At 45.0% G+C, this 142,733-nt stretch overlaps 4 protein-coding genes across 13 annotated transcripts; 3 read left to right on the forward strand and 1 right to left on the reverse strand.

Annotated features, from left to right (window-relative positions):
- Positions 1-1,140: 1,140 nt before the first annotated feature.
- On the forward strand, positions 1,141-47,834 carry STAMBPL1 (STAM binding protein like 1). 10 transcript variants are annotated; one of them, XR_003520395.1, is made up of 12 exons: positions 2,035-2,166; positions 24,744-24,826; positions 29,052-29,269; positions 32,621-32,696; positions 34,763-34,858; positions 36,915-37,275; positions 38,374-38,498; positions 40,520-40,657; positions 42,011-42,197; positions 44,308-44,501; positions 44,668-44,780; positions 45,775-45,788. XR_003520395.1 is itself a non-coding variant. In XM_027596669.2 (11 exons), exons 2-11 carry the CDS (start codon positions 24,797-24,799, stop codon positions 46,671-46,673), a joined length of 1,314 nt encoding a protein of 437 aa, XP_027452470.1. In that variant the 5' UTR covers positions 1,141-1,315; positions 24,744-24,796; the 3' UTR covers positions 46,674-47,834. The 10 variants fall into 10 exon arrangements, 7 of the variants coding, with proteins under 7 accessions (XP_027452470.1, XP_027452467.1, XP_027452466.1 ...); XM_027596669.2 differs by lacking the exons at positions 2,035-2,166; positions 42,011-42,197; positions 44,308-44,501 and adding exons at positions 1,141-1,315; positions 46,617-47,834 and having other exon boundaries at positions 45,775-45,874; XM_027596666.2 differs by lacking the exons at positions 2,035-2,166; positions 42,011-42,197; positions 44,308-44,501 and adding exons at positions 1,141-1,289; positions 46,617-47,834 and having other exon boundaries at positions 45,775-45,874.
- Positions 1,359-3,163, forward strand: LOC113920748 (translation initiation factor IF-2-like). Its single transcript, XM_035724299.1, has 2 exons — positions 1,359-2,186; positions 2,594-3,163. Exons 1-2 carry the CDS (start codon positions 1,393-1,395, stop codon positions 2,613-2,615), a joined length of 816 nt encoding a protein of 271 aa, XP_035580192.1. The 5' UTR covers positions 1,359-1,392; the 3' UTR covers positions 2,616-3,163.
- Positions 47,835-55,747: 7,913 nt separating the features above from the next.
- ACTA2 (actin alpha 2, smooth muscle) lies at positions 55,748-72,117 on the reverse strand. The gene is made up of 9 exons (XM_027596306.1): positions 71,976-72,117; positions 67,941-68,094; positions 66,303-66,431; positions 63,527-63,637; positions 61,673-61,757; positions 61,164-61,325; positions 59,636-59,827; positions 58,248-58,429; positions 55,748-56,033 (listed from the first exon to the last, which is right to left on the reverse strand). Exons 2-9 carry the CDS (start codon positions 68,067-68,069, stop codon positions 55,890-55,892), a joined length of 1,134 nt encoding a protein of 377 aa, XP_027452107.1. The 5' UTR covers positions 68,070-68,094; positions 71,976-72,117; the 3' UTR covers positions 55,748-55,889.
- A 31,002-nt stretch (positions 72,118-103,119) lies between these two features.
- Positions 103,120-135,101, forward strand: FAS (Fas cell surface death receptor). The gene is made up of 9 exons (XM_027593064.1): positions 103,120-103,388; positions 115,549-115,714; positions 127,776-127,913; positions 129,101-129,209; positions 132,039-132,097; positions 132,252-132,317; positions 133,461-133,522; positions 133,948-133,972; positions 134,710-135,101. The coding sequence occupies exons 1-9, from the start codon at positions 103,359-103,361 to the stop codon at positions 134,994-134,996; spliced, it is 942 nt and encodes a 313-aa protein (XP_027448865.1). The 5' UTR covers positions 103,120-103,358; the 3' UTR covers positions 134,997-135,101.
- The last annotated feature ends 7,632 nt before the right edge of the window (positions 135,102-142,733 follow it).

Raw genomic sequence — 142,733 nt, forward strand, 5'->3', positions numbered from 1 at the left:
CAGGTTCATCAAACAGGTAGGGTGGTTGGAATCAGAACATGTCACCCAGTCCACGTAGGACACCGCTTGGTGTTGCCACTGGACATGTCTATTACCTCTAGCACGGCTGCTTATGAGCACAAACATCACTTCCTAGATAATGACATTATTTCTAAAATGTCTCCTGTTTGAGTCAGACTCTGGATTCAAAGACCTGGATAGGAATCTCTGATGGGCTGAACTGAGGTCACATGATGGTGCCGGGGATGCTAGGGGGTGCAGACAGTGAGTACTGGGCCATTTTGGCTTTTATGATCATTTGGATTCTAGGTAGCAAGACCTTGATCAATGACCACTATAAATATTTATGTAAAATTCTTTGTTTCGTAATATTTTTTAGGAATCTGGTTAATCTTCTTAATTACAGCTGAATTTTTAGATTGTCTAGCCGGTCATGAGATTATACAGTCCAGAACTGCAAACTCAAATGTCTATCCTGTCTTCAAACGGCAGTGGGGTGAGGCGTACGGGCGTGGTGGGGGCTGTGGAAAACTGAAGAGCATCATCCCAGGGTGAGGGGGACACCTCTGACTTGGCTCCAGCTGATGGTTGCTAGAACCCACCATGAACCAAGCGTTGCCAATTCTTTCGACTTCTCAGAACACACCAAGAGTCTGCGTTTTTGTGAAATTTCCTGACTTTAAAATTTGGAACTAAATTCAAAATGAGAAAAACAGTGACACCATGGCTTTTCCAAAATCAGGGCTGCAGGCCGCCTCCAAGAATCAAACCTCTTCATTTTCCAAAACCGAAACAGGGAATTGAGGCCTAAGAAGGTGGGGCATGCCTGAGGCCCAGCAGCTCAGCTGGGGCCAGAGGCAGGGCTGGAAGTTTGGTCTCCCCAAGAAAAGGAGATTAGGAAAAGCCAGTGTTTCACTACCTGTCTCTGCAATCACTTCTCCTGGCAATAACCTCCTCCCCAAATTCGGGAAAAGTAGAACAGTGTCTGTGTTTCTTCCAGCAGGAGCAGTGTTTATAAAATGTTTATAAATTCATAGAATCTGCCGGGCCGACAGAAAGAAATACCGTGTAGTGACGTCAGATCAGAATTTAAATCTTAACTCGTACTACTTTCTAAGTGGGTAACCAGGGACAAATTACTTCTCCGGGTCGCAATCAGGGGAAACGTGAGAGCACTTTTCATAAGGCTGTGGAGAGGATGAAAGAAGATTTCACGCTGATCGTGCCGGACACGGTGCCAGGACCATACTAAAAAACGCCGCACAGGATAATAACACGGTACCCAGAAGGTAGCTGACTCGTCCGCGTTACCCGGGTGCGTGAAGCAGTGGGGGGTGGGGGGGGTGGGGAAGGAAGAGGACTAACGCGTTTCACGGTGGGGGTGAGCTATGGATGACCCTCCAGGCAGAATCCCTAACACGAGGACTAAGTGGGGTTTCCACCCACGCGCCAGCCTTCCTCGGACTCCCGTGCGAGGGTCAAGGCCACGTCCAGCTGCACAGGGCGCGCGTACCCCGCAGCGTTCAAAGGGCACCCCCTCGGGGCCACCTGGGTGAAGCCCACGGTGGCGCACAAGCGAGCCCCAGGGGTTCGGGCTGGGGAGGGGACGCGCAGCGTTTCGGAGGAGAAAGTGGCCGCGGGTGGTTTCACCGGCGCCCTAGGCCCGCCCCGGGGACTCGCTGCCTGCCACCCGCGAGCTTTCTCTGCATTATGCGGGAGCCGCCGCCGCGGAGGAGGGGAGGAGGCAGGGGCGGAGGCGGCGCCCAGGGCCCCGGGGCCGGGGAGGCCGGGACCAGCGCGGCGGCGGCGGCGGCGGCGGGGGGGCCGGCTGCAGGCTCGCGTCGGCCGGCCTGCGCGTGGGTTCCCCAGGGACCTGCTCGGCGCGGCTTCTGGGCAGCGCGGCCGCCGAGGGGCGGCGGCGGCGGAGGAGAGCGGGGCGCGGCGGCGAAGCGGCGACCGCACGGCCAAGGCCGGCGAGCGGGCGCTCCTCACCGGGGGGAAGGGGGGGGTCGGGGGGGGGCACATCACCCGGCTGCAGGCCCTTCCAGCAAAAGCCACCGCGGCCCGTGCTGCAGCGGCCAGACGGATGCCAAGGCCACAGGGCAGGCGCGGGGACAGCCGCCGCAGCCGCCGTCCCACGCGGGCTCCGGACACCAGGGGCTGCTGGTGAGTGGACGCGCGCGTGGGTGAGTGTGAGGGCGCTCCGGCCCGGGGCGCGAGTGCATGCCGGCGGGGGGGTGGGGCAGGTGCCCGCGGGCCCCTTTCCCGCCCGCGGCGTCCGGTCCCGGGCTTTGCTGGGCGGGGAGAAAAGGCGCGCTGCCGGGGCTCACTTCCTTCCTGGCGGTCCTGCGAGCGGCCGCCTGCGCCGCGCTGCCGGGGCGCGGCCCCCGCCGGCCCCTAGGGGTTGCGTTCACCTTGATGGGGAAGGCAGGAAGCCGTGACTGCCGGTGGCGGGGCGGGACTCCGGCGGCGACCTCTGCGAGTGTGCTTCTGATTCCCACTGGGGATGCAGCCTGGGGGAGGGTCCGGCGTCCCGGAGGACCACGGCTCTGCTTCTGGGGCGCGCTGCACAAACAGACCCTCACCCCTGCAGGACGAGCGGCGCGCCTTTCTAGATGGTGTTTGATTTTGTGCCTTCTCTGAGCGACTCTAAGACACGTCCCCTCACCTGGATCATTGAAGCCTTAACCAAAGCCTTTTAATGAAGTCGACAAAGGAAGTGGAATGTGGCTGAGACATAATTTTCCTAAACTCTCTAAAACAACCCCCGCTGCGGATCCAAGCGCCTAAGGTGCTCTAATTACTGAGAAGGAAAAAAAAAATAAATAAAGTTGTATAAGTAATAAGTTGTTTAGCAAACAGAACCGGATCGAGAGGATTGAAGAAAGTCTCGTGTTTGGTTGGCGTGGGGGGAGGGATGGCTTTCTGGAAATCAGTGTTTGATGTAAGTACAACAGACATCTTTCAAAGTAAGCCCCAGCGATCACCCTGCTTTCCAAACATCCTGCTAATCACTGAGAATGAAACGAAGTCCTGGGTTTTGGGGCTGTCCAAAATGGTCGTGGCTATCTAGGGTGCGGATTTACGCTCTCATGATTCAAGGCCCTGTCAAGGTCAATATGGCAGATTTGTTCCAGCAGTTAAATTACACCTGGATGTTTGATTTCCTGTTCCAAGATTGGGGGCGGGGTGGGGGGAGGGGAGGAATTACTTTTTCTCTGGTGGTTTCACACAGAGATTAAGCCACTGTGTTCTGTTTCTTTCCAGCCCTCGTTTCGGTTGGCAGTCTTGTAGGCATTGTGTAGCTGCCCTCTAAATATTTGTTTCTTTTTTTTTTTTTAAGGATTTTGTTTATTTATTTGACAGAGAGAGACAGTGAGAGCAGGAACATAAGCAGGGGGAGTGGGAGAGGGAGAAGCAGGCTCCCCGCGGAGCGGGGAGCCCGATGCGGGGCTCGATCCTAGGACCCCGGGATCATGACCTGAGCCAAAGGCAGACGCTTAACCACTGAGCCACCCAGGCTGTTTCTTTTTAATTCAGGTTAGTGCCTTTGAGAAAGACGCTCCCCTTGTTTCCCATTTTCTCCATTGCAGCATCTTCATTCCAAGACATGAAATGTTACTGGAATCTACCTAGAAAATGAATGGGTTCTTGTTTTCTGTCCAAGCATATAGACAGCAAATAGTTTGCCCCTCAGAAATCTGTTTTTGCGTGTACTTCAGCTGTCTTTGCTGTATGAGCTGGTTCTTGGGAATTTTAAGAAGAAATGTGCTGTTTTATACTCCTTCGTGAAATAAGCACCATTCAGATGATCAGGCAGAGAATCCTAGCCCTTTATTCATATTGCCAGCTTCCGGGGGCCAGTTTCTTACCTACTCTTGGGCCTTTTGGTAGGACCCATTACCAGTGAGAGGCTTGGAGGAAGAAATGGCAGAATCATGGCCCCAGCGTATCTTCCCCAGACAAGTTTCTCTTGGAGAGGAGAATGTGTCTGGGGTTGGCTCCTGAAAAGACAGATAAAAATAGTTAGGGAATTGTTAATAATAGCTACCTCTTTTTACTTTCAGCACATAGGACTTAACACAGCTTGGTTCATATTCCTCCTTTAAGGACCCTTCCCGAGCCTACTTACAGCTACAATCCCGGAAGTGAGGTTGCCTTTTACAGAGAAGAAAAGCCTGGTACTTCTTGCTGGAAATGTGAGGGGGCAGGAGGAATGTGAGAGGTGTCCAGGAATCCCAGCTGCCTACCTGGAAGGATACATTTACCAATTAGACCTCATTTTAATCCTCTGGGTTTATGATTCTGTCCAAGGCTAGCATTTTTTTTTCTCAACACTGTGAGGGATTTGTAAGTAAGTTGGGTTGAAACTATGAGAAATGACTCATGGTCATCCTTGAGAATATGTGAGTCAGTTTGTGGTCCCTTAGGCTAATGGATTACCTCTGCTTAATAAATATTTGTTACATGAATAGCAGTTCTAAAATGTTGATCTTCCCAATTTAGCTCTATCACCTCTTCTAGTATGGATTATTTTTAGCCATCACTTGGTATGAATTACCAGTCATTTCATCCAGTTGAAGCCCAGTTGATACACTCAACTAAGACTGACTTCCTCCACCAAAGGAACAGTAAGAATCCCTCCAAAACAAAACAAAAACAAACAAACAGCAGTGTATTGGTACCTGTTGACTTGCTTATTCCAGCTATCTGAAATTGTGAATTGTCCAGTTGGACATGTGAGTGGCCATTCAGAAATCCTGAGTTGACATCAGAATGTTCAACTCAGGAATAATCTGGATGTAGCTACATCTGGATGTGGCTTTTGTCAGAAATGATTTGCATTCCTAAGCAAATCAGGTGAACTTCTGGTACATTCCTGTATCTCCTCATGCTAAGCAGAAGAGCCAGTTAAACATTTGGCAAATTGCTAAGTCTTCAAAGCCCATGTTGTTTGATTTTTTAAATTTTAAATTAAATCCATGTTATGTTTGTCCATTGATGTGATTGCCTTAGAGATATGAATTCAGACTGCTGGTTACTTAGTAACTTAGATGTATTAAAAGCAGCCCCTGGATATAAATACAAATAATTCGTATGTTTTGATTTGCTCTGGTTAGCCTCTCAAGTTACTCTTGGGAATGGGTGCATTCTCTGATCTTGAATATTAAGGGTATTATACCTTTCTTTCTTTTTTCTTTAAATAGGGTGACTTTCCATCCCCAGTCCTTAGAAGTTTACCCTGTGGTTCATGATCTAGTTTCAGAGTGAAAGATTAGAAAGCTGTCCGAAATTTACCTGGTTATTAACATTAGAGTGCACATTAGTAATGCACATTTTCTCTTTGATATCCTTCCCTTTATGTCTTTCAGTCAAGCTTGTTTCATTCTGAACAAAAGTCAGATGAGACCCTTCAACACTTAAATTGGTTTTCTGTCGGGCTGTGTTCAAAATAAATATGTAAAATAAAACATTGCCTATCACTGTGGTTTTGAAGTAACATCAACACTGCTGTTCTCTATGTAATGAAGCGTGATCATTTTTTTTTAAGATTTTATTTATTTATTTGACAGAGAGAGAGACAGCGAGAGAGGGAACACAAGCAAGGGAAGTATGAGAGGGAGAAGCAGGCTTTCCGCTGAGCAGGGAGCCTGATAACGGGGCTCGATCCCAACACCCTGGGAACATGACCTGAGCCAAAGGCAGACGCTTAATGGCTGAGCCACCTAGGCGCCCCTAAGCATAACTATTCTTATTAAGGATTTATTTGGTAAGTAGGCATTGAGCACTTGAACCTGAGTTAAAGGCATGTTCTTTCCACGTCTTATTAAGGCCCTCGAAAGCCAGGGTGTGGCATTTTGATTGGACGAGGTGGCCAATTCAAGGTCGGTTCATTGAAAGGAGTAAGTGACGAAAGCATATCCTTTTAGAAGAGTATTTGGCACCTGGCTATTTGGCACTTGAGTGGATTCGTAGAAGAAGGGAATTGGGGTGGAATCTAGTGGCAGAAAATGATGGCCTAATGAGGTAGCATCCCAATGACACCGAATGGACAAGGAAGAATGTCAGGCAGTCAGACCGATGTCATGTGTGGACGAGGGTCAGTGCACCTGACCACGACCACGACCTCACTTGTTCCTCATCCGGTTGATCACAGCATCCTTTCCTGCTGAGCCCTGGTGTAACCTCAGAATCTTGCAAACACTGGCCAGATATTGTCACAGGGGCAGACACAATCCCAAGCCAAAAATCTAGAGAGCAGAGCACCTGTGAGGGGCTAAGAGCAGGAAGCAGTGTGGAGTGGGAGCTGGGGTGCGCCTGGGGGACCAGTCCCTGGGCCAGAGGTAGCCACATTGGGTCTCCAGCATGGAGGATGTGGGGTTAGAGCCAAGAGAAAAGGTGGGGGGGTGCGGCGAGAGCCGAAGCCAGACGCTGAGCCCCCCAGGCGTCCCTAAAGTTCGATTCTTTTTAAAGGAACTGTTTTTAAGTTTTGTGAGTTTAAACCTGATTTAAAGAAAAAAAGGTGGGGCGCCTGGGTGGCTCGGTCGTTAAGCGTCTGCCTTCGGCTCAGGTCATGATCCCAGAGTCCTGGGATCGAGCCCCGCATCGGGCTCCCTGCTCTGAGGGAAACCTGCTTCTGTCTCTTCGCCTCCCCTTGCTTGTGTTCCCTCTCTCGCTGTGTCTCTGTCAAATAAATAAAATCTTTAAAAAAAAATAAAGAAAGAAAAAAGACCCATGGGACGGCCATGGGTCTCCCCCTGTGGCCGTGGTGAGCCTGGAAGGCTTCCTGCCGGGATTGATCCCCGGGAGCCTGCGTGTGGGTTGGGAGGAGCCGGCTGGCAAGCGCTATTTTTCTCACCACACCTCCTGCCCTCGTGGGCCAAGCTAGCTCATCAGTCCCTCTTTCAGTAGCCTGGGGTTATCACCACCGCACCTAGGATGCCACGCAAGTCAGGAGGTTGAACGAGATGCCCCGTGGCCTTGTCTCCCAGGGAGCGAAAGAACACCAGAGACCAATGTTTTTCTAAATTAAAAAAAAAAAAAAAAAAAAAAAAACAACCTTATTAAGGATGAAAGAGCTTGAGTTCCGGGGGATTTGGTGTTTTGTTTTTTTAAAACTTTTGCTATACTTTTGCTCAGTGGTATCATAGTAACTGAACCAGAGAATCAACTCAGGCTCATACAAGAGATAACTAACTGTTCAGGGACCCATCAGGAATTATTCATTTTGATTGTTTGACTTGATGACCCTCTGGGTCATTTGGAAACAGGAGGCCGGTGATGACTCATTATTAACCCCTCCTGGCTCGGGGTGAACATTGCCTGTCTGCTTTCCTTTGCAGGTGCTCAGAAAGCAACTGCAGTGTGGGTCCCTTATGAGAGTGCAGCATTTCAGACATCAATGGCTGGGGCGACAACCAGCTCTGCACCTTTTAGTTAAAGGCAGAAGGAAAACTAGAATCAGTAATCGCATTTATGGTTACATTCAGCTCATCTAAGGACTGTGTGATTTTATTCACCCTGTTGCCAGAGCCATAGCTTTTTTAACACCGGAAATGTGCATTTCAACCACGAAGAAGAGATGTAGAGAGGGCTTTATGTCTGTGGGTTCATGCTTCAATCTTCTGATAGGTTGACTCAGGTTCTTTTTCCAGTCTGTTTTGTCCTTGAAAGGCTGGCTTATGAACTCTTCCACAAGATAAGTTTTCTTTAATAGAAACAAATAGACAGGATGGGTGGAACAAAATTAGAAGAGAGAGGCCTGCAATCAGCTCTTTTTTGTAAAAATGGGTCAGAGAAATGGCTCACTGAATCAAGATAGCACTTTCAGCAAACAAAACAAAACAAAAAAGATGAAAATCACTTGGCATCATTAGTGGGTGCAGACCTTTGTTTTTCCAATTAATGGAAAATCCATAAGATTAAAATGCAGGTTTAAAGACATGTAGATGGCTATCACATTCTTATCACATAAAAGTTATTTTTCTGTTGCCAAGTGTAACGTTATTGAAAGACTTAGTTAAATGACTGGGGTGATGCGTCTCTAACTAGTCTCCAAAAACCAAAAGGGCCTCCATCCCACTGACATAATTCAGTAAGTTTGGGTGGGGCCGGGAACCTTCATTTTAACAAGCGTTGCAGAGGATTCTGATGTGCAGATGGTCAATAAACCACACTTTGAGAGAAATGAAACGTGAAGGGCTAGATCTGATTTCATACTCAGATTTGTGTTTCTATTTTTAAGTAATAACGTATACAGTCAGGCCATCTTGGAGTTTTTAATAATGGCACTATAGACTGTGTTTCGTGTTCTTATTAATACCACTTTTTGGATGGAGGGAATCAGAAAACCACAGGGTTGGTGGGAATATTTAGACGGAACATGGCGCATCCTGAATGGCGGATGTTGGGACAGAGCAGAGAGGGTTTGATCCAAGAGGGAAGTAGCCAGGAGACATACACCGGGCAACGGTGGAATACAACGTCTCTCCAAGCCCGAGAAAAGGGGTCAGGTCTCTGGCACTGAAGGGCCTCCAAGCAAGGGTACTTAGACCTCTTCTGGCAGGCACTAGGTTACCAGTGTGCCTTGTCGAGCCGGGGACTAACCTGATGCGAACAAGTGTTAGACCCGCGCTCGGGACACACAGCATCTGGTCCAGAAACAGAGGACTAAGGAAGAGGCGAGCAAAGCCAACTGGTTTGTCACCAAAAGGCAGAAGGGAGCAAGGGGGAGCACTTGGGGCCTCGAATTTGGCAGAACTGACACCGGAGGGTTTAGGCAGCGGATTTCTCTGTGTTTCTGAAGGCCTGAGCCAGTTCCGTGCTCTTCCCAGCACTCAGCTCGGACATCAGGCCAGGGCAGCTCCTCTGGATTTAGAAAGCCCCTGAGTAAACTACTGCAGCTACCCACTACCTTAACAATATTGTGAAGGAAGAGGGGCACAATTAAGCTCCGTTTGGACTGGAGGAACAGACTCAGGGAGTAATTTACCCAGATTCACACATCTGGAACCTGGCAGGGCCAGGATTAAAACCTGGAGCTACCTACTCAAAATTGATAGATGTCACGAAAGTAGAATTTGTCTGATTATGAAGCGATACCTCCTGGTAACAAACTGTACAGAAATGAATGACTTGAACGTGAAAGGCCTTCATGATCACGTCCTTGAGAAAACAGCTGGGAAAAATTCAGTGTGTGTTGTTCAGACTTTTTTCTTGCAGATGCCAGTCAGTATACATTAACTGCCTATGTATGAGAATCACAAGGTTGGAGTCATATTTTATATGTTACTTTACAACTGGCTTCTTTTCCCACTTAATAATGCTAGAACTTGGACATCTTCCTGGTTCAGCGCGCGTAGGTGTAAGTCCTTTCTAATGGCTTCATCAACTAGAGATATTCTTTATTTTAAGTAACACCCTTTTGGTGGCTATTTTTACTTCCTAAATTTTCATATTTTTAAGCCATGCTGAGATGAGAGAGAGAGAGGGAGGGAGGCGTGTGTGTGTGTGTATGTGTGCGTGCGTGCGTGTGTGCGTGTGTGTGTGTGTGTGGTATATTATATGGCCTAAAGGGAAATCTTAGAATTGGAATTGCTTGGTCACCAGGAATGCATATTATTTAAAAAATTGCTAATTTTTCTTCCAATCCTCATCAATGTTTAGTATGATCAATCGTGCAAATTTTATCAATCAAATAAATGAAGCTGTCTTGTTCAAATTTGGTGGTTTCTTAATTATTAGAAAAATGAAGCATGTTTCGTGTTACTTAGTTGTTTATAATTCTCTTGTGACTTGTTCATTCCATTTGCCTGTTTTTACTCAACTCTATCTCTTCCTTATTTTTCTGTAAATGCTCCCTATGCTTCAGAAGCAATCGATGTTCTAACGGTCACAAGGGATACGAACTCTTTTCCTTTTGTTGTCCTTCTCCTTTCTGAGGGAATTTTAAGGTACTAATTGAGCATTAAACACAATGCTTTAAAATAATGTCAGACTTTAAAAAGATTACATCATGTCACACTTCCAAAAAATTGCAAAAATAGTACATGGAATTTCTGTATATCTTTTACTCCCCCCTTTCCCCAGATATTAACAGCTTACATAATCACAGTAGTTATCAAAATCAGGAAAGTACTACTATCACACTGTCACTGTCTAACGCACAGGTCTTGTTCACATTTCCCCAGCATCCGTCTGGTCCAGGACGCCCTGCAGGATTGTGCCTGGCGTTTACGTGTCTTGTCTCCGAGTTCTCTTTTAATTTGAAACCGTGCCTCAGTCTTTCTCTGTCTTTCATCATCTTGACACTTTTTAAGAGCTATAACCGGTTGTTTTATGGAACCTCTCTCCATTTGGGTGGGTCTGACATTTCTTCATGAGCGTGTGTGTTTGTGTGTGTGTGTGTGTGTGTGTGTGCAGTGGCAGATTGGCTGTGGACTTCAGGGAGGCGGCAGACACAGCGGGGCTATTTCCCCATTTCGCCAGGGGTTGTGCAATTGATTAGATGTTGGTACCGTTCACTCAGATGGGGGAGAAGTTTCCTCTGTGCGAATCAGACGCGCCACCATCTGCCATTCCTGACAGTGTCAGCATTGACAATATCTTTGCCTGCTTTTGTCCCAGACCTCAATATGTCTGCTTAACTTCCAAGGTCTATGTCTTTTCCTCAGAATCTCCCTCAATAACTATTTGTCCTTCTCCAATCATTTCACCGCTCATTCCAGATCTGGGGTACCTTACTCACAATTGCCTCCTATCCTGGGGGGGGCAGTTCCTCTCCTCTATGATTTTATCCATTGCTGCTAGACTTTTTTTCCCTTTAAGCTTTATTGAGGTGTAATTGGCAGAGACTAGTTTAATTTAATAAATATGTACTAAGTGCCTAGGTTGGGCAGATCGCCTTATGGGGCAGAGTTGTGAGTTAAATAAGAAGCTAAGTGCAGTCGAGGAGTTTCAGGGCCATTCTGCCTAGGGGTAAAAGGAAACCGTAGCCTTGTCTTACTTCTTACAAAAAACTAATTCCACACAGATCAAAGGTATTTATTCAGAAATATCCAACCATAAAATTACTGGAAGAAAAGATTGGTGGACATATTTTAGGAAGTTTCTTTGGCATTAGTGAGTTTGAGGACCTTTAAAACCCAGATCCCGTAAAGAAGAGATGGAACCATTTAAGAGGCTGAAAGGTACACATTTTGTACAAAAACTAAACAACCTTCAACCAAAAATGCCACCTAAACTAAGAAATGTCAAAAGGAGGATGGAAATGAAAATTTGCCATTTTCAGATGCCATAAGAATCATTGTTCAGGCAAGAATCATCTTGGATGCTATAATTAGTGGGGCGAGGTGTATTCGCAGATTCTCGAAGTAACTCCCTAAAGATACTTTGTAATTACAAAGGAAAAAATAGTATCTTTGCAAGGAAGAAGGTTGGCAGGCATGATTTAAAACAAGAGATCAACGTTGCCATCACCGATAATGGGGCAAAACACTGCCTCCCTTTGCACTGAGGAAGACCGCTGTTGTTTCTGAGGTATTGTTTTGCAAAAAAAAAAAAAAAAAAAAAAATGCACAACTGTCTCTGTTTCCTGTATTTTGTCTTTGTAGCAGTTCCCACATGTCTCCACCTCACCCTGCCCTTAGCAGAATGTTCGTGTCGTAAGATCTGATATGATCTGTCTCTTTGGTCACCATTGTATCACTGGCTCCTAGCATAGACTATCTGTTAATAAATAATGTTGTACAAATAAATGGAGGGCTGGATTTCCTTGGAGCCAGCAATATTTGTAGGAAAGATGCATTTAGCCGTGGAACGTACCGAGTGAGAAATCACAGTTGGGTGTCCTGGTGGAAGGGTATGGAAGACATTTGAAGACACAGGGCAAACGCTCGGATGAAGCATCAGTTCGAGTCATGAAAAACCGTGTCCTATGGAATAAAGGTATGTCAACGGGAAAGACAGAAAATTAATAGTTGAGATGCAGGGTGAGGACAGGTGTGGGGGGACACCTCCACTTCACAGAGGTCTAGGCAGGAGCTCCTTCTGCGGTAGGGAATATGCATCTGGTCAAGACCAGGCTTTTTGGGGGTTATTTGTAGCCGTCTTAGGGCAGGTTTATCTGATGTCGTGAGCCTCGGGTTTCCGTGTGCATCAAGATCTGCTGGGCTGCTTGATAAAAATAGAGATTTGTGGGGCGATCTCAGAAAACTGACTCGGTGGCATCTGGAAATCTGTCTTCTTGTGACCAGGCGCTCTCCTCCTCCACCAAGTCATTACGATGCAGGTGGCCCGGGAACCACAGTCAGAGGAAACTCCACGTAGAGGAGGGGGATGACAGCGACAGGGCGGGAAACTAGGAAGCGGGTGAGTGGTGAGCATGCAGGCACAGAAGCCAGCCGGGCCCTGCTAACCACTTTGGCAGGGTGAGGGGCTCATTAAGCATCTTTAAATGGACTGCCTGCCAGGCAAGGCTACGGAAGGACACAGCGGATTTTGCTTTGGTCCACTGCATCGAAGAAGAGATTGTCTAGTACAAAACCGAAAATGTGATCATTCCTGTCCATGGGAACGTGTCGAACTGTTACAATTCCTGTGGTCAGGGAGCATTGGAGAAAGGCTCCTCGAGAAGTATTCGAGGACAGCTTTTGCTTTTGAGTAGTAGTGCTGGGCTCAATTCATCTTGGTCATGGACCGTCCTTAGGAAATCTATGAAAATTAAATAAAATGGATTCATAATGCCCAAGGACTGACCTTGTATCTCTGAGCTTCGGGCAACTGGCAGGCAAGAAAATGAGGTTATTTTTAAAATTTATTCTGACTCATTATGCTTCATCGAATTAGATAACTCCTGGATAGTATTTTGTTACAAGCTTATTGCAGCAAAAAAGAAGGAAGTATGTTAAAGTTTACATTAAAGCTTAGTGGCTTGCGGATGGCTTAATTTTTTTTTTTTTTTGGATGGCTTATTTTTAGAAGGCATAATTTCCAGGAAATTTTAGTACCTCAACAGCAGAATGACAAAATTAACATGCTCGTATGGATTTAAGATGACAAAATAATTGTGTACAAAGGTGAATTTCTCCCTGACACCTCAGATTCATTTTCTAAGTGTTTTATGATGCATATTAATTGGATCATCTCATTAAGAAAAAAAAAACCAGAATCCTAAATTAACACACTTATGTGCATGTGAAATGCCTTTTGAATACCACAATTTAGAACTTACATTAAAAACCAGCACATATTTGAATTGAACTGAGTCTTGGTAGAATAATTATGTGTTTGAATTTCTCAACTCCATATTCCAGGTGGTCAATCCACAGACTATAAAACAAGTGAAGGGAATGAATGCTCATTTCTTTTTTTGACATAGACAAGATTATGAATCAGATATTTGTAATGGCCGAACTGAAATTTCCTTTCTCTCTTTTCTCTGCTTAAATACATTTGCTGAAAAATCACGAAACATAGAAAACAAGGAACAATCCTCAGGAAGCTAGAAGTGCAGTGGTATCTTAATTCTAAAGATGGTGAAAATAATGAGATAATAAAAATAAGAACAGAAATTAATCAGATAAAGTTGCGAGGAAAAACCAGCCCAAAAGCTGATTCTTTGGAAATCATTGATGACGTAGCTAAATTTCTGACAATGTTAACCCGGAAAGAAAGAGGAAAACCCACAAATAATTAGTATTAGGAATGAAAACTATAACTACAGACCCATTGATTATTTATTTATTTTGGAAAGCTTTTATTTATTCATTTGAGAGAGAGAGAGCAGGGGGCGGGGGGAGGGGCAGAGGGAGAGGGAGAGAATCTCAAACAGATTCCATGCTGAGCATGGAGCACAACATGGGGCTCGCTCTCACGACCCTGACATCCGGACCTGAGCCGACACCAAGAGTTGGACGCCTAACAGACTGAGCCACCCAGGCACCCCAGGACTCATTAATAATTTAAGACATCTGAAGAGAACACTGACTATCTACATTTGACAAACAGATAAAACAGGGGAAAAATAGAAAATCTGAGCTACTAAAATTGACTCCAGGAGAAAGCAGAAAACCTGAATAATACAATAACCATTAAAACACTCCAGTCAGTACTTAGAAGTTTCTCATAGGGGCGCCTGGGTGGCTCAGTCATTAAGCGTCTGCCTTCGGCTGAGGTCATGATCCCAGGGTCCTGGGATCGAGCCCCGCATCGGGCTCCCTGCTCCGCGGGAAGCCTGCTTCTCCCTCTCCCACTCCCCCTGCTTGTGTTCCCTCTCTCGCTGTGTCTCTCCCTGTCAAATAAATAAATAAAAAATCTTAAAAAAAAAAAAAGGAGTTTCTCCCCAGTTGCCCCACCCCCCCCACACCACCTCCATGTATAATCCTTGGGTCAGATGATTTTAAAGGCGTGAACTTTCATTTCTATCATTCTTATCCAAGCCCCAAGGATCTGACTTTGCCCTGATTTCACCATCAACTATCACGTGCTGCTTGAGCTTGAACTCGGGAATCCTATGCACCTAGTTCTGAGTCCCTGCTCCACCCCTTACTCAGGTTACTTATCTATTCTGGGCCCCCCCTTTTTTTTTAAGATTTTATTTATTTATTTGACAGAGGGAGACACAGCGAGAGAGGGAACACAAGCAGGGGGAGTGGGAGAGGGAGAAGCAGGCTTCCCGCAGAGCAGGGAGCCCAATGTGGGGCTCGATCCCAGGACCCTGGGATCATGACCTGAGCCGAAGGCAGACGCTTAACGACTGAGCCACCCAGGCGCCCCTATTCTGGACTCTTGTTTCCTTATCTGTAACGTGCAGATAATGGTGTGGTCATTTGTTAGCACCAAGCATCGTGTTCTATGTTTTATAGGCATCCACAGCTTTTTCCTTACTTACTGTTCTCAACCCCACTTTGCAGCTGGAGAAGCTGCGATCCTGCATTTAGTGGTTGGAGTCAGAATATGAACCCAGGTGGTCTGACCCTGGAGGTTGCACATCTGATCTCTAGGCTCAAATGCCCCTTATCTTTTCAGGCTTTGGTGAGGGTTAGCGGGTTATTCCAGTTAACCGGGGAAGGAAAGCTTTCTGTTCATAGTCATTATGATGATGATAACTCTTTTGCTATATTAAAGGATATATAGTGCTGCAATAATCCCTCACCTGCCCGGAACTCACCTTGCTCTTATCTAGGACACAGTGGAGAAAAAAAAAGGGGGGGGGGGCGGTAAGAAAATGGTCTTTGTGTAGCCAGTTTGGAAATCATGTAGCACATTCACTGTAATCAGCGTACAGTTTGCTCACAGGGGGACCCCTTGAGATCCATGTCCAGTCTAAACTTTAATTTTACAAATAAGTGTAAATTATTTCATCAGTGATCTAAAATTAAAAGGACAGAAAGACTGAAGTCAGAGGGAAGTTAAGTAAAGCCGTTCTTTTTTAATTGATTTTGTATATAAGAGCAAATGAGAAATGGAGCAAAGCATTGCTATGGGCAGGTATGTTGAAATAAGGTTGACTCATCAAGAAAGAGTTAAATAGTAAATACATCTTAATCAAAGAAGAATGTAATATCTTGGAGATATTAAAAAATGGTTAAATTTTACAAAATTCTATTATTATTATTATTTTAGTGATACAGAATCACTACTTTTTGCCATTGGAAGGAATTACATAGCTGAAGAGTTTGTTATGTTGCCAGAGAAACCCTGTATCAATAAGGCAATATCTTACGGAATCCTGGGAGTGTCCCAAACAATGGCACTTATATCTTATACGGTAACAACAATTCAGAGAAGGATAGTTGTAGGGTAAAACTCGGCAGCTCGGCAGCCTCAGCAAGAAGCCAGCCTCATTCCACCCTTTGGCTCCACCACCCTCTGCACACCAAGAGCTTCTCAGGCTTGACTCCCGTGTTGCAAGACGGCATTTGCATTTCAAGTCTTGCACGAAGACACAGGTCCGGCCAATGAGAAGGCACATACATATTCTCCAGAATGTCTCCTGGTGTTAGAGATGAAAAACCCTCAGAGTCCTCTGAACGGTAGTCCCCCTTTTGGTCCCATTGTCCAAGATTTGGTCACATACCAACTCGCCAACTAGTCCTGAGCGCAAGGGACGCTGGGAACGGGAAGGTCTCCGGTGAGGTTAGTGCCTGCCGGTAAGGAAGACATGGCAGGCATGGGGGGCAAGTGGTTGCTGTGTGGATGACTGAGAGTGTCTGTCAAAAACTAATTGCCGTGAAACAAGTCCCTCCACATCAGTCATCTCTGATCTCTGTAACAGAAATCAGCACTGGGAGACAGAGGCAATTAACCTCACTTCCCTAATCACCTCATGTGGGAAGGGGTTGGTTTTCTTTGATTTTTCTACTGCGTGCCAGGAACTGTAATAGAACTTCTATTTATTACTTTGTGTTTTACCTTACATATGTCTCTCTCATATATTTAAGCTCAGTCGAGTTCTTCTGGAAAGTTGTTCTTTCCCCCCGTTTAAGAGAGGAAGATTAAGTACACAGAAAAGGTTATATAAGATGTCATAGGGGCGCCTGAGGGGCTCGGTCGGTTAAGCATCTGCCTCCAGCTCAGGTCATGAGCCCAGGGCCCTGGGATCGAGTCCCGAGCCAGGCTCCCTGCTCATCGGGGAGTCTGCTTCTCCCTCTCCCTCTCCCCACCTGCTTGTGCTCTCTCTCAAATAAACAAATAAAATCTTAAAAAAAAAAAGAAGATGTCGTGGCACTCCCAACTCATAAAGGGTGGAAGCTGGATTCTCCTACAGGTGTATATGGCCCCAAAGCCTGAGCCGTTGGTGCTAAAGGTCCCCAACCATTTCATTCTGGTGTCAGGACAAAAATGCTATTATGCTACGAGAAATAATTACTTTATGGCCAAAATGAGACTTGATGGCTTTAAATGTAGCCTAGACTTACCTTGAAGTAATTTAAAACATGCATCAGAGCGGTAATTTATTTAATAACCTTTCTTGTAGCAACTGCATTTTTGCTGATTGATCAAATCTAAAGCACACTACTGTGGTATGTTTAACCTGGACTATCCCTCTAGGGATAAGAGACGAGCACCTGACATCTGGTAGGTACTCCCATATGGTACTTACAAGTATAGGGGGAAAATGCAATAAAGCTATTTCTAATATTCTTATCCAGTTTCATATTTATCTTCTCAATGTTTTAGTACAAATAAGGTGTTATCTTATTTGTAAAGGCATATTTATTCGTATCAGCATATTTCTGATTTGCAGATATTTACAGAGGAGAATAAGAGAAAGTCATCTTTGGTTTTAATGTCTGAATTTTTAAATCTTTTGAAGTGAACAGCACGTGTGGGCCTAGGTTATTTCGTTCCTAAAGTCGGTCCCAACCTGCAAGAGAGTGACTTGGGAGATGCTCCTCTCTGCTCCTGTCCTTTAAGGCATGAGAATGACCCTTTACCTCCTTTTCTCTAAATCAGATGATGACAGTGTAGCTCACAGACTAGCTGATGATCACTTCCTTTATTTATCTCCACCATAGTAAATTGCCCCGTGTCGTTCCTGAAAAACATGAACTCTAACCCCGTGGGGACAGGAAAGGCTGCTGGTCGGCCAGTTAGAAATGAGAGCCCGGGAGGTGGCATGAGGTGCTCCCAGCGTGTGTCACCGGCCGGCAGCATGCTCCTGCTTTTCCAGTTCACCCCAACATTCTGGTCCGAGGGAGTGCCAGTGAGCAGATGCCATGCCCAGGAGCTCGCCTCGCTGCCTCTTCTATGTGCTGGCTCTCGGAGGAGACTGCTCACTGCCCGCTGGATGCCCCTGTATTCTGGAAAATATGGTTGTGTGCATGGAAGTGGGTCAGAATTCTGAGCTTAGCCACAAAAAAAGCGGGTGCGCACGCGCGCACACACACACACACACACACACACACACGAAAGTTAAGGGACTTAAAGTAAAAAGTCATGAGATAAACAGTGTGCTAGGCAAGATATTTTCTTCTTCATTCTTGGCATTATCTGCGGCTGGTTTTTCTTTTTATTTATTTATTTATTTGTTTGTTTTTAAGGATTTTATTTATTTATTTGAGGGAGAGAGAGAGCACAAGCGGGGTGAAGGGCAGAGAGAGAGGCAAACTCCCCGCTGAGCAGGGAGCCCGATGTGGGACTCGATCCCGGGATTCCGGGATCATGACCTGAGCGGAAGGCAGACGCTTAACTGACTGAGCCACCCAGGTGCTGCAGCGGCTGGTTTTTAATGCAAAAGCAGCCCTCATAGAGCTTTTGTGGGGGAGGAGCAGTTGAGATTTGGAGACAGCCAGTTGGGACCCCAAATTCAAAAGGAATTCTGCTACTGGGCTGTAAATCTGTGGGGACAGAGGGAGAATAAACTCTCACAAACTCAGAGCTATGAGGCGTCAGCTAGGAGAGGGTTCCTGCCCTCTCCCGGGCCACTCATGAGTGAGACCTGCTTTCTGTCCCATCTGCCCTGGGCATGGTTGGGAATTGTTCCGTTGCTTGCAGGAGGTACTCCTTAGCTGGACAGCAGTTGGCCTGCATGTGTTCAGTGTGAATATATATGGTTTTGACCAGTGCCCCAAGCCCTTGAGGGCCAGGATTCATGGAAGGCAGACACTGCCCCTCTTCCTCTTTAAAAAGTCATTGAGGGCGCCTGGGTGGCTCAATTGGTTAAACGACTGCCTTCGGCTCAGGTCATGATCCTGGAGTCCCGGGATCGAGTCCCGCATCGGGCTCCCTGCTCGGCAGGGAGTCTGCTTCTCCATCTGACCCTCTTCCCTCTCGTACTCTCTATCTCTCATTCTCTCTCTCTCAAATAAATAAATAAAATCTTTAAAAAAAATTAAAAAATAAAAAAATAAAAAGTCATTGAAAGAGGAAAATGGTGTGTCTGTGGAAGGTACAGGGAGGAAAAGGGGCTGGAGGTCCAGGCAAGAAGACAGGGGGCTCTAAAGCAAAAAGAACTCTCCAGAGGTGTGCTACAGGTTAAATGTATCTGTGGGCCATGGTTCAAATTTATGAAGTCACAGAAATGTGGGTTTCCCTGGGGTGGAGGGAGGCTAGGGAGCAAGTTGAGATTGAAGCCGGTGTTCCTGGTGAATGTTTGCAATTGGTTGTGGGCCACTCCGAAGTGATGAGCCCAGTTGTGCAGGAGGGAGGGGAGCCTGGGAGGGTCCAGGAAGGATGAGCGGCAAGGGGACGATGCAGCCAGGACTCCCAGCCAGGCCGGCCGCAGAGGCTGCCTTTGTTCTGCGTGCCCCTCGAGCCTCCGCTTCCAAGGGAACTTAGGTGTTACTGGTGCATGATGCTGAGTACTTCCCGCCCACCTTTGGCATTCTCTGCTCTTTATTTCTGATCCTCCAAATTCCAGTGTTTATCTTATCTTTAACACCTGAAGTCATCGTTGGCCTGCTTCCCACAATGCTTGCTGTTGAGTGAGGAGCTCCAGAACATGGTGCGGCCAATGTTGGGTTGGCCGGCCCCCTCCAGCCAGCTGCCTTGCTCTCTCTCAAGCACGTGGTGCTTCTGCCCCAGGGCCTTTGCACCATCTCTCTCCTCTCCCTCATCTCCTTCAAGCCCTTGCTTCGTTTTTGGCTTCGGGTAAGACCTACCTTGAGAATTCTGTTTCCTACTGGCATCTGCTGCCCAGCCCATCCCCTCCACAAGGCCCCTCACTCCCTTGGCTCTTTTTCTTCTAACTTACGATACAGTTTATTTAAAAGGTTTGTTGTTGATCTGTCTCTTCCGGCTAGAATGTAAACTCCACAAAGGGCAGGAGCCTTTGCCAGTTCTGTTCATGTCCCGTGTGCTTGGAACAATGCCTGGTATATCCTAGATGTTCAGTTGCTGTTTGTTGAATGAATATGTGACTGAATTAATGAACAGACATGTGTTAAGAGAATTAAATGAGCTATCCGTAAGTTCTTGAAGGCTGGTGCATTTGGTGGACATATTTTAGCACAGATTTAGAGCCAAACACTTACCAAGCGCCTGGGAATGTGATGGGGAGGGTACTGTAGACTTTAAGGAAACTGTTTCCTCATTCACACAACAAATACGTACGAGTAGCGGGCACTGTTCTAAACTCAGGATAGAAGATAAAAACAAATGTCCCAAGTCCTGGGCCCAGTGGTGCCGGATCCTCTGATCTTTTTTTTTTTCTTTTTTAGGAGAAGCTAAAACCTGAGTTTTTATATGAAATCTCCCGATTTTTAAATATTGATAACTAACTTAGAATTTTTTTAATTTACTATAACAACCAAATTAAACGTTTATAACAATCAAATGTTGCCCTTGGGGCTGTAGCTTAAGAATATCTGAAGAAGTCCGAAACTTCTGGCTGGGCCTGTGGGATCTCCCAGGCTGGGCAGGATTTGGGTGAGTTGTGAGGTCACGAGGAGGGAGGAAGATGTTTCTGCTAGGCCTGTCCCCGGAGCAAAGACGTGGACGCAGCCCAGCCGAGCGCTGGGGCGTGGGGGGCATGATGGAAGATTATCAGTATGGGCCACGGTCTCCCTTGGGCCATGCTGCGTCATCCTTTCTAGGTTAAACCACTGCATTTGTCAGGACGCAGGTCCAGCTGCCTAAACAAGACACAGTATTGCACAAGATAGACGTTTGTCTCTCTCACGGTCTGTGAGCGTAAGCAAACTGGAGTGCTTCCTTTCTCTTCTCGCTTTGCTCTACCTCGGGCTCCTGACCAGCTCCCTGCACCTGCTCGGCCACATTCCAGCCGGCAGGAAGGGCCGGGGTGGGTGGAGGAGACCGGGTTCCTCTCTCTAGAGGGCACGATCCAGACTTTGATCCCAGTACTCCTGTTCACACCCCACTGGCAGGGCTTGGGCACACGGCCACGTCCAAGGCCAGGACAGGCTGGAAAATGTAGGTTTTTACTTGGGCTATAGATCAGCAAAAAAAATTGTATTTTTCTACTAGAAAAAGAGAGTGGATATCACAGATATCAAGCAGTGTGTGGCATTTGCTCTTCTGGATCTCAGGTTCTGTGAGGTCAGGCACCTCTTACAGTGCCCTCAGTTTTTTTGGTTTTGTTTTGTTTTTAAGATTTATTCTTTTTTTTTCTTTAGAGAGAGAGAAGGGGGGCGGGGCAGAGGGAGAGGGAGAGAGAATCTACAGCGGACTCCCCACTGAGCCTGGAGCCTGACGTGGGGCACAATCTCAGGACCCTGAGATCACCAGCTGAGCCGAAATCAACAGTCAGACAGTTAACTGACTGAGCCACCCAGGAGCATCTGCCCTCGGTTTTTTAAATTATTTTAGCGGACCCTAGTAGTGCCAATGGAAGGTGATACTCAACATGTATTTTTTCTCTTTTAGATTCTTCTGGACCATACTATTTGTGTTTAGATTGAAGTCACGCAGCGAGATTTTGTTTTGTTTTATTTTCGTAGTTGGTCTAGAGCAGTGTTTTTCAAATGTCTTGGTCTTGGGAGCCCTTTTCACTCTTAAAAATTACTAAGGATACTAAAAAACTTTGCTTATGTGGACTATATGGATTTATAGTTACCATATTGAAAACTGAAATGGACATTGACAGGAATATGCAAATAAGCATTCCATTAACTTGGGCCCTCTAGAAGTCTCCACTGCAGAATTGTGACACACTGATAGTAAAGGAGCAAATAACGTTTGAGTGATATTATGAAAATAATATTGACCTTGCACAACCCTTAAAAGGGTCTTGGGGATCCTGTACCACACTTGGATAGCTACTGGTCAAGAGAACATAACTGGTTATGTTGACTTGGGTAATAGTTGGTGTTGAAACTGAGACATGCTAAGATTAGAGGTTAAAAAACAAATTAAGACAGGACCACTGCCATTGAGTAGTTAATGGCCCAAAGAAATAAGTCGACCGACCAATCTATAAACTTCTTTCATCTTAGATTTGAGAGGAGTTGGTTTCTATTTCTGAATTATAAATAAATTTATGTGTGGGAGTTAATAGTGATGGGTTTGCATCTATGGCAAATTAATAAAATCTGGTGTTCAAGATATATTGAATCACGCATTTTGTACATTCAGAAGCTCACTACAGAGAAGTTTGTTTGAGTCTTGTGCGTGCTTATCATTGTTTTTGGCCACCCAGGCCTGGCCACCAGGTACCTTTTCTCACTGGGCACATCCCACTGCCTCCTGTGGAAGTGTCAAGTGCTGGGGGTTTGCATTTTTCCGGTGCCGGGCTGTGGGCATGTGACCTAGGCTCTGCCAGCCACGCACCCTCATCCCATACTTTGAACTAGAAACTGGTGACATCAAGCCAAGATATGGCTGCTGGTGGTGGTGCTGGAAGCTGGGGGGCCCCCCTCCCTATCAGACCAGTGCTGCTGAGTGATTTGGGGGGGGTGTTTCTAGATATGTAGCCTCCAAGCCCCATTTCCCTAGCCCTCCTGGAAATCTGTGATCTTTCCACTATCCTGTGAATTCAAGAGTCAGTGCCTTCGCTTGCAACTAAGAACCCTGCTTGATGCATTCCCAAAGACAGCGTCTCTGCAAGTATTGTTTGGAAACCTCGTGTATCGGATTTACCTGGGCCACATCCTAACCATCAGTGCCCATTGGTGGGCTGACCACTGATGGATTCAGATTCTAGGAATCTGCATTTTAAATAAGCCTCAGGCTTGCATAACTTTTAGATACAGTAAAATTTAAGAACCGCTGTTATAATGTTTTTAATTTTAAAAATTATTTGTTCTCCACTTAAGGATCTGAGTAACCCCCCAAAAATAACTCTAGGCTTTCACAAGACCCTAGTCAATGACTAACTAGCGTTCCGTTGTCCCCTTCCCCCCACCCAGCCCCAAATTCGCCATAAGCCTTTTTGTTCTGTCTCCTTAACTGTTTTAATGTCTGTTTCTTTCTCTTCCTTCTTTCCTTTCCTCTCTCCCTGCCTTCCTTCTTTTCTTTCTTTTCTTTTCTTTCCTTTCTTTCCCTGGTTTATTTCTTCTTACTGAGGACTGGTAATTCCCCAAATGAGGTTGCCTACACTCTGTGACACCAGAACACCAGAATTAATTAGGGTTTTAAGCTACACTGTGACTGTGGCACTCCCCAGGTCATTTCTTTCCCAGCCATTTCTGCAGCCTGCAAGCTTAGATCTCCCTGTTTATTCCAGGCATCACTAGAGAGGGTGAAGCACATGCCACGTGACTTTCCTTGGAGGGTTTCTCCGGCATGGATTCAGGCCAGAGAAAAAAAAAGAAGGGTTGAATGATCTACATGTGGGATTTCTAGAATCACAGAATGCTGTGATCTGAATGAATGAATGTAGGTTAAGCCCCTCTTGTCATAAATGAGGAACTAGAGAGAAGATGTGCCCAGCATCACATAAATGATTTAGTGGAGTAAAAGGCCAAAATGAATTTAGAAGAAGTGAGAAGTGGTGAATGCAGAGCCTGACCTGAAGTAGCATAAGAGAGGAGACTAATTAATATTCATGAATGACTATTTGAACTTGGGCACATTCACGTAACCCTGAGCCTCAGTTTCTAAAACTGCAAAATAAAGATTTTAATAATAGCTGACACGTCTATAATCTTGACTGTGCTAGGAACTATTCCAAGCACTTCATATGCTCCCTGATTTCATCCTTATCACAAAGATATGACATAGGTCATATTATTTCCCCCACTGTCCCTTGCACGTAAAAAGGCCATATCACTTACGTAAAGTCTCACAGCTGGCATATTTGTTTTCTTGTGCTGCTTTACAAATCACCACAAGCTTCATGGCTTGAGCTACCATACATTTATTATCTCCGAGTTTGGTGGGTCTGGAGCCTGGGCCCAGCGTATCCGGGTGCTCTGCTCAAGATCTCACAAGGCAGCAATGGAGGTGCTGACCAGGGTAACGGTCTCATCTGAGGCTTGGGGTTTTCTTCCAATCTCACATGATTACTGGCAGAATTCATTTCCCTGTAGCTGTGGTATTTATAGCAGCTGAGTCTTCAAGGCCATCCGGAGACTGTCTGTCTTTGAAAGGTCTCCCCTGATTAGGCCAGGCCCACCCAGGATCGTCTCCCGCTGGTTAGACGGCTTAATCTGTTTACGACATCTCTTCATCCCTGCTGTGTGACATAACGTAAACATGGGAGTAGTATTCCATCACCTTTGCTGTGTTCTGTAGTTTAGAAGTCAGTTACAAGTCTCCTCCACACTCAAAGTGGGGGGGGGGCAGTTTACACAAACCCCTGGATACCAAGGGGAAGGAGTCAGTATTATTAAATAAATAAATAAATCTTAAAAAAAAAAAAAAACAGAAAACAAAGAAACAGAGGACCTGGTCTTATAATTCTGCCTTCCACAGCTAGTAAAGCTCAGCCTAGGCCCAGACGGACTCCAGGTGTCGGAGTCCATGGCCCCAGTGTCCAAGCTCTTCACCGTTAGGATCTGTCTCCCTTTGAACAAAGTAAACCCGCTTTATAACCTTGCATGGAGTTCTGAGTAAGAAAACCCCCAGAAGACACACTGGGTGCTAAGCAATAGTGTATTTCTCGTCACACCCCTGCTTTAAAAGGTCTGCTCTTAAGGTCTGCTTTTAACCACCTGCCGCTGTGTATTTTCAGGAAGAGATTTCCAAAGTCTCTCTAAAAACTCAGGTTATATAAGTCATTTCGATGTGTTTATATTCTGAGCCAGAAATAACCCTGGGGTTTGAGATTTGAGACTCGCATTCTCAAAAAAAAAAAAAAAAAAGATAAATAACTGTAGCTCTGTGTTTTGTCTTTGAAACAGATGAAGTGATTGAGAAGAAACAGTGAACACCTTCGTTCTGTGGAAAGGACAACATGGATCAGCCATTTACTGTGAATTCTCTGGTAGGTAGCACCAACCGATACCTTACATATGGCCTGAAAACCCAGAAAGAAGAACAGAAACATAGCACATGTGAAATGAGTCACCGTTACTTCACGAAGTTGAGCACTTGTCGCTCCTCATCCATCTGTGGGGTCCTCTCCTTTGGGGAAGTGACTAATAAAGCCATCTTCACTAGAGCTAAAAGTAATTCTTTTTGTCCACAAAAGTGTGAAATTTTAATCTCTCTGGTTAGATTCCAGGAGTGTGGGGGAGAGGAACTTCAGAATTGACTTTGTAAGCAGGGACTTCAACCTCTTTGTGCGTCAGCTTCTTCATGGATAAAAATTGGAAGCTTCCCTTGTGTGGTAATGACCGAGGGAGACGTTCTACATACGACACGCAGATGTTACTTTGGGAGCCAGCGTAAAGTTCCACACACTTGAAACTCTCGTTCTTCTCACTTTGCCCTGTAGAGCCCAGCGCGGTCCGTGCCTTCTCTAGCTACATCTCAGAAGGAACAACATGCCCGAGACGAAATAACAGGAGGCCTGGGATCTCAGGGACATATTGTGAGTCCCAGATCATTCTCTGGGTGAGAATGTAGGCACATTATATAACCAACATGGCCCCATTTTTGTACTTTGCACATTATGACAGTTGGGAACAATATTTTTAATGTTCCCAGCCGATCATGGGGTCTTGATCAAGGGAAGCTCTCACGACTGTTAGCCTTCTCCTGATGACCAGCAGTATACTGAATACCTGCACTCGCAAAGCTTTAGCCCCAGATCACAAGGAAATGGAGGGGGCGCCTGGGTGGCTCAGTCGGTTGAGCTGCTACCTTCGGCTCAGGTCGTGATCCCAGGGTCTTGGGATCGATCCCCGCATCGGGCTCCCTGCTCAGCGGGCAGCCTGCTTCTCCCTCTGCCGCTCCCCTTGCTTTGTGCTCTCTCTCTCTGCCTTTGTCAAATAAATAAATAAATAAATCTTAAAAACAAAACAAAACAAAACAAAACAGAAAACAAAGAAATGGAGGGCCTGGTCCTTGCTCTGAAATAGGTTGTGACCCACGCCCTCCTTGCCAGGAATGTCCTTCACGGATGCTCAGTTGCTCTGACAGGATGAGGAGCAGAGAACTGTGGGAACTTCTTCACTTTCCGACCTCATGCTGTCGGGGCACTGTGGGGGAATAAAGGCAGCCCCCTTTTCCACCTGCAGAGGAAGGGATCATCCTTTTGGCACGTCTTAGGTGTTTTCTAGAACATTAGGTAGCAATGATTAAAATGTCAGTGGACATGTCACTGTGAAATGAACACTAAGGCTTTTTCATCTGGAGATTTTGTATTTCGTAAGGTATCACAAACCCAACATTATAGATCTATGAAGACATGAGGCTCTTTCCCCATTTACTTCTGAAATCACTTTTGAATTTGGGAAGGATAGGACCATTCAGGAGAGCGAAAACAAATCTTACTTTTACTTCCTGGTAAAAAGATAATCCAGTTACAGTCACATTGCACCTGTTTCTCTCTTCCTCTTTTATTTGGTACATGTTTTGATTATCATCTGTGCTGCAAAGAATATGCTACATCCTAGGGAACAGGGATGGATGGGCACTGCACACAAATAATTATAATTCAGTGCAGACTGTACAGTAATAAAAAGTGGGCAAATTACTCTTGCACATTCAGGAGCCTGGAAGCCCTCTTTGGAAAAATGTGCTGATTTCCATAGTTTTTTTCCCCAGTCATTTTCTGATGTCATTGACGCCTTCACCTGTGGTCGAATAGCAGCATTTTCCTTGAGGGCTGCTGGGCGCTCTGGGTGAGGGAAGGGCGGGCTGTGGCTGCCATGTCCCGGGCTTCTCCCTTGGACAAGATGGCACACACTCAGGTCTGAGGCTCAGACGTCAACAAGCTTCGATTCCTGCTTCGGAGGAGGGGAGGCCTCCAGCAGCTTCTCAGAAATTAGGAAGTCTTTTCGAAAAGGAGAGGAGCAGCGTGACAGGGTTTGGCTAGAAGGAAGTGTGCCTTCATGTAAGGTGAGGTCACTGAGGCAGGGCTGGGGGTTATGTTCAGGCACACCTCTCCGTTCTCAGAATTCTGGACCAGGGGGAATTGACTGAAGATGCCAAGGTCAAAAATCCAGTGTATGCTTTATTCTTTATCACTTGGCCCTGGAGACAGACTCTGGGAGACTGGTAAGTCTCCTTATCCCTTCTGCTCTAAATTGAACTGGCCACCCAGTTGCGGGAAGGGTCGCTGGAGACTTCAGCACCAGGAAGCCCAGGCCCTGAGAGCTTCCTCTTGGGAGAAGGAAATGGGGAAGAGAACAGGTTTATGCCTCTCTGGTTGGTTATAAATTTCACCTTTAGAAACAAGAATCAGGGCACCTGGGGGGCTCAGTGCGTTAAGCGTCTGCCTTCGGCTCAAGTCATGATCTCAGGGTCCTGGGATCGAGCCCCGCATCAGGCTCCCAGCTCAGTGGGGAGCCTGCTTCTCCCTCTCCCTCTGCTGTTCCCTCCTGCTCGTGCTCACTCTCTCAAATAAATAAATAAAATCTTTAAAAAAAAAAAAAAAAGAAAGAAGAATCGTTCCAGGTCTCTAGGGTTCTCTCTGTTACAAAATTGCCACCACAGTGGACCCCAGGGCATCGGAAGATTCATTGCAGCCTGCCCTGACAGCTTGGATCCGTCATTCATGGCCGGACAAAAGCCATTCCACCTGGATTTCTTTTTTAACTTTATACAGACCTTTTAATCAAATGCGCTGCCCTTGACTGACAGAGGCAGACTCGGGGAGCTAAATTTGCTCTGGGCTAATTCCATTCCTGTGGATCAAAGGTTGCTAGAGGGGTTTAAAGCAGCGTTTCTCAAACTGCAGCATGCATCAGTGCCTCTGGGAACACCAGTTGAAACATGGGTTCTTCAAGCCCGCCTCCAGTCTGTAGATGCCAGGGGAGGCCTGTTGAGAATTTGTACTTTTTTTTTTAAACATTGTTTTTTTAAGATTTTATTTATTTATTTGAGAGAGAGAGAGAGAGAAAGCAGGAACAGGGGGAGGGGCAGAGGGAGAAACAGGCTCCCCGCTGAGCAGGGAGCCAGACACAGGGCTCTATCCCAGGACCCTGGGACCATGACCTGAGCCAGAGGCAGATGCTTAACCGACTGAGCCACCCAGGTGCCCCGGGAATTTGTACTTTTAAGAAACTCCCAGTTGATGCTGATACTGCTGGGGTCAGCAGACTGGTCTGAGCGCCAAAGTCACCTGCTTGTTTTGAAAACATTTTTGAAAATAGAGCCAGGATCATTTGCTTACATGTTGTGGGTGGCTGCTTACGCATCGGCAGAGCTAAGTAGTTGTGAGGGGACTCAGGGCCTGCAAAGTCCAGAAGGTTTGCTATACGGCCTTTAACAGAAAAAAATTTGTTGACTTTTTTGCCTTTCTGAAGCGCTGAGCTTTTCATTGAATCATTGAATAAGTATCCTGAATGCATACGTTCTGTGTTTTCCCAAATGTGTACGGATACTATTTTTATGAATAAAGTACAAATGTATGTCTTAATATCACTGACTTTTTCTTAGTAATGATTTTCTTTATTTTCTCAGTCAGGGACTAATTAACCATGCCTGTTAATGTACTATCATTATTATGTGCAGATCTAAGAGTTTTTTTTATGTTAAGAAGAAATAGGGGGTATCCTTGAAAAGGACTTATTGGTGAGGTTTCATTCACTTGGTGAAGAAACAGGTCCTAAAAGCATCTTATTAAACTGGATACATTGTGGAAGAGAATTGAATCCTTAGAGTAACTTTTGAATGCAGACCATCTCTTGGAGACCCTTCAGAGGAGCATGACGTGAGCCCTCCCCAGACAAGAGTCCACCTGCTGGACTGCTTCACATGAGCCGGAATGGAAGTATCCATGAGGACATAAGGGTCAATGATACTTTACCTAAAATGACCTAAAGCATTTGCATACCCAGGAACTGCCACATAATTGGACCCTGAACCCTAAAGGAGATTTGCCCCCAACACGAAGGTGTGTTTATCCTAGAGATGCATGTCTTCTTGGTGTCTGGCCCATGTGTTTCTGCACAAAGATTGCACTTCTATGGTATCATTAACTCTTAGGAAACACTTTCCTTAGGGACTGGTGTCGAGTATTTAGCGCAGAAAACACACCTGTGATTTCAGTCCTGTTCCTTTCTTATTTCTACTCAGGGATTCAATTTTTTGCTTTGCAGAAAAAGTTGGCTGCTATGCCTGACCATACGGACGTCTCCCTCAGCCCAGAAGAGCGAGTCCGTGCCCTCAGCAAGCTCGGGTGTAATATTACCGTCACTGAAGACATCACCCCGCGCCGCTACTTTAGATCTGGGGTAGAGATGGAGAGAATGGCGTCGGTGTATTTGGAAGAAGGAAATTTGGAAAATGCCTTTGTCCTTTATAACAAATTTATAACGTAAGTCTTTTGTTTGGGAGGTCTTCGAAATGGGAAAATATTTACGTGCTGTGTTAGTGAAACGGTCTGGACTTCAGGAATATTTTCATATTCAGGCCAGTTTTGCAATCTTCACAAGCATTAAATGTCCCACGTTCTTAGGTTACCAGGTAATGCATTCAAAGGCATCCCCACACCATCTCTGAGGCTCAGGCATGGAGCGAGCCTCAGGGATGTGAACAAGTCTCTCAAACAGCCCCGTGTGGTGGCATGCACGTGCCTGTGTTTGGCACTGTTCACCAAGAAAATGCCCTGTTTTATGCTGTCCTCCCCCCACAGGAATGTCAGCTTTGTGAGAGCAGGAACCATAGTGCAGCTCCATCCACAGCGCCTGGAACAGCCCAGCGCCTGGAACAGACCATTAACGGTTTTAAAATTTGACTTGATGGGTTGGGACGGGGCGGTAAGTTGGCAGCTATAGGAAGGATCTGATTCAGGGATACAGAAAGGAGCAGTTTCACAGTGTAGTTAGTACTTTTTTAAAGATTTATTGATTGATTTGAGAAAGAGAGAGAGTAGGAGGGGGCAGGGAGAGAGGGAGAGAGAATCTCAAGCAGACTCCCCACTGAGCTTGGAACGTGACATGGGGCTCGATCCTAGGATCCTGAGATCATGACCTGAGCTGAAATCGAGACTCAGCCACTTAACTGATGGAGCCACCCAGGCGCCAATAGTTAGTATTTTTTAAAAAGGCAATTTACTGGGGCGCCTGGGTGGCTCCGTCGGCTAAGCATCTGACTTCAGCTCAGGTCATGATCCCAGGGTCCCAGGATCGAGCCCCGCATCGGGCTCCCTGCTCCGCGGGGAGTCTGCTTCTCCCTCTGCTAACCCCCCCCTGGACTCGTTCACATTCTCTCTTTCTCTCAAATAAATAGAATCTATTAAAAAAAAGAGGCAATTTATTTAGCTGTGTAATAGTGCTATGTATAAAAGAGCTTCCAAAGTGTTGAGTGAAAGCAGCTACCCGAAACCCGTACTTTTAGCTTAATTAAAAGTCACATGATGATTGACTCCCTCGTTCACTTGGGGATTTTTAACCTGAGAACATCTGAGAAGTGGACAGTTGGCAACACTCAGCCTACATGTGGAAACCACTGGTTTCTAGAGAGCTAACAATAAATACGAAATCGGAAGCTGTTGGGTATCACTGACAGCACACATTCTCCAAAAACTTCAATTTCTGAACTCTAGGTCACCAGTTGCTAATATTTCTGTGTTGCCTTCTGCTGGTGTTTTCTTTGCCCACGTTCCTGTGGGGTCATAAGCGTGGTTAAGCGAAAGACCACTGCACTGTCCACATTATCGAGTCACCGGAATGTTGGAGTTCCCTTCTGTCATGAACCCCGTGGCAATTCGTAATTCACGTATCCCCTGTGGGCCTCAGTTCCTCATTACAAATGGAAGACGTAGGGGCAGAAATCTCTCTTCTCCCCAAATGGAAGATTTCTCTGAGCTGTCTTCAACTCCAAACATTTGTGACTTTATTCTATTTATAAAGAATAGCTACTCTAGGCAACTTACAATTTCTGTAGCCTCTTTAAACCCATAATTTCCTCATTCAAGAAATGAGTTATTTTACCATCCCCATGTCCCCTGTAGGCCACAAGACGAGAGCATGCATGATCTGTAAGCGAGAGGACACCAATTATTATAAGGTATCACATACTAGTTGATCTTAAATAGCATTTATAGCCCATCATGGTCTATCAAGGAAGGACTTTTCGTTTATTCCGCAAATATTTACTGAACACACATCATGAGCTGGACACTATTCTGGCTGCTAGGGACACATCAGTAAGAAAAAAAGAAACCCAGAATTCCCTGCCCTTGTGAAAGCAAAATCTTCATGTTACGTGGAAGTGATGCATCTGGTTTGGTCTAAGGATTTCCCTTTACCTCTGCTGTGCCTTGTTCCTCAAAAAGGTGATGAAAAATAATGAACTCCTAATTTAGCACCTCCTCATCCGCTGGGGATTCTGACTGTCATTTCTCTTAGTTGTGAATTTTCAGTTAAGAGTTTCTGGTATCAGGGCGCCTGGGTGGCTCGGTCAGTGAAGCGTCTGCCTTCAGTCAGGTAACGATCCCAGGGTCCTGGGATCGAGTCCCGTGTTGGGCTCCTCGGCTCCTCCACCCCGTTCTCCCTCTCCCTCTCTCTCACACACACATAAATAAATAAAATCTTTAAAAAAATAATTTTTGATATAGACACATAGGCACCATGGCACTCCTGATTCATCAGTGGTCCTTTGAGTCTTCTTCAAAGGTGAGAAGAGATTACATTGATCTTCCTAAACTCTTTTTTTTTTAAATTTTTTGTTGTTATGTTAATCACCATACATTACATCATTAGTTTTTGATGCAGTGTTCCATGATTCATTGTTTGTGCATAACACCCAGTGCTCCACGCAGAATGTGCCCTCTTTAATACCCATCACCAGGCTCACCCATGCCCCCACCCCCCTCCCCTCTAGAACCCTCAGTTTGTTTCTCAGAGTCCATCGTCTCTCATGGTTCGTCTCCCCCTCCGATTTCCCCCCCTTCATTCTTCCCCTCCTGCTATCTTCTTCTTTTTTTTTTAAACATATATTGTATTATTTATTTCAGAAGTACAGGTCTGTGATTCAACAGTCTTGCACATTTCACAGCGCTCACCGTAGCACACACCCTCCCCAATGTCTATCACCCAGCCACCCCGTCCCTCCCACCCCCCACCACTCCAATCTTCCTAAACTCTTAACATTTTTACATGATCCTCTGTGTTGCCAGCAGCACACGTGAGTGAGATAGTGCTCTGGCGGATCAAGCACCCAGGACCTGAGAAGGACCAAATTGACACGGTCTCTTAGGGAGCATCCTGACCCTCTTAACCTCAGCGCTCAGTGCACAGAGCTTACTTCCCTGGAATGCCAAAATCAGACTCATGGCAGCCTTTGGTGGAAAGGCTGATGGAAAGAATATAGGTTAAATAATAATGTATTAAGCACGTCCTTTTTGAAAAGGAGTTTCGTTCTTGTATTAGAAACCTTCACTGACGGGGCGCCCGGGTGGCTCAGTCCGTTTAGTGTCTGACTCTTGATTTCAGCTCAGGTGGTGATCTCAGGGTCGTGCGATCAAGCCCCGCACTGGGCTCCACGCTCAGCAGAGTCTACTTCTCTCCCGCTTCTTCTCCCTCTGCCCCTCCCCCTGCTCATGCATGCCCTCTCCCTCTCTTTCTCTCTCAAAATAAATAAATAAAATCGTTAAGAACAAAAGAAACCATCGCTGAGCTTTTTCTGTCATATAATGCTAAGGATGTGCTTTCTCTTTTCCTAGCTTGTTTGTAGAAAAGCTTCCCGGCCATCGAGATTACCAGCAATGTGCAATCCCAGAAAAGCAGGATATTATGAAGGTATTGTGAGGTCGATTCTCCCCCCGGGGGTCAAATGCTCCACACGTCTCCTCCTCCTCCTTCATCTCATCCTCTGGAGAGTTTGAGCACAGAAAATTCATTCCATTAGCCAAGATATTTCAATTTCTTCTTGGACCTTTAATCATTGTTCCGGAGCCAGTGTGGGATGTCTAATTGAAACTGGAACGGAGGAGAAAAGAAAAAGATCGAGAATGTGCTCAGTCTCTTTGTGGCGTGAGGAAGGAATTATTCACTGTTCTTCCCAGGGATTGCAAGAAAGGTGGTCCAATTCCCCGGATTTGTTTGAGAGTCATTTTGGCGGGTCTTGATTCTTCCGTACAGTCCTGAACCTCAGAAGTGTTTGAAAATCAGTGTTGATTATTAAGGTGGCCCCAAAGTTCTAGTTCTTTTCTTGTAGTACCCCGAAAAGCAGGATATTATGAAGGTATTGTGGGGTGCTAGCCTATGGCATAATCAAGTGTTTAAGGGTAAGCGGTGGCTTGAAATAGTCTCAAGGAAAAGGAAGATGGTTGCTGAAAAGTTCTGAATTCACCATCAACCATCAACCTTGGTGACCGATAGAGCTTCAGGTATTTTTAGAGGAGAATATATATATATATATAATCCTTTTAAATAACATTTTTAAAATGTTTCCCACGTATTTGTGTTAAGTAGTGTGGGTTGATCTTATGTGGAGGAAGATAAAACGGTGTATACAAAGCCATGAAATTTTAAGTAACTCTCCAGAGATGCTTGACCATATAATGGATGACAGGCTCTCTTACCAGCATGTCTGGCCTGAGGCTGCCTGTACGAACTCAGATTGTGCCCAATGGTCATCTACATTTGTAAAAATTTCTATACACACTTACCTGAAGGGGCACTCACTGCCATGCCTTGTGTAGCCTTTCCACCAAATTCTCTTGTTCATTCAGACTCGGGCTGTTCTGTGTGTTCTGCCAAGCTGACTCTTTTGCTCTGATTTAGTTTTATTCTTATTTCTTCTCATAGGAAACCATTCTCCGAAAGTATATACATTTTCTTTGTTTATGCTTGTTGAATAAATGGATGGGTGTGAGGATGGGAGGATGGATGGATGGATGGATGGATGGATGGATGGATGGATGGATGGATTGATGGTTGGTTGGATGGATGGATGGATGTTTGGTTGGTTGGATGGATGGATGGATGGTTGGTTGGTTGGATGGATGGATGGATGGATGGATGGATGGATGGATGGATGGATGGTTGGTTGGATGGATGGATGGATGGATGGATGGATGGTTGGTTGGTTGGATGGATGGATGGATGGATGGTTGGATGGATGGATGGATGGATGGATGGATGGATGGATGGATGGATGGTTGGTTGGATGGCAGAAGATTAAGAGAAAAGAAATTTTAGTGGAAGAGCCTGGCCAGAGTCAGATTTGGATTCTAGTCATAATGGGGCCACTAGTAGTGGGGGTAGTAGTACTTCTAATCTCTATTAGAAGAAGGGCCTTTGTTCCCTCATCTCTGAAAAGGAAGGTGGTACTTGGACTTAATCAGATTTCCCAGATTTTCTGTCCATTAAGAAGAATCACAGAGAAATTGTTTGAGATCCAGATTCCCCAACCCCTTCTCTAAACATGTTGACTCGGGGAAACTGGGAGGAGGCCTAGGAATCTATTTGTATACAAAGTGCCTCAGCCTCTTTTTTGCAGTCAAGCCTAGCAATCCCTACCTACTGTTTTCTCCAGCATCGCTTTGAACTATGATTTCATAGCATTTGCACACAGTGGAATGTGCAGTTACAAACCCACTGCTTGAAAACGGGGTACCTACCTAGACGGAATGCTTACCTACCCGAGTCGACTGAGTTCTTACGAGAGGGATAATGCTTTCCCTTCCCTATTGAAAATTTGTGTTTTGGAGCCATAGCAAGGAGAGGTTTATATGTCCACCATCATCTTTGGTTACTTGTGTCTTGATTTTCTAATACACATACAAGCTGTTTTTCTTTCTCAGCTGAAAGACTATACTGAGACTCCCACTAATCAATATGTATATATATATTTTTAAAAGAAACTGAAGGAGATTGCATTCCCAAGGACTGATGAATTGAAAAAGGACCTTTTAAAGAAATATAACATAGAATACCAAGAATATTTGCAAAGCAAAGTAAGTTCAATTGGTACATTTATTTCATGACTGTTTTCTGTGCAAATATTTTTTTAATTTCATGTTCATGTGAGTTTTTCGAATGGCTTGTGCACTTAAATTAAAAATTAAAGACACAGTGATGTAAAACCAATAAAAAATTCATGTTGATATACAGGTTAAGCACTTGCACCAAAGATGTGGTATTTTTATTACCCCGCAACATCTAATCATGTGATGCATTAGAAAATAAACTTCCCACAGTGATTTAAATGGAGCTTTTTGACCAACTCTTGCCACTGTAACCTTGAGGCAGATGACTGCTCTTTGGTGATGAACAGAGGCAATGGGACATAGGGAGAACAGTACATAGTTTCTGATTTATCTTATTACACAGGCCTTGGAAATGTGAATTCGATTCTTCCATCTTACAGTCAATATTACATTGAGAGGGAATAATAGCTAACCATATGAGTGAAATGTAATCGTATCACCAATGGATGGTGGCTTCTGCATCATTATTACATAAAGAGTGACAATGATAATGATGTCTAAGAGATTGAGTGGCATTAAGAGAAAAAATTGATCTCTAGGACCTCAAGTTCAAAACTCAAACTCTTAATGTCTTTAGCAATGTTATAAAAATCGCTTTGCTTTTTTTGTTGGACTGCGTGTTTATGTGCTTTGAAATTGTCACCTGTGCTGGCTCTCGCTTGAGTTCAGTCTCATGAATGCTGAATGTGGCCCCGGGAACCTCCGGGCTTCCTGTGGGCGTAGCTGGAAGTCAGGGTTGAGTGCGGCGTTTTGACCAAGGGACAGAGGGAATGTTGAAATCCGAACGTCCCCTCAAGTGCGGCTATGGATGATTTGGATTTGACTTGAACTATGTTAGATGAGAAGGCTCTTGGAGGTTCAGACAAAGCAACCGCAAAGGAGAGAAAGGCCCGGGCCAGTCTTCCTTCCCATCAGCAGTGTGGTCGTCACCTCAGGGTCTCCCAGGGAGGGACAGCCTGGTCTGCCTTTGATGACACCAATTAGGTCCCAGAGGGCAACAGTGTCCCGAAGTATATGTCACCGAGAAATCCGTGTGGAGATAGAGTGGCAGCCTTTATGCCTAGGAGAGATGGACATGCCCATCAGTAAGCCCTTGCTATAGGCAGCATGGGCATCATCGGGAACTTGTTCGAAATGCAGACTCTCAGGCCACCCCCCCACTCCTGCTGAGTTGGAATCAGCCCTTCTGACGAGACCCTGGGGGATTCGTGCGCACCCCCAAACTGCTGCCATAAGCTGTGTCCCCCACCCCGCCCCTCCCAAAGTGACTTTTAATCAAAACCATTTGAGGAGCTTATTAAAGATTTACATTCTCTGACCTAATAATGCCTGGATTTTTTTTTTTTTTTAAGACTGGGGAGCCTGGGAATCTTCATTTTAACAAAATTCCTGGCTCGTCGTGATGGAGATGATCGGACCCCATTTTGAGAACCGTTTCCTAGGGCTTCCCCCTTCTCCGTAAAGTTCCAGCAGTCTGAGCTCTAGAGTCCAAGGCAAGAGGTTCTAGGGCAACACCGGCCAACAGAACTTCCTCCCATGGTAGAAATGTTCCGTGGGGGAAGCTGCCAGCCACGTGATACTTAAAAGGTGGCTGGCAGGACTGCGGACCTCAATGTCTAATGTCGTTCGACTTGAATCAATTTAAACTTAAGTAGCCCACAGGGCTGGCGGCTACTGTATTGGCCAGTGAGGTCTAGGGTGAGAGAACCGTTCCCGAGATATTTCGCTCCGGTTATCGGTGAGGCAGGCCACGCCGCCAACCGGGTGACCTTGATTTGCTAATATGCTTCTAACGCGCAGGGGCATGGAGGGGACGTGACTGTCACGGCCTGCCCCCGGTAACATAATGAGTGGACATGGAGCTGCCGCCTTGATCAGACTAAGGGGCTCTTGCCGTGATGGTTGCTTATTTCCCTCGCTGTCACCTGCGTGTCCCTGCGTGCGCACCGCAGCGTCTGTGTCTCTGTCCTTGGCGAGCCGGGAAGTTAAGTGTCTAATCCCAGTTGGCTGGCGCCTTTTCCAGAACAAATACAAGGCGGAAATTCTCAAACAACTGGAGCATCAGAGCCTGATCGAGGCCGAAAGGAAGCGGGTGGCTCGGATGCGCCAGCAGCAGCTGGAGTCGGAGCAGTTCCTATTTTTCGAAGACCAGCTCAAGAAGCAGGAATTAGCCCGGGGTCAGATGCGAAGCCAGGAAACGCCGGCGCTGGCGGAGCAGATTGACGGGAGCGCTTTGTCCTGCTTGTCCGCGCCGCGGAACAGTGCCCTGCTGAATGTGTTCGCAGACCAGCCTCCTAAGAGCGAGGCGGCCCCTGATGCCAAGCACTCTCCTCCCGTAAACCGGGCTTCCAAGCCCGCGGCCGCTCTGAGCGCCGCCGTGCACAGTAAGTGATGGGCGGCCTCCGGGCCAGGCCCGGCCTTGCTTCTGACCGAGCCTCCCTTCCGCGATGGCTGGGACGGGGCTCCTCTTCCCATTATCCGCGGTGGTGGCGCGGCGGCAGGGTGTGCTGTGAATTTCAGTGCCATGCGGCTTTCCCGCGGCGGTAACCTAACGTTCAGGCAGCACGATTTAACCGCCCCCCCGCCCCGCCCCCGTAGAGCAGCAACCCTCTGATAAACGGGCCCTATGTGGTCATGGGGCCAGAGATTTGAAAAGAGAATTCCGAGCATTTTTTTTTTTTCTTTCCTGTATTTTCACCAAGAAACACCTGAATCTTAAAGGTGGACACTTAAACACTGGAAAGAAGATGCCGAGAAAATGGTTGGCACAGACCTCGGCTTAAAACGTCAGTGTTTCACCTTTTCCTGCCCCAGGAGGGTCTTGCGCACACAGGTAGTCAACCTCCAGGTGGATTATGTGCTTCTGCTGCCCACAGTTAGGGCTGCGCGGGGGCGGCTGCATCCCCGCTGACAAGTTCCCAAATCCAAAGGCAGACCCTGTCGGATGGCGTCTTGTTTCCATTTATTTTAAAAAGAGTTGTGGTAGGCAACCGCTTTATAAATTACCCCATTGCGAATTATTCCTGAAAACAGTACTCTTATTTAACCATTACCAACTTCCATAAAGACATAAAGTAACATGTGGAAGACGTAGTGAAGAGCATCTATCCTACGGGTCTGTGAGATACATGCTCTGCAGCCTCAGCACTTAGCAGTGTACTTGCTTTGTGCCGCAAAACAAAACAAAAACAAAACCCTCACACATACGTGTAAACAGTTGATCTAAGGTGTAAAGGTGTTAAAGTGCTGGTGCCTCCCCCCCCCCCTTGTTCATGAAACAATTTATAGGCAAAGAGGAATTTTACCTTCCTTCTCGTTGATGCTTACTGTCAAAGAGTTTAAAAAAAAATACAGAAAGTGGAGCACCTGAAAATTTCATCGTTTATGTTTCGATGGCCCTGCAGTTGCTTGCCAAAAACAGCTCTGACGGATGGGGTGTAAGATTTGTTTCTTTAGCTTGTTCTGCCTTTCCTGTTTCTTAGATTTAGTGGTCGAAGGACTGCGGTGTGTAGTTTTATCAAGAGACCTTTGCCACAGATTTCTGCTTCTGGCAGAATCTAACACACTCAGAGGAATAGAAACCTGTGGAATACTCTGTGGAAAACTGGTATGCCCTTTGTTTCATATCTTTCTGCCCACGATACATTCAGTCATCGTGACTTTATCGTCATAAGCAGAACAGAATAAACGCATCCTAAGAGTTGCAAAAATTATGAGGTTATCTTTACCTAGATTAATGAACACAAAACCACTGTCATTATTCGTGGAATGGTCCTTCCAGGAAATGGGTTGTAAAATTTTAGGGATACCGTAAAAGCTTGTTGTAAAGAATAAATCAAACCACATGCTAAAACTTTGTTTAGAAAAATGACAGATTAGGGGTGCCCGGGGGGCTCAGTCGGTTGAGCATCCAACTCTTGGTTTCAGCTCAGTTTATGATCTCCGGGTCGTAAGATCGAGCCCCGAGTCCGGCTCCGTGCTGAGTGCGGAGTCTTCTTGAGAGTCTCTCTCTCCCTCTGCCCATCCCCACCTGCTCTCTCTCTCTCTCTCTTTCTCTCTGTCAAATAAATAAATAAAATTTAAAAAAAGGAAAAATGATGGATTATAGGTCTCCAGATTTCCAAAGCCATCTAGTTTTCTAAATCAGATTTCTATTGCAATTGTTAGTTTCCCATATATTTATCTAATTAACTCCCTGTTCTGATCCGAGGCAAGTGTCATCTCACCACCATTTTGCAGATCCATATGGAATAAAACTAGGGTTCCGTTGTTGTTGTTGTTGTTGTTGTTGTTTTAGTTGCAGACAGTAGTTTGAGCAAGCTGAAATCTTACGGCACAGGTCCTATTTACGTATGGAAGATTTTACCAGAAATATGTGATGAAACACAATGTCAAAATAGAAGGAGGACCACAGAGAGAAGATGCATTTAATTTGCTAGTTGCAAGAAGGATAAATAATGTCTTCTGGAAGGTGCCCTTTATAGTGTCACTTGGGTCCAGGCGCATTTTCCACCCTAAACATTTAGCTTGGGAACCGTTGCTTAATCAAATACGTTCTATTCAGCACACATTGTCCCCACCGTATTCCCGTTCTGCATCTTCATGTGTCCTCCAGGAGAGAGGAAGCACAGGTGACCGACACAGGAGTGTGACCCACCCTGTGCTCCCCTCAGCCACCTTGTTTGTCCTTCAGGGGCAATGTGCTCTGGATGCTTCCTCAAGACCATATGTGGTACCTAGTTTGATTGATTGATGGAGTCATTCATTCATTCTTCACTCATTCCTTCATTTGTTCCTTCACCCGACGGACATGTACTGAGTACCTAGATGTGCCAGGCACTGCGCTTGGTGTTGGCATTCTGTAGCCTCCAACAGCCATAGTCTTTTCTCACATGATGCCTCTGAAGAACCAGCCAGATGACTAATTCTCAGTGGGGCAGGAAAGCCCTCAGACCAGAGAGAAGGGGGTGTTTGTGGAGGGCGGACAGTCCCTCCCAGCACCAGCATCTCTTCCCTGAGCATCCTATCACTTCTTCTCAGCTCCCTTCCTTCAACTCTTCCCTTGACCTGAAGGGAGTAATGTGTTTTTCCTTTTTCGTTTTCTAAATGCAAACCCAAAACATCACCTCAGTTATGGAAAAATCTCAGTGAGTTCCCCCGGTGGCAGGAGGAAATTTAGGTCTGGATGTGAAATGAAGTATGATTAATAAAATAAAAGCGAGACCATCAACCTCCACAAACCTTAGAAATGTCCCTCAGTAAAGCCACAAAACCATTGAACTAGTATCTCCCCCTCCAAATAAGCCTGCTGCTATTTTGTTCGGATTTTTTTCCCCTGTAAATGTAGTATAACAAGACATTATTTATTAACTGAACGATCATGGACCAGCCCGGGATGCGAACTCCCATTTGTTATACATTTTCTGTTGTGAAAAGAGGTTTTGAGGTCCAGAGAGGTACTCCTCAGCTTTTTGGCAAATTATCTACTTTTAAGTGTGAGGCTTTGATTTTGAGGATGCGGGTGGTGGGGCACTCTCTAGTCTTACAGCAAAACATTGTACTTCCAGCTCAGGCTGTGGGTTTTTTTCTCCCAGATGCTTGTTATTCTTTTTGCTGATTGTTTTTTAGACACATAATGAGTTTACTATCACCCATGTAATTGTGCCAAAGCAGTCTGCAGGGCCGGACTACTGTGATGTGGAGAATGTGGAAGAATTATTCAGCGTTCAGGACCAACATGGCCTCCTCACACTGGGATGGATCCACGTACGTGTGACCTTTGGCTTTCAGTGTATTTTCCATGGGGTGCTGTTTTCCTCCTTGAGGAAATTTAGCTTCCTTTAAACCGTTTCTTCTTGATTTTTTTCAGGTGGAATAAGTGTCATCATATTAAAGCATTCTCTTCAATGTTAGGCCATGTCTAAATCTGTCAGATCTGGATTTGGACAGAGTTATATTAGGCTTTTTTTTCTTACCATCCAATGTTAAAAGAGAGAGAAACATTTGGAAATTGGGTGACTTGCTTTGATGATTTTACATAGTCTAATGGAGACCTAGTCAGATTTTTAACTAATTCGATGAGACCATTATTAATGTTCTCTTTCTCTTTGCCATGGGTCAAAAGTAGATTGTTTTAAGAAAATTTCTGAAAATGTTTCTTTGAAACAGATGTTTTTATATATCAAACAGGAACAATACATTCTTCCGCATCTCCCCTACAGGCCAAGGAGGAATTTATCACTGTACAAACAGCGATGGTGGGGCCAAAAATTTTGGGTTCCAACATCCACTGGGCCATCGTAGGTGCGAGAAAAGGCTTGGCATGAATTAAAAGACATGAGTTTAAATCTCAGTTCTGCTAAAACTTCCTTACAGGAATGTTGGTAAATCATGTAAACAACCTGGGCATCAGCTTTATCATCCATAGCACAGATGTCATAATAATTGACTTCCTGCAGTGGTCCATAGTAAATGAGATAATGCCAGTGAATTTCGTGACACATTTTTCTAGGAACTCAAAAAATGGTAGCCATTGGTTTTGGTGATGATGCTCTACTTTTCCTGTCCATGGTTTAATCTGTCTGGGGGACATTTTTCCATTCAGGCTTAGATACATGTGGACCTGGGGTAGGGACAAGTCATCCCACTATCATGGGATGATGCCCAAGATTTTGAGAGAGAATGTGGAAGAATTCAAGAGCCCTTGAAGAGAGACTAGTGGCCATTTTTCATTTTACTTGCTTTATAAGGATGCAGTAAGGAGGGGCAGGACACACACTTAGATGGCCCCGTCCCTCCCCGCACACAAAATCGGCAAGAGCTTTGGTGTTACATAATTTCAGAGGTAGAAGAGACTTTAGTCCCAGCTCTACCAAAGTTCCTTTTTTTTAAAGATTTTATTTATTTATTTGCGAGAGAGGGAGAGAGCATGAGCAGGAAGAGGGGCAGAGGGAGAGGGAGAAGCAGGCTCCCCGCTGAGCAGGGAGCCCGACATGGGGCTCCATCCCAGGACCCTGAGATCATGACCTGAGCCGAGGGCAGACGCTGAACCGACTGAGCCACCCAGGCACCCCCTCCGCCTAGGTTCCTATGTGTTCTTCGTCACTTCCTTGCTTCCAGGTGCCGCACTGAGCAGCTGGGGCTAATGAGTGCCCTCCTCTCTCCCTCACTGGATTTGTGTGAGCCGTAAACAAGACATCAAGAGTGAAAGCCCTTTGAAAAATATAAACCACCTCTCAAACGCAAGAAATGATTTATGATGAAGAGTTGGCAAAACTTTCCATATGTCTATTTGTTTTACTTAACAGTAAGTAATGTGCCTTAGTGGGTGCTTAGAAATTGCTGAATTTTAAAAGCGCTCTTTAGTTTAATGTGATTTTCTGTAACAGGAATGTATTTTAAAGCAAAATAAATTGTAGCAAAGAAATTATAACACAAACTGAGAAAGAATGACAGTCCATTATATTATACTTACACCGGAGAGTCCATGTTAGTTTATCTTATAAAACATTTCCCAAATTAAAAACAGGTTTTCCCTTTATGACCTGTGTATATAATATATGCAATAGGGAAGTTAAGTCATTTAGATGATGAATTTGGCAAAATTTTTGAATTCCAGGATTTTGCTTTTTGTTTATTTCACCATGGCAAATCATTTTGGTTCAATGCAAACCCTAAAACATTGTATTTCTAAATTTTAATGGTTGCAAATGACATTTTGTGATTTTTTTTTATCGAATAATAGTAGCAACACATTCCAGAGCTAGCTTTTTTCAGATGTAAGCTAGTCTTAGGAAAGAAGGGCTGAATCAGAATCAAATAGGGCTAGGTTCGCATGTGGACTTAGCTTAACTGGCTCCCTGCACATCGGCATTATTTCCTCTTGTGCTTAGCTCAGTCTTCTCATCTGTGAAGTGGACATGGTAATAGCACTTTTCTGATGTTGTTGTAGGAGTTGAATGAGGTAATGCGTGGGAGCTGATTCGCTCAGTGCCTAAGCGAATGGAATCTGCAGCCATCATCATCATCATGGTTCTGGCCATGGTCATGGTCATTTTTATTTCTATCGAGGGGGTGAGGTGGGAGCGCCATTCTCCCATGGAAGAGCTATTATTATCTGAGTGGCAGTGATTCCTCCTGGCAGAAATGTGCATTCAGTCTGCAAATAAATGGACAGGCAGAGTGATTTGTCTCTTTGACAGTCTGCTTGCTGCCTCCACAACGCTGGAGTCCCACTGAGCAATCCGTACTTTCTCACCGAGGCATAGACGGTTCTATGCAGTAACAGAAGGTTTGCATTGAATCAGATGAACAGGCAGTCAGACCCTCCTACTCATACTCTCACTAAAGCTTTGGGTTTTAAAAGGTAGGATAATTTCCAGTCCTCAGTTGACCTACATCTTTGAGACCAAGACCAAGAGTTACTTTTTCCTCACAGAATACGTAACTTCTGTAAATAGATATCAACAACTTTTACTTTCATTCTGTTAAATCTGTTAGATAAAGTGGAAATGAGTTGTAATATCTTGCATTTCTTTAGCAGACCATAGTTAAGTGTAAGGGCATGAAGCCATGCCCTTTAGTTAATAATGACGATATTGGGGCACCTGGGTGGCTCAGTCGGTTAAGCGTCCAACTCTTGGTTTCGGCTCAGGTCACGATCTCAGAGTCATGAGATCGAGCCCCACATGGGGCTGTATGCTCAGCGGGGAGTCTGCTTGAGATTCTCTCTTCCTTCTCCCCCTGCTCCCTTCAAAAAAAAAAAAACGAAAAAAACAAAAAACAATGATGATATTAAAATAACAACAGCAATAACACAGGGAATGATTTTGATTCCTTTCTGTGCGAGGCACTTTTCTAAGAATTTTACATGGATTGTCTCATTTAATTCTAATGTAGCAACCCCATGAAGAAAATGATTACTCTCCTTATTTTATAGCTGATGAAATGGGCCTGAGGGGGTTAATCTTAGTGTCATACAGCCAGTGAGCAATGGGCCCAGGACCCAGACAGTGCATGCTGGGGACCTTGGTTTCATGCTTAAAGTGGTCACATTCCTTTTTCAAGGGTAACTGGGGTTGACTATGAATTTTAAAATCATGCTGGGTGCATGTATTTTTCATATTCAAGTGTGAACCTCTGATCTGTCTCTCGTAAACACAAGCTTGTATATAGCCAAAAACCTGGAAGATACATCTTTCGATTCATAATCTCCCATTCCTTCTCATCATATGGGTATTTACTCACTGTGGAAGATGAGTCCCAAACGCCTCCAACAACCCGGAGAATTCTGTCCTCCCATTTGTAGGGAATGATGATCCACGAAAGGACACACAGCACAATGTGGTAAATTCATTGAAAGCATTCCTTTCGTGTCCATGGTTTTGTATAAAGTATCTCTGTGTTTCCAATCACAGCTGTGTTCCTGACCAGCTGTGTGACCACGGGCAAGTTACTTAAAGGAACCTCGGGATCCTGTGTGTGAAACTGAGATGCTAATAGAAGCATCCCCTAGCTGCGTTGTGATGAGAACAGTTCTGTTTGTTCTAATAAGCAGAAAGTACATGAACACTTCCAAGAGCCTCTTCTCAAAGTCGTGGTTATTCCCAAGGTGCATGAGGGGAAGGATTATGTCAGCGACACATTTTTTTAAAATCCTGATTTGATTAATGACGGTAAAAAAGAAAAAGCCAATTACAAGAGATTTCTCTGCAAATGCGCTGTGGCCTCGGCTAAGACAACTCCTCCAATAAGATTGTCCTCTTTTCTGTCCATAGACACACCCGACCCAAACTGCATTCTTGTCCAGTGTTGATCTTCACACTCACTGTTCCTATCAGCTCATGCTGCCAGAGGCTATTGCCATTGTTTGTTCACCAAAGCATAAAGAGTAAGTGTACCTGTGGGCGGGGTCCGAGTGAGGCGTTGTCCGGGGCTGCTGGGTTCAAGTGCGTCCACGTGGCAGGTGGTGGCTCTTGGATAGGCAGGCACCCGGTGCCCTTGGGAAGCGGAGATTGGTGCCAGCCAGCTCCCCTTTCCCTATAGCTCAGCAGTCTTTTGGTTTTTAAGGTCCTTTCGTAGTAGAATTACTGGTTCTCTTTACTTAGTGAGCATGATCTCCAAGTGGATAAACTGGATGTTGTATCAGTTTGCCTTTTGAGATCGTGATTCTCCTGTTGTAAGAAAATTTCTAGCCTTAGCTTAATGACCTCCAAAGCCTTTCTAGGTTTGGGAGACAATGACTGTGAGACAGTGATTATGAGCAGAAGAGTCAGACTTTGAGTGGAATCCTGCCTCCAGCCTCAAATGGTGTGTGGCTAGCCGGATGCCTGACCACCATGGGCCTCAGTCTCTTTATCTCTGACACCACCCGTCGGGATCGATGTGAAGAAGCTGATGTGTAGAAAGGGCTTAGCGTAGTGTCTGGCCCCACAGTTAGCACTTGACAAATATTTGCTGTTTCTTTAAACAGTGTCTGTGTTATTAGAGAAAGTAGAAATATCTTCCATCTGTGATTTCCTCCCACGGGGCCTCCATTTTCCATTCTAGTCTCACAGGACAGTTCAGCTGCCCCTCTTCCCCATTGCAGCCCCGCAGGTGCGTGGAGTTCGCCTTGGCCCCTCGGGAGTTTCTCTGCTCTGGGCCAGTGGTTGCAAAATTGGTTTAAAAGATCACTATGGAGAGCGCCTGGGTGGCTCAGTCAGTTAAGCGTCGGACTCTTGATTTCAGCTCAGGGTCATGAGATCGAACCCTGCGTCGAGCTCCTCGCTGAGCGTGGAGTCTGCTTAAGATTCCCTCTCTCCCCCTCCCCGCCCCCCACCTGCTCACTCCGGAAAGCCAAATGGTCTTTAACTTATATTCCCTTTGTTTCGACCCTGAAACAGCACGGGCATTTTCAGGCTCACCAACGCTGGCATGCTCGAGGTTTCTGCTTGTAAAAAGAAGGGTTTCCATCCACACACCAAGGACCCCAGGCTGTTCAGTGTGAGTAGACTGCGCTGGCTATGTTTTTTTTTTTTACAGATACTTATTTTTCACCTCTTCCTTTTTTCCTTTCTCCTTGAAGGAGAGAAACAGTTAACAGTGTAATATGGGAAAAAACACTGAAGTGCTTAGTTTGGGGCTTTCTTATCCTGAAAATTGATCAAGCTTTGTAGTTACTTCTGATTTCTTTGCACGATCATTTTATTTACAAGAGAATACCAGTGTTTCTATAGCCCAGCTGATTGTGCATAAAGTTACCTTTCCATTTCTAAATGTTTCTGTGTGATACTTAAGGAGATGCAGTTTTCCTCAGACTCCAAGTAAGCAGACAATGAAAGAAAATGATATTTAGTGTCTCGTGAATTCCTTCTGTCCGATGTGGCCAGGTTAATTTTTTCATAACAGTACACTGAAAACTGTAAGCATACTTCTTGATTAGCTAGTGTAGCCCCAGAGAAACACTATTTGACTACCTTTTTTCTTTCTAACTGCTTGCCTGGTGGTTCTCTGGTGGTAACGTCAGGGAAACATTGTTTTGAAGTTAGAATCTACGTAAAATGACAATTACTTGGCAACCTCTATACGTGTGTTTCGGTTGGAAATGAATAAATACGATTCTCTTTGTTCTGATCAGAAACCTTTTCAAAATTAGGAACGTTTTTAAGCTAAGAAATTCATATTCCCTTTCTGCAGAGAACCAGGGTAAACATTACGATGTAAAACCAATTTTTTTCTCACCTAGATATGCAAACATGTGTTGGTAAAAGACATAAAAATAACCATGCTGGATCTAAGGTGATGTGTTCCGAAGATTAGCACCGTCGACCCCAGACACCTACCCGTGGACGTGCGGTTGCGGATTTTCTTAAGACGTTTCCTGAAGTGACTGATATTTTGTATTTATACATTTTAGATCAGAAAGTTTGATATTTATTGTTCTTGCCCATTTTGAAGTTTCCTTTTCGGGGTGCTCTGTCTCCGGAGAAGTCACAGTTGGGTTACATCAATAGCTATGAATGCACCCAGATACTACAACCGCACCATAAATAATGCTGCAAACAACAACATGTCCGGTGTTCGTAGAGGTCTCCGCGCGTGTTTTCAGAGCTTCCCATGCTTCGCTGTATTTTTCTTTTTCCTCGTTCCTATTAAAGGTCATTCCAAACAAGAGATGCTGAGTACCAGGGGGTCTCCCAGACAGGCCGTCTGTTTCTGCCACGCTTCCCTGTGGTCGAAAATGAGCAGTTTCCCCGTGTGAGAAGAAACGTGGCTGTAGACGGTAGAGCCGTCTTGCGTCCAATGTCAAGCTCAGAAATACGTCTGCAGCGGATCCTAGTGGAGGATACCAGAATAGCGAGCTTCTACTCAGGGAAGGGTACCAGAGGGCTTGGGATTAGCAGACGATTCATTAACTTGACTGAGAGGACTAAAAGCAGAGACGCTTGAGAGAAGAATGAAAAAAGACTCAGATGAAAGTGTACAGCTTGTTCCCGTGAAAGTTAATACGGGTGACGGGGAGAAGAAATGAAGTGTAGGAAATAACTGATCATTCTCAGCCTGAGAGAATAAGAAAATAATTTGGAAAGTGTGCTTGCAATTAAAAGCACCTCCCTATAAATCAAGGCACAGGGAACTGGAAGAAAAATACCTTTAAGCTGAATAAGGTGACATAAATACAGCATTATGGTTTTACCGAGGCTTGGATTGGGATTTGTGACTGGTATCTAGATAATAAAAGCATTTACCTGGGTCAAAAGACAGTGATTAAATAGAAGGAAGGGGAGGTTTGTGGAGACAGAATGTGACTGTATTCAGAGGTAAAACGTTTAAAGGGGCAATTAAGGGGCGCCTGGGTGGCTCAGTCGTTAAGCGTCTTGCCTTCAGCTCGGGTCATGGTCCCAGGGTCCTGGGATCGAACCCCGCATCGGGCTCCCCGCTCCGCGGGAAGTCTGCTTCTCCCTCTCCCACTCCCCCTGCTTGTGTTCCCTCTCTCGCTGTGTCTCTCTCTGTCAGATAAATAAATAAAATCTTTAAAAATAAAAATAAAAATAAATAAAATAAAAAATAAAGGGGCAGTTAAGGGAAAATGAGGCCACTAGAGGGCGCTAATCCAACCTGACTGGGGTCCTTAAGTGGAGAAGATGCAGACGCAGAGAGAAGACCCGGAGAGGACACAGGGAAAAAGCAGCCCTCTCTACAAGGAAAGATGCTTCCAAAGAAACCAGACCTGTCCACACCTTGATCCCAGACCTCCAGCCTCCAGAACCGTGAGAAAATAAATTTCCACGTCGTTTGAACCACTCAATCTGTGGTATTTTATTATGGCAATCCAGCAAACTCATAAAGTACCTAATAAATAGTTACTGACGTTGTTTTCTTTTTTCTCTCGCGGACGGAATTGGAAATGACTTTCTTTGTTGTCGTGCAAAATTGCTCTCTTCTCCAGGGACCTTGTCAATTATGGAAGAGCAAGGCAGGTTTCTGTGGGTTATTCTCAGCTCCTGAAGGTGCTCTTGGATTCTTCTGAGAAGTGTTTTGTTTGCAGAACAATTGGCATTATATTCAAGATGCAGTGTCAGTGAAGGCCATATCCTGGGGCTGGTTCCATATGTCCCCCCAATTCATCCCACGCTGCAGACACACAGGTCATGCCGGAGACTGTGTTATTTACAGCTGCTTAGACTGAGACTGAGGTTTTTTTTGGGGGGGGGAACCAGGCACAGTGACCCCAACACGTGGAAAGCAGATGTTTGTCACCTGGCACGTCTTATAGAATTATGTAGCGAGAGAATGTTTTATGTGAAGAGGATGCTTGAGAAATGTCACGTGTTGGGTACTGATCAAGGAAAAGAGGAAAACGTTCAGCTCCTTGTTCTTGGAGTTTAGTGTGTTATTTGTCACGAAGACAACAGATAAGCCAAAAAACTCTCCTCTGTTCCTTTAAGAAATGTGTTTCCTTTTCTAGCGTCTTGGCTCTTCATGAGGCAAGAATGTCTTTTCCTTGGGGACAGTTGACAAAAACATTAGTGGATGTGAGTCATCATACTGATGTCCGAGAAGACTCTTTTTTTAGTTATCAAAAGGCACGTCTTCTTTTGGATTGTTTTGACAAAAATACCACAGACTGGGTGGTTTAAACAACAGACATTTATTTCTCTCCGTTCTGGAGACCCGAAGTCTGAGGGAATGCCAGCACGTTTGGGTTCAGAGCTCATCTCCCTCCAGTGTCTTCTTATAAGGACACTAAAGTCCCATCATCGGGGCTCCGCCCTCCTGACTCAGCCACCCCCTCACACCATCACACTGGGTATTCGATTTCAACATACGGATGTGGGGGCGGGGGAGGGAGGTACAAACATTCAGTCCATAGCAAGGCAAGTGCCAAAAAGCTAATGTTTTATCCATTTGCCTTTTTTTTTTTTTTGGAAACGTTGCTGTACATCTGAAATCCCATAATTACATTAAGAAGAACCATTCATGAGAATGTGAATAGCTGTTATTCTGTTCCCTGTAATCTGGTGTTCAAATGCCTTCAAACAGATTTACGGAATTAAGAAGATAGTTGTCAGTTGATTAAGTCATACTAGGTATTAGTTTCCAAGAACAAATTTCTCCAAAAGAAAGGGTTGTGTTTTTTTTTAATTAAAGCAATATATCTTATATTAAAGTTTTATACTTATGCTTTTAATCTTATAATATTTTTATAATTAAAAGAATTTAATAAAATCCATGTTCCTGTATACGATTGATCAGAGAGAAGCTAGAGAAATGGAAAAGATGACAAAAATCCAGGGGAGAGAACATTACTTAGAAAGGAAACTAGCCAGAATTCAGCGTGCAGCTGGGGCAGTGTGGAGAATGAGGGAGAGAAAACAGAGAAACAGGGAAGGACCCTGGGGAAGGGTGGGTAGGATGAGTGTTGTAGACCGCCGTACCGAATTTGCTTGAAGTAAATACCTTGGGCATTATCTAAACCAAAAGACGCTCTAAAACCATGGAGATAATTGTTCCCCTCCACCAGGGAGGATTACCTACACAGCCACATTTATTCAAGTTTAAAAATCTTCCATGCAGTTATTCCAAGACAGAAGTGCATGGACAGACTGGTCAAAAAATAAGTTTCACAGGGTTTTCGCTCACTAAAAGGCTGATGGACAAGACAAACAAAACAAAAGAACTAGAAGACATTTGCTCTATTCCTGAGTTCAGGCAAGGTTTTCTCACTTCCGGAAATGAGGTATATGAATTACTGATTTCGCAGGTTCCTTGCAGCAATAAAATGTTGTACTTATTGAAGTTTTTTTTGCAAGGCAATACACTATATTTGTTTCCTGTTTTTAAAAAAACTATCTGTTGAGGTAAAATTCATGTGACGTAAAACTAACCATTTTAAAGTGAACAATTCAGTGACACTCAGTACATATGTAATATCGTGCGACGGTAATATCTGACTGGTTCTGAAACGTTGCCGTCACTCCGAAGTGAAACTCCTCACCCGCTAAGCTATTCCCCCCCATTTCTTTCCCTCTGGCTTCTGGCAACCGCTGACTTGCATTGTCTTTATAAATTTATCTATTCTGGAGATTTCATATAATTGAAATCATGCAATGTGTGAACTTTTGTGTCTGGTTTCTTTTACCTTAACACTGTGAAGGTTCATCACGTTGTACCATGTATCAGTACTTTGTTCCTTTTTAAAGTCTGACTAATATTCCACTGAATGGGTATGTCACAATTTGTTCGTCCATTCATCCAGTGATGGATGTTTGGAATATGTCCCCCCTTTGGGCTATTGTGACGAGTGCTTCTGTGAACATGTGTGTAGATGTACTTTTTGAGTATCTGTTTTCGCTGTTTGGGGATATATACACAGGAGTAGAATGGCAGGGTCATATAGTAATTCTATCTTTAACTTTTTGAGGGACCGCCAAACTGTTTTCCGTAGAAGCTGAACCACTTTGCATTCCTGCCAGCAATGTACAAGGGTTCCAATTTCTCCACATCTTTGCCAACACTTATTTTTTTTTTTTTATGATCGCCATCCTAGTAGGTGTGTTTTGTAGTATTTCATAGTGGTTCTGACAGAGCGGTACATTATTAACTTAATTCTTTTAAAGTCAAAATTTTAAAAAAAATACTTATTTATTTAATCTCTACACCCATTGTGGGGCTCGAACCCACCACCCCGAGATCAGGAGTCACACACTCTTTGCCTGAGCCAGCCAGGCATCCCAAAGTCAAATTTTAATAGTAAAGTCCAAGCTGATTCTGAAGATGCCTGAGGCTTCTAGAACTCTTTGCCATCACAGATTGTGGGGCACCCAGTCCCAGGCATTTATCAAGTTCACTAGAATATGTTTAGAAGAATTATTTTATCAAGGACGGTCGACTCTTTTGATTGGGTAGGATTAGAAATACAGGAGAGAGGGGCGTCTGGGCGGCTCAGTCGGTTGAGCATCTGCCTTCAGCTCAGGTTGTGATCCCAGGGTCCTGGGATCGAGCCCCACGTTGGGCTTCCTGCTGGATGGAAAGTCTGCTTCTCCCTCTCCCTCTGCTCCTTCCCCTGCTTGTGCTCTCTCCCTCTTTTAAATAAATGAATAAAAAAATCTTAGAAATACAGGAGAGAGAAGTGACAAGAGCCATACCAATGGCACTTAAATACTACTTTTATTTGTGTGAAACTCAGTGGTTGATGTATTCACACGGGAGAAGGCTACCTGGGGACATCCATCTGAAATCACAAACTTTTTTTTTTTTTTTTTTTTTTAAGAACAGGGGCTAGTTCTTAATTTGAAGCATAGAATTCACCAGCTTCATATACTTTTGTGTGGACAGGTGATGCCATTTTGTAGAGGAAGATCTGATGTTGGATGATTTTAGGCCATTTCTTAAGGGGTTTTAGGTTGTAGCCTCTGCAGAGCAATCTAAGGAGGGGAGGAGATGATCGGTCCAATGATAGGACAGAGGAATAAGCTCCAAAACCAAATGTGGAGTGTAAGAAAGAGACATGACCTAAGAAAGAATACGAAAACACCATCTTTGGATTTGGTGGGTCTAGAGTGCCACCGATTTTTCTCAAAGTGACATCTGAGCTTCAGCCTCTGAAAAACTGTCATTAACTACACTACATAAAAGCCTGTGTCCTCATCAGTTTTCCTGAAAGATAGCATAAGTTACAAAAGCAACTGGCAAACTATAATCATTCATATTCCCTTCAGACTTCAAAGGGGGCATGGAGTTATTACAAGAACATTCTAGAAGAGCTGTAGCCATCAGGAACAAATCCGAGAGGTGGCAGTCCTTGGATGTTCATTTTCCCGGATACATTTCTGAAAACGGGATGACGAATTCAACCCGCCAGACGAAGCACTCGTGAATGGCACATGAATCCGACAGATAGCAACTTTCTCACTCAGCACTCGGCGGAGCTCTCATGGCGTGTAACAGCTGTCTGATTTCAAGACCGACGTTTCACGGAGAAAACGTTACGAACTCCGCTTTGGAAAAATCACAGTCAAGTCATAGTCAAACTTCTAAAGTCTATGTGTGATTTGATGCTCTGGGGTTCTTTTTCCAGTTCCACGTAGGGGTACCCTGCTTCATCCCGGCCTCTGCGGGGAACCCAGGCCACGTACATCCCACTTCTTCCCCAGCCTTAACCCCCCCCCCCCAATCAGCTCCCCGCCCTGTTTTCCCGGTTAACTCTAAGTTTCTCGTAAGCACCACCTCCTCAGGGGGGCCTACTGGTCCCCCATATCCATATTTCCCCTTTTGTGATCCTCACACGGCACGCTAGCTACCAGTGTAATGTCCGTCTTCCCGACTAGACCCAAAGTTCCGCCCGCCAGAGCCATGCCTATTCCTCGGTATGGTTCACCGCTCTCCCGGTCCTGGCTGACAGCAGGTGGCTCTTCAAGCAGCACCGGAATTGAGTTGGGTCTCCCGGGAATGACCATGACTTGTACATCCGGTTTTCAGACTCTGATATGTAACAGCCACATCTAGGGCTGGGTCATTCCCTCCTCCTCTCTTCTGCATATCTTTTTGAGTAAGCATAGCTGCAGCCATGGCTTCTGGTGGAACCGTGTATGTTGGCGCAGGCAGCCTTCTTCCCTCACTGCGACCGGGACTGCTTCTCCGGGCTGTTCCATGTTAGAAATCCTCCTGAAGATACTCAAGCTCAGCCTGGCTGCGCACGGACAACAAAGACTCATTTGGCTCCCAAAAAATAAATGAATAACGCTCCCACTCATCTGTTCACAGCAAAGGTGTGAATCAATGTCCCTAGAAACCCATGTCATCTTTTGGGGGGGGAGGTTTGCAGAAGCCCGTCATAGGAAAATTCATGGGTTTGAGAATCTGGTTCCCTACTGTTAAGGGAGGGAAGGGGGTTCAAGAGGCAGCCAAATATATTGCTGGTTTTATCTCCCCGAGATTCATATGAAGCTCATCCACAAGACTCTGACACCTGTCCAGCCCTTCAGGTCACCGGGCATCTTTGTGGAATCAGGGGGAGGAGGCATTGATCTGAGACTGGGCAAAGGTGCGTAGGCACTTAAGCTGGGTGCTCACAGGGAAGGAACATTTCACGGATGCCCATTTAGTGAATGGTTCTGGCTCTCCTGATTCCTGCCTCTGGCCATGGCGCTTTCAGATTCTTGGACTTTTCCAAGCCCTCATTCCCTTATCAGAGAGCTCGCATCCTGTGGTGACAGATATGAAGTACAACAGTGCAGCGGATTGGTTTTACTCTATGTAAGCCCTATAGTGAGGATGGGAACAGTTGGTGACTTTTGCCTGAATTACAAGAGCGATCTGTTTACAATTATCTGTGCACTAATGCCCAAGTTTAGGTTCTAGTAGGTATGGAGTGCCCTTGCCTGGTAAGTGTAAATCTGCATTTGGGAAATTTCCCTCAATCATAGCATGTTACAATGGTTCTCAAATTTTGATGTGCGAAGAAATCATCAGAGAAATCTGATTAAAACTTAGGCTCCCAGCCTCGGATCCAGAGATTCTAGCTCAACTGGGTTTGGATTATGACCTCGGAATCTGCCCACTTAAAATGAGCCCCCAATGAAGTTGACCTGTGTGGCCTACGTCTTGAGACCCGCTGGCCTAGGGGCTAAGAGTTGGGCTTGGAACCAAGGTCAGGTTGCCCCTCTGCCAGAGGTAGGACCACTCAGAGTCTCAGGTCCTCCATCCGTCGAAAGGCAGTAAGAATATCAACTCCATAGGGTTGTCGTAGGACAACATGAGGTCCTAATATAAAGGGTTTGGTATGTACCCAGCACATGCCAACTCTTTATTATTTGTAGTACTAATATTAATTAGCTCAAGCTACAGGGCCAGAGAAGACCAGGGAAAGCTTGGATTTTCTGGGCCAAACAGGCATTAAGTCTTGGGTAAATCTGTGCAGTCAGATGCTGCAATGGACAGAGACGTCCCTCTCGAAGGACAGCCAATGATTGCTGACCCCCACTTAGACTTTCCCACGCAAGAGAAAAGCGGCGCCCAGCTGGGGGGCTGCGGAGGGCACTGAACAGCCTGGGCAGAAAAGTGCTTTGAGACTAAGGCCCTTATGAGTAGGGAAGATGTTTCTATGCCTCTTTGTACCTCCCAGGCCAAATGGGTAAAAGAGAAGTTGAAGTTGACAGTTTCTCTGTATAATGATATTAAGGGAACAATTTCTGTTTTTTCCTCTGTAAAACGGACACGAAAATAATATTGTGCCCACCTTGTTCTGAAGAACAGATGAGGGAGGCGATGTATAAAACCTTTGTGTGATGACTGACAGAGGTGGGCCTTGGAGAGTTTTGTTAACTTTCCCATCCCTTCTGGTGTGAATATATCTGTAGCATCTTATTTGGACAGATATCGATCAGGGGAAAAGCAACTGATGATCGAGATGCGTAATGAGATTTTAGAGCAGTGTTTCTTATTCTTTTAGGAATCTCTTCCCCTGAAAGATTCTATACTTTCTTTTAATACACCTACAGATGGTCTCAGCTTACAATGGTTCGACTTAAGATTTTTCGACTTTATGATGGTGTGAAAGCAAAAGGCATTCGGTAGAAACTACTTTGAATTTTGATCTTTCCCCGGGCTAGCGCTGTGCGGTAGATACGCCCTCTTGAGACTGGGTGGGAGCAGCGAACAGAGCTCCCAGGGTCGAGGACAAACACATTTCCCGCTATTTCGGACCCATGCAGTCATCCTGTCTTTCACTTTACAGTATTTCATAAATTACCTGAGCTATCCAGCACTTGTTCTTTTGTTTTTTTTTTTTTTTATATATAAAACAGGCTTTGTGCTAGATGGTTTTGCCCAACTGGAGGCTACTGTCAGTGTTCTGAGCACATTTGAGGTCGGCTGGACTCATCCACCATGTTCCGTAGTTAGGTGCATTAAATGCATTTCGACTTGCGATATCTCCAACTCAGGTTGGGTTTGTCGGGATGTAAGCTCGTTGCAAGTCGAGGAAAATCTGTATGTTTATTGTTTCATGTGTTTCATATATATCGTAATCATACATCCGTGTATCTATAATACACAGAGTTATTGTAATTCTGTTTTCGCACATCAGGCTCCCAGTACTGAGGTCATAAGAGAGCAAGGTAACGTAATGACCCGGCAGGTTGTGAAGTCAGGGTGGGCTATCCTATTGATACACTTTCATCCACATTTCCATTTATCTCCCGTGTATTTTCAAATTCTTCCCACGGACAGCATTTAGCCGGACTTCCCAGGTTAGTGTGAGCGAGCCCGTCCTACCCGTGTCGTGCCCCAGGATCCACCACTAGGGGGAGCCACCGGTCCACCTACAGAAACAGGGGCGCGCAGGGTGCCCGTCAGAGGCCAAGTCCGCAGGTTACCAGTAACATATTTCAGATTTATTAAAAAACACATAGGTAACAAGTCAGGGCTTTGGCTAGGAATGATTTGGAAAAGAACTGAAGGCATTACTCCACATAACATTCACAGTTGTGCCAGAGACAGAGAGCAAGGACGTGTTTTAGAAGCATTTGCGGTGGACAATGGACGGCCCGGCCTCGTCGTATTCCTGTTTGCTGATCCACATCTGCTGGAACGTGGACAGAGAAGCCAGGATGGAGCCCCCGATCCAGACAGAGTACTTGCGCTCCGGAGGGGCGATGATCTGTTGGCCAGGATGAGAAAGAAGGACCGTTAGCATACGAAAACAGGGCCGGGCATTCCCCCAGGGTGCAGACTGGGTGGACCTCGCTGGAGGCCCGTGGACAGCAGGGACGGTCTCAGCTGTCAGACGCCTGGCCCAAACCGCCCCCCCTCCCGACCCCAAGCCAACGGAGGCGACTAGTGAATTTAGAAACTCTCCAATGAGAGTCTCCGAACTTACTCTACGAGTCTTCTTCCACCTGTTTAAGGCCACTGAGATGCACTGTTTCACACTGGAGGGCTCAGGGTCCCCTGCTGGATGACCATTTCCCTGGAGTAGGTGCCAGTAAGCTGCCCTGGCTGGCTCTCCCTGACTCATGCCAGGGGTCCCGTCTACCCGCAGGAACCCCGAAACATAGGTACAGCTGAGCACTTCCCAATCTCACTCCCGACTTGGATACTTAGGTAGAGACGAATATGGACCCTTGGGCAAAAAGACAAGGTATTTCCGAAACCACGGTGGAAAGGTTTAATTTCTGTGTATCCTCCAAGCTCTGTTTGAACGTTTATTTTTCATACACGTAGCTGATATTCACTGAGCACCTACTATGTGCCTAGCACGATGCTAAGCGTTTTACACGTGCTACCTCAAGGCAGTTTAGAGAGTATTGAATTAGTGCCATGTTACACATGGGGAAACAGAGTCTGAGAGAGGTTTACGTAACTGATGTAGGTCACACTGGTTGTGCACCTGTCAGACCCGATATTCAAACCTGGATCTCTTCCAGGTGTGGTTCTGTTTAGCTTCATTTTGTTTTAGAAACAACCTTTCCATTTGGGGGTAATTTTAGCTGAACAGAAAGGTGGTAGGTAAAAGACAGTCCAGAGTTCCTATAACCCCCACCATCCAGTTTCGGTTTTCCCTAAAGTCATCACCCTATGGCCCCAGATTTTTTAACGGGTTTTCTCTCCCCACACGGGAGCCCCACGTTCCACATTTGTGTTATTCGAGAAGCCAGGTTTGGGGAAGCAGGACCGGGCCAGCTTTGGCTGCCGCTGCCGTCTGTAGTACACCGCCACCTGGGCAGGCTTTGTCAGTGAGCCCAGAGCTGGTTGCATGTCCCTCCGGCAGGTGTCCGAGGGAGAGGGGGAGACAGCCGATCAGAGGAGCATTCAAGAAACACCAGCCTCAGGAAACAGTCTCTCCTCTTACCACGCAGTCTTTCAGAGCCTGTGATGCAGGCAAAGAGCTCCGCTCTCTTTCTGTTATCTGCAAACCCTCTTCAAAAAAGGACAAGGGAGTGCAAATAACAGAGAAATGTGTTTGAATACTTCTCGCGCGCGCGGGTGTGATCTGCAGGCGGAGTGTCCTCTCTTCTGCTCCCTGGGACATGGGTCAGAGAGTCCCAGCGTGGCTTCTGATTTCAGAGCGGGATAACAGCTTTTGAGAAGTCGCCAGGCACATGTAAGTTGCCTCCAAAGAACCATCTCCTTTTAATCTCTGAGTTCCCACGACTGGGACTCAACACATAACATAAGGGTCTTTGGGAGCTCGGGGACCGAGCTTGGCCATCCTGGAGGGATTCCGTGCTTCTGAGCACCTAGATCAAAAGGAGTGCCAGGCAGAGAGCTGAAGGTACCGCTCTAATTCTTGGCCACTGAGCTGTGATCACTTTTGGAAAAAGAGTACATGCTATAGAATCTACAGCATTTAGACCTCTTTGGAAACACGTCTGGCTCATCTGATTTTTCATAATGTTCTATGTGTGAAATGCACTAGTTCTGTGATGGGGGAAAATGACACCGTGTCTATTTTTAAGAGATATGATGGAAATCATCTAGATTTACCATGGGGATCATTTCACAATATATGCAAATATTGAATTATGTTGTACACCTGAAACTAATAGAATGTTACATGTGAGTTACATCTCAAAAGAAAAATGAAGGGATATGCGCACACGGGGAGCTCTGATGAACTTCACTCCTGAAAATAGCTGAGGGACAAGAGTAATTACAGATTAAATTTTGTGCAAAATAATTTAGCTTCTCTGATGAACCGGATTGACTTAAATCCTATAAAGAGCAGAACTTGTGGATGTGGACCTACCGCTTAGCCCTGGAAACCACGAGCACACGTGAGCACGACGTGGCCTCTGAAGGGCCCGTCTCGTCTGGTGATGGAGTTGGTCTCATAGCCTGAAGCATAGCCGTGGCACCTGACCCCGAACCATACCTTGATCTTCATGGTGCTGGGCGCCAGCGCGGTGATCTCCTTCTGCATGCGGTCAGCAATGCCGGGGTACATGGTGGTACCCCCCGAGAGGACGTTGTTAGCATAGAGGTCCTTCCTGATGTCAATGTCACACTTCATGATACTGTTGTAGGTGGTTTCATGGATGCCAGCAGACTCCATCCCTGCAAAGGAGACACGGGCCATGATCCTTGGGTGGTGGGCAAAACCCAGGAAGAGCTGCATGAGGGTCTTACGTTGGACTGAAGCTAGGTAGGCATCGCAGTGTGGGAACCGCCCATCCTTAGAGTCTCCATGCGCTCCCACCTCTCATCTAGTGAGGAAGCCTCGCTGCGGCACCTCTAGGGGGCAAGGGCTGATTGTTAACAGACTCACCACTATGTGGGATTCAAGTAAGGGCAGAGTCTCAGGCTCCCTGCAGGAGGTCCGGTGCAGAGCTGGTGCCCAGGCATAGCTCAGGACTACCCCAAGCCTGCTCTCTTTGCTCGCACCCCTCAAAGCCAAAGGGCACCGAATCCCAGGGAAGGTGCTTCATCTGATTTGGACAAAGTCTCCTTTCCCTTCAATTTTGATAATAGCTGTTTGGTTGGGGTTGTTGTTTTTTTTTTCTGAATTTTTAAAAATTTCTGATGTGGGTCTTTGGCAAAGAACCTCCAGGTGGCCGTTCACCTTTTGCGATGCTGGAATGTAATCGTAATAATACCTAATTATTCATTATTAACAATATCTAATAGTTACTGAGTGTTTGTTTCGGCCAGGCGTTGGGCTACGTGTCCCACACCGTACTTCTTACAGCCACCCTGTGATACAGGTACCATCACAGCCCTCATTTTATACATGAGGACATGGAGGCTTGGGGACATTGAGTGACCTTCCCGAGATCATGACAGGAGAACTGAGACCCAAGCCCGGGCTCATCCCTCCCAGAGCCCACCCTCTGTAAACAACTATGCTAACCTTTGTCCAAGGTCAATGCTAATGCTTTAACGTTTTCCTCTCCCTCCAACCCTTCACTCCTCCCAAAGTCTCAGCATTCAGCACATTCTTCCCATCCATCGATGGCTCCACTGTGTCCTCAGCACAGGCAATATCTGATTTTTTCATCATACTCCCCACGCCAAGGATGCTTTTGGCTTGACTCCAGCATAGACCATGTTTGCTTAGAAAGAAAACTCCTTTCCTGACGTCCTTCTGCTCTCCCTAGAAATCGGACACTCTTTCCCTTGCCCTGGTTTAGAAATGCATTTGGTCTTGTGGCCCCTGGTCCAGGTCCCCACATGCAGAAGGGTGCTGAGAGCCAGGGGCTGGCTGGATTCGGGGGGCTAGGGTGCTTCCCCCCCCCCGCCCAAGGACAGGACATTGAAGCCTACCGATGAAGGAGGGCTGGAACAGGGTCTCCGGGCAGCGGAAGCGCTCGTTCCCGATGGTGATCACCTGCCCATCAGGTAGCTCATAGCTTTTCTCAAGGGAGGAAGAGGATGCAGCTGTGGCCATCTCGTTTTCAAAGTCCAGAGCCACGTAGCAGAGCTTCTCCTTGATGTCCCGGACGATCTCACGCTCAGCTGTCAAGACACAAACATAAGGGTTTGTGCAGGTGGTGAAAATCCACCCACCTTACTTGGGTCTCTCCTCCAAGAAGGGTTCCTTCAAAAACATGTGTAAATTCGATATCCTGCAACCCCAAATCCCTAATGGCAATTAAACTCTAGGTCCTCGAGGGAGCCACTTCTGTCCGTAGCAGAGAGGTAGGCTCCTCGAAAATACGGTCTGGAAAATGCATGACAGGAAGAAAAGGAGCTAGCTAAAGGCACAGAGCAGGGCATCCTTCTATACGTTACATTTGGGATTTTTTTTTTTTTTCAGGATTAACTATTCACTCTCTGTTACAATTGTCTTATAGTAGTTTGTTACATTGGATTTTCAGTTGACCGGGAAGTCTTATGCTTTGGGGCCCCTACAGTTTTCAAAAAGCTCCAGACACCCATGTTGCCTGGCCCGGGTAGGTCCCAGTTCACACCGCTGGCATATTCATCACCTTCCAGAAGGAGGCAGGCCCTGGCTCAGGACCGGTCCTGACCCGGGAGGCTCAGTGATGCATAGTGAAGGAGGTGTGGAAGAAGCAGGCAAGCAGTACCTTTCAGACTCCTGCACTCTGAACTTCTAAGCTATTGGTTGCACCTGGCCCCTGGGGCCTTTTGGAAATTTTCTGGGGTTCTTTTGTGGCGAGCAGAAGAGGAATGTAGGAACGAATTCAACTCCTTACCCCAGAAAGAAATTTAACACCCACAAGAGCTCAAGCTCAGAGTCTATAATAAACCTCAGGCGTGTCCAGACATGGAAACGTGTGGACAACACCAGCTCGATGGGGGGGCAGGGCAGGCAGCCAGGGCCATGGGCGCTGAGGACGCCCTAACGTGTCAGCACCTGCTGAGGTCACCTCTTGCAGATACGGCCGGGGCGGCACCAGCTTGGAGGCCAAAGACACGTGTGAACAGCTTCCTGCTGGGTTGGCCTTCAAACTAGCTAACAATTATGGACTTACTGACTTACAAATGTGGAATTACTCAGTGCTAGGAATTCCATGTGCTTGGTGTCATTCAATACGACAATCATGTGAGGGGTGACCCCCCCCCCCATTCTACAGATGGTTTGGTGAGGTTGGGTCACCCCGCTGGCGAGGGGCAGGACCGGGCCCCGGGCCCTTCCCTGGTGTCTCCAAGAGCGCCAACCATCACTTTGAGCCAAAAAGGCCGTGCTTTGTTGTGGGCCTTGGAGTCAGGCCTTGCCACCCGCACGGGCCCCTCCCATTGTTTCCCCGGACGGTCACCAGGGTCCTGCACGGCGCTGTGAAGGAGGCGCGGGCCCTTCACCCCCGGCCCTCCCTCCCACCCGTCTCACCGGTGGTCACGAAGGAGTAGCCGCGTTCAGTCAGGATCTTCATGAGGTAGTCGGTGAGGTCGCGGCCGGCCAGGTCCAGACGCATGATGGCGTGGGGCAGGGCGTAGCCCTCGTAGATGGGCACGTTGTGGGTGACGCCGTCCCCGGAGTCCAGCACGATGCCTGGGGGACAAACGGGCGCGATGAAAGGGAGCGCGGCAGCAGGTGCGCGGGCCCTGGCTGGCCGAGCGGCAGGGGAGTTTCTGAGCCTCTGATTTGAAAGAGAAGAGAGAGAGCCTGTGAGAGCGTAGAAGAGGCAGGACAGCGCTTGGGGAAGACAGAGAAAGAGGAGAAAGAGAGAGGAAAAAAGGCCTGCTGGAAATAGGAGCTCGAGAGCTTATTTTTCAAGGTGGGCTGGGATCAGGCTTGTCAGTTCTAGCTACCCCCCCAGTCCGTCCAAACGCCACGTTTACAGCCATTACAACCAAACCCCGTCATGGACGGTGCACCCAACCTGGGCTCCCACCTACCGGTCGTGCGTCCAGAGGCGTAGAGGGACAGCACTGCCTGGATAGCCACATACATAGCCGGGACGTTGAAAGTCTCAAACATAATCTGCAAAGCAAGCCAAAGCGCTAAGTTGGTGACGCTGCTGCCAGTCTCGGCCAGGATGGTCAAGAGAGCGCCCCCTGCAGGTGGGCTCAGAATACAGACGCGCCCGCCGGGCTCGGGGCAGAGGACGCTGTGCCCTGAGGGTGCAGGGAAGGGAGGGGGCGCGGTGCACACATGACGGGTGGGGGTATGCAGCTGACCCCTGTGGGCTTCCTCCCTGGTCGCTCAACTGTAAACGGAGGGGTCTGGACTAGGCGAGCTCCCAGTGTGAGCAGCCTAGGACCTGTTCACGATATCAAAGCCAAAAGACAAAGAGAAGATGACATTCAGGTTCGGACTTCTCTGGTCTTACAGAAGGAGACCCTTGACCAGAAGCTCAGACCGGTTGGGAAAGAGCCCATTTCTGTGATTCGCCTGAGGTTCCTGTTCATCTGTTCCATTTTTTTCATGTAGTTGCTGAGTCAATGTCAGCCGTAGAATCCAAGGCCACTTTGGCTGCAGTGGAAGGGACCTTGATCCTGGAAGATGAGAAATGCCTGCTTGGTAGCAGAGGGCCCTATATGAACACCAGTGCCTCAGCTCACACAGTCTGGGGACAAGACCGGAGCCGCCGCAGGTCACTTGTGAGAAGGCCACGCACCCAGAGATGCCCACGGGCCTCCACTTCTCCATCCACCAAACCCTGCCTGGTCTATCCACCAGAATGTCTGACACCGTTTGCTACACCTCCGTGCTTCCCAACTGCTTTTCTGCCCCCACACCATTCCCAGGAACAAGAACGCCCATCAGAAACGACATCGCTCACCACGTGGTGGGACACCCAGGCGCACAGAGGTCCCCCTGCAGAGGATGACCGCGCCGTGTGTTGATGTAAGCATGCCAATCAAGAGCTCTTCTGAGGAAAAGGCCCTGCAGTATTTACATTTATTGATCCCAGAGATCCAAGGTCAATTGCAGCCTCTGCCGCTTCTAGCTGTCTGACCTGGGGACACTCATCTCGTGTATGCGATCCTTGAATTGTTCATTTGTGTAATCAGATATATCACTGTATACTCATTTATAGAATATAACCTGCTTCACGTGGTTCAGATTTAAAGAGACAAGGCACGTAAACCACTTAACCCAGAGCTTCACCCTAGCAAGCACCAAGCTGACATGGGATGTTTTTATTTGATAGTTCATCCAAACTGGAAGGCTTGTCTGGCTGGTGAAATGGATGATCTCCTACTGGAACGTCTTTGAGCTTCAGACAAGTCACAATGATGACAGTAAAAACTATTATTTGTGAAACGTTTATTATATCAGGCACCGCAAAACACGCTTGACATTTTGCCTCATTGATCTTCACATCAACACTTTGAAAAAATAATAGTACTAGTCTTATTCCCGACACATAGACAAGGAAACCAGGAATCCAAGAAATTAAGTGGATTCGTTAAGCTCACGTAGCTGAGAAGCGACAGATCCCTGGCTGTGTGTGACCCCGCATTTTGAAATGATTTCTCCTTAGAAGTTGTTAACTTAACACATCCAACCTTTCCCATTACATATTCTAATTTCCTATTGCTTTTGGAGTCGAGGAGCAGTTCCCCCGGTAAGGATCTGAGTACCATCAAGATGTTTCTGTCCTTGGGAATCCCCAAGTTCCTGGAAAATTGTTGGTCTGCGAGTGGGCTGTCGGGGTGGGCCTCCTCTCTGCTGCCCTGTCCCATCCCTTTCAAATAGGACTCTCCCCAAGCCCCAGAGTGCTGGATCCTGGAGTGGCTATTTACCTGGGTCATTTTCTCCCGGTTCGCCTTGGGGTTCAGGGGCGCCTCAGTGAGCAGAGTTGGATGCTCTTCAGGGGCAACGCGAAGCTCATTGTAGAAAGAGTGGTGCCAGATCTAGTGGGGGACCGGGGAGAAACACAATGAGGTGATGTTGTGGAGGGCTGCGGACCCCCAGAAGGAGCTAGCTGAAACTAGGACCAAACTGCATGTTACAAGCCCTCACGAAACATCCACATTTCTACTGGCCTGGGGACTGAAACTCAAAGACTAGGGGTAACTTACCCAAGGATTCACATCAAGGAAGTGACTCAGCGAAAACCCAAACCGAGGTCAGTGGGGCAGGATGGCTTAGCGGTTGAGGGCACGGGGTCTAGCATCAAATCTGGGTTCAAATCCCAGCTCAACCACTTCTTGGTTGTGCAAGCTAAGGCACATTTTAATCCTTCCCAGCTCACCTCACATGGGTAGTATGAAAATAACTAGTATGTCTTGGCGAGAACCCTAGAGTTACTATTTACTCCAGCACCTGGCCCAGAATAAATATTATTATTATTAATCAACCGTACCTTTGTTTAAAGTAATCTCTACGCCCAGTGTGGAGTTTGAACTCACAGCCCCAAGATCAGGAGCCTCATGCTCTTCAGACTGAACCAGCCGGGTGCCAACTGTATCTTTACCCCTTCTACCACTTTAGTTAATATTCATGGGAAAATGATTTAGTTTAGCAAGTAAAGGGACAAATGAGTGAATGAATGAATAGATGAATGAAACTGACCTGAAAATCTGGTCACCATTTTTAATACTTTTTGGGAAATTTCCCTCTGTAACCCATGCTAAGAAGACAGGTGTCCCTGTCTCCACCTCCGCCCCTCCGTCCCCTCGCTGCTCTCCAGGGCTGGGAGAAGCCTGCCTTCACGGGCACGCTCCAGACCTTCCGTTCGTGGGCAGGTATTTGGCCTTCAGGTGTTTTGAAAATAGCCTGTGCCTATTGATAGCGCAGCCGTATGATGCACTTTGGACACGAGTGTGTTCGCTTCATGGCTGAGCATCCTCTTTAATCATCAATGCCAAAAAGAACAGGCCATTGTAAAAAGGGCCAAATTAATTATTTTTAAGGGCCTGAAAAGTCTCCGTTAGCACTAGGAATATTAGGTTCATCCAGAACTGCAACAAACAAAACAAAACAAAACAAGAACTGCTTGCAAAAGTTTTTATAAATCCACAAAAGCCAGATTGACTTTAAAGATTCTTTATCTTGTTCCAGTTTCTTTGGTTTTGAAGTTGTGGTTTCTAAAAAGGAAAGAAGGCTCTTGAATGTTGTACTCCTTTGATGGAATAAAAGTAGCAGAGTGCTCAAGAAATTCTGCCAGTCATACTATATACTGTGGTTACCCCGAAATGTCACACTGAGAAAACAACCAACCCCTCCCCCCCCCGCTGGCAAACTTCTCTCCCAACCCCCTCTCTCGCCTCTCTCTCTCCAGAAGACACTCTAAATTTCAGCTTTAGAAATGACAAAATTCTTTATTCATCCCAATTCTCTAGGTGCATGCATGCTGAGATGCTGCCAGCCTCATGGAGAAACTCTTAAGAGTATTTCCTACTTAGCTATTAATACCTTCTCCTCTGTGCAAATTGTAGCTTTAACCAAATCCGGCATCTCAGACAAAGCAAACCTAGTGAAATGCTGTTGAAGAGAAGTAGAGTCCTTGGCATTATTACTGATAAATTCTAGCAATACTATTTTCTCTTAAACTGGTGAGACTGTGTGTGTGAGTGTGTGTGTGTGAGTGTGTGTGTGTGTGTGTGTGTGTGTAGGGAGCTGACAAATAAAAGTCCAGATATTGTGGTTCTATTATTTTGCTACATTAAAAAAATTAATGTCATTTTCTCATTAGCCTGTCTGCTTTTTCTCCAATCACTTGTGTTTCTACGATGCCTAATAACAAACATTAAAATCCTAGGATTTGGGGCGCCTGGGTGGCTCAGTCGGTTAAGTATCTGACTCTTGATTTCAGCTCAGTTCATGATCTCGGGGTGGTGAGATCGAGCCCTGCACTGGGCTCCGCCGCACTGGGTGTGGAGCCTGCTTAAGATTCTCTCTCTCCCCCTGCCCCTCCTCCCCTCCCCACCCTCATTTGCTCCCTACCAATCTAAAAAAAAAAAAAAAAAAAAAAGCCCTAGGATTTAACTCTTCCCACAAGCTCTATTTATATGAAATTGGGAGATAAAGCATTCACTTAATGCGACACAGAGAGGTACTTTCTAAAACATTTAAAAATTTTTGTCAGTTCCTTGTGCTTCAGTATACTGGGGAACATTCAGGAATGTACCAAATCATGGGTCCCGCTTCTATAGTGAAAACTAAAACACTTAAAAAAAAAAAATGTTCGGGGTGATTAGTGAAAAGCTTTGCAGCATGGGTGGGGCAGAGGTGGCCCGGCTCCTCTCCTCCCCTGGGAGGCACAGCCTTTTTGCTGCTGGTGAGCAAGGGGGGTGGGGGTGGGTTAATTCTCCTGGCTGCTGGCCCTGGGAGGGTAATCCAGTTGACTGAGCCAACAGACTATTAATTCCCACCCCTGGCAAAGGGCTACTGTTCTCATCTGCAAAACAGTCTCCCTCTAACTAGTTTATAAACCCTGTTAGGCAAGGGATTTTTTTATTTTTTTTAGAAGCATTTCAGGATTTTTTTTTTTTTCAACAGTAGCAAGATGTTTTGAACCAGGCCACGGAAAATTACGCATCCCGAAGGCTCAACCTACAGAGAAGCTCCCGGTACCTTTTCCATGTCGTCCCAGTTGGTGATGATGCCGTGTTCTATCGGGTACTTCAAGGTCAGGATTCCCCTTTTGCTTTGTGCTTCGTCACCCACGTAGCTGTCTTTTTGTCCCATTCCCACCATCACTCCCTACAAAGATTCAACACAGCCCGAGTCAGCCGCCCCCAGAACTTACGAACCGACTATGATCCAATCACAAAGAGTTAAATCATTGCAATAGGAAGTTCCTCTTTTGGTGCCAGCCGCTTGACATTCTGTCTTATGGTCACTATGCTCTTAAACAACGTCGTGCCTCCGTTGATGGGCAACAGGCGTGAATTGGTCTCTAAATAGCAGAGGGCCCCGTGGGTAAAGCAACTTTACATTGTATTTTTTTATCTGCTCTGTTTCTTACTGAGCTCTGTTAGGGCGGAGGTTGTCCTTGTCTTGTTCACCATATTTATCACTCAATAAGTACTTGTTAAATGAATGCATGAAATTTTACATATACGTTAAATGGCACTTTGCCTCTTACAAATCCTTGAAACTATACTGTTAAAGTTGTCACCCACCCAAGAGATGTGAATATTTTCTAAGCATTATATAAGCAAGTGACCATTCAGTGCTTGATTTCTAATAAATAACTCCATACCAATCAACATTAAGACATTTGCCTAGTCAGAAGTATGTTTTTAATCATTAAAGTGAAGCTTAGAAAAAGCAACACGAGAAAGGAAATTCTCATTGTTGGGATTTTAAACAGCACCGGAGTGACTTTCGGAATTGCAAAGCAATCGTGGTTACTAGAGAGCCATAAATAGTGGTTTGTGCAAAGTATCTCCATTGCACACAGCTCAACAAAGAGACTGAGTTCAGATTTCATTCATTGGAAGAGGCTATTATTTACTCTTATGACTATATGCCAAACTGAGAGCCATAAATAGCAATCAGATAGATAGGCTCAATGAGCAACTACGTAGCTGATGCGAAGGAGAATTTCTAAGGTGAAATTCTCCCGTTTTTACCATGTGGCTGCCCCCAACGTTTTGTGTATAATTGTGTAAAATTACTATGTGGCTGTCCCCTCTGTCACTGACCCCTAAAATATGTGAAATTACATTTGGTAGCAATGCCTCCTTCCATCTAATCTCAAGATCTTTGAGAGTGAGTGATCTAGGCATTTATTTTAATTTCTTTCCAAAGAGTGGCTGTGGCATGCGTTACTAGGTAACTCACGGTATTTCTGATGATGATGATGATCGTATTGGGACAAAAAGGAATTGTGAGAAAGGGTTAACTTTACGTCTGATAGACACCCACCAGATAAGCTGTCTACATGGTGTATGAAATTCATACTTATTCCTAGACATCGATCATCAGAGGTATGTTTATAACAAGGTTACATAATTTCTGGGCAGACAGCAAGAGACGGTCTGTGGATACCCACGGACACACAGACATAGAGGGACCTAATCTACAGCCTCGTTTCTCTCTATTCCAATCAGAATTTTTTTACTGAATACATTTGATGTGCAACATTGTGTGAGTTTAAGGTGCACAGCCGTTATCTTGATACATTAGTACATTTCACTGTTGTCATGTGATTGTCAATGTAGCAATATGTATTGCGTTAGGTAATTATGGTATGATATTGCTCACCTGATGTCTGGGGCGTCCCACGATGGATGGGAAAACAGCCCTGGGCGCATCGTCCCCAGCAAAGCCAGCCTTACAGAGCCCAGAGCCATTGTCACACACCAGGGCAGTGCTGTCCTCTTCTTCACACATTTTGATGGAGCTGCTTCACAGGGTCCTAGGGGAACAGGGACGAAGCCCACGCAGCTATCATCCCACAATTTTGGCGCTTGACTGACCACTCCTTCTCTGTACTCCTAGAGCGCACACCACAGGCCCTTATCACAGCATTTATTTCAAAGTAAGTAGCCTGAAAGCTCTTTACAAGCCACAGCTCAGAAGTCCATGTTCATAACTGGCCTCCAACACAGTGGCTGGCCCATCATCTGAGAAGCACTTTAAACAATGACCAAGCAAGGGGCGCCTGGGTGGCTCAGTCGGTTAAGCATCATCAGCCTTCGGCTCAGGTCGTGATCTCGGGATCCTGGTATTGACCCCACGTTGGGCTCCCTGTTCAGCGGGGAGTCTCCTTCTCCCTCTCCCTCTGCCCCTCCACCTGCTCGTGTTCTCTCTCTCTCTCTCTCTCAAATGAATAAATAAAATCTTAAAAAAAAAAAAAAAAAGAATGACCAAGCAAGTGAATGAATGAGCAACTGTAGAGCACAGATGGGAATATCAGACTAGGAGACCAGATCTTCATGGAGACAAGTCATTTGTCATATGTTAAAGAAGTTTCTGGCATTTGCTGTCTGTATCAACCCAAACACATTTTTCTAGATAGGTTATCACGTTTAAATATTTTCTTAACAGGGCAGACTTTGAAGGACGGGCAGCATGGGAAAATTTGGAAATGTTGAGATGTTGAAATGTTTAATGTAAAGCGTTGAGAACTCTCTTCTGGGACCTGAGAACTGTTATTTTATGTTTGGAAAACCATTAGAGCCATTTGAAACTTTCTAAGAAGGTGCTTTAAATTTTAGGGGCCGCCGTTATTCTCCATTAATAAAAATCACAGCTAACCTAAGCATCCCAGTGAGGGAGAGTCTAATAAATTGCACATCAGGTAGTAGAATACCTTGCTGCCATTAGAAAAGATAAAGGATAGGGAAAAGTATATTCCATGTAAGAATAAGAGATTAGAGAAAATAACATCGTATGAGTCTATTTAAAAATGTATTTTTATGCATTGAAAAAAGATTAATTATATTTACCAAGACATTGATGGGTATTATTTTGAAGCGGTGGGTTTTGTAAGTGTTTTTAATGATCTTTCCTGGGTCCTGTCATGGTTTCTAAATTGACCATGTATTCTTTTAGTAATAAAACAATATTTTTAATATTCTACTCTTACGCTTGGATCCTATCACCAAATTTGAAAGGTTGGAGCAAAAGTAGCAACTTTATAGATTTGGGAAATCGCAGGTTTGTTAGAGAGACCGTTTTCATTCACCGCCCTCATTTTTATTAATGAGAAAACCCAGAGGAAGTATTTTGCTCAAGGGCACGCAGGGCGGTTGGAAGGGAGTTGAATCAGAGGTCAGGTCCCTTTGGCTACCTCCTTGACTTTCAGTTTAGATTCCCTTGCATTTTTCCAAGCAGAATTAGGTGGAAATATCTCGTAAAGAGAGGGACACCCAGAGTTCTCTGCTCGACTTCGAGATTTTTAAGATTTCAAGCTGAGGAAGATTCTTCTAAGTTGGTGAACTCCCTGCACACCCAGACCCAGATATAAAAGGCAATTCCTTTAAGGAAATTTCTGGGGTGTGAGGAAAAAAAAAATGCTTTTGCAGTTGGAGTTCTTCCAGATCATTCCCAGGAAATCAGTGTTGTATCTTTCCAATTGTCGTGTAACCCTTTGCAAAGAGCATGAACCTCAACTGAGACCATGCATTTTAAAATCTGGGACGGGTGCTGTTCTCTGCAATTGACAAACAAGGAAATCAAGACTCAAGGAATTGAAGTGACTTGTCCAAGATCCCAACACTGGTAAAGGTAGGACCACGGAGATGACAGAGCGTGATGATTAGGGGCTTGTGCTCCGCAGTCAGACTGCCTGGGTTTGAGTCCGGACTCCAATCCCTTCGAAGCCGGGTGACTTAGTAAAGTATTTAAATCTCTAAATCACAGTTTCCTTCTCTGTAAGACAGCAAGAAAATCAGTACATGCTACATGGAGTTCTTATGATGGGGGGTTAGATTTTTTTTAAAAAAGCATTGAAAATAAATTGTGGTGGCATACACACTATGAGTTCTCGATAAATTTTAAAGTTATGATGATTGGTATCAGTATATAATTACCCTCGGTATCCACACCTTTGTATTTCTAGTCTTTGCTTTCTTTCCAAGCATAGTGTGGAGATGCTTGACCTCTGGATTCCACTCGTGAGAATGCTCTTTCCATCCCCACCCACCTCTTCCCTTCCCAGACACCGGATTCCGTTGGGCATTCGTGTGATCTGGCTTCCGTCCTTGCAGAATAAGAAGCTGGAGGAGAAGTGAGAAATGCAGAGGAGACGAGACAAAACAGGCAGTAAGAGTTGGAGGCATGTATGAGATGCAGCCGGCTCCAAGCGGCAGGCTGTCTGTGGATGTGCTAAGCAGACTTTCCAAACCAAAAGAGTTGAAAACAGGATGAATTATTTGGAAATAGGACAGACACTCTGAAAATGTGACGAGACGATCACCGTGAGTGCACATGTCCTTACTAACTCTCTTCTTGGCCAGGAGGGCTTGAGGGGGGTGGGGAGTGTCTGAATATACTGCAGAAAAGAGAGGCTGACCCTCAGCATCAGCAAGCATGCAGAAAAAAAATCTCAAAATTCAGTAAATTCAGTTTTTATTTGGCAAAAAAAATGTCCAGAAGGGATTTTCTAATCTCTCGGATGAGCACTGTCATTAGAGAAGAAGTCTCTGTGTTCCCAGAAGGAAGTTGGCTCAGTGATTTACAACCCTTATCTATAACCTGAATGAGCAGCTCGGTTTGGAGGTTTGGAGCAAAGCATTTCCTAATTAGGTAAAACACACTCGAGTGTCTGCTTTTGGAACTGCCCCCTGGTCAGGGGGGTTGCTCCAACTGCCTCCAGTGCATCTTGTGCCAAAAATGAGTAGTTAGTGGCGGGGCGGGGGAGGGGGGTGGGGGGTTGGGGAGAACACTACAGTTCCCAGCTCATCCATCTTGAAAAGCAAACCATATTTAGTCATGGATCACAAAATGGAAGGAAAATCTCAGCGTGAAAACTCCAGTCTGGGCTGAAGCAAGTCAAGCCCTGATTTACAGCGAAGTTGAAGCTCAGCCTGGGGCGGCAGGGCTGGCTCCGCAGTCCTGCCCGCTTCACCAGGGTGAGAGAAATGCAAACCAGACTTCCCATAGGCTGAGATGCGAGAGCAGTTGTCAGATGCACGCCCTGCTCCCTCCCTCTTTATTCACAGAGAAAGATGCAGTGGGTTTCCTGCAGCACTCTGTGACAAATGACCAGGGAACCGTGCGATGCACATCCTGAAGTATAAATGCACAGACATTCTCAGGAGACGTGCCTTTCCTACAGAAGCCACTACCAGTCAGAGCCTAGGAACCCAGAGGCAAACGCACAAATAGTCAACAGCAAAGACCAGGCAAGTAGACTCTGTTCACTTCTAAAACCCACTTCCAGGCACCTTGGCTGCCCCCAAAACACAGTCCAGTGAGAAATCCCCACACCAAACCTAACTGCAAACAAGTGCTGGAGTTTCCAGTGTCTCAGTATAAATAAATGTATGATTTACTGGAAATAGCTAGATTGCATCTCTGAAACGCCCTGCAAGATCTGGGCTGCTGACTTAGTATCAAGAGAGTGACACAGAGATTCCATTCCATCTCCTTTTGCCCTGCTCCCCCACACCCACCTGCAACGTTCGGTAATTAGAAGCTAAGAGCTACAGTCTTTCACTACTACAGTGTTCATTCAGAAATTTCAGAGCGCACCAGCCCAGCCAAATCTCCGTAGATGACGTCTGGTTGTCCTGAGTAATATCAGAGCTGCTGGGATCGGGGAAGTCACATCCCTGGGTCCGTGCCACTTACCCTGACGATGCTTGGCTGGGCTCCTCCGCTCTGGGTGGTGTTCGGGAAAGCTGAACGCTGAAGGGTTATATAGCCCCTTGGCCTGCTTCCCTCCCACTTGCTTCCCAAACAAGGAACGAAGACAGACTTGGGCCCGGCATTCAGGCTAACACAACCATATAGGGACCTCAGCGCAAAACTCTCTAATCTGTGTGGCCCGAGGTCTGGGTCTCTTCCACTGCATTCCACTGCTCTGCTCAAGGAACGGGAGGCAGCTCAGCTGCTTGCGGGGAGATAAACAGCCCAAGCCTCCAGAGCACCTGCTGAGATGCCCAGAGACACTGAGCTTGTGCACCCGGGGCGGAGGCAGGCCCGGGCTGCACATTCCTGTTGTTGCGCTGGCCTTCCAGGGCATTTCCTCACGACCTGAGCACGGAGAGGAGTGGCCTCGAGAAGTAGGGACTGCAAAAAACTCCTCTACAAAGGTGGACTGCAATGAAGATATTGCTTCAACTGTTCATAAATAGAGAGAGAGCGCCGTGATTTAATGGGCGTCACGCTGTGTTTCTAAATCGAGTCCACATGTGGTGTTAATGGAAATAGGAACTGAAGTGCAGACAGGGTTGATGGGCCCATGTTTCCCAGAGGAGCCTGGGAGTCAGCATGACCTTAACCACTTTAGTCCTTGGGCACATGGGAAATGTCCACCATATGTCACCGAGTGATTTAGCAGAATGATGAGGGGCCACCGTTTGACCAGGCTCCACACAGCGCCCTGTTACAGAAGCAGTTTGAGAGAGAAAGGGGCGTGTTCAAGGGTGGGGGGGGTGTCTCTCCAACCCTCCTCTCTACCTGCTGACCCATTTGACAGGTGACAGAGAGAGGCAGGTGACCCAGGCATTTCTCAAAGACAGGGAGTCAACGGGCGTGAATCTGGCTTTAAGCTCTCATTCCCAAGGGTGAGTGGGTAGCCTCAGCGTTTGACATTTGTCTGCTCCCTTCCTCCAAGCCAGGGCTCTAACTACATTCGTAATAGAAATCTTATTGATGGATATCACGAGTGTTTCTGGACGGCTGATACGTGAGAACGGTCCCAGAATGAATGGCTTTATTTTACAGCTATGGCAAGCTATTCACTTACGTTACCGGGTCTGGTACCTTGGATCTGTGGCACGCACGCACATGCACGTGTATTCATGTTGGAGAAATGGCACTGTTGATTATTAGAAAATTTCAGATGGCTTAAGACTACATAAATAATAACAGGTTTCTCTGTGTTTTTCAGAATCTGTCAACCGTGTCTAGTTTTTATCAACCAGGACACACAACGGTTTGAATGTTCAAGTATGAAGACTTCACGATATAACATAAAACTGGGTTTGGGGCACCAAGCCAGTGGTTTTTGATCCCGGGGACCAGGTGAAGCAAAAGTTCCTTGTTTTCCTGGTTAGAGGGCAATTTGACTAGAGGTTGTCTTCCCATCTCGGGCAGTGTCTGTGTCATGCTTGGTCACTTGGTAAAGTGAATATTCCTTTAAACACCAAAGACAAGAGTTGTGGTATTCACCTTACTAGTTCTTACATCAATTTCTGCCTTGATTATAGTGCAGTACATCCACGGCCCTGACCATAACCAGACTACGATGTAAACAGACATACCGGGAGACTCAAGATTTAGTTTTCCTTATGAGTTTCTTCCTTTTTTCCCCTTTCTCCTTCCCCTCCTTCCCACCCCTCTCCCCTTCCGGCCTTCCTTCTCTCTTCTCGTCCCCCCTCCTTTCTTTTCTTCATCTCTGATACTAACCAGGGAGGACCTATAACTGAAAATAAATTTCTCAGCAAGTGATTAAATGGTCTCATTGTCTGAGTCTGAGATTTATACTTCCATGCCCCATCCAAGTCCCTTCACTGAGAGAAAGCAGCACCGCCTGAGTATGTGTGTGCACAAAGAAATCTCCAGCCAAGGGGCCAGTTACCTTCTGTATCCAAGGAGTTATGAGGCAATTAGCAAAACAGAAGTGTCTGATGACTTGGTTGCAATTCAGGAAAACTCTAAAATAAATTCCAAACCCTAAGCACACAGTCAAGAATCCTCTCCAGATGCACTGTTCTACACACATCACACACACCATCTTGGTGACATTATCTGATGATGATTTATTATTGTCAATCCCTGAAGATGTGGGATAAGTTTCATCCTCTCGGGGGCCCGGTCTAGAGCTGAGTAAACAGTGAGTGCTCAATAATTGCCTAACAAGTTCTAGATTATTCTCTAGCCCCATCACCTTGTTGACTTCAGTTAGACCATGTCAATCCTGGCAAACAGCTATACCATCCGGATTCTGGTAAGGAAGATGATTTTCTGCTGCTATTGAAAATTTGGGCTGTAGGAATTGCTTTCTCCAGACTGATCACACTCACTGGCTATTTTGTATTTTAATCAGCTCGTAGAGTTCATCTCATCTGAGAAGACACAGTGAGAGAAAGGCACCCTACCTGTCTCCCGTTCTTGACATTCTCCAGGTTCTGGAAATCTCAGATCCAAAGGCTGGGTTGTCTTAAGACAGCCCAAGCAGACAAAGGCATGGAGCCCATACCTGCACACAGCCCCTCTCACTTCACCTGCAGGCCTTCGCCGGGCTCTGCTCTGCTCTGCTCTTCACTTGAGCATCACAGGATCTTCATGGCAAATTTGATTTGACGCCTCCTATGGAGGTGGAAGGGCTGGTGTTTGGAGGTCATGCCAATGCTCAGTAGATGGCTTTAATGTTAGTAGGTTTCTCATTAATTCAAAATCTGAGAGGCCCAAGTACTCTCCCATAAGAGAGGACACTTCGCACGCTACACACGAGAGGAATAACGTGCAGCATAAGGAAGGAATGCAGTGACAATCAGCCCTCACACCTTGGCTTTATACAAAGGCAAACATTTTTGGAGGGATTTCGGTTCAGAGATCAAGTTCTGGATCTACTGCTTACCAGCCCCGTGTCCTCTGTCTGCCTTAGCTTTCTTTCTTTTTTTTCTTTAAGATTTTATTTATTTATTTGATAGAGAGAGAATGAGGGGGAGGGGCAAAGGGAGAGGGAGAAGCAGACTCCCCACTGAGCAGGGAGCCCGAAGCGGGACTCGATCCCAGGACCCTGGGATCATGACCTGAGCCGAAGGCAGCAGCTTAACCGACTGAGCCACCCAGGAGCCCCTGCCTTAGCTTTCTTACAGGAAAAATTCCTTTAATAATCCTACGTTATCACAAGGTTATGAGATGCAGAGAATAAATGAGCGGCGGAGCCTGGGACACCGCCCTGCCCTCGGATGTTCCGTAAGAGGAACCTGGATCTACAGGTGAGGAAGACTCTTTCTCAGACAACAAAGGCAGAGAGGAAAACCTGACCAGAAGAAGAGGACACGCTGTGTTCACTTCCTGTTGCTTTAACAAACCACAACAAACAGACTGGCTTCAAACAACAGAATTTATCATATTCCGGTTCTCGAGGTTGGACGTCCACATGAGGTTTCACGAGGCTGAGGTCAAGTCACCTCTGGGGGAAAATTTCCCAGCCATCTGGTTTCCAGAGGTGGCCTGCATTCCTTGGTGCGTGGCCCCTCCATCCCCAAGGCTGACAACGAACCATCTTCAAATCTCAATTTCTGACTCTACCCATCCTGCCTCGCTCTTGGAAGGACTCTTGTGATTCCACTGGGCCCTGCTGGATAACACAGGATAATCTTCCCATTTTAAGATTAATAACTTAATCACATCTGCAAAGTTCCTTTTTTTTCTCTCCTCATCTCAGCTACCAAGCCCCTAGGCTTTGGGATTAGGATGGGAGCATGCACGTGTGGCAAGCCTGTCCCAGCACACACACAGATGTTTCCTGTTGCACGCCAAGGCATTTGTAACAGTTTCTCAGTTAAAAAAAAAAAAGAGGATTTCCATGCATGATGTTAACATTAAGCATACTTACTAACATTTAATAGACACTTCGGAGATAGTGCCCAGGTCCTGTCTTAGAAGAGGGATCTGAGCACTTTATAAAGCTGTCTTTCCATGATCCCATTAAGCCAGCGAGGAAAACGGAGGCAGCCTGTGGATTCCTAGAAGCTTTTCAGAGTGTCTAGAATGTGTAATCTGTTTCAAGGTTAAGAGAGTGCTCTATTTTATGTTTATTTCATTGCATTGCTTTTGTGAAAGCACAGAATACCTGCTGGACTGCAGAATAGCACCCTGCTGGGTTTTGGACCCAGAACAACTTCAACATTCTCGTTGTCACCAAAAGATGACTCGGGAAGTGCGGCTTTCCCGTGCATAACAGAGAGCTTTAGGAGCTGAGTTAAATCCCTGGAGGAGAAGGACACTCTCTATTGTGTCTTTCTTAACAGCACTTAATTTCTCGTGCTTCTTCCCCCTTTTCTACCCTCCTCACAAGTACTATGCTCCAACATTGCCCCGATGATACTGAATGATAGATAGACTTTTCCACTGACGGATCAGACCAGCTTCCAGCTCAGGACCTTTGCTCACGCTGTTCTCTCCCTGGGGCGACCTTCGCCCGTTCACCTTTCTACATTTACCCCCACCCCCCACCCCAGGTCTTCTTCTGCTACACTATGCATCCTCCCTAGCTCAGTTAGGTGTCCCGGCCCTGTAGGTCTCCTGTGCCCACCCCTGCCCCCCAGACCTCCCCCAGCTCCCGTACCACGCTACACTTACCTCCCTCACAGGACTCATCACGCTGTTCTGTAACAACACACCTCATTCCCAGGCTAGACTCTAAGGCGTTTGAGGGCAAAGACTAAGCTGATTTCATCTTTGCATTCATAGAGCCTGGGACATTCAGTAAATGTTTCTTGAGTGGAACCGAATCAAGCACAGAAAATGCTTAGCAATGGGTTTTCAAACACTGAACGTCAAGAGCATTCTGAGGAGAGGGCGAATAACATTTGCTTGCTATCGCATAGTACTATGAGCTATTTTCTCTACATCCCTGAGCTCATCTGATCATCACAGCAGCCTCAAGGCATGTCACTGTTCCCTTTTGTAGGAGAGTATATGGAGGCTCGGGTCAGCTAAACCTCTTGCAAAAGGCTTCAGAGCTCGTCAGTGGTGGAGCTGGGATTCAGACCGGACACATCTGAGTTTGACCGGAGACTGAGTTCAAGCACATACCCAGACGTGTGGGTAGTGGCCTGTGTCAGCATCAACCATGACAGTGGGGAGCAAGAGGTTAAATCATCACGCAAAGGCAGGTGACGTCACTATTCAACGTCCCTGCGTCACGAAATCCTGGGCACCCAGGACAAAGCTGGTGGCAGCAACTGCCTCCAATGAGAGAAACGTCTCAACACCAGCTCCTGCCTCCTATCCCCACTTGGCTTGAACCTCGCAGAGTCCTCCTGGCCGAAACCCTTCTTTACAGAAGTCTTGGATCACTGCCTCTAACTGAAGGGGTTCCAGGGTGCGGGACTTTCAGTGCCTGAGAAAGTCCTGAGCCAACCAGGATAAGCTGGTTACTCTGATCTTCATTAGTGGTTCAACATGGCCTTTCCTATGCATTACTCATAGCGAATCCTTAGGGACTCTTCCCCTCAGAGGCTCTTGGTGAAGATCACAAGCATCCCCTTCACACCAATGATACAGAGCAGTGCTGTCCAACAGAACTTTCTGCTGTGATGGAAGGGTTCAGTATCTGTGCGTGGCTACCATATTAGACAGCACACGTCTAGGAAGTGATTTTTAAATTTGATGGCCTTGAACTAAAATCACCTCGGGGGTTTTCAAAAACCTCAAATGCCCAGGCCACATTCCAGATCAATTAAATCAGAGCATCTGGAGAGGGACACAAGCGTCCAAAGTGCCACCAAAAACAAGGACCTTCAGAGGAACCCAGGGTTCTCAAAGTATCCAAATTACAGATAATTGGCTTGCATCCCAATCATCAAGAGAGTGTGTTAATAACACACAAAAACTGAAACCCCTCCCACTCAAACACATCTTCTAAATCAAAATCCCCGGGGAAGATCCCAGAATAACACTTTTAAAGTAAACTTTCCACTTTATTTTAAGATTTTATTTACTTATTTATTTTAGAGAGAGAGCGCACATGTAAGGGGAAGGGCAGCAGGAGAGGGAGAGAGAGACTCTCAAGCAGACTCGTGGCTGAGTGGGGAGCCCGATGCAGGGCTGGATCTCACGACCCTGAGATCACGACCTGAGCCGAAACCGAGAGTCGGATGCTTAACCGACTGCACCACCAGGCACCACCCCTATAAACTTTCACTTTAGAACACATTTAGGTTTATGGAAATGTCATAAAGGCAGTACAGAGAGTTCCCACATACCCCACACCCAGTTACCCTATTATTAACATCTTACATTAGTATGGTACATTGGTCACACTCAATGAACCAATAGTGATACCTTATTATTAACTAAAGTCAATGCTTTGTTCAGATTTCCTTAGCTTTTACCTAAAGTCCCCTTTCTGTGCCAGTATCCCACCCAGGACACCACATTACAATTGGTTGTCATGTCTCCTGAGTTTCCTCTTGGCTGTTTCTTAGACTTTCCCTATTTTTAATGACCTTGACAGTTTTGAGGAGTACTAGTCATGTATTTTGTAAAAAGTCCCTCAGCTGGGAGTTGTCTGATGTTTTTTGCATGGTTAGACTGGGGTTATATGTTTGGGGAGGAAGATTCCAGAGGTCAAGTGCCATTCTCATCACTTTTTATTAAGTGTACGTGCTATCGAGAGAACTTATCACTGTTGATGTTAGTCTCAATCACCCGGCTGAGGTCTGTCAGGTTTCTCTCCTGTAGTTACTCTCCTCCCAGCCCCTTCGATACTAAACCTTTCAGAAGGAAGTCACCAAGCACAGCCCACACTTAAAGAATGGGGAGTCACACTCCACCTCCTTAAGGGCTGGGCATCTACACAAATCATCTAGAATGGAATCTACTGTTGATAGGATCCTCAATGATTTGTATCCATGCTGGAGTTTGGGAATCGCTGGGCTGAAGGGGCAGAATCACGTGATGTCCTGGGGTTCCTTCCAACTTGGTAACTCTCTGATTCTCTGAGTGTGGATGACATGGTGAATGGGTGGATTTGCTGGACTCCAGTGGAGACTGGTAGTCACTTATTTAGTCTAGAAACCAAGTCGTGGATCCTCTAGACACAAAACAGCGAATAAATATAGAATTGTTGATATTACCACCATGGAGTGTTTTGGAATTGGAACCCGGTATGTTGGAGGAGAAAAAAAGCCACACCGTGGAGGATATATACATTTGAGGTTTTTGAAAACCCCGGAGGTGATTTTAGTGTATGTATGTATATGTATATATACATATATATATACAGTGTATACACACACACACACACACACACATATATATATATATATAGATATGTATATAGATATATATAGACAGTGCTTTGGGCCAGAGTCAGACACTGTTGTGGACCCAGCTAAGGAACAGAAAGTGTTCGCCCCCTGGAGAAAGGGCGCTATGGAGGAGCAAAGGACCCTGGGATGTAGGAGGCCACATGAGGAGGGTCATGAGGCAGAGGAGCGGTCTGGGGGAACTTCAGAGCTACTCTAGCATGAAGAACAACAGTAACAAAGATTTATTAAGCTATTAGTACGCAGCAGGCATCAATTGGACTAATAACACACCCATTCTTTAAATTACGAAGCAGAAGCTGGGTTTCCATAACTTACCCAAGGTCACACCATTACTGAGGGATGGGTGTAGGATTCAAACTCAGGTCTGCGTGACCTGAGACCTGAGGTGAAAACAAAGGATCAGGCCAGCTGCCTTCTTAGAGGAACAGGATATTCCCAAAGACATGCGGAGAAGGTAGAACACCTACAGCAGGAGAGAAGTAGCCATGTTCCCCCTCAGGAAGTTGGAAGAAGGAGGTAGCCTTATTCACATCCCTGACTTCAGAGAAACAGCATAGGAAAGGCAGGCCGAAGATGGAACCATCAGCCAGAGTGTGGACACATGAACTGTTGACAGACTTTGTGGCATAAAATGTAATTCTGAAACTCATTTGTCCCACTAATGGAAGTCGTGGACTAGTCACAGAGCAGTCTCACCAAGAGGAAAGCATTCAGTTCTTGCTGTTTATAAGCCACAGAAAGTTTCTCTAAACTGGATCCTTGTTTGGCTTCAGCAAAGCTAAGCTTAGAGACTAACCCTATCGGTTTCTCAAGTCATGGATCCCTGAAGTGTTCCTTTTATTTTATTTTATTTTGTTTTATTTTATTTTATTTTAGTTTAGTTTTTGGAAGTGTTCTATTTTAACAGTCAAGGAAATGACCAGTGATGGGTGGAAGGGTTGGGAGAGGCCCAGAAGCCTGGCCACACAGAGGAGCACGGCTCTGAGCAACAGAAGACACAGTGGGAGTGAGGACCTCGGGGAAACTGGGGGCAGCCCAGATGATGCACTATGAAGGGGGACCGCTGGCATCTTCGTGTTCCTTGTGAAGGTAGAACCAGCACCCATGGGTCACAAGGAAACAGACTTCTTTTGCTGTCACCAAGAAACTGAAATATTTCTAACAACCCAACAACAGAGAGGACAGAGTGTCTTGTCCATTGAATTAATTAATTGGAAGCAAGATGACATCGGGGCTATTAGAGAATGAGTTCCCGTGCTATGGAGAACCTTTGCAGAGACCTTTGAGTACCTTTAACTACTTGACTCTCCAACCTGTGGTACAGTATGAGTGACCCTGTACTAAGTGTCCTGATGAGGGTTCTTGCCTATCTCCGTTCCTTAAAAAATCAGACTGATCAAAATCCGCCACTACCAATACGCAACATACAGCTCTAACAGTGGGATGGTTTTCTCGGTGTGGCTGATTTGCACACACATCAGGCGAAAACTTAGTACAGGCGAGCAGAGAACAACCAGCCACCTGCAGTGTGAAAGAAAGACCCCTGGGGCAGGAATTCCACAGTCCCCACTCTGCCACCAGGAAGTCACTATGGCAAGATCTGTACGTCTCTGCATCTCAATCACCTGTTTCTAAAGTGAAAGTTTGAGTGATTTCGCCTGTGTTCGTCCGGTCCTGACATTCTATGCCACCTTCCCTTTGTCCTTACCTTCAAACAGTGTTTCCCACATCTCAGCGAGGAAGTACCAGGCGTTACCATTGGGTGAAAAGCACAAAAGCCTGGAGACTAGGGTTTGCTGATGGTGCTCCAGAAAATATAATCAACGGGATTAGCACTGCTGCATTAATGGACCCTTATACTTGCATAACCTATACATGACATTTCTGCCTGGTGCCAGTCATCTATCTTGTGTCTCAAAATCCAGGGCAAGTTTTGCAAACTCAAATGCCTTTAGGGGCAAAAATAACTGAAAATGGCCAAGTGATTGATGTCTCTGATGAACGGGGGCCCCAGGAAGCCTGTAAAGGGGTCAGCTACCTCTCAGCTTGTCATTACAATCATCATTGTCTCTCATTGGTTATGGGTCCCAGGCATACATCCTCAGAGAACAGAGCGGGTAGGAGACACACAGCCATGGGGAGGTAAGCTCTGGACAAGACTGGAGGCCTGTCTTCTATTTCAGTTCTGCCACTAGCTCTCTGTGTAGCTTTGAACAGTTCGCTCACCCCTCCAGCCTTGGTTTTGTCACCCACAAGTATAAGTGTGTGGACCCACCTATTTTAATGTCCTTTTTCCCTCTGCCAATCTCTGGACCATTAAATTTTTAAAATATAAACTCTCCTGATGGCCTCTGTGAGGTAATGGGCCAGAGAGGTTGATAGTTTTCACAAAAGGAAAGTGTGGGGCACGTGACTTGTGCCTCAGTTTCCCCATTCTCAAAATGACCATGACTTCCGCTCAACCACTTTGTGGGGTTCCGGAGCTTATAGCACTTACAGAAAGACATAAACTGCTCACGTGTTTCAAAAACTATAAAGTAGCAGTCAAGGGGCACAGTACCTGTTGTCACCTAAATTAGGATTAATTCAGGCGTGCCTCAGGTGTCAGGAGATGCTCACGTGGTCGCCGTCCAGAGAGAGGTGGGAGGCACTAGGAACTTAGGATTCCATTAGAAGATCCCGGGGCTTGAGTGAGAAGACCCTACAAGGAGCAAAGTGGCCTGGGAGGTACTGAGGGAGGGCAGGCTGTGTGCCAGGATGGCCCCAGAGTGTATACAACACTCTTTTTAGCATCCAACATACTTTAGCTCCTAGAAAAGAAAGCAAACAGGAAGAACCCTGGGAGATTTCTTTGGATGCCTCAAGAATTCCAAAAGCTGCAACGTGGAATTCGAGGCATTCACTTCCTTTTTCAACAAAATTGAGACCCTATAGGGTAATTTCACGCCGAGGAGCTCCCCCTTCTTTAAAGGCTGGTTGGAAATTCGAGCTAGTCGGAAGAGGCCAAGACTCTCATTCTCCATGATGACAGGCATCATCAAGGAGAAGCTCTGGAATTCGGTAGGTTCAAACATGTTTTCCAACTTACTTCGGACCAATCTTTGGTCCAAATCACCCAGCATGCCAGCTCTTTTTCATCCTTTGGACCAATCACCCAGCATGCCAGCTCTTTTTCATCCTTTGGACCAATCACCCAGCATGCCAGCTCTTTTTCATCTGCAAAGATGGGAACGATGTGACATCCACTTCATTGGGCCGTTGTGAAGAATGTCAGATTCTAGTAATTTTCAATCTTCTGCCCTTCGCACTGCTCCATCCCTGTGTGCATCTTCACCGCAGCCCACATTGCTTAAATCCAAATCGCTAAATGCAGCACATCCTGGCAATCACAAACAAAAAGAAACATAAGAGCTTTTGTGTCTTAAGCTTTCAGAGCTGGAAGATGAACATATGAAGTAAAACATTTTGTTTCATGATTTTCTCCCTTTAAAGTCACGTCTCGTAAAGGCCCATATGAGGGAGCGGGCTGAATCTCTATGAATTACTTCAGCCAGGCCAGAAGACTGAAGGTCCACACACCACACCTGCACACATTTTAATTGTCACCACACAGGAAGACGGTTGACAAGGTTTCCTTCTTCCTGACCCCCACTTGGGGAAACTACTTGGAATATGCCTAAATCGGAGTTTTTTGAATGAGATATCTCAATATTTTGTCGGGATGATCATCATACTGCAAGTTTATGTTTTACCCAGAATTCAAACGACCAGAGTGCCCAGATAATATCTGCTTTTTTGATGTCACATACAACAGTAATTGGGATTTTTCCAGTTGTGACCTGAAGGCATGGCATGATCCTGCCAAGTGCTTCTGAAGTCAAATATTCACTTCAGCACCTTTGTATATATAATAAGTTGTATTTAACTCATATGTTGTATGTTAAGCTTGCATGTAAGTCTCTGAAAGCTGTTCATTCAGACATGTCAGATTTAGCAACTCTCATTTATCCAGAATACTGGACTAACCACAATATCTCATTCTATATTTGTGCGATCAGATCTGTGCAATTAATGAACTTTCTGATTCTGCAGCAAGAACTTATGATATAGGTGATTTCTTTCAGGGAAGGAACCCGCCAAATCTACATGCAGAGTCTTTGGTCACCTTAGGCTTAACATTCACAATAGAACAATTGAAAATATGTCTTCCTGAGTCCATGACAACGAGAACTTTATCCAAAAACCCGCCATGGATGCTGGTAACACGGGTTCTCCACTGACCTGAAGGAATGCAGGCGAGGGCTGCATTTTGCGCACATATTTGTCCATGGAGGGCTTTTTTGGTATAGAGGGACAGAAAACTCTGGCTTCTTCAGACAACTGGATGCAGGCAGTTCCTCCTCCAAAAGTAGTCAAAATACCACTCTGGAGAACCTTGACTTTATAAGGGAAGGCAGCTTCTGAGTCACAGAGAGGCTTTTCCTGGAATGAGGCTCTGCTAAAAATGTTTCAGGCAACTGTTGGTGTAGGAATTTCTGCCCTCTATTCTAGTAACAGAATGTGTACATGGTACAAAGTTCGGCAGGTCCCTATACCTCACTCATGCCTTTTAAAGCCCTCTTTTTGGAAAGTGGCGTATGGAAGGAAGGCTTCTCAGACTCTGAGAAGGAAAAGTTTCCATCCACCAGAACTCGGTATGGGTTTGGAATTTGGGATAAAGCGTTACATTATTTTATTTGTTCCCAGACTCCATGCGGATGGAAAATGCGTCTGGGTAGAGGATCCTTCTGGACGAGGAGAAACATCCCAGTAAAATGAAGTGTTAGGGGTTTGGAAAGCTATTCTCTGTGTTGTTTGTGTTTTGTTTTGTTTTATTTTGTTTTTTTGTTTTGCCCCACACAAAACAGTACTCAATCCTACTCAGTAAGTAGGATTTTGATTGTTGACCAAAAGGTAAATCTTAATGGTAGAGATGGGGGAAATGGGAGCACGGGGTTATTTCCATAAGATTAAAGTAGATTTTTCCCATGCCCTGTTGGCCTTCATTTCTCTCATCTCCCAGAAAACTCCACTGACTTTAGTGTCAATAATCCATCTCAAAAAAACAAACAAACAACGACAACAACAACAAAAACCCCAGAAACCAAAAACCACAAAACAAAACAAAACAAAAAACAAAAAAAAACACCCAAAACTGCTATGGAAGAAATGAACATCTTTACCTTCTGGCACGTTTGTGGCATCAGCCGTGCCTAAACTCCTGTTGTAATCTAAGCAGCCACTCTGCCTCAGTGTGTCTTTGAAAGGAAAAAACACACCCAGACGGGCATATTGTCTATTGTGCAACAGAGACTTTCAGAGCTTTGGGCTTCCTTTGTCAGGAGCCTTTGTCGGGGGAAGGGTCACTCCTACTCAGATTTTTCAGATCTCTGGGATGGTGGATTTCTCAAAGAAGCCTTCCCTGACCCCCTGACCCACTCCCAACTACGCTCTACTAGCATCCAACCTTCCTCAGGTAGGACTTCCTTGCGTCTGTAGTAGTGTGTGTATGTGTGATCATTTCATCCACAGCCCCCTCTCTCACTCACCCGGCTAAGGGCAGGGACTCTGACTGCTCACCATCGTATCTCCAGCGTCTATCACAATGCCCCGGGGCTCGCAGGTGCCCAGTAAATATTTCTCACATGGATGTTGGTACGCGATGAACTCTGCTTGGGCTTTTATGATGAATGAATGCTTCCAATCCTTCAGAAAACACACACGTTTTGAAAACTATGCTAATGACACACCTGAGCTGTCAATGCACCCACAACTGAAAAGAATGATGAATTGAGATGAGTTTTTAGAGATAGAACATTGTCCCCAGTATTCAGACAATCCATAAATCCCTCACGTTTAATGTTAGGATGTAAGATACCATGCTTAAGAAAAATCTTTACTCTTAGGTAGCCCGAGAAGACACATAATTTTCTTACCCTCCCTTCCCCTACAGTTTAAAACTTCAGTTGTGTGGATGGGTGAGTGTGTCACTTCCAAGTGCATGGGGTAAGAGATGGCATATTTGTTTTTTCATCTTGTTCACTCGATGAAATAAGAACAGCTAAGGACAAATACAAACACAAAATGAGCACACCTCACGTGGGATGTTTTGCAGAGGGACTCAGTGGGGTGGCGCCATATGATTTTGTTTTAATTCTTCAGTGCAGCCCATTAAAATTTAAGTTAGGATCCGAGTGTTTGGGTAAACAGAATAAGCTAAGAATGAGTGGGAGACGTGTTTCCTTAAGTTCCATCTGCTAAAGGTTTAGCTCCAAATCTCGTTATCTGACTAACTCCTTCCTCTCCAGATCATGTGGGTTTGATATTTTTCTGATGGGTTTGCAAGAAGCAAGAGGCAACAGCATTAACCACTTGAAGAATTGTTTGTTGTTCAGATCTGTAGCTTTTCCAACAGTTTATTTAAGCCAGATTTCTAGTTTCTGGAGAACCAGAAGGCTGCTGCCCGATGGAACCACTTAGTAATTACCCATTTCTAGTGACAAGAAACAAATTGCTAGCAACTAACAAGAGAGGAGTTTAAATTCAGCTGGTCTTCAGGCAGCAGGAAAATAAGAGATTGGCTACTATTATTTTTCATAGTGATTGATGTCAAAAAGGAGTTTGGGGGACAGAGCATTTAGGAAGAGCAATCAATCCCCGTTTATTTTTTTTAGTCCCTTAACCTCTAATGTCATATTTGATATGGTTGGATTTCAATCTACTATTTTAGGATTTATTCTGTTTGTTGCCTTTGTTTGCTCTCTCTCTTCTCTCCTGCCTTCTTTTGTACTATTTGAATATGTCCTAAATGTCATTTTAATTTCTCTACTTTTGTTTTAGTGTATCTTTTTGCATTATGTGTAAGCTGGTGCTCCAAGGTTTGCAATATACATCCTTACATATTCTCCATCCACTTCTATTAATATTGTACCACTTCAAGGGAAATGTTGAAATCTGACAAGTGTCTAAGTACATTTACCCCCTCATCCTGTTACAATGTACATGACAGATCCCATTCAGTGGTAGAATTTTTGCTTTAATATTCTCTGCGTTATTTCTACTTTAGTATACGTGCTGCCAAAGTGAGCATCCTATTTAGCTTTTGATCTATTTCTTTTTTTAAAAGATTTTATTTATTTATTTGACAGAGAACTATGGCCCCAATACCCATTTTAACTGAGAACCCTAAAGGCAGCTTTGTAGCATTCAAGGTATTGTGGGTGGCTGATACAAAGACTGTGTGTGTGTGTGTGTGTGTGTGTGTGTGTGTGTGTGTGTGTGTAGCTATTGAAAAGTGCCACACAGGGGCGCCTGGGTGGCTCAGTCACCAAACATCTGCCTTCGCCTCAGGTCATGATCTCGGGGGTCCTGGGATGGAGCCCCACATCGGGCTCCCTGCTCGGCGGGAAGCCTGCTCCTCCCTCTCCCACTCCCCCTGCTTGTGTTGCCTCTCTCGCTGTGTCTCCTTCTGTCAAATAAATAAATAAATAAAACCTTAAAAAAAAAAAGTGCCACACAGAATACTAAAGCAGATTGTACCCATACGGAGTTTGTGGTTGTTTTATTTTAAAAGCTAAATTCGTAAGTCCTTAGTTTTTCCAAAAATAAGTTTGTGGAAAAAATAAATGAAACTTCTAAGTTTCATTTTCCTATTTGCATTTCGCCGGGACCTTCCTTCCCTTCCCTTCGCCCCAGCCCCTAACCCCCTTTGCTCCGTGAGACTCACTGAGTCAGAAATTCCTTAGCGGGAAAATTTCTGGCACTGCTCTGGAGGCAGAATCCACCAAGATTGACCCTTGAGGTCCCTGCCTGGATCTACTGGATCCCCACTCTCCGCAACCTCTGGCTCATTGTCATCTGAGCAGGTTTAAGAGAAACAGGAAGTGGGATGTCCTAGTGGGGAGTGACAAGGCGGTCCCAGAGATTGTTGGGGGGAAACTGTGAAATCCTTTCATAGAGTTCACAGCAAAAAGCGCACTTTCTTATCAGAAACTTATCAAAACCTCCCTCTTTCTATTTTGTTAAATTTTTAAAAAAATTTTTAAAGATGTGTACCTATTTGAGAGAGAGAGAGACAGAGACGCTCAAAAGATAGCCAGGCAGAGCCCAAGCGGGAAGGAAAGGGAGAAGCTGACTCCCTGTTAAGCAGGAAGCCCAATGGGGGGGAGGGGGGAGGGGGGGCTCAATCCCAGGACCCTTCCCAGGACCCTGGGGTCATGACCTGAGCCGAAGGCAGACACTCCACCAACTGAGCCACCCAGGTGCCACCTCCCCCTTTCTAAAGAGAAATAGATTGTATCATCCTGGTTCATCGATTCAGCAAGTACTCATGGATTTGAGACACTGTGCCCCCGCCCCCGCCCCGTGGGCTCTGTCTGGGATCCACTGCTGTGCTTTCCCTGTGCCCCCCCAAAGCCTCTCTAACATGGGCTATTCTCTCTTCCGGTACAAAGCACGTGAACTGCATGAACCTCAAATGGCCCCTATTAATTTGCAGACGTTTGAATAAAATCTGTATTCATTTTTGCAACTGAACCAAATTCACAGGGCAGCTTTGTTTTTGTCAGGCCAAATGTAACCAAATATATATGCACATACACGCACAGTGACCTGTACGTTTTGCACATTTACTTAAACACAGACCTTTTGAGCTATCGATTTTTGTTAAACTTTCAAAGTGGGACTAAACCAGGCAGTGAGATGAACTGTAAATATAGCCTGACTAAAGTAATATTTCATTTGGCTTGAATCTTTGGTAAAGAAACAGACTCACAAGACCCCTATTTAGGAAACCCTTAGCAGAGAGAAAAATGTTCTTGGCCTTTTCCCCAAAAATAGATGTCCAAAGAATTTGCACTTTGAACCTTATGCTTGTTTTATGCTTTATGTATTAAAAGTCAGATGAAAACTAAGACCCTACCCAACTAATTTGAACATACGGAAAAAGCAATTGCCATAGCGTATAACTTATTAAATGTTGGTGGTCTTTTTCAAGATGAATTCCTCTGGTAGACAGTTAATGGTTATTAAGTAATAAGTAATAAAAATATTTTTGTGAATTCCACCTGACCATTGACCTTGGCATTCATGGCTCACTTAAGACTCTGTTTGGTTAAAATGAAATCTCTCTCCTTCTAATTAGGAAGCATTTTTGGGAAGCTGACCATGCCCTAATGTCGTGGGGTCAAAAAGTATGTGGAATGTTGCCCCTGCCCTGTGAAATAATATTCCCAGTGACTGCCAGGAGCAGGGTAACTTTCCGGGACAGAAAGCAGAGGGTTATATGTGGCCTAGGCCTCAGTCTCTGGAGTTGGCTGAGCTCATTTCAAACCCCAGATCAACGATCTGCTGGCTCCGTGACCCTGGGCAATTTACTCCACCTCTCAAAATTTGCATCTTTAACTTGGGGAAAATGCTAAGGTTATTTTGCAACACGAGATAGTGCAAGTTGTTTAGTGTAACGTCTAGCATGTAATTAGTGCTCAGTGCATTTAACTATTATTACAGATTGTGTTAGTATCACATTAAATACCAACTGAAATCAAAATAAAACAGTGTTTTAAGTCATCAGTTTAAAAAAAAAGACATCAAGCGAGAGCGAACAGTCGTACTGCCTTTACATTGTTTAAATCTTTGAACATTTGGGCATTTTAAGGTTTGTGAAGAAGATTGCTAAATTTATAAAAAGGGACGTTGATAAATCAGAGGCTGAAGAAGAGTCCTGTCCGGAGGAGATGAGAAAGACACCAGGTCTGTGATTTATTTTTTAGGAAACTAAAAACACTGAAGGTATTTCTGGTTTGATCTCGTTACAGATGAGACAGGACAAAATTTTCTCATCGCCCCTGGTCTCCCCGAGGTTTGGTGAGTCAAGGATCTCAGGTGGTAAGGCAGGGCGAATATCGGAAGGGACGTGGAGCTAGAGAAGTCAGCCTTTGGAAAACCAGCCTGTGGGCTCCAGGCTCTGTAAACTGGGGCCAGGCCTGGATTGTAAACTGCACTTTTTGTTCAGTTTTGTTCGCTACCGCATCTCCAGGGTGTAAAACAGTGCCTGGCATTTGGTGGGCTCTCAATAAATATTCTAGAATAAAAACAAGGCCACAACCTGGGGGAAACGAGAATGTTAAGGTAGTGAGAGCCTTAGTAAGGCTTTGGCCACTTACAGCTTGTGAGGCTCACCGTCCTTGGATCTGTCTTCTCCCCTACGATGTGGGGAGTGTTAATTGTAGTAGTAACATGCAGTACTAACACATAGTACTAATACTACAGTACTACACCATAGTACCATACAGGTGTAATACAGTGAGTTTCACTTAGAATCAACATTTATAACAGAGGTCTCATCTGGCTCCTCTTCATTCAATTCTCAAATTAATTGTGGCCAAAATCTGAGATCCCTCTCAAGCTTGAGGCCAGGGCCAAATGGCCCAGCCACAGAATCTTGTGTCCTTTTTAGATTAAGACTCTATCACAGATTATTATTACTCTGAATTATCATAAATTAAATATAGTAATTATATAATGTATTATAGATAATATATAGCTAGTATATTAATAAGTGATATTCTTACTAGGCCAGAGTAAAGATAGGAGGGTTACATTTAGTCTCAACATATTGGTTCATTTCGAGAGTGGTATAAAATGGAGAAAGACAGTATATTAATCACATTTAAATAGCTGTTCCGTTGTACTGATCTAATTCAAGCTTTTCGGCTCTCAAATTCTGTAATTCTAAGGCTAAAATCCACTTCTTCTTCAGTGATTTGAAAGCAACTAACGTGTCTGTAACAAATCTCGTCTGTAATGAAAAATAATTCGGTGATACTGTATTGTATCATTTAAAAATATATGCTGAGGATTGAGACTGTAATTTTAAATCAAAGGAATTATATTCTATTGACATTTCAAAATCTGTATTCTTAAAGAAGAAGCTATACTAGAAAGAAAATTTTGAACAGAATCCTTGAAAATATTTCACGAAATAAAACAAAATGGAACTCTCCAGCTACTAGGGTAGAGTTGAGGGTTGAATATTGAATACTTATTGCTTTTATTAAACATTGTTAGACCCGCTCAGAGGCTTAAACCAATACCATGTTCGTGGAAGATCTTTACATTATTTGAGATGCTTACCTCTGGTTTAGGGAATTTTTGCCTACATCCCCCAGATTCCTTTGGATGAGTAGCAAAATGTATTCCCATGGACCCTAGAGGAGAAAATGTATTCCTTGCATCTTTGGCCCTTAGTGAATTGTACTTTCGTGGGCTGAATTACTAAAAAGCTGAAAGAAGCCCCTACTCTCCCTTTCACATAAAGAGGTGAAGCTGAAAAACATAACTGTCAAGGTATTTGTCGGAACTCCGCAGATCTGCACCATCTTGTGTTCGGTGGACACTGGGAGAGCCTCTGTCACGTCAGCCTGTCAGCAAACGGTAGGAGAGAGAAAGAATTCTGTTCTATGGGGACCCAACCACAAAGGAAAGAAGAAATGATGCCCAGTTGGGCTCACACTGAGAGCTGGGTCTAATCAATGCTCGGTCCCGTGCATTAGAACACCAGCTCACCCTCCGGCCAGGAAACCTGCCAAATCCAGGGCATCCCACGACCACCCTGTGAAGGGCAGGTGGTCAACGTGAGTCTTCTCTCCCACTAACAGAGGCTAAACTGTTCCACCCCAAGAGGCAGCTTCTCCCTAAACTTTTCCATGACACCTGAAGCTAGAAGCAACCCTCAGGCTCTTGGCTCTCTTAGCAATTTTGCCTTGCTTATAGTAATAATAACACCAGTAGGAACTGATATTCATCCAGAAATTCTGTGTCAGATACTGTGGGACATCCTTTTCATGAATCACCTATATCCTCATAGAAGCATATAGAGTACATTCTGTTGTTACCACCTCTTTACAGACGGGAAGCCAAAAGCTCAGAAAAATGAAGTAACTGCTCCATGCCCACATCCTTAATGTGTGTGGAGCCAGAAGTTGATTCCAGAGTCCATGCTGTTAGCCCATAGATTCTACCTGCCTGCCTGCATTCTTCTAGTTGATGGGACCCATATCCCCTTCATCACTGTATCCTAAATCTTTCTTCTCTCTTGCCACTGCAACGATAGTGACTTGCCCAAAAGTCAATAATTATTTTTGAAATGAGAGCCCAGGAGAGAATCGGTCTTCAGGTGCACGCCTGAACCAGAACGGACTGGTGTGTCCCGGCTTCCTCACTGAGGGATATGAACGTGGCAGGAAACCGTGCGAGCTCTTTGGGCACAGAATGAAAGATGAGAAAGTTGTCTCCGTAGACCTATGCCTTCAGAGTTATAACCCAAGGGAAAAGCAAACTGTGGTTGGTTTTCAGGGTGACCTGGAGAGCTCCTCTTGTCCCTCACCCTGTTTACTAAGCCACCTCTGTTTTCGTCTGGCCGCCCCACCGCTGGCACCCAGAATCCTACCATCTTCCATAAGATAACAGCGGAGAAAGACTTGAATGCAAGAGAGCAGTCAGTGCGTGGAAGCGTGGCTCCCACAGACAGAAGTTTCGGTCCTACGAGGATCGGGAGCCCCGCGACCTCCGCGACAACATGTGTGCACACAGTGCTCCCCTTGTCCTGACCTACAGCCACATGAAGCAAGTCATCCCCTCTGTCTCCTCTGTTTACTGGAGGAAAAAGTAGGATGAGTGGAAGCAGGGAGAAAAAAGAAGTAAAGCATTGATGTTCACCCAGCAATGCGCATCGGTGAGAAAGGCATCAACGATCCCACGTTGTTCTACGTTCAGGAACAGGGTCCTCTGCCCGCAACGCTGAAACACCAAGCACCATTCAAACCATAGATCCTTTAGCTGCTATGAATTTGGTGCTAATACGCCACACTGGTGCGGGGCCTGGGGGAGGCAAGAGCTGAAATAAAGGGAAGGAAAAAATGGGGTCAAGCGAGTTTCCAGGCTCTGCAGCAGGGAGAGCTTTGGCAGCCCCGTGTCCTAAGGAAGCCAGGCCTTGTGATTCATCACGGACCAGATGCTTGCTGACTTCAAAGAGAGATGTTCATGGAACACGCCAGCATTCAGAAGGGAAGACAGTCTGGCTAAATAATTGTCAAGAACCCTTCAAATGTAGGCTACTCATCTTGAGATGATATTAAGCTCTGGTTAGTGTAGGTGGCAGTAACCCTAATTAAAAAAAAAAATGGGAAAGCACACGTGATGGTCTCAAGCTGAGGCTAATGTCTCTCTCTCTCTCTGTCTTTCTCTCTCTCTCTCTCTCTCTCTCTCTGCCTTTCTATTGTTGATGATGACACCGTTGTTGTTTTTCTGAACACACCTGCCATTCCTAAGAGATGGGGAAGGGCAGCATGGATGTTACTGTTTCGATTTGTCTATCAAAAATCAGGACAGAGCGCCTGGGTGGCTCAGTGGGTTAAGCGTCTGCCTTCAGCTCAGGTCAGGATCCCAGGGTCCTGGGATCAAGCCCCACATCGGGCTCCCTGCTCAGAGGGGAGTCTGCTTCTCCCTCTTACTCTCCCTCTGTGCTCTCCCTCCTTTCCTCTCTCTCTCTCTCTCTCAAATTAAAAAAAAAAAAATCTTAAAAAAAACCATCAGGGCAAAATTCAAACTCCTTTCCATCAGAAAAGGTTAAAGATGTTTGATCTTGTAATTTGCTAGCCACCTAGCCCTGGCTCCACAGTCCAGTGTCAGGTGAGTCCACACAGAAACAACAAAGGCCATTTCCAGCTCTGTGTCCTTGTCACACACCTCTTCAAATGTGTACAAAGCTCCTGTAAGACTCTGGAGTCGGCCCTGGAAATATGGAATGGTAGAAGATGTGCTCCCTACCTTGAAGGAGCTTCCAACCTAATTATGAAGATGGACAGACACAGAAGCAGCACAGCACAGTTGCTAAGTCTCTGAGTTCGGAAAATGGCCAGATGGGCCCAAAAGTCCAACGTGGACCTCTTTCCACTTGAAATTTCATTTTGTCTTTTGTTTTGTTCACTGCTTCCAATCTAGGATGGAAAGGGAAGAGCTCAGTTTTAGACACACGAAGAGTTTGAGGTGATAAGTGGAAATGGGCAAAAATTAAAAATGGCGCACTGAAAGTGTAAACGTTAAGTCCAAGGGCACTAAGTAAGGAGCGGGGCATCAGGCATCACTAGGCTGAAGATGCAGGGAAGGAGAGAACCCCAGCACAAGTGTCTGGGGAACCAAAGAAGAGAAACTTTTCTCCAGGCAAGAAGAGGCCAAAGCTGACTATTGCCACCAACCACTCTACCGTGTTGTCTGCACTGGCCCCGTAGAGCCCAGGGACGGGGGCCATGCCTGTCCTGCGCACCACTATTCCTAGGGCCTGGCTCAGTCCACGCCACGATGTAGGCACTCATAAATTTTTATTTAATTAAGGAAGATTGTTGAGATCCAGACTTAAGCTCCAAGCCTCCATTCAAAGACTGTGAGAGATAATGGCCTCTTTTCAAGTAACTTGCTTCCTGATCAGTATCTAAAGTCAAGGGTAGCTGGGGGGCAATGATGAGTAAGAGTGGAGTAGTTCAATTCCAAATCCATATGGATTTAGCTGAAGTGGAAATTTTTGAAGAGAGAGATAGGTTTTGGAGACTCCAAATAGAAAAATCTGTCGAACTCACTCCTCAAGAGTGCTGAGAGAGTTCTAAGTTTGGAAAGGTCTCGATGGGCGGAAGCCAGTCAGGGAAGGCTCCAAGTTCTTAATTTTGCTTTATAGGAAAAGTGGGAGCTGGATTCTCAAAGCGGAGGAAGAAGGTCCTTCCAGAAGGACAGTTTGGATGACAGGGTGGGGACAGGGTGTGGGGAGGCGGACTGTGAGGAAGTGTGCCTAAGCAAAGGGCAAGGTGATATACCATCAAAGTGGGAGTGGGATCACTTGGCAGAGGGAAAAATTAGGAGCCAGACTAGATGGTTCTAGAGAGTGTCCCAGTGAGACGGGTATGCGCAGTATTCCAGGTTGTGCTTTGCAAAGCTTTCAGACGGGCTCTCTGTTAAAAAAAAAAAAAAAAAAAAAAAAAAAAGCATGCAGCCAACCATCTCGATCACTAAGAAGGTGGAGATACCAAGATATTGTGCAAAGAACACAGGCTTTAGAGACAAAGCAGTTACCTGTGCATGTGAATAAGAAAAGTAATTCTCTCATAGGTGTGGATATCAGAACTGAATGAGATCTTACACGTAATAGGGTTTGGAAAAGTGAAGGCTCAATTAGTTAGCACATGCCGGCTCAGGAAGAAGGTGGCCCCTTGTCAGATGCAAGAAGCAATTCACTGTCTCAGTTCAGAGCCAGCTCTGCAACTTACACGCTGAGTGACTAGATCCTTAGCGGCTTGGGACCTCAATCACCGCCCCTCTGCAGCAGGTACAAGGAGACCTACCTGCCTGGATTTGTGTGAGAATTAAATGAAAGCATATTTATAACGCCCTTAGAAGAGTCCCTGGCTCATTTTAAGTGCTCTAAATGTGTTAGATATTATTACAAAGTGATCAAAACCTGCATGTACATTAATACCTTTTAACGTAAAAGACAATGGACTTTTAGATGAGAGATTCTACTGAGCTTAGTTTTGGGTTTTTTTTTTGAGATTTTATTTGTTTATTTGACAGAGAGAGAGCACAAGCAGGGGGAGCGGGAGAAGGAGAAGCAGACTTCTGCTGAGCAGGGGCACTTGATGCGGGGCTCGATCCCCGGACCCTGGGATCATGACCTGAGCTGAAGGCAGACGCTTAAATGATTTTCTTCTTTTCTTTTCTTTCTTTCTCTCTCTCTCTTTTTTTTTTTTTTTTTTTTTTTTGAGAAGAGTAAAGACATAAAAGGCAGAGTTTGTGGCACAAACAAGATACACGTCCCCACAACAAAGTAAAGAAGGCAGAGATTCACGGAGGGGGGAATTTATGGACATTTATGGTCACGTTATTCTGATTGGCTGAGGGAATCATCAGGCTTCTGGCCAGTTTTCTTACTGTTCACAAAAATAAAAGCTCAGCCTGTTTGAAAATGAACTCGGTTTGCTTTTGTTTTTCTTGATAGGAAGAACTTATTTATATAGTCAAGGCAGACACGTTCCTCTAAGTAAAAGTTTGGCCTGAGTAGTATAATATTAAGGTAAGTGGAAACTGGATAGAAATACATTAATTAATTTATTATGACATCATTTAGTTTGTTGGTTTTCCTAGATGCCCCATCTAATACCATAAAAGAGGTATACTCGAATAATAATACAACTGGCCAAAATGGTAAAAGTAGACTCAGCTTGTTTTTATCTGTAGATCAAACAACTGGATCGATGGGTGGTTTCTCCGAGCTGGCTGGTCCCTCGCCAACTCAAGTACCCCTTCCAGATGGTGTTACTGACGTCAACACGGGAGCTTGTGGAAATACAGGATTTCACGCTCCTCTTCAGACCTACTGAATCAGAATCTGAATTTTTTTTAAGGATGTTTTATTTATTTATTTGAGAAAGAGAGAGGGAGCATGAGGGGCAGGGGAGGGGCAGAGGGCGAAGCAGACACCCCACTGAGCAGGGAGCCTGATCATGACCTGCCATGGTCATGAAGGCAGAGGCTTACGGGACTGAGCCACCCAGGTGCCCCCAGAATCTGAATTTTTATAGCACCGCCAGGTGAGTCACATTCATATTAAGGTTTGGAAAGCTTTGAATTAGAGGGTGGAGTTTTATGGCCACACAGTCTTAGTTGAGTCTTTATTTCAGTACAATTTGCACAAGCAAGTGTGGTGGTTTTTAGAAGGGAAAATAGATATAAACACAGCGAAATTTACTTGATCGATTTATTCAGCACAATAAAGAGTTCCCTTAGCTCATGAAATCATGGTCTTAGTAAATAAAGCCCGAAATTTAAGCGAATAAAATGATAAATGTGTGACATTTATCAACAGGAAACCATGTGTTCAAGAGAACAGCAAAACAGGTTTGACACTTCCTCGGGGAGTTTATGTCTCAATCATAAGGCCATTGATGTAACTTTCTTGAAGAGGAAGTAGATTCAGCGGGGACTTCAAGAGATTTTTCTCGGGCACCTAGTAACCACGTGACTCTGGGCAAGTTGTTACAAGTTGCTTGTGTGAACTGGGATGGTCACAGGACCTAGTTCATGGGGTAGCTGGGAGGTTTGGATGAGTTAACAGGTACGCAAAGAACATGCCAAGGTCCCCAGCACTATGTGAGTATTAAATGTTACTACTGGAGATACCTCATTTTTGTTTAATTTCACAATTCCTATCTCCCTAAACAATTCCTCCCAACCTCTCCTTTTCAGGGTTTAAGTAAAACTAAATTCGAAGAAAAATGTTAAAGAATTTTGATAAACCCCTTGGATGGCTTGGAGTTTCCAAGGGGATTTCAAAGCGGTGGGGGGGGGTGGCGGTTGGGGAATACCTGCCTCGCATCCTTCCTCCATGGGAAAGCTGCTGTAAACATCTGTCTCCTGCAGTGTGCTATGATCAGGGAGTCAGGCTGACTCATTGACCCTGTTGCCTGGATAAAAAAAAGTCTCAAGAACACGGGTTCATGAAGGAGGAGGTTTGGGATGATAAAAAAACCTCTCCCGACCTCTCGTTGAAGGAGGGTTACTGTCAGCCGTGTTTCATGGAGCTGGTCCGTCTCTGTCTCTAAGTAGTGCTCTTTGGATAATGATGTTGAGCAAACACTTGTCAAACTCCAGGAAGCTGTTATGGCAGGGAGCTATTTCTAACCATTGGAAAGTGTTCTAAAATGGAATGAGCCACCTCGGGAGGCAGCGAGAGCCAGCGCTGATGGAAGGATTCAAGCCAAGCCTGGGGCTCCAGAGCAGGGGCTGGGTTCAAATGGAAAGGACCAGTCTGGAGTCCCATTGGGCTCTCCCGCTCGAGATTCTGTGACCGCAGGTCTGAGGCTGGGAATGGGTCAGAACGCCCGTGAAGGACCTCAAACCTAGATTCTTGACACAAATGAGATTCTGCATTGAAGTTTTAATATGCCCCACAGTTTTTGCCAACCCGCTTTGATATTTGTGTTGATTTTCGCTCGGCTTTGCACTAGCAGAACTTCTAAAGGCAGATAGGGCCCAAGTTCTCTGAGCCAGACCTCTCTTGATACGTGTAAATCAATCTCTGGGGTCCGCTGTCCCCTTGATCCATGCTTCTGTCCGGCCCCTTCACTCTTTTATAAGAAATCCAATCCAACCAAGCATATTGTGATTGTCCATAAAGAGAGGATCCTTCAAACAGGGCTCGATGTAGAGTCTTTCTTCGGGGAAAAAAAACAAAAACAAAAAAAAAACCTCATTGGACAAGTCTTTTCCTAAGTCATTCCTCCTGACCCCACATTGATATCACCTCCCTGACTGCTGCCTTGACCCATCTCTCCCCTCCAAAGGTCCTCACCCTCACTGTCAATCTCCCAATACCTTCTCATGCAAGGCTAGCCCCTCCGAACCAGCAGACTCCTACCGCAGGATGGTCATGAGAGTTTCCAGAGAACCATCCTTCCTAGAAGGTGCTGTGTATATGGGAGGAGGGGGTGCTCAGAAATTTAAAAACAATTTTAAATCCCATATCCATGCCTCTCTCCCTTTTGGGGGGGGCGTTTCTCCTTATCGTTTTGAACTATCTTATAATAATCATTTGGGCACCTCACAAAGCAGATTATTAAGATATTTGTTCTTTTCTTCATCGATACCCATTTGGTGGAACTGAACAAATAGATGACCCAGAGAGCACTAACTGGGTGTGCGGCTTGCTTTTAGCTTCTCCTGAAAACTTTGGGCCTGTCTGAACGGTCGCATTACGTATAGGGAGAGAGAGAGAGAGAGAGAGAGAGAGAGAGAGAAGCATCTCTGCATCTTCAGACCAGATCTGATCAGGAAACAAATGGACTGATACTGGTAACCGTGGGCAGGGCCCACACACCTTGTCACCTATGAATGTATTGGTGACCCACAGAGTCTGGCGTGGACCATTTGCAAATTGCAAAAATAAAAGAAAATGAAATTATAAAACGCAAGATCAGTTCCCAGGCAAATCATCGCTACTCAAAAGGTTTATGTTAAATTGAGGCCAAGAGAGGTTAAATTATTAGGCAAAGCTTCTCCCAGGTAGGATTTAAGTCCATGGGCCTATCCTTGACACTATTCTGCATTCGTTGACTAAGACTGCCTTGTGCAGAAAACCATCTACTTCTCCCTTCTTTGCAAGTGACGTGTGCTCTCCACTGGCCTCCAGCCCTTCCCCCCGCCCCCCACAAAGCTCTCTCCTCCAACACCCCCGCTCCCTCTCCTTCTGGCTCCGCTGGACTCACTTTCCCCTTTCCCCACCCACTGTCTCCCTTAAGCTGACTCAGCCCTTCTAACAGGGAAACGTGGGTGCCTGGTAGAGGGTCCCCCCATTCTCACCACCACCACCCCCCCCCCCCCGTGCAATGACTGCCCCTCCCCCCACGCCACATGACACCTCCTCGGGCTCCTGCACCTCGCCTCCTTTCCAGTCTCCCCGGGGAGGGTCTGGGGCCCAGACTGCGGGTCTTTTCCCATCAGTCACCGGAGGGCAGGCTGGAAGATCAAAGCAGGCAGAAGTCACTTCTGCTCCCTCAGTCAACTTCTCCAGAAGTACCTTGGCCTTACCGCCGGCTGGTTTGGGAAACGATTGCTAGTGCCACACAGACAAATATTTTATTTCAATAGTTGTCAACTTCTTTTTATGGATACCCTCTATCTGTGGGAAGGAATGCAGATTTTCCATTTACGGTAATATTACAATATAATGTTTTGGGGTCCCTATTTTGCCATGGGCTAGTTCTGGACAGCAAGAGGCGATCAGGCTTCTCAAGTGTGCTTGTAGGGTGCCCCATGCAGAAACAGCAGGAGAGGACTGTCCCCACCGTGTCACACCCAGGCGTACGGAGGAGCTATTTCTCCAACCCCTTTGTCGCCCACATGTTCCCTGCATCGTGGCTAGTACTGTCTAAATGTCCTTTAATCCAGTCTTCAGGTTCTTGCTCAAGAGATAGGCTACGATGCCACAGTTCTCAGTGGGAGAACTTGGGAGCTTGAACAACATGTTTCACATCTCTGTGGTCAAGCTTTCCGACTCTGTCCCCCCAGGCTCCAAGCACTTTGCCTTGAGCTGCACTTTCAGGCCCGTGAACACATTCCTACAGGAAGTAGTGAGGGACAGGCCCTGCAAGCCATTTAACTTGTCTTTGCTTTCCATCTGAACTTTGACCCCAAATTAGCAACCTGCACACCTCATTTAGGAAGGGCAACGGGAAAATATTAACTGGTATTCATTGAGCATGGCAGGAGCTGTGCATCTTGTTATTTCTTTAACCCTGTAAGACCTAATACGTTCTCAGGGAGAGGAAAACGTCTATGTGATCCGGTTCACGGATTACCTCTCTCTTCCCTCGCCCAAGAACCAAAATACCTTTCCATTAATTGAGAGAAACAGCAGTTTTGTCACTTGACGGATGTGGTATTTGGGGCCCTCTGCTGGTAGAAAGTGCTTTGGTGGCGTGGAACGTCTATATCTTGAGCCATCTCCAAAGGCTAATGCTTTAGGCCATTATCCTGATCTGCAGCTGAAAATGTTAACAGTTAATTTGTAACAACTAATTTGGGTGCCAGAGGACTTCTTATGCTGATCATAAGCTCTGATGATGCGTCATTCAGGATCCTTTAGTTGCAAGAATCTGGCTTAAGCAAACATCGAGAATGTACGGAGTTGGATAACTGGGTGCTCCAAAATCAATCCAAGATTCAGGCGACCCACCCAGGCTCCGCCTCTCAGCGTGGTTTCTGCTCTGCAGGAGTCGACTCTGCCTTCAGCCCTGGCGGGTCCACAAGCCCTCTTCACGACCACATCAGTTCCTTCCGTCACATATTCCCACTTCAAGTGGAGAGGAAAAAGGTTTGTGTCCTCCTGTTTTCAGCAAAGGTCACAGGGTTCATGGCAACAGAATGTGATGGGCTGGTTGCCTCAACCAAATGGAGTTCCCTGGCCCCTCCCTCCTCCCACCTACATACACACACCCAGGCCGGAGGATGGTTAATTATGTGTCAACCTGGGGAGGCTACAGGACCCAACTATTCGGTACTATTCTAGATGTTTCTGGAAAGGTATTTTTAGATGCCATGAACACTTAAATCCGTAGACTGTGAGTAAAGCCGCGCTCTCCATAATGTGGGTGGGCCTCATCCAATCAGGTGAAGGCCTTCCCCTGAGAAAGAGAGGGCATTCGGCCAGCAGACTGCTTTTCGATTCAAACCGCCGTTCTTCCCTGGGGCCCCAGCCTGCCAGCTTACCTTGCAGACTTTGGACTTGCCAGGCTTTATAATCACATAAACCAGTTCCTTAAAACACATCTCTCTCTCACTAGATAGATAGCTATCTCCTATTGCTTCTGTTGTTCTTGAGAACTCTGACTAACACAGTCACCCACATCAAACAGTTGAAAAGAAGAAAGAACGGCAATTTTTCTAAAGGCAACCTGGAAGTGCTATTACTAGGAAGAAGGAGAAAACACATAGATAAAGAATCAGGGATGCTCACTACAGTTGGGAACTATTACAATCAACTTATTGCTATTTAGTAAGAGCAATCTGGTTGACAACAATTTTTAAAACATCAAGCCCATGGGGAGAAAGAATAAAAGTAGTTTTGGTGGTGAAGAGGTATTGAAGGTTTTCTTTCCCCCCAGGTTTTTCTATAGTCAGATACGTGTTTAAGTGTTATTCAGCATGAGCTGCTGAGTGGCAAGGCTATCTTTAGAGGAGAAGAAACAAGCTTTAACCTATATGGTATGGTTTGAGTGAAACCAGGATGATTGTCCAAGACATCTCCCACATCTGGGAGAGGGCCTGAAATTCTATTATTAAAATTGTATTTCTTTGCCCCTGAAGGCTTGGAGGCCCTTAGGAATGTGTTGTTAAAATAAAAATAACCTTTAGAAATGTCCAAACGGCTTTCCCTAGAACACCAGCATTCGTGAGGTGTTCATCCAGCAGGTGTTCTTGAAAGGATCCGCTAAGAAGACAAACAAGCATGGGCAACAGTCTGTATCAAAACCCCCTCTAGGCAATACATATGAGCATAGTAAAGGCTCTGAGAAGTCTTGGTTAAGAGACCTGTTTAAATTTTTTAAAATCTAGAATATCCTAAAATCATTTGGCCATGAAACACACGTCTCCCCACAAAGCACCTATTACTATCTCATTGAAGCTGAGGGTAATTGCTGGGGTAGGGGTTGAGGGTGGGGTGGGTAGAAAGAGCAGGGCCCAGGACCAAAAATACCTGTTTAATTCCTGGCTCTGCTATTGATTAACTAACCAACTTTGCCAATGTTGCTTAAACTTTTTTGGCCACAGTGCTTTATTTGTAAAGTTAGTTTAATAAGCACCCACCTCCCTGGACTAAAATGATCAATGTTAAGTGAGGGAGAACCGTATATGAAAGTTGCTGGCTCATAATTCACACTCAGGAGATGTTGATTTTATCAATTGTCTTCTCTCTTTCTCTCTCCTTTCCTCCCTCCTTCTTCTTACGGTATTTTTTTTTTTTATTTCAATGAACTTTTTATTTAAGAATGTTTTTGCTAAGAGTCCCCTATATGCCACCTCCCACCCCCATTCACTTCTTTTGTGTCTGTTCTGTGTCAGAACAGTGGCAGGAAGGGGCCTGGCCCACCAGGGTCTGCGCAGGACTCACCCAACACTGCAAGGTGAGGCAGAAACAAGCAAATCCACCCCTACAAGCCTGGGCCTTAAGTGCAGTGCAAACCCTAAGGTGAGCGAAGGCCCGCCAAGAGGGTGACTTACCCCAGGCTTTGGGGGCCTGAAAAAATCTTCCAAAAGAAGCTAGAGAGAAGTGAGCGGGCCAAAGGGAAGAGGCATGGAGTGTTCCTGATGGGATGAACCCAACTGGAAGGAAGAAGGAAGAGAGGCAGCTGATGGAGGCTCAGAACTTGACCAAGGTTGTAAAGAAATACTGAGTACTTCACTCCTGACCCGGCCTGGGAACTGCTTTCAGAATCGCACTTTAGCGGTGTCATTACACAAACTTCCCTTTGGTAGAATTCTTGCAAAACCATCTGAACAGACAGGTCTACTTTTCCAAAACAATAGTGGCTTTGAGCCGCGTTAACCCAAGTACTAAAGAATTACAACTTTGTTAAAAACGAAAATTGCCCAGGAAATAATGAGTAACAAAGGGGGAGTCATCGTGAACATTTAATGCGGCTGGAGCTGCGGGATGGGCCCTAACTCGCTAGCTTTGTCCTCCTCCTGAGTGATACAGGTGAAGGGATCCCCCCTCTTCAGAATCCCCAGAGCGCCATATCCGGACCTTTCCTTGGATGACTGTCACTTGGTACAGGAGTCCGGGGACTGTCACTCGGTACAACTCGCGAGCTGAGCGGGGCTGGGTCTTCCCCGCGCGTTCCCAGCGAGCCGCCCGGGCTCGGGCGCGCAGAAGGACGCGGGGGGCTCCCCGCAGCGTCCCAGGGTGCGCGCCACCACAGTGTCCGGAGGACAGCGAGCCCGCTCCCGGGGTCCTCACCTGAACCGCGCCCGCCAGCCGCCCGCGGAAACGCCTCCGCACGGGGAATGCCCGTTTGTGCAACAAAGCCTGACGGCCGCCCCCACCCCCACCCTCTGCCCCGCGCGGGGCTGCGCCGTCCGAGGGCGCCCCTTCCGCCTCCCCCCCCCTTCCCGGGCGCTCCCCGGCCGGGCTTCCCCCTGCGTCCCGGCCCCGGGGCCCACCCGCGGAGCCCGCGCAGGTGCCCCGAGACTTCCGGGGAGCGGGAAGAGCGGCCGGGGCGGGTCGGGCGGGGCAGCTGACTCCCCGGCCGGCGGGGCTCGGGGAGGGGCCACGCGGCTGGCACTCCTCCCAGGGCCGGTGGCCGGTCGCGCTCGCAGGCGCAGAGGCGCTGGCCCTCCGGCGGGGCGCTCCGCAGCCATGTGGGGGACCTGGGCCATCCCGTGTCTGGTGAGTCGGCTCCTGCCCGGCGCCGGCGGGCGGGTGGCGGGCCCCAGGCCGCGGGCTGCTGGGGCTCTCCCTGCCCGCGGGGTCCGGGAGCCGCTCCCTCCCGGCGCCCCTCCCCGGGGACCGCTGTGCGGGGCGCTGGCCGGGCCGGGAGAGGAGGGGGGCTTCGCGGGCAGCGCTGCGTGTCCGGCCGCACGTCGGCTCCGGGGCGGGTGGGTGTGCGCGCCCGGGAGTTGGGGGGCGGGGGCGTCGGGGACGGAGCCCCGGGGGGACCTCCGGCCGCTCCCTAGCGCACATTTTCCACTCGCTCTCAGATCTAGGGAAGAAAGCGGCCCCCGGGCAGTGGGGAAAGTTGAGGCTTCAGACCAAACCGTTTCTTTCTCGAAAAAGTTATCTTGGGGCTGAATGAGCCTCAGGAGGCTTGTTTACCTTCTTATCACCACGCAGAAAAAGAAACTGTTCTTGTTTCCCTTCCGGGAATACTTCTCCTTAAGACTGTGAGTCACTGACTCAGGTTTGTCTTGTCTTGCCTTCTCTTCTCGCCCTCCCTTTTCTTCTCGCCGTCTCCCTCGCTCGCACCCCGGCGGTGGCTTCTGTGCCCCGGACGCGGGGGAATCCGGGCCTCGCGGCTCGGGCGGTGGTACCTGCTCCCGGCGCGCACGCCCCCGCGCACCTGCACTTGGCCGGGAAGCCTGGGCCGCAGCCCCTCTTGGGGAGAGTCCCTAGCGCACAACTGTCCGCTTGGTGGCCAATCCAGGAGACTCGGTTCATTTGAGTGCCGAAGCCCCCGAGGGTCCGTGGATTTTCATCTTATGGGGACCGACCCCAAGTTCCGAGCAGCGTGATGGGACCGTGTATCAAGGCCACCTCAGGCAAAAGTCACAGCAGCCGCGGGGTGAGGGAGATGCCTTCTTCAGCTCCATTTCACAGATGGCGAAATGGAGGCCAGAAAGCTCAAGTCGTTCAGCTGAGATCACACAGCTAGTGTTAAGTGGCAGAGCTGGGACTTGACTTAGACCTGTTTCCAAAGTCCAGGCGCGTTTGTTGATGGCACCTGGCTTCCAGACTACACCAAAAGTTGAAAGGAAAGAGGCAGTGGTGCCCGGAACCATCTTACCATGGGGGGGAGGGGAGAAAAAAAAAAATCTCACTGACTCTTTTGGAAGTAATGTGCAATAGCTGGGTTCGTTTAGAAACTCTTAGAGAAAATTTAATATTCAAAATCGAACTATTTGTTCAACTCAGACCACGCTCTTTTTTGTCCTATCCTTAACCATTGCATTATTACAGTGTTGGTTGCTTTGAAAAATCTCTCTCAGTTCTTGGGACTGAAGTACTAGTCAGCGTAGGAAAATTATCAAAGCCCAGAGGGAGTTACACTTGTTTAACTTAGCATCTTTGCCAGAAATGCATATTTAAAGCACCAAGGACACTTTGTTTTTTCTGAAAGAATGCACATGCGCACACACGCGTATGTATATGTAATTATTTGTATATACTTATAATATCTGTAATAAGTTAAATATTTGTTTATTATGTTTACATATAATATATGGCCTAGGAGATTAAGAAATTTAAGGTTTATTAAACAAAATTTATAAATGCAGACAAAATTCTTTCTTCTGAAAACAAATCTGACATAACCCTATCACTTAGATAATCACTGTCTACGTTTCGTAGGGTACATTCCATTCTGCCCCTCTAACGTGACTCTTAAATTGAGTTACACAGAATCCTGCCTTGCACCCACCACTTGCCCAATAGCACACCTGTATTCTTAAAGAAGTTTCCACGCTGTCTGTCGTGTCATCTGGTGTGTCTCCCACAAACACTCGCTTCTGTGCCTTTGCACTTAGCAGTGCTTACTTAGTAGTAGCGAGAATAATCAAATGGGGGTGGGAGTGTTAATTACAGGGAACACAGATGCAGGTTTTGTGTGACCAGGTGAGTGGGCTGCAAGTAGGTGGGGGGGGCACCTCATTCTCTTGTCCTCCTTGTTGGGCTCTGGTGCCCTTGTCTTTGTTGCCTCCTGTGTCTCTTCCTTCTGTGCTTCTCTTCTTTCCACCCCCTTCGCCTTCCCTTTTCTCTCCTATAGTTTCTACCTGTTGTGTCTGTGATACCTACAAGAAATGTCTGAAATCCTCAAACAACTCACAAATGTCTAAAGGAGACTTTGAAAAAGAGTCAGACCTAATATAGAAATTTGTGTGAGAAGTAGCTATGGCCAATGCTTCCTTCCTTCCTTCTTTACTTTCTTTCTTTCTTTCTTTCTTTCTTTCTTTCTTTCTTTCTTTCTTTCTTTCTTTCTTTCTTTCTTTCTTTCTTTTTCTTTCTTTTTCTTTCTTTCTTTTTCTTTTCTTCCTTCCTTCCTTCCTTCCTTCCTTCCTTCCTTCCTTCCTTCCTTCCTTCCTTCCTTTCAGCACATGGCTCTGATAGGTTTTTATTTATACTGTTGAGGTCTGTGGTCAGGCAGTTAGTACAAACTCAGTTTCTTCTCCATTTCTTAAAGCAGTTGTCTTCAATTTATGGCCAAGGGAAAGGAGAGGGCATTTGAAAAGAAACCAGTGTATTTATAACGAATCCTATCGAAGATTTTCAGTGGACAAAGAACGGCTGTTTAATGTCTAATTTAATCATTTTTCCTTAAACCGGCCTCAGAAACATGAAATGGTTGTTTTTTTTTTTAATGGGTTTTACTTCTATCACAAAGGACTTGAAAAGTTTTTAAACTGAAACAAAATTGTGAAATGTAATCTAAAACAATAACAACCTGGAGGGAGGGGAAAACACCAATTTGTAAGTGATGGCAAGATGGGGAGGCAGAAATGAAATTGGTACTGGAGCCCAGCAGGGCCACAGGGAGATGAAGAAAGTCTCCTGGTGTCCGTCTCTGACATCCGCTTACCACCCCTAGTGGTAAATGAGAGTTTAATTTAGAAAAAGAGGTTTTATTTCTCGCCCTAAGTTTAGAGGGGGAAAGGTGAAATAGTGAGAGGCAAAGGGGACCCAGGATTTGGATATAAGTCTCTCTGGGATGCTAGGCAAGTAATTTACTTCTAAATAGTTCTTACAGTGGACCTGTCAGTATCTCAGGAATCTCTCCAAAGGCTTCCAGAATGCTAACGGGAAACCAGATGACTATAATACAAACAGCAGTTGGAGAAAATAGCCAACATTTAAGAGATGTTTAAAAACCTGAATAAGGAAATCCCCCACTTGAAAACCCCTAGTGGGCAAAGTGCCTTTTGGTAAATTATCTTGGGTCCCAAAAGTCCCTCAGTGAGCACATGTTTCGTAATAGGTACTGAAGACTATTCCCTTATGATGAAAAATAATAAAAGGCCACACATAAAAAGTGGATCCAGAAATAAAAAGCAAGTCGAAACCAAATTTAGGACGGTGAATCTCTTTCTTCTCTTTAAATAGCTATAAAGAGAGATGTGAATGATGTGAAATAAAAAGTAATTCTTGAAAAAAATAAAGTCGTTCCTTATTTTATCACCTAAAACAAGCATTTTGTATTTTACTTACGGCCTCTTAGTTTTGTCTATACTGGTACATAATTGCATGTTTATTCAGTGCTGTTTATAGTCTGCTTTTTGTCATTTCTCAGGGACACAATTTTTATTTTATAATTTTTATTGGATGCATTTACAGAGAGGGCATTTATTTAATGAACTTGAATTTCTAGAATTCTTATCATTTATTATTTTATTTATTCTTTTTCTTAAATAATCTATTATTTTAAAGAAACCCATTTCTAACTGTACTGGAATCTGTCTACGTATATCTTATTACCAAAAAAAAAAAAATTATTTGTAGAACCATTGTCAGTATCTTAGTGCATAGTCTTGTATTCTTTTTGCTATCTATGTGGATCTGTTCACAAAAGTGGGAAAACAGCATTTAACTACCTAGAAAGTCCTTTTCATTTTCTGGAAGACCCTTGCTTTAAAAAGAGAAACAAAGCCCCTTTAGCTTCTTAAGTAAGTCTCTTGAATTCAGTCTTAAGCAGGAACAAATAATTCAATCTACTTGCCAACCTCTATTTTCTTTGAAGTGAGATATAAGTGGTAAAGCTCTAATTAGAAAGAAACTGATCATTGTAGGTTTGGTAGCTCCACCTTCCCTAGAAGGGAATGAGCGAATTCTTCCCTTTGATCTCTTCTCCCTTCTTGTTTTGGAATGGACTTTTGTGCAACCAAGCCACTCCCATCTTGGGCATTTAGAAACGGCGGTCTGTGTTGGGCGACTGGCCCAAGTTCCACTAAGTGTAAGGATGATAGTGAATTCACTGTGGATTTAGGCATTTTGAGCAAGGTCAGCCTGATAAATCAGCAAATCTGACTGCAGCTCACTGGGCAGATATCCTCAGCCCAGTGAGGCAAGCAAGCTTACTGTAGGTTTGGTTAAGCTGCAAACTGGGATAAACTTGCAAAATTAGAATAAACTTGGCCATGGAGTCATTAATGACAGACTGTCCTCTGGTCAAGTCATGCAGGATTCTAGATTTACTCACTTCTGTGTTTCGGGAGGCCATAAAAATATAAGATGTGAGAAACATCGATACTTTTGATCTCGGAGGCCAGAGATCTTGGGAGAGAAAGAGAATATGTACTCAGAGCACACTAGATTGTGCTCTTGCCCCTGGCTGATGACTGAGCTTGGGTTTTTAGCCATCCTCACAAGAGAATCCTTGGTCAAAGTAGACTGTTTTTTCATATGGGTGTCTTAATAGATTTAGGCCTGATTTCAAACATTGAGCAGACACTGCCCCAAACTATGTTTTGTTTTGTTTTGTTTTTAGCCTTCATGGTATTGATACATACAGTAAATATATATGTGAGTGCCTGTTTTTAATATTAGTTGCCATCTTTTGGTTTCTCTTGAAAAATGGAAGACGTGGGCCCACATGCCACATGGCCCCCACCCGCCTGCCCTTTGGCCCAGGTGGCCCTCTCCATTGCGACGAGCCTCTCCTCCCCTGTTGCCTATGACGCATGGACACCTCGGTCCTCTGCTACTTCTTGGCCCCCCAGCCCCCGGGGCAGTGAAGGACTCTAGGCTCTAGTTTAGGATTTTGTAGCCCCCCCACTATCTGTTTCCTCCACCAAAGATGACTTCTCTTCCTTCAGGCCTATTTTTGGGAAGGGTCATTACTTCTCATGAGAAGTCAACTTCTGATTTGCAAGTGCAGACCACAGAGGCTGTTGGTCTGTAAACCTCTTCAACTCCTCACATGTAAATACAGTGGCTTGCTGCCCTCAGATCTTGCTCCAGCTGGGCTGTCTCCAACCTTGGTGAACATCCACAGAACTGAGGACTTGCTGAAGATGATCTCAGACACCTGGATTCTATGTCTGTGGTGGAACCTGCACTATTTTTTTTTTTTTTTCTTTAATGCATCCCTACATGATTCTGAGGTCTGTCACAGTTTTGAAGATGATTTTTCTAACTCTGGCACCAAACTCAAAATCTAATCCCAGGTAGAATTTTCTAGATTCCCTCATTTTCTTTTATGCATTGCTTGGTAACTCAGAGGTCTAGCCGGTCCCTTATGCCCACCTCCTCAGCTCTGTCTCTCCTGGTGTCCCCAGAAACTGGCCTTAAGAAAGAAAGAAGACATTCCAGGCATAAGATTACCATGCGTATTTTTATTTACACATTTTGAAAAAAATAAGAAGGAATGGAATCTTCACTCATCTCTTTCATGTAGAAAAATTTCTTTTATTTCTCTGTATTTCAGTGTTTCAATAATGTACCTACTACGAAATGTCACTACTGTTTCCTTACATTTGACACACATACAGTAGAGATGCCTTTCATAGTTGGAAATGGTCTTTTTAGAATTTCTTTCTTCTTACATGTTCTAAATAACTAAGAGTCCAAACAGCAAGCAAGCAAGAAGAATTTGTTGAGCTTCATTTCTTCATTTATGTCCTCAGCAGCAGAGGACAGGGCTCAGTCTTGAAAAAAAAAATTCACTGACTCTTCAGGCACCTGTTAGTCATTCTTACCATTCTTGCATTTTTTCACTGCCTCGTGTCTGGTTTTTTTTTTTTTTTTTTAATTTGCTGCTTTTAAAAATTATTTTCCTGTTTGCTTCGAGCTTCAATAAGAACAGGAAAAAAAAGTGATTTTTTTTTTTTTTTTTTTTTTTTTTTTACTTCCTTTCAAATCCTAGCTCATCTCTCAAGGCAATTGATTCTTTGGTGTAATCCAAAGGTAGTCTCAACCTCTTCCAATAGTTTGCTTAATTCCGGCACTGAGATGTTACTCTATTTGTAACTGCCACGTGAGAGCTCCAGCGCTTTCGAGTCCTAGGACCGGGCGGACAGCTTGTCAACCCAGGGCGAGGTACATGGTGGGGGGCGGTCTTCAATTTTGGGGTCTGGCTCTGCCTGCTTCATTTCTTGTATTGAGTGAGCTGGTTGGCTCTGAAAAGTGACCCATTCCTGATGCAGATAGCTAATGAATATCCAGTTATTCTCTCAGTTCATCAACTGATACAAGGGACAAACTCTCCTGCAGCTCTGTCACCGAGTTTCAAAGGGAGCCGGTGCCGAGACTCTAGTCTAGGAAGACTTGGGTTTCTATTTGTGCATTTCAGACCCCCACCCCTGCAAGAGCCTGCAGCTCCAGCGGGCGTCGTGGCTGTTCTCAGGAACTCAGCACATGGATTGGAGGAAGGGAAGTGTAAACCCCACTTAGAACCGAGCTGCAGACCAGGGGTGCAAAGTTTCCACATCCCTTCCGTGCCAGCCAGAACCCCAGCCTTGGGGCCCTGCTGCAGCCTTCTTATACTTGGGACTGATTTCTGGTTCTCAGAGAGTACCTGCCAGACCCAAAATATGCATTTGCTTTGAAGGTTCTTCTTTTTTTTTTTTAAGATTTATTTATTTATTTGACAGAGAGAGAGACAGCGAGAGAGGGAACACAAGCAGGGGGAGTGGGAGAGGGAGAAGCAGACTCCCCACTGAGCAAAGAGCCCAGTGTGGGACTCAATCCCAGGACCCTGGGATCATGACCTGAACCAAAGGCAGACGCTTAACTGACTGAGCCACCCAGGCACCCCATGAAAGATTCTTTGTATAATTAACACTCAGGCTTCTTGCCAACACCTGACTGTCTGAAAACAAATTGAGTTGTTTGTGCGCCTAAATGGAATGGAAATAATTAGGAAACTAATTTACAAACCTAAAACAGAGCCCAGGTCCGGGTCAGAGGTGCCGACTTTTCCCCTGGCCTTTCCTCATTGTGGATTATTGGGCAAGTCATTTCCTGTACTCTGTGCTCAGCTTCCTCAGGTAAAAGAAGACAATAAGAATTCCTCATGCAAAGGCTTCTTGTAATTATCACAAGGAGAGACACACATTAAGGAACTTTGTAACAGGCCAGGCACACGTACTGGGGGAAAGGGAAAATTGGCCTAGGGGGCCTGGTGCTCTCACTTCACATTTACATGGGTGAGTCAGGAGAGAGAGAGAAGCACATTTTCTGACTTGCAGAAAATATTAACATCCTCTAGATAACAAAAGACCCACGACGGTCCATTTTTTAAAAAATCTATCTTGCAGCTGAACAGGTCCCTCCCCTGCTCTGACATTCCAGGAGTCCACGAGACTGTGGCATCTAGGGTTAAGGTTGGCCATATAATCCTGCCATGCCTTCCATCGGCAAGATACGAATGACTTGTGCGGCTCGGGAGACGGAGATCTTTATTTAAATAATCTTCACAGCTAGTTGCTAATGATGGTCTTGCTGAGGACCTGGGGTTCTTCCCCATTTTGGTCAGGCCAAGTTCTTCTGGGTATGACCCTCCTGGAAAACCCTTTCCCGAAAGCCAGCTCTTACCCACATTCCCTTCAGGGCAGTGCGCAAACATCCTCTCTTTCTGTGGCCTTTCCAGACCATGCTTTCTAACGCAGCCCTGCCCCACCCTTCAAACTCTCCATGCCCCCTAAGCTTGCTTTATTGCTTCACCCAGCTTGTATCCCTCCGGGGCAGGGTGCCTATTTCTCTGGTTCTTCATCTCCCTGCACGTGATGCTTCGTTTCATGTGTCATCGTGAACTCAGACGTGAGCTCAGACATTGGCTCAAACATTCTCCCGGATGTTTTTGTGAAGGCGTTTTTTGTTTCTGTTTTTGTTTTTTGGTGCTGTTGTTTTTTGATGAGATTAACATTTAAAGTGGTAGACTTAGAGTAAAGCAGATTACCCTCCCTGATGTGGGTGGGCTTCATCCAATCAGTTGAAGGCCTTAACAGCCTAGAGACTGGGCTCCCCTGAGGGAAAGGAAATTCTGCTTCCACACTGTCTTTGGACAGGAACTGAAATTCTTCCTGACTCTCCAGCCTGGTGGCCTATCCTAAAAGATTTTGGACTTGCCGAGTCTCTCCCCCAACTCTCTCTCTCTCTCTCTCTCTCTCTCTCTCACAGACACACACCCTTTTGGTCCTGTTTCTCGTGAGAACCCTCACGTACCTCACTTACATATAAATTCTATGAGAGCAGAGTCTGTATCTGTTCAGTGGGCTGTTCCCAGGCACCTGTCTGGCACATAGTAGGTGCCCAACAAAGTATTCACTCAATTAATTAATTTGATTAATGGATTAGTGAATATTCCCAGCAGAATATACAATTGAGGTTTCTCTGACTTTTTCATCTTTAGGATGATGGAGATGTAAAACTATTTATTCCTCATTTTTTCCCATTGGGTGATCATCTGACTTAGTTTATTTACATTTTTCAGATCTTTAGTTTAATCAATTTTCTGGCCTTTTCAGCTTTTCTGAAAACAAGTTTTCTGAGCATTCAGATCATTTCATCCTTTGTGGGTTTCCTGCCTTGTCACAGTCAAATTGCCCCGGTTCCTGCCTGGACGGTTTGGGTTAAATCTTTGCATATTGCAAACTTGAGTTAATGGAACAATTACAAAGCAAATACAAGCTCTGTGGAGCACCGCCTGCCTCACCTTATGTAACAGGCACCACGTGCTCTTTGGACCAGCTTTCTTTTTCATACTTGAAGTGAGTTTTTGATGCTGAACTAAGTAAAAAAATGTTTCCAGAAATTCAGCTCCGTGAAGCGGACGTGGTCAGATATGAGACGAGCTTGGTGCTGGTGTCTGCCCTTTGTGGCTAGTGATGCTCCTGTCTTTCAGCATGCTGCTGAAATTCTGGAAATTCCTCAAATTCTGGTTGGATTTTGGACAGAGGATTTTTGATTCCCTCTGAAAAACTTCAAAACTAAAACAAAACGAGGGAGAGTATACATTTATCTTAGCCTGAGAAGGTCGACTGGATGCAGAGTTTTCCAGAAATAGCATCAGTGTCACAATCTGCAAATGTAAAATGTGCTACTGTCTTGAGCACTCATCACCTAAGCCAGAAATTGTGGACCTGCTCATAATACTGTCTCAGGAATCCTGGATGCAATTAGAGTACCAGGGAGGATAGGGCCCCCCGGGCCATAGGAGATACACATGCGTGCACCCACCCACACACACAGAGGATTGGGTGTCAACTTTCTGTGCTTTTTTCCACTGGTCAATTTTGGCCTGCTCGATCCCTATCAATCTCTTCTGAGTTTAAACCTGTTACATTTTCTTCAGTTTCTAGTGAGACACCAGAATTGAAAGAGGAGAAGAAGTAATATCTCCCTGTTAACCCCCTCTTCACAGCAGTGGGGGTGGCTGACAATAGAAAAGAATTGCTTCTACTCAGTCAGATTGCTTAGGTTCAGTTTTCCATTATCTGTTGCAAACAGGACTCACTGGTCTCTTCCAACTATGGAGAGATTTTTTTTTTTTTAAGACTTATTTTATTTGAGAGAGAGAGAGAGAGAGACAGCATGGTGGGGAGGGGCAGAGAAAGAGAGAGAGAATCTCAAGCAGACTCCCTGCTGAGTGTGAAGCCCGAGGTGGGACTTGATCCCAGGACCCTGAGATCATGACCTGAGTTGAAACCAAGAGTTGGATGCTTAACCGAATGAGCCACCCAGGCACCCCTGGAGAGATTTTTTTTATAGTTTTCATATGTTGGCAATATCTGGAATGCTAGCTGGCCGGTATGCGTAATCCCTGATAGAACAACAAGATAGTTATGGAATGAGGATCCTAACAATTTGAAGGATTTTCATTTGAAAGTCCTTCCGGTCTTAGTAGTTCACACTTTGGTATGCTTTCCATTACATTATTACTTCCTAGCGTGCCCAATTCAGTTACTACGCATTAGCTATTATTCTCTGATCTAGAAGAGGAGCTGATATTAACAGGATAAGAGAATTCCTTGCAGATAAAGTAAGAAGTGGGGCACTGTCGCCATGAAAAGAGAGATTGATGCTAATAAAGACCTTTTGTTCAAAGTTCTTACGTTCAAAGAAACTTAATATTCCCTTCCTATTACAGTCAATGTTACTTGTCTTTTGTAGTCTCAGAACCTGGCACATAGTAGGTGCTCAAGAAATGTCTGTTGGGTTGAAGAGGCACTGAAGCCAGCATATTTAGACATTATTCCTCTGATCTGGGTACCAGTTTCAGGTGTTCTATACGTAGAATTATTCATATTGAGAGAGAGAGCATATAGCCCCTGGTAAGTTCTCTTGGCTGTAGGGAAAGAACACTATGAAAGTTGTTTGGAACCTCGGATAAGCACTAGCTCTACATTTTGCCGGTGCATGTCCCTGGTTAAGTGGGATGTTTTCTTGATGCTTTGGTGTCATTTTCCCTCTTGAAAGGCTGAATTTTAGGGATGCATTTTTAAAGACATCCGTCCCAGGAGGAAAATTGGGCAGCCACGTCTCCCTCAGCCCTCCCTTCTTGGGGGTCCCTTCATATCCTGTGGCCTGACAAGGATACAGGTTTGGGTGACAACGGCAGAAGGGCTGGAAGGCCTGGGGAGAGACTTCCATGGTAGTGGTTTCCACATGATGAACACTTAGTTCCCTTGACTCAAAACATGCCAGTATTATTACTATACCATAAAGGAGAAAAAAAATAACGTATGCGGTGAAAACTGTGAACAATGACCTTAAGAAAAATCCTCAGTACTAATAGTTTAGATTTCTTTGATGTTTAGCAATAGAATTTACATATTCCACCTAAAATGAGAGACTATTTATACTGATGGTTAGAGAGACAAAAAAATAGGAAACCAGAGAAAATCAATCAGAGATCATCCCCAAATGCTCCCATACATTTTAGAGGGCTCATTTTTCTAAGTAATTCTAGTCTATAACTCATGAGATAATTCTGACATGATATCACTTAGACCGCTATCACTTTTACCTCCAGAAGAAAAGAACCCCAAATAGATTAAAGATTGGTTCTCCACTAAAAGAAGTTCTATTTTTTTTTTTTTTTCTGAGCAAAGGTGAAGAAAATCCCATGAGATTCAGTGTATGCTTGGTTAACCAGACAGGATTTCACCAAAATTGTTTATTCTGCGGCTACCTATAAAAAGAGAAGAAATAGAACATGCTATAAGCTAAGTACCAGGTTTGGGAGAAATTATCACTTTTTATCCTCATAATAACCCTTCAAGACAGAAACCGCTACTGGCACTTACAGGTCAGGCAACTGAGGGTCAGTTGGTTCTATAATTTGCCTAAAGTCACCATGTTGGCAACAGAACTGGGATTCACACTGCAGTCATTTTGAAATTTCATGGTTTTGCCTACTTGACTATGTTGTTCCTCACTAGAACATTGTGACGATAACAATAATAATAATTAATAAATTAATAATACCATTCATGGGGCACCTATTTATTATGTGCCAGAAATCGCGCTAAGAGCTTTACGTGCCTTTAATGGTCACAACAAACCCATGAAGAGGAGCTGATTTCCACTTTATAGATAAAACAACAGAGACTCGGAGAATTTAAGTGACTTCACCCAGTGACAAGGCTGGTAAATGAGAGTCAGGGTTCGCTTTTGAGGCCAGAGCCCTGGCTCCTACCATCCATGATGCTGTTTCTGGAGTAGTTTGGACTATCACGTAATCAGCATCCTCCTTTTCCGGAGATGTGTGAGCAGAAGGACGGGGCCCCATGCTTTTAGCCTATGCAACCGCAAACATAGCCATCTGAGGCAGCTTACACCTGTGGTCCACGTTGTCTAGTTGGGAAGTCAATACAATTCTCCTCATGCTTTTCTTTAACAGATACTTACCTCTATCGCGGGACCGTGGCCTAGAGGTGTTAATGCTCAAGCAACTGCTATCAACTCCAAGGTGTTGAGATTGCACAAGAACATCACCATAAGGGAGGCTGGGTGCTTGGAAGGCCTGCAACGTGAGAGCACATTCTGCTGTCAGCCATGTCCTCCTGGTATGTTCCATCAACATCCAGCAATTAGCTTGACAATCCGGGTGAGGAACAGCATACAGTAATAATGGAGAGAATAGTTTACAGTGCTTGGTTCTGCATTATAGCTTTACTGGGAAGAAAAACAGGCAGGAAATTACTTTCCCAAGACTAGTTGAGTTCAGCTTTATTCTGCTTGTAGTAGAGATGAAGAAACGGAATTTACAAATGACATGTGCCCCTGAAGTGAGAGGCTTTCTCTCTTCAGCTCCATTTTTCAGGAGCCAAAGAAGACTCCTTTGTGGATATTAAAGCTTATCACAACAGAACTGATTTTTTTTTAATGTTCTTTTATTTTATTTTTATGTTAATCACCAGACATTACATCATTAGTTTTTGATGTACTGTTCCATGATTCATTGTTTGTGCAAAACACCCAGTGCTCCACGCAGAATGTGCCCTCTTTAATACCCATCACCAGGCTAACCCATCCCGCCACCCCCCTCCCCTCTAGAACCCTCAGTTTTTCATAGTCCATCGTATCTCATGGTTCATCTCCCCCTCTGATTTACTCCCCTTCATTCTTCCCCTCTTGCTGTCTTCTTCTTCTTCTTCTTTTCTCTTCTTAACATATATTGCATTATTTGTTTCAGAGGTACAGATCTGTGATTCAACAGTCTTGCACAATTCACAGCACTCACCGTAGCACGTACCCTCCCCAATGTCTATCACCCAGCCACCCCATCCCTCCCACCCCCCACCACTCCAGCAACCCTCGGTTTGTTTCCTGAGATTAAGAATTCCTCATATCAGTGAGGTCATGTGATACACGTCTTTCTCTGATTGACTTATTTCACTCAGCATAACACCCTCCAGTTCTATCCACGTCATTGCAAATGGCAAGATCTCATTCCTTTTGATGGCTGCATAATATTCCATTGTGTATATATACCACCTCTTCTTTATCCATTCATCTGTCGATGGACATCTTGGCTCTTTCCACAGTTTGGCTATTGTGGACATTGCTGCTATAAAAATCAGGGTACACATACCCCTTCGGATCCCTACCTTTGTATCTTTGTAGTAAATACCCAGTAGTGCAATTGCTGGATCGTATGGTAGCTCTATTTTCAACTGTTTGAGGAACCTCCATACTGTTTTCCAGAGTGGCTGCACCAGCTTGCATTCCCACCAACAGTGTAGGTGGGTTCCCGTTTCTCCACATCCCCGCCAACATCTGTCGTTTCCTGACTTGTTAATTTTAGCCCTTCTGACTGGTGTGAGGTGGTATCTCATGGAGGTTTTGATTTGGATTTCCCTGATGCCGAGCGATGTTGAGCACTTTTTCATGTGTCTGTTGGCCATTTGGATGTCTTTTTGGAAAAATGTCTGTTCGTGTCTTCTGCCCATTTCTTGATTGGATTATTTGTTCTTTGGGTGTTGAGTTTGATAAGTTCTTTATAGATTTTGGATACTAGCCCTTTATCTGATATGTCATTTGCAAATATTTTCTCCCATTCTGTCGGTTGTCTTTTGGTTTTGTGGACTGTTTCTTTGGCTGAGCAAAAGCTTTTTATCTTGATGAAATCCCAATAGTTCATTTTTGCCCTGGCTTCCCTGGCCTTTGACGATGTTTCTAGGAAGAAGTTGCTGTGGCTGAGGTCGAAGAGGTTGCTGCCTGTGTTCTCCTTTAGGATTTTGATGGACTCCTGTCTCACATTTAGGTCTTTCAACCATTTGGAGTCTATTTTTGTGTGTGGTGTAAGGAAATGGTCCCGTTTCATTCTTCCGCATGTGGCTGTCCAATTTTCCCAACACCATTTGTTGAAGAGACTGTCTTTTTTCCACTGGACATTCTTTCCTGCTTTGTCAAAGATGAGTTGACCATAGAGTTGAGGGTCCATTTCTGGGCTCTCGATTCTGTTCCATTGATCTATGTGTCTGTTTTTGTGCCAGTACCATACTGTCTTGATGATGACAGCTTTGTAATAGAACTGGCAGTCCGGAATTGTGATGCCGCCAGCTTTGCTTTTCTTTTTCAAGATTCCTCTGGCTATTCGGGGTCTCTTCTGGTTCCATACACATTTTAGGATTATTTGTTCCATTTCTTTGAAAAAAGTGGATGGTATTTTGATGGGAATTACATTGAATGTGTAGATTGCTCTAGGTAGCACTGACATCTTCACAATGTTTGTTCTTCCAATCCATGAGCATGGAACGTTTTTCCATTTCTTTGTGTCATCCTCAGTTTCTTTCAGGAGTATTTTATAGTTTTCTGAGTACAGATCGTTTGCCTCTTTGGTTAGATTTATTCCTAGGTATCTTATGGTTTTGGGTGCAGTTGTAATTGGGATCAACTCCTTAATTTGTCTCTCTTGTCTTGTTGTTGGTGTATAGGAATGCCACTGATTTCTGTGCATTGATTTTATATCCTGCTACTTTACTGAATTCCTGTATGAGTTCTAGCAGTTCTGGGGTGGAGTCTTTTGGGTTTTCCACATACAGTATCATATCATCTGCAAAGAGTGAGAGTTTGACTTCCTCTTTGCCGATTTGGATGCCTTTGATTTCTTTTTGTTGTCTGATTGCTGCGGCTAGGACTTCTAATACTATATTGAATAGCAGTGATGACAGTGGACATCCCTGCTGCGTTCCTGACCTTAGGGGGAAAGCTTTCAGCTTTTCCCCATTGAGAATGATATTCGCTGTAGGTTTTTCATAGATGGCTTTTATGATATTGAGGTAGGTACTCTCTATCCCTATACTCTGAAGAGTTTTGATCAAGAAAGGATGCTGTACTTTGTCAAATGCTTTTTCTGCATCTATTGAGAGGATCATAGGATTCTTGTTCTTTCTTTTGTTAATATATTGTATTGTGTTGATTGATTTGCAGATGTTGAACCAGCCTTGCAGCCCAGGGATAAATCCCACACGGTCGTGGTGAATAATCCTTTTAATGTACTGTTGGATCCTATTGGCTAGTATTTTGGTGAGAATTTTTGCATCCATGTTCATCAAGGATATTGGTCTGTAATTCTCTTTTTTGTTGGGGTCTTTGTCTGGTTTTGGGATCAAGGTAATGGTGGCCTCATAAAATGAGTTTGGAAGTTTTCCTTCCATTTCTATTTTTTGGAACAGTTTCAGGAGAATAGGTATTAATTCTTCTTTAAATGCTTGATAGAGTTCCCCTGGGAAGCCATCTGGCCCTGGGCTTTTGTTTGTTGGGAGATTTTTGATGACTGCTCTAATTTCCTTAGTGGTTATAGGTCTGTTCAGGTTTTCTTTTTCTTCCTGGTTCAATTTTGGTAGTTGAAACATCTCTAGGAAGGCGTCCATTTCTTTCAGGTTATCTAATTTGCTGGCATAGAGTTCCTCATAATATGTTCTTATAATTGTTTGTATTTCTTTGCTGTTGGTTGTGATCTCTCCTCTTTCATTCATGATTTTGTTGATTTGGGTCATTTCTCTTTTCTTTTTGATAAGTCTGGTCAGGGCTTTATCAATCTTGTTAATTCTTTCAAAGAACCAGCTCGTAGTTTCGTTGATCTGTTCTACTGTTCTTTTGGTTTCTAGTCCATTGATTTCTGCTCTGATCTTTATTATTTCTCTTCTCCTTCTGGGTTTAGGCTTTATTTGCTGTTCTTTCTCCAGCTCCTTTAGGTGTAGGGTTAGGTTGTGTATTTGAGACCTTTCTTGTTTCTGGAGAAAGGCTTGTATTGCTATATACTTTCCTCTCAGGACTGCCTTTGCTGCATCCCAAAGATTTTGAACAGTTGTGTTTTCATTTTCATTGGTTTCCATGAATTTTTTTTTAATTCTTCTTTAATTTCCTGGTTGACCCATTCATTCTTTAGTAGGATGCTCTTTAGCCCCCATGTATTTGAGTTCTTTCCGACTTTCCTCTTGTGATTGAGTTCTAGCTTCAAAGCATTGTGGTCTGAAAATATGCAGGGAATAATCCCAATCTTTTGCTACCAGTTGACACCTGATTTGTGACCTAGGATGTGATCCATTCTGGAGAATGTTCCATGGGGACTAGAGAGGAATGTGTATTCCATTGCTTTGGGATGGAATGTTCTGAATATGTCTGTGAAGTCCATTTGGTCCAGTGTGTCATTTAAAGTCTTTATTTCCTTGTCGATCTTTTGCTTAGATGATCTGCCCATTTCAGCAGGGGGGTATTAAAGTCCCACACTATTATTTATTGTTGTCGATGTGTTTCCTCACTTTTGTTATTAATTGCCTTATATAATTGGCTGCTCCCATGTTCGGGGCATAGACATTTACAATTGTTAGGTCTTCTTTTTGGATAGACCCTTTAAGTAGGATATAGTGTCCTTCCTCATCTCTTATTACGGTCTTTGGTTTAAAATCTAATTTGTCTGATATAAGGATTGCCACCCCAGCTTTCTTTTGGTGTCCATTAGCATGGTAAATGGTTTTCTACCCCGTCACTTTCAATGTGGGGGTGCCTTTGGGTCTAAAATGAGTCTCTTGCAGACAGCATATCGACGGGTCTTGTTTTTTAATCCAATCTGATAGCCTGTGTCTTTTGACTGGGGCATTGAGCCCATTTACATTCAGGGTAACTATTGAAAGGTATGCATTTAGTGCCATTGTATTGCCTGTAAGGTGACTGTGACTGTATATTGTCTCTGTTCCTTTCTGGTCTATGCTGCTTTTCGGCTCTCTCTTTGCTTAGAGGACCCTTCTCAATATTTCTTGTAGGGTTGGTTTCGTGTTTGCAAATTCCTTTCATTTTTGTTTATCCTGGAAGCTTTTTATCTCTCCTTCTATTTTCAATGACAGCCTCGCTGGATATAGTATTCTTGGCTGCATATTTATCTCATGTAGTGCTCTGAAGCTATCCTGCCAGTCCTTTCTGGCCTGCCAGGTGTCTGTGGATAGGTCTGTTGCCAATCTAATATTTCTACCATTGTAGGTTACATATCTCTTCTCCCGAGCTGCTTTCAGGATTTTTCTCTTTGTCTCTGAGACTCGTAAGTTTTACTATTAGATGTCGGGGTGTTGACCTATTATTATTGATTTTGAGAGGGGTTCTCTGTGCCTCCTGGATTTTGATGCCTGTTTCCTTCCCCACATTAGGGAAGTTCTCTGCTATAATTTGCTCCAGTATACCTTCTGCCCCTCTCTTTCTCTCTTCTTCTGGGATCCCAACTATTCTAATGTTGTTTCGTCTTGTCGTATCGCTTATCTCTCGAATTCTGCCCTCGTGAACCTGTAGTTGTTTATCTTTTTCTCAGCCTCTTTATTTTCCATCATTTGGTCTTCTATATCGCTAATTCTCTCTTCTGCCTAATTTATCCTAGCAGTTAGTGCCCCCATTTTTTTTTAATTTTTTATTGTTATGTTAATCACCATATATTACATCATTAGTTTTTGATGCAGTGTTCCATGATTCATTGTTTGTTCATAACACCCAGTGCTCCATGCAGAACGTGCCCTCCTCAATACCCATCACCAGGCTAACCCATCCCCCTACCCTCCTCCCCTCTAGAACCCTCAGTTTGTTTTTCAGAGTCCATCATCTCTCATGGTTCGTCTCCCCCTCTGACATACTCCCCTTTTCTTCTTCTCCTGTTATCTTCTTCTTTTTCTTTTTTCTTAAAATATGTTGCGTTATTTGTTTCAGAAGTACAGATCTGTGATTCAACAGTCTTGCACAATTCACAGCGCTCACCATAGCACATACCCTCCCCAATGTCTATCACCCAGCCACCCAATCCCTCCCACCCCCAACCACTCCAGTAACACTGTTTGTTTCCTGAGATTAAGAATTCCTCATATCAGTGAGGTCATATGATACATGTCTTTCTCTGATTGACTTATTTCACTAAGCATAACACCCTCCAGTTCCATCCATGTCGTTGCAAATGGCAAGTTAAAAGCTTTTTTATTTTCCACATAGTTAATTTCCTTAATTTCTTGAACTCTACACAATATTCAATTTATCTCCTTTACCCTTTTTATCCCAACTTCATTTTTCTTCTGGCTTGTGATTTACATAGAATATAGTTCTTTCTCTAAAATCTCAGGTTTTAAAAGTGTGTAGTACAAGCTCTCTAGGCCCCTGTTCTTTTATGAACTATCATGTGCCTTTGGGTGAGTCTTTGAACTTCTTTGGGCCATGTTTTTTTTGTTTGTTTTTTTTTTGAATGTGAAAGGATGTTGGGCTTAATGATATCAATGGTCTGGTTTTGTTTTTAAATTTCTTAATTACCTGACTCCTTAGACGTTAGTGCCCCCATTTTTGATTGCACCTCATTAATAGTCTTTTGGATTTCAACTTGGTTAGATTTTAGTTCTTTTATTTCTTCAGGAAGGGTTTCTCTAATAACTTCCATGCTTTTTTCAAGCCCAGCTAGTATCTTTAAAATCATGATTCTGAACTCTAGGTCCGACACCGTACTAATGTCCGTATTGAGTAGGTTTCTGGCAGACGGTACTAACTCTTGTTCTTTTTGCTGAGGTGATTTTTTTCATCTTGTCATTTTGTCCAGAGGAGAATAGATGAGTGAGAGAACAAAATACTAACAGGTTAACAACATCCCCAGAAAATATACTCTAAACAAATCAGAAAAGACCTAAAACCAGGGGAAATGAAAGGGAAAGAAAGAAATAGAAAGAGAAAAAAAAAGAAAGAAAAAAGATAAAAACAAACAAAACAAAAAAAAAACAGAATATGATCAAATATGGTCAGGTTAGTGCATAGATCAGTGCCACACACTAGATTTTGGGTGTCTTTTGGTCTGTTAGAAGAAAGTGCCTCCTAAAATTTTAAAGGATGAAAGACTTGTATATGTACAAAATAAGGGTTGATACAATGAAGGGATGAAATATGACTGTAAAGATGAAAATTATAAAAAATTTTAAAAATGGAATTGATAAGGTGCTTGAAAAAAGAAAGAAGAGGATTAAAAAAAAAGAAGGAAAGAATGAAAAAGAAAGGGGAGAGAATGTGATCAGGCAGGAGACTTGAACAAAGCCATACACTAGAGATTTAGGGTATATTTTGATCTGTTAGAAGAAACTGTATCTCAAAATTTTAAACAGAGAAGAACATATGTATATATATATATATATGCCAAAAATAAGGGTAACTACTATGAAGGGATAGAATATGACTCTAAAAATGAAAAATAAAAAAAAAATTTTTTAAAGGAATTGATAAGATGTTGGTTGAAAAAGGGAAAAAGAAAAATTCAAAAAAAAAAGTTAAAAAAAATTAACTTTGAAAGACTAATGAATCATGGTAAAAAAGCCATGAATTCTCTGTGCAGTGTTCCCCTAGCGCTGGAGTTCTCCCGTTCTCCTTGATCGGTAAACTTGGTCTTGGCTCGCTGGCGGTCCGTGCTGATCTTCTGGGGGAGGGGCCTGTTGCCGTGGTTCCCACATGTCTTTGCCAGAGGCTGAATTGCCCCACCCTTGTGAGTCCCGGCGAAGCAAGCTGCTGGGGTTTGCTCTCAGGAGCTTTTGTTCCCTGCAAGCTCTCGGTACAGCTTTGGAGGACCAGGGTGAAAATGGTGGCCTCCCAATCTCCACCCAGAGGAGCTGAGAACTCGGGGCCCCTCTCCTCAGTGCGCCCCCAGAGAAAAGCAGTCACTCCCATGTCCCCGGTCTCCGGCTGCACCCCGTGCTCACCCGGCCTGTGACCGAGCGTTTCTCTCTCTGGCACCCGACCCCGTGTGGAGTCTCCAAACCCAGCAGATCCCTGCGGTGCGCTCCCGCGCCGCTCCTCCCGGGGGAGGAAGGGGAGTCTCCCCGGCTCTGCCGCTTGTTGGGTCCCTGCTGGAGGAGCAGTGGCCCGACTGGGCCGCGGATCACAGTTTATGGCCACCCCGAGCTGAGAGCCCGCGCCTCGGCTCCGTCTCTGCAGCCGGCTTCCCCGCTCCGATCCCTGGGAGCTCTGCCGCACTCAGGCACCCCCAGTCTTTTTGTGACCCCGAGGGTCCTGAGACCCCACTGTCCCGCGAGGGTTCCACCCCCCGCTTAGCCGCTGGAGCGACATCCCTCCGCGGAGCCGACTTCTAAATGGTCCAATTTTGTGCTCCGCGGCTCTAGCACTTGCCAGAAGCGGCCGACGGAGGCCCCCTCCCCCCGCCGTCTATACTCCCGAATGTCGCCTCGGATTCACTTCTCCGCAGGTCCTACCTTCCAGAAAGTGGTCGCTTTTCTGTTCACAGAGTTGTTGCTATTCTTTTCTTCGATCTCCTATTGAGTTCGTAGGTGTTCAGAATCGTTTGATCCCTATTCAGCTGAATTCCTGAGACCAGACGAAATCCAGGTCTCCTACTCCTCCGCTATCTTGCTCCACCTCCAACAGAACTGATTAAAATGTATCTGCATAACCATGGAGCTCTGAAAGCGAGGGACCTCCCCCCCAGCCCCTTAAGAGATGTGTCTAACAATTCCCTTTAGTCAGAAGGTCTCTGAGGCCTGCAAAATACATTTGCATTTTTGCAGCTGAAATTAGATGAGCTAGAAAAGCAATGGACAAAACTCAACGAATTTTTAACACCAGTATCTTGAAATGCAAACCGATTTCAGATCGGAAATCCTTCAAACACTGGCAAATTAGAAGCTTCGTGAAAGGCAGTGGTGCAAACCTTTTTTTTCAACATGGAGTAGAGCTGACTTACCATCTCATACAGATGTGACTCCCTCTGAGCTGCCTTGTGAAGTACGAGAGGAAGATAAAGGGGAAAAGCACGTGGGGTGCAGCTGTAGATGAATAGAACCATAAAGGACTGTACATAGTAGGTTTTGTGGTGAGCATCCCAGGCTTCCAGCACTCAAGCAGCTAAACAGGCTTAGGTCCAGTCTCCCTTGGCCTCCTCCTGTGGTTTTGAATAACCCTCACGGAAAATCTACCTTATAATCCAAACCATTTATACTTAAGCCTATTTACATTTACTCTTCTCCAAAAGGAAAGAGAGAATGGCTTCCTGGCCTTTTAATAACTTGCCAAACATCATCTATTTGCCCGAGGACTTAAGGTCCTTCCTCATATTTGTAAAACTTAAAATGCAAATTCAAACAAAGAGAATATGCTTTGCCCTTCAAACTGTCAAAGATTTTTGTCTGTTTGCTTTTCCCTTTTCTCTTTGCTTTGTTTTATTTTCACTGAAGAAGTGCTTTCAACCCTGGGTTTGCTTATGAGATAAGAACTCTCATTAACCATAATTGGAAGGTAAATTGTTACAACCGTTTAAGAAAGAAATTTGGATATGTGGGTCAAAAACTTGAAAATGTTCATGCCTATTGATGTAGTAATAAATTTATGGGGAGGATGTCTTTAAAAATAGTCAAAGGAAAATATTGTATGCATGACGCTCCATTGTGATACTCAGTGATGTGGGATTGATGAAGTACATTTTGGAGTGTGCAAAAGTTGAATGTCTCCATCAGTTCTATCATGTTTTCTCATGTATTTCTGACATAAGCCTCAATGTATAAATTCCCTGAAGGAATTTTATTTTTTTTGAGAGAGAGAATGGGGGTTGGGGGGTGGGGGGAGGGAGAGAATTTCAAGCAGGCTCCGCGCTGAGGAGCCCAATGCAGGGCTCGATCTTACAACCCTGAGATCATGACCTGAGCCAAAACCAAGAGTCCGATGATTAATCGCCTGAGCCACCCCCGGTGCCCCACCCGCACGAAGGGATTTCTAACTGCTCTGCCTGCTGGATTCACTGACTCTCTCTGTTCCATCTCTAAGAATCCTGGGTGGTGTCCAACACACGCTATTCCTCTTTCTGCCCCTATTCTGTCTTGTTGAATTGTAGGCTTATCACTATTCAGATTGCTTCTGAGTCTTTATGCTCATTGGTGGTGTGATATTAACATGTAATTTAATTAACTAGTATATAAGCCAATGCTGTACAAATACAGAGAAAAAGACAGATTTTACTTCTACAAAAACTCGTTTGAATGCTTGGAGGATTTCAGTCCAGGTGAGCTGCTAAAAGAATTGTTGCTGAATGGGATGAGGTCAAAATAAATGGAAAAAAACACAAAACCCTTGAAAGCCTGTCATACAAATTATTGGTATCTGTAAGGGTTTGTTTCCATCAAAAAGAAAGGAAGAAAGGAAAGAAGGGAGGAGAGAGAGAGGGAAGGGAGCAGGGAGGGAGGAAGAGAAAGAAAACCAGGAAGGGAGGCATTTTGAATGTCACCTACATGAGGAAGAATCTGGAATTTTTATTACTTTTTCCTACACCACAAGACTGGCCAATAATTACACAGTTATACTTCGTAAATTAAAATACTTACAGTATTGTTTTTCAATGATGGCCTACGTGAAATGACATTTTTGATTAATGCATCAAAAAGGCCTCGTCACATCACCTTATCTAATCAGAAGGATTCTGTGGTACACCACATACAGTACACACGCACACGCATGCATATTACATGCACATATGCTCACATGTATGCATGGGCGTACACGCATAGGAATGTGCCAAAACAATAACCGTGACTTTCTCAGCCTGGTTGACATACAGGTGCTTTTTATACTTCCCGAACTTTTCCAAATTTTCCACATTGAGCATGTGTACTATTACACTCAGAAACAAATGTATTGTAAAATTTTATTTTCAGGAAAACAACCACTCAGGGACGTCTGGGCAGCTCAGTCGGTTAAGCGGCAACTTGTGATTTCGGCTCAGGTCATGATCTCAGGGTCGTGGGATCGAGCCCCGCCTCGGGCTCCATGCTCAGCGGAGAGTCCTCTTGAGATTCTCTCTCTCTCCCTGCCTCTCCCCCACCACGCTCTCTTTAAATTAAAAAAAAAAAATTAATTAAAAAAGAAAAGAAAACAACCACATATTTTGATAAATATTTTGATAAATTGAGGTTGTGTACGTTGGAAGAGAGATAGCCCTGTGCTAACTGTCATGCCGTAGGCATTGCGCTAGGCTTATTCTGCAAGGTAATTCGTTAGAGGGGCCAATTTGTGTAGAAATCATTATAATACGCTTGGCAGGCCAACAAAATTGTACTTTGGCTCGGTGTTCTTAAACACTGCTATGATGTTGTACAGCCCCGATGCTCAATGATGCTCCGTATTTGAATTTAGTTCTGGGTTTTCACAACTCACTTTGTGCTCCTGACCCACTATTGTCTTCTTTGTGGACTACAGTATCATACCTGTTTCAGGTTCATCATTTGGTTATGTAGTATTATGTGTTCTCAGAAAGAATGCTAGCAGTTGTTAAGAAAGTCATGTACCCAGGAAAGAGCATACATTATTTTTGCCGCACACATGTGTGAGGCAGATTAGACTCAGCCTATTCTTTTTTTAATTAGTTACACCATGAATAATGAAAACCACCAGCCAGGCTTTCCTCTTCCCCAAGGCACTTAGCACCACTTGACATCAGACATTGATCTGGGCATGACCTGCTTCTTCCCTGGAAACGTGAAGCCCTTGCAGACCTAGGCTTTGTCTTCCTTCCTGCAGGATCTCTGGCTCCTAGAAAGTGCCTGACATACAATAGGCATTTAATAAACACTTGTTAAATAAATGAATTTTCAAGAGAAAGCATTGTTGTCAACTGCTTATGAACACCAATACAGGGACTCACCTTATTTGACAAGTGAAGCGAATACGAATATTATTTACAATCATGTGAATGAAGATAACCCACCTGATAATAAATTTTGTCATTAATATGTTCGTGCCTTCCCATGAAAACGCACCCTTAATGGCAAAGGAATAGAAAGAGGAATGAATACGAACCTCTGCCCTCCCTTGCAAAGAAAGTTGCTAGAGGCATTTCTTCCAGGTCATTCTAACCTTTGAAAAAATATATATATACTCCTATTGCTAATCATCCTATGTCTCCAGGCATATTTTTGAGACACTCTTTGAGCTTTTGTCTTGGGAGACTTTCTGCCTGGTGACAGGATTTTTACAATAACCTTCTTTCCCGTTGTATTTATGTATCATTAGTCTGACAGTCCTGACTCCCATTTCTTTGTCATCCGTGCATATCTCCCACACAGTTGCATGTCCCTTGCATTCCTCGTGTTCCAACGCTTGCTGCATTTTTCTCTCGGGCAGGCACACGGAAAGTGGGTGACTGCAAATCTGAGGAGGGTGAATCAGAATGTGTGCCCTGCCAGGAAGGGAAGGAGTACACAGACCAAGAGCATTTTTCTTATAAATGCAGAAGATGTGGAATTTGTGATAGACAGCTCGGTAAGTGCCTTAAAAAGCAATCAGAAAGACCAATCATGGTACTCCACGATTTGGAGCATAATACATATACAATTTGAAATTGGGACCCACTCTGGTGCTATGTGTCATAGAGGAAAGGACAAGATGGAGCTGGCTGGTGTGAAGCAGGACCAGGTACCGAGCTAATCACCGGTCTAGACATTTGTGGGTCAAATCTAGGCATTTCTCCCAAGATGACTAAATATGAACCTGGTGAACAGGTTCATCAGCTGCCATCAAAATTGGCAGAGATTTTTTTTTTCTTGCCTTGATTGATGCTCTTGTTATAGCCAGCAAGAGCTCAGAAGCCTTCTGATACAAGGACAGAGGAATCCAAGAGGTGGTGGGTGGGATGCTCCCCGTCTCCCTCCAGAGATCAGTTTTGTCCTGATAATTCCAACTGGGGACCTGAATTTTTATGAACGTCCCAATATATCATGAGAGCCCAGATTCAAATGTAACAAAAATATTCCCAGTTTCATTTGATATCAAGAAATGCCTGGACATAAAACTTTTCTTGTCCCCATTCAGGCTCTAAAGGAATGTTTCTCAATTGTCCATTAGGATCGCACAGGGAGTGTTGAAAATGTCAACATTTAGTTCCCACCTCAGAGCAATTAAATCAGAATCTCTAAGTGAGGGCTTTGGCATCGGTCTAAGTCCGGAGTTGGGCCTGATATTCTGCATTTCTTTTTTTTTTTTTTAAAGATTTTATTCATTTATTTGACAGAGAGAGCAAGCATGAGCAAGGGGCAGGGGGCAGAGGGAGAAAGAAAAGCAGACTCCTTGCTGAGCAGGGAGGCCAATGCAGGGCTCGATCCCAAAACCATGAGATCACGACCCCAGCTGAAGTCAGACGCTTCACCGAGGCACCCCTGATATTCTGCATTTCTAACAGGCTTCTGACTGAGGCCAACGCTGTTGGTCCACAAGCCACGTCCTAAGCAGCCAGGCTCTAGAGGAACAGGGGAACTCTTTAAAGCAAAAGTGGGGCTGTGTTGGCTGCTGGACTGTCTGTCCACTTAAAACTCTGCTGGGGTCGCCTGTTTTGCTCGTAAACGCTACCCATGTTGCAAAACGTGTGCTGATTTAAGCGCTAGATCTCAAAACCTCTTACAGCCCATGCTCACCAGCTGCTGTAATTAATAGTCTGCAAACTGGCTTTCTAGGCTTTGAAGTGGAGAGAAACTGTACCCGGACCCACAATACCAAGTGCAGATGTATACCAAACTTTTTTTGTAACATCTCTGAATGCGGACATTGTACCCCGTGCACCACGTAAGTTTTCATCTTTCTTTGATCAAGATGCTAGATATACCTGGACAGACTGTCTTCCTAGAGGGAAGCAACACTGGCTGAGAGTCAAGAATTTGGGTTCTAGTCTTGCTTTGCCTCTAAGCCACTAGATAACCATTCGTTCATTCAAACGTCCAGTCTCCAAACGTTTATTGAATACCTCCTATGTGCTTGTACTGTGCATGCTGCTTACGCTAACAAGTGTTACAGGCAAGCCACATTCCTGGCATCAAAGGTCTCAGGCGAGAGGCAGAGAGAGTCAAGGCAAGCAATGGTTACGGGGTCAAGCACCAGAAGAGACATGTGCTCAGGCTGTTAGGACTTCTACAGAGAACCTTCCAGCTTTGCCTGAGGGGGCGGGTGAAGATAGGACACATGACGGGAGTCTTGAGAGAGGAAAGAAAGAACATCCCCAGGTGTGCACACATGGACAGGACATCTCAGGCAGGGGGATAGCATCTGCAGAAATACAGACGGCCATTCCAGAGAGCAGAGTACCCGGCCAGAGTGCAGGGAGAAGGAACCAGTGCCAGATCATGAAGGACCTTGTCTTTTATGCAAAAGAGCTTGGTTTGGACCCAAAGTTAGAAAACCTGATTGTGCATCTCACTTTTCTTCTGATTGATTGGGTGATTTTGAGCAGGTCACTGAACCTCTCCGAGCATCCATTCCCTCACTCATGGGATGCAAACAGTATTCACATCTCCTATCAGCCTCATTTCAGTGAAGTGTAGACTGGGCGATATGTGTTATAAAGTAGCTTTTGCTCCGTAAGATTTTGGGTGGTACCAATATAAACATTTAGGATTATATTCATGTGCCTCTCCTTAAACTTGTATTTCACCTTGGGAAATGTTTGGGAGTTCACCTAGTTGACTTGAGAAGTAGGGACACAATGCCTTATGTCTCTTATTGACTAGAAATTTAAAATTACGTGCACTTAACCTAGTCTTTCCCTTCTAGCCCCCCCCCCATGGCTGAGAGTGCCTGATGATGGCATAAGTAGGGACTACAGGGGAGGGACTAACGTGCTGAAATAATAATAATAATAATAATAATAATGCATTGACCCATCAACAACATGGGTTTGAACTGTGAGGGTCCACTTATATGTGGGTTTCTTTCAATAAGTACAGTACAGCACTGTAAATGTATTTTCTCTTCCTTATGACTTGACTTTTTTTTTTTTTTGAAGAGAGAGAGAGAGAGAGAGAGAGCATGAGCAGGGTGGGGAGCTAGGGGCAGAGGGAAAGGGAGAGAGAATCCCAAGCAGGCTCCACGCACAGCATAGAGCTTGACATAGGGCTCGATCTCCCGACCCTGAGACCATGACCTAAGCCGAAATCAAGAGTCAGATGCTTAACTGACTGAGCCACCCAGGTGCCCCTTTCTCTTGATTTTGAAGTAACATTTTCTTTTCTTTAGCTTAGTTCGTTGAAAGAATACGGTATAGAATGCATGTAATATACAAAACGTGTTAATCGACCATTGATGTTATCATAAGACTTCTGGTCAACAGTAGGCTATTCGTAGTTAAGTTTTGAGGGCGTCAAAAGTTATATGAGGATTTTCAACTATGCGGTGGGGGGGGGGGGTCAGTGCCCCAACCCCCACATCGTTCAAAGGTCCACTGTAATAATAGTTCTAAATACCTCCTAAACTCAATTTAATTTTCTTTTCACCATAACCCTCCTTGTTATTGTAATGTAATCTCATTGTTATTGATGAGAAAACAGGCTCATGGTGGTTAAGTGACATACCCAAGCTCACAGAGTTAGGGAATGGGCTGAACCAGGCTATCATTCAGGCAATCTAACAATCTGACGGTCCGGAGGAAATCCCAAGGATTTTCCTCTTGAGTTTCGTGATCACCACTTGATGCTGAGAGGGGAAGCCTCTGAGGGCTGGCTGGGTAGCTTTCTAAGCAGTAGCATGGGCAGGGGCTGTTATCCAGTCATTTTACTGTTCAGTGGGACTGTTTTGAAACAGCTTTTGGCAGTTTATGATTTTGAGAGCACAGCTTACTACCAATTTTAAATCTTTGTCTCTTTCATCCTTTTTCCTATTTGTCAGTATTTTACTACTTTCCTTTAACTCTCGGCATTTTTAAAAAAGATTTTATTTATTTATTTGAGAGTGAGAGAGAGAAAGCACAAGCAGGGGTGGGTGGGGAGGGGCTGAGGGAGACGGACAAGCAGAGTCTGTGCTGAGCAGGGAGCCCGATGCAGGACTCAATCCCAGGACTCTGGAATCATGACCTGAGCCGAAGGCAGACGCTTAACCGACTGAGCCACCCAGGCACCCCAACTCTTGATATTTTATAACGAACATAGTTACTCTTTAGGATATTTCTCATCCAAACATCCAAATTATGTTATGAATTTGTACCAGCTTTAGATGCTTATTCTAGCAATATTTGAGGGATGATGTTTCCTGGAGATGCAAAGATGAATAAAATGGCACTGGATTTAGAGTGTGTCATTGTAGATGATCAAGGAGTCAGTCCACCAGGCTTTTTGAATTTCCTCTGTATTTTTTTTTAAGATTTCATTTATTTATTTTGAGACACACACACACACACACACACACACACACACACACTCATGCATGCAAGTGGTGGGGTAAGGGGCGGGGACAGAGGGAGAGAGAATCCCAAGCAGACTCCACACTGAGCGCGGAAACCCAATGCAGGACTTGATCTCACGACCCTGAGAGCATGACCTGAGCCGAAATCAAGAGTTGAATGGCTTAAATGACTGAGCCACCCAGTGGCCCCTGTTAGTTTTTGTTTTTTGGGTTTTTTTTTTTTAGGTGTGAACATGGAATCCTTGAGAATTGCACACCAACCAGCAACACCAAATGTAGAAAAGGTTATTATTTCTTTTTATGATTATATCCTCCTTTCTCTCACCCCTACTGTAAAATATGAAGAAAAGCCAATCTCTTTTGATTCTTTGAGAGTACTCTGTTCACTCTTAAAGACTGCTTGTTTTCACATTCCGTGTTCAATGTTTCTACCTACAGGATCCAGCTTGAAATTTCTGTGGTTTTTGGTCCTAATCCCGATTGTAGTATTGGCACTATTTTGGTGTAAGTTCTTACTTTGTTCAAACCACTGCTGATTGAAATAACTTGGAAAGTAGTTATTCACAAGAATTCCCCTCTGTCTCCTACCCATAAGAAAGCTCCTGCCAGGTAGGTGGCTCTGTTATATTGTTAAATTCCCGCTGCTGAATGCACCCCTGAGAGCTGATAAGAACTAGATGATATCATCCCTCGGCTACTGTTTTTGAGGAGTCATTCTAAAGCTCAGAATGGATATTCCCATCCTCCGTATGAACAAGGGTAGGTTTTCACCCCGGCAGCAGCGGAGTGGGTCAGAAGCAGAAGGAATCTTTGACTGCTCATTGAGATGGCGCCATAAAGAACACGAGAAGAAAGGACCTTCCTGGGAAAGAGTGTGGGGAACACTTTATAAGTTTGTCCTCTTTGTGCCTCCTCTCCCTTGTTCAGACTCCATGGTCTTTGTGTTTTTACTATTATTTCTCCATCTTAACTTAAAATACTGTGGCAATAGAACTTATGCTAGGGTTACTTAGCAAAGTCAACAGGTAAGCCCAAATTGGGCATAATCATGATGACCATAGAAAAACTTGGAGGCATCCGGTTTTTCCTCTTCCGTTGGAACCCATCACTGCTTCTCCAGATCAGGTGAAGATAAGAGGTCGCCTTGCTTTTAGAGGCTAAAGATACACACTCAGTGCTTAAACACGATCATCGTGCTTGGAGAAGTGTCCTTTCTTTCATTTATCCTGACTTCAAGGCGTACACGCACTGAGTGTATACTGTAGGGATTTGTGAGCGTATGTACTTGAATTTCTGGGCCTTGAATGCCAACTTCCCATATCCTGTGGCTTCTGAGTCCTGCCACAGGCATGCCCCCCAATTCCATTCTGGTGACAGGGAGTCGTGGTGGACATATGGTGAGTCAAAAGCCAGCTTCAGGCTAGGCCAGTGTGTGATCATGGGATGGCCAATTAAAATGGGACATATCTCTAGAACATTTGACCTCACGGGGTGGGATTTCCAAAATCGGGACAATGCTGCCTCTTGGGGTGTTGGTCACTTTAAGTTTCAGTGAATTTCTCCTTCCTTCTCCCACTTCTCGTAGTTCTCACAGGCTTCCTACAAGGCTGAGACCTGAGTCTGACAGAAATGTCTTTGATCTTCCAGGGAAGTCAAGACGGCGCAGGAATAAAAAGAATGAAGACCCTGGATTCATAGCCTCAACAACTGTAGGTGTTGAAACATGCATCCGCTTTCTTAAGAAAATGGAGAAAGTAGCAATTCAGTGTTTTATTTGCTCCTTGTTTTAAAACAAACATTTATTGCGAGTGCGTGTGCATGGATTAGAGGGGCATCAAGAACGGACGAAGATTTGGTGCCCAGTTTATAGAAGGCTCCTACACAAATAGCCTGAGAATTAATCAACAAAGAATACGAGAGTGCTAATTTAGTATTCCAGCAAGGCTGGAACTTGGCAGAATAAAAATTTGAGTGGAAAGAGAATCCTGAATCACATCATCTAGCTAATCTTATACATCAAGCTACTGATTATACTTCCTTCAGTATTAAGGAAGAATTAGACAATTACATCTGGAATATTATAAATAGATGTTTATTTATCTTGCTCCTTCCCTCCATTTTTTGTCTCCCCCAGGAAATGATGCCAATAAATTATGCAGGTAAGCCTTCTATCACTGTATTTCACGGAGATGGCTTCCTGGGGAGTTAACAGGCCGATTTCAGAGTAAAACAATATTGCTAATTTCAGTGACATATTGTGGGGTCTCTTCCTCGAGGTTAGAGTTCATTCTGCTCACCATCAAGGGTTTATCAGACTGTGTTTGACTGCATAACTAATACTCATAGTTAAAAATAAGTTGGGGACCAATAAAATGCCATATTCTGAGGCTTAAGAGCATTTTCCTTCACAAACAGGTGTCTTATAGAATTCCTGCTTAAGTTGATTTAGGGACTAAATAAACTGAATTGTAGACTTGGTTATTCCTGGTGTATTCCTGGTTCTGGTGTATTCCACGATTCTATTCAGTTCTGCTTCTCTCTACCTGTGAGTCAGAGAGAAAATCATAAAGCCTTTGCCTTCCTTTTAGGTTTGTGGGTCACTGATCATCAGATCCATAAAAGAACATTAGAGGTGATCTTTTCCAACCCTCTTATTTTATAGCCAAGAAAAGAAGATAGAGAGATGTCATATATCTTGCCCATGTCATAGAGCAAATTACTGGGGATCCAGGAGGGGTTGGGATTAGAACTTGGGGGGTTCTGTTTTCATTTTTCCCCAACCAGTTCTTCCAATCTCTAGGACTTAACCAGTATAGAAGAGAAATAAACATGGTTTTCAATAATGAGACTTTCGTTTTGCAAAACAAATTTTCAGAGACTGTCCTCTATTTTTCAGACATCGACCTGAGTAAATATATCACTAGTATTGTTGAACAAATGACAATAACTCAAGTCAGAGAATTTGTTCGGAAGAATGGTATCAATGAAGCCAAAATAGATGAGATCAAGAATGACAATCTCCAAGACACAGCGGAACAGAAAGTCCAACTCCTCCGTAATTGGTACCAACTCCACGGGAGGAGAGATGCATATTGCAATTTAATTAGAGGCCTCAGAAAAGCTAATCTTTGTGCACTAGCAGAGAGAATTCAAGAAATGATCCAGGGGGACATTACTAGCTAACTTGAAAATGGAAATTTCAAACATGAATGTAAAAGACAAAGCTTGACCAAAAGTGGAAAACAACTAACTCAGTCCTGAGTATTATATGAGCCAATATAAGAAAAATTAGTGTGTGAATAAGTTCTTACTAGCTGTGGACTGTAAACATTGCTTGGCTTTTTAGAGAGCGTGCATTTCATGTGTTAGATTTGTAGAGCTAATATGTTACATTTTTTAGATTTTAATATGTTTACAGGTTCTAAAGTTCTCAGGATTCGGATCTCAAGGATGTTGGGAAGACAGACCCAGTTAAAAGGATTGTCGTGTTATGTGTGCAAATTGCATGCAAAGGACAAAAGATTAGGAACACGCACTAGTATCTAACAGGAGGGTGTGGGTATGAACGGAATTGGTGTACATGAATACAAATGTCTACCCGCAGGTTGACTCCACTCAATGAATCGATAGAAGTTGTGACTTTTTCTTGCAATGTCACAATTACTGGAAAGGCAACTTGGTTTCTGCATTACCTCTCCAGCTCCGTGATGACTCTAGAGATTGTACCATATTTGTGAATTTTGCAGCTCTGAGAGGAGAGGACCCAAGTCAAGCTTGCATGTGCATCTGAATGCAGGATTTGATAAGGGTCTGATCTTTGCACAGATTATTGGCATTTTGGTGTGAAATATTTCAATTTTGAATTCACACAGGAAATGCAGACTGACTTATAATACTTGGATATTTTCTACTTGAATGCCATTTTACTGGATTGAGATAATCCACTTATTTCTCAGGTGTCCAGACATTTTCATCAAGAAAATGTTAACGGGGCATTGTTGCTTCTCCATTTTCTCCCTGATATGTGTCTTGATTGTACGTCCTCACACCCGGAAGGGCTGTCTAAGAAACACGTAATGATCCCCTAAAAACCAAGGCTGCCCGTAGAAACTTCTAGCCTGTTTTGGAGAAACTAACTGCTCTTCCAGAAGGTGGTTTTGTGGCACATCAGGAGCCCATGAACACACCAAAGTTGATAACGTAGATTCTTATTTTGTCCTGTTCCTCACAAAATGCTCAGTTACTCTCTCACTACTCACTACAAATGTGTCCTCTCTCAGTACAAATGCAGCTCATACACAGACAGGGGACGGCCGCTTCCCTGTCGCTTCTGAGACAAACAAGCCCCTGTCCCCACTGCTCCTTCCTCACTTTTTCCATTTAAACACTTCTGGAAGTTGGTATTAAATATGAGTCTTAGTACATACTATTTATATTTATATAGATCTAAATTGAAGATGGGTACAAACTGAGGCAGATATTTAGAACCACCTAAAGAGCTTCCGTTGATGGAAGATCTCTTTTCCTTATGTTTGGAAATATAAAATATTTAATTAAAATCACGTTTTGGGGGCGTTTCTGGTTATGTCTTTTCTGGTGGGGCCTTGCTTTTTGTTTTTGTTTCCCTGTCCTCTACTGCTAAATGTAACCTGTTTATGAATTTCTAATTCTCTCTTGGGTCTCTTAGAAAGTACTTCCTTTCTAAAGCCCTCTTAGTAGTTCCATAATTCCCTCCATAGGCTGTTACGGCCAAGAACACCCCTCCCAAACAGGACCTAATTATTTGTCGTGGGCGGATATATTACAACAGGATTGTATGTCAGGCACTGAATGTGGATAAGAGATATTCAAATATTTCAAAGGGTAGGTTTTATTGGTAAGAAAGCTAATTGGGCTGCCAGCTTCCTCCACCTGTGCGCCCGTCGGTGCACGGGAAGCCCGGGGGGGGGGGGGGCCCAGACGCCCCGCAGGCGGCAGGGAAGCAGCAGCCCCATCCTCAGAAAGACGAGAGGCCCACAGCAGCCGGGCCCGCCTGCGTTTTCATTTCAAATGGGATACAGTATTTTTTTTAATAAAGAGCCATACTTTTTTTAAAAGTTTGAGATCTGAATGTGATTTCTAATTGTATCAGACATTAATGTTTTAAAGCTATAACGAAGTTTAAAAATTTTCTACTTTTTGTTTTTCATTTATTTTAACTGTCCTTTTATCTATTAAAATTTGTCCTATGTGGATGGGGAAGTTCGGTTTCTCCTCTTAGCATTTGTTTCTATAACCAGAAATAAAATTATATATTACAGAAATGGAAAAAAAAAAAAGCAAGCTAATTGGGGATTTTGAAAAATGTTCCTTCCTGCATACTTTCCGTTCGGGCTACAGAGATAGACCATTGGGCTAACTCTCCCTCTTTTTTTTAATTTAATTTTTTAAAGAGTTTATTTATTTGAGAGAGACAGAGAGCATGAGCAGGAGGAGGAGCTGAGGGAGAGGAAGAAGCAAGGGTGGAGGGGGAGCTGAGTGGGGACTAGTGAGGAAACTATCGTGGGGCTCGATCCCAGGACCCTGAGATCATGACCTGAGCCAAAGTCAGACGCTTAACTGACTGAGCCACCCAGGCACCCCAAATTAAATTTTAATAATATATTCCATTTAACCAATTATTCCCAAAGTTTTCTCATTTGAAGATGTAATCAATATAAAAACTACTAATGAGATAGTTTACATTCATTTTTTTCATACGAAAGCCTTCCATATTCTAGTGTGTATCTTATTTATACTTAAAAGCACATCTCCGTTTGGACTAGCCAACATTCCGAGGTTCAGTATGGCTAGTGCCACTGTATCAGCTAGCTCAGGTCATATCTTTGTGAGGGCAGGTCGAAAAGCCCTTGAACCCCATGGCTGGTTTAGCCAGGCTACTTCCTGGGTCTGCTCATCGAGGTCTCTTCATTCTGATTGGTTGGGACGCCGACATCGTCCATCCCTTTGTCAGTTTTAGGAATTATGCTGTTTACAGCGCCCGGTAGTTGGTCTTTGCCCGGCTCTTGGAGACCTAGCCCCATGTGAGAAAAAAGTGATTAGCCAAAGACTCCAGAGAATTGCTGTACGGATCTCTGGAGCTCTTGTTTCTGGGTAGCTCCTTCCTTCCCAACACTCTGTACTGCAAAGCCTGGAGCCTCAGCCTCCTGAGCTCCAGTCTCTGGTCCTCAACTCGAGGAGATGACGGTGCTCTGCTTAGGGTGTCCTCCTGGGCTGGAAAGTGCCCCTGGGCGGGAAGTCTGGGCGCTCACAGGGCTCGCCTTCATTGGTGTCTTTCCCCTGAGAGATCACAGTCTGGGCCACCTGTTGTCCAGTTTTCTGGTTGGAGACAGAGAGCAGAAGGGCAAGTCTGGTCCTCATTATTCTTCATGGCCAGAAGTAGAAGCTTTACTTCGCAAGGTGCAGTCCAGTTAGAGAACATCTCATGCCCACTCAGTGAGTCCCAGCCAAGAACTCTGGGTTCCTTTGCGAGAGAGGGGGAAGCTGGAAAGGTCTTTGGTGTTGGTGTGAGGGGTCTTTACCCCAGGGTTTCACCCGAGCATGACTGCTCACACGTCCACAATCACCTGAGCCACGTTTCCAAGTCTGAGGTGATCCCTGGGCTCCAAATCACCCTCATTCTGGTGAACCTGGTCTTGTCCTCTCTGTGGTGGGCATCCTGCATAGGAGTGTCGGTCACGTGCTGCAGGTTTTGTAGAAGCAGAGGTCGGACCGTAGGGCGAGGCTTGCTTACTCAGTAATGCTCTGGCATACACAGGGAGTTCTCGAATGTCTGATTGCCTCAGACCCTTTTTCACTGTTGAACCATCACATTTCTGTACAACCATCTGGATAAGGCATATAATCAATGCAATCTGGAGAATTTTCCACCCTCACTCCCGAGTGGCGATTTATCTGGTTATAGAGTTTTATACCAGGCGTCTTGCAGTTTTCCCTCAGCACCTTGAAAATACTAATCTACTGTCTTCTTGTATGTATGGCTGCTGAAGAGATGTCTGTTGTGGGTCTAATGATGGCACTAAATATCACTCCTCCGTAGGCAATCTTTATTTTTTAACTCTGAGAACTGTCAAAGCTTCCCCTGCCCTTGTCCTTGGCATTCTGCAGTTTCACTATGATGAGCTTCACTGCGGACTTACCTTCACGTAAGGAAATTTTCCGTGAGAAAGAGAAGTCTGAAATGTTTCACCATTTCTAGAAAATTCCCAGCTCTTTTCTCCTTCAGAAGGGTTTCTTCTGAAACTCTTAGCATTGTCTGGTGAAGTTTCTTGAATTATTCTTCATGTCTCTCCATTTTTATTTTTACTTCTTAATATAATTGTCTCTCTAGGTTGCATTTTGGGGGAATTCCTCACTACTCTTTCCCAGTTAACTTTTTTTTTTTGCACTAAGTCAGATTAGAGTATTCTACCCACTGAACTATGTATTTTGCTGTCTTGTTTTTCATTCTGAATATTTCTGAGCTTTTCACATTTCCCATTGTACTTGTTCATTTCTGCTTTGCTTCATGGACAATTTATTATAATTTAACAGATCTTATCGCACTGTTTATGTCCTTGGAGATCTTACACATCGTCATTTTAAAGTCCTTTGTAGGGCTGCTTTGTTATCTCCACGTTAACTGTGCTGATATCGTCCATGCTGGTCTTGTAGTTTGGCTTTTCCCGTATGAATTTTGAACTTTGTAGGTTCATCCTGAATGGGAGAATTTCCCCCCTCTATTTCTCTGCATTCACCTCTCCCTGACTAGTAGTTTTGTGGTTTCTTTCACCAGGCTTTTCAGAGTCCCCAGGGCTGGAATAGGATTTATAGAGCTGTTTTGGGAACCACACCCCTTGATGGCACGTAATCCAACATCTCGGGCAGTGTTTGCCAATAGCTTCATGTTAGCTGTCCTTCACGAGTCAAGAAAGCTTTACCACGGTCCCTGGGTTTAAGAAAGGAGCCTGGCCCCTGTATCGTGCCTCAAGAGGGGCACATGTATTTTCTCCTAAATGAGGAGCAAGCTCTGCGCTTCTTCCAGGCATCGACCCAATTAGGTTTTCATATGTGCCCAGGTCACTGTCTTGCAGGGAAGGAATGATCTCACTCTTTAGCTTGGCTTTGCCTTTTTATTTTCCTTCTTAAATGCTTTATGCATCGTTGCTGTTTGTTCAGATGGGGAGGGAGTTGCCCCCAAGAAATGAACTTACATTTCTTTTTTTTTTTTTTTTTTGGAGGAATGAGAGCAGTTTTTTTTTTTTAAAGATTTCATTTATTTATATGACAGATAGAGAGCACAAGTAGGCAGAGGGAGAAGCAGGCTCTCCGCTGAGCAGGGAGCTTGACTCGGACCAGGACCCTGGGATCATGACCTGAGCCGAAGGCAGACGCTTACCCAATTGAGCCGCCCAGGTGCCCCTGAACTTACATTTCTCTGGTAATTATAAGGCCCCACATTTGTCACTAGAAGATCAGAAACAATGTTTTGTTTTGTTTTACATTTGTGAGTTACATTTTTGTGAGTTACACTTGTAACTCAGGTTGATTTTAGTTCCATAGGACCCTTTGGCAGGAATTAGGAGAGACGAAGAGAGGCTATGGGGTTCTTGCGTAGACCTGAGTGTTAGTTACTATAGGGATGAATCTAGAGTCATACAGATCTAGAGTTAAATACTGAGTTTCTCCATAATGGTAGAAACAAACGCTTTCACCTCTTTGAGCCTTATTTTCCCCACCTATAAAATAGGAAAAAATGTTTCAATGTTTTTGTGTCTTAGGAGGATTAAATAAAGTGTGTATGAAGTACATACCACAGCACCTGGCTCTTTACTTTGAAAGATGGTAACAAAAAACCCAGCTCAGATGCTTAATTAAGCAAAATATAAATTGATTGGAATAGAAGTTTCTGGAGGCTCAAAGATATTACTTGATATTACCAGAGGGGGGAGGAATTAATTACATTGTGCAGATACTGCTGGCTTGGCATTTTTTAGGTAGAAGAAATCAGCTTAGTATGTAAGCAAGTGAATGTAAGGGGCCTTCTGGAGGTTTTGTTGCCAACTTTAAAGTCCCACATTTAGTTTCTAGTCACCAAGCTAAGCTTCAGGCTGGAGACCTGTACCATCAGTCAAGGCCAATCCGTATCTCCTCTCCTTCCCCTGGAGTGTCTAAAGGGAGAGACTGGCTTCCAGGCACCAACAGCTATCACTTCTCTTTATGTTAGTAACGAGAGGAGACAAATCCAGTGGTAACATCAGCCCCCTTGGGACACAGGTGCCTCCAGTCATCAACCGTGGGCTCTCACCTGGCCACAAACCCAGACGCGTGGAGGTGGGCACCACAGGAGCTCCCGGACTGGACCGGACCCGACCGGGAAAGCAGGCACTCCCCTCCTTCTGCTCACCCTCACCTCCTCAGCTCTGCACCCAGAAGCCCTCTCCCTCTCCCACACCTCCTCCGCACCCAGATCCTTCTCTTTTTCTCTGCCCCATTCTTTTGGCGTGTTCCTTCCCTTCTGTCTTTCACATCCTCCGTGAGGGGGAGCCTTGCAGGCCTCCCTACTGTCCACGCCCAGTCTGTCACCAGTCCTGTTGGCTTGATGTCTAAGTAGCTCTGGAATCCAGCACTTTCATCGAGTGTTGGCTGCCCCACCCTCTCCCGGGCCTCCCTCTTTCCTTGGATTATTACAACACCTTCTTGATGGGTCTCACTTTCGCTCTTGCCCCTCCACCCCATGCTCCCAACAACAGCCACCACAACCTGATTATATTGCTTCCCTGCTTAAAATCCTCTGTGACTCCCATTGCTTCTCGAATAGTCTACACTCGGGTTGCAAGTCCTGTGAGATGTGAGCATGTGTGCCTTTCTAGCACCCTGTCCCAACACCTTCCCCTCTCTGGTCTAAGGCCCCCGGCCATGTCAAACCATTTATTTTTCCCCAGAGCTGCTGTTTGTCTTTGCCTCTGGGTTTTTGCTCTTTTCGCTTCCTCCCCATTTTGTCCCCCTACTTCCAATTGAGCCCTCGGGGCTCAGCTGTAAATGCTACCTGCTATGGAATTCCACCCTGATGCTGTCTAACCTATGCACTTCCGAGGTATTCGCATATGATGCCCTCTAGATAGCTGTTTGTCTCCCTTGCTGGGCGAGCGAGGCTGGGGCAGCTGAGGACGGATCATGAACGACACAGAGTAGGTATTCATTCAATCAGTATTTTTTGACTGAAGCAGTGAAAGAAGGAATAAATGCATATCTAGTCATTTGTGTTGGTTTGTGACTGCCTTTCGGTAGAAAAATTATAATGAGTGGCTGATCACTCACTCTCCAGGGAGGCTGACCTTTTTCTTAAAAAAAATGATCACCTCATTACATTATCACATGTATCCAAGGCCCTTCGAGATGCTTCCCTCCCTCTGTGTCCTTCCAGCCTCACCTCCCACTGCCTCCTCAACGCCCCCCACCCTGTTGCTCACAGCATCACTCAGTCAAATGCTGCACCCTGTGCTCTGCCCCTGCCCCGAGTTCGGTTCCTCCTCAAAGCTCCAGGGAAAGCGCTATGTCCTCCAAGGGGCGGTCACCAACTCCTCCCAAGCCACAGGTCTCCTGAAGTCATACTGACTGCCTTCAGGACCTCCCCTGCCACCCCGGCAGGCGCCCCAAAGTATTTGACTGGCTGCGAATATGTATGCATCCGTCAGGTCCTTCAGGGCAGAAAAGGAGCCATCGAGAAGGGCTTAAGAGAGCAGGCTCTGAAGACAGGGCATTTGGATCTCTGCCATTCCTGCATTTGGGACCCGGCCCCCTTGGACAAGTCAGTTAACCTCCTTGCACCCAGGGCGCATAGAATGGTGTCCAGTACATGGTAAGTGCCGGACAGAGCTCTCCTATGAGGACCTCAAGCTC

Source organism: Zalophus californianus, chromosome 15 (genome assembly GCF_009762305.2).
Source record: "Zalophus californianus isolate mZalCal1 chromosome 15, mZalCal1.pri.v2, whole genome shotgun sequence".
Taxonomy (NCBI): domain Eukaryota; kingdom Metazoa; phylum Chordata; class Mammalia; order Carnivora; family Otariidae; genus Zalophus; species Zalophus californianus.

Coding starts and splice junctions, on each gene's coding strand:
- LOC113920748 (XM_035724299.1), top strand. CDS start 1,393: ATGACCCTCCAGGCAGAATCCCTAACACGAGGACTAAGTGGGGTTTCC. Junction 2,187..2,593: donor GTGAGTGGACGCGCGCGTGG/GTGAGTGTGAGG, acceptor TCACCCCTGCAG/GACGAGCGGCGCGCCTTTCT.
- STAMBPL1 (XM_027596669.2), top strand. CDS start 24,797: ATGGATCAGCCATTTACTGTGAATTCTCTG. Junction 32,697..34,762: donor AAAAGCAGGATATTATGAAG/GTATTGTGAGGT, acceptor TATTTTTAAAAG/AAACTGAAGGAGATTGCATT. Junction 45,875..46,616: donor AGGACCCCAGGCTGTTCAGT/GTGAGTAGACTG, acceptor TTTCTCACCTAG/ATATGCAAACATGTGTTGGT.
- ACTA2 (XM_027596306.1), bottom strand. CDS start 68,069: ATGTGTGAAGAAGAGGACAGCACTGCCCTGGTGTGTGACAATGGCTCT. Junction 61,758..63,526: donor ACCGGGAGAAAATGACCCAG/GTAAATAGCCAC, acceptor CTTGCTTTGCAG/ATTATGTTTGAGACTTTCAA. Junction 59,828..61,163: donor CTACTCCTTCGTGACCACCG/GTGAGACGGGTG, acceptor GTGTCTTGACAG/CTGAGCGTGAGATCGTCCGG.
- FAS (XM_027593064.1), top strand. CDS start 103,359: ATGTGGGGGACCTGGGCCATCCCGTGTCTG. Junction 127,914..129,100: donor AATTTGTGATAGACAGCTCG/GTAAGTGCCTTA, acceptor CTGGCTTTCTAG/GCTTTGAAGTGGAGAGAAAC. Junction 133,973..134,709: donor GATGCCAATAAATTATGCAG/GTAAGCCTTCTA, acceptor TCTATTTTTCAG/ACATCGACCTGAGTAAATAT.